The 127,660-nt window shown below is 45.4% G+C and overlaps 1 protein-coding gene and 3 long non-coding RNA genes across 8 annotated transcripts; 3 read left to right on the forward strand and 1 right to left on the reverse strand.

The window, feature by feature from the left end:
- The first annotated feature begins 11,492 nt into the window (after positions 1–11,492).
- LOC308177698 lies at positions 11,493–47,852 on the forward strand. 2 transcript variants are annotated; one of them, XR_013939350.1, is made up of 3 exons: positions 11,493–11,744; positions 12,263–12,378; positions 30,643–31,188. It is a non-coding gene; the product is annotated as an uncharacterized lncRNA (long non-coding RNA). The 2 variants fall into 2 exon arrangements; XR_013939351.1 differs by lacking the exon at positions 30,643–31,188 and adding an exon at positions 45,911–47,852 and having other exon boundaries at positions 11,497–11,744.
- Positions 31,081–37,479, reverse strand: LOC308177699. The gene is made up of 3 exons (XR_013939352.1): positions 35,517–37,479; positions 34,188–34,337; positions 31,081–31,219 (listed from the first exon to the last, which is right to left on the reverse strand). It is a non-coding gene; the product is annotated as an uncharacterized lncRNA (long non-coding RNA).
- A 1,286-nt stretch (positions 47,853–49,138) lies between the features above and the next one.
- On the forward strand, positions 49,139–115,491 carry NR3C1 (nuclear receptor subfamily 3 group C member 1). 4 transcript variants are annotated; one of them, XM_080555346.1, is made up of 10 exons: positions 49,152–49,342; positions 50,714–50,916; positions 51,363–52,552; positions 89,933–90,096; positions 94,147–94,263; positions 98,450–98,728; positions 101,301–101,445; positions 108,183–108,313; positions 111,155–111,312; positions 112,250–115,491. In XM_080555346.1, exons 3-10 carry the CDS (start codon positions 51,366–51,368, stop codon positions 112,400–112,402), a joined length of 2,334 nt encoding a protein of 777 aa, XP_080411472.1. In that variant the 5' UTR covers positions 49,152–49,342; positions 50,714–50,916; positions 51,363–51,365; the 3' UTR covers positions 112,403–115,491. The 4 variants fall into 4 exon arrangements, with proteins under 4 accessions (XP_080411474.1, XP_080411472.1, XP_080411471.1 ...); XM_080555348.1 differs by lacking the exon at positions 50,714–50,916 and having other exon boundaries at positions 49,139–49,381; XM_080555345.1 differs by lacking the exon at positions 50,714–50,916.
- LOC308177696 lies at positions 56,465–77,027 on the forward strand. The gene is made up of 3 exons (XR_013939348.1): positions 56,465–65,831; positions 69,584–69,639; positions 69,847–77,027. It is a non-coding gene; the product is annotated as an uncharacterized lncRNA (long non-coding RNA).
- Positions 115,492–127,660: the final 12,169 nt, after the last annotated feature.

A 127,660-nucleotide genomic window follows, 5' to 3' on the forward strand; every position in this document is an offset into this window, starting at 1 on the left:
CTGAGACCAGCCTCAAGAACTGTTTGCAATTGATTCGTTAAAATCAGGATTAACCCTCAAATGAAAGTCAAGATGTAGCTTTGTCATGTTATAGAAACTTACTGAAAAACATTAAGACCTTAAATGTTCCGACCCAAACCTGTTCAGCCACCTTCCCTGTTCCCAAGAAGTTCTCAGATTAGGAGCCAAATCCACACTAATTTCCAGCTCTTTGCTTTCTCTTCCCCATCTCACCACTACGAGCCGTATGCCTTGCTTCCCATCACTCAGGAGGACCATCTCATAGCAGCCAGACTCATCCCAGCAACCTTCAGATAGTCTGGAAAGTCATTTCCCATAGAAAACATTGAAAGAACATGTCAGATTAGAGGTGCTCCCTTGTGAAGTGCCATTTGGAAGCAGAGGTGTGATCAGACTAAGAGATTGCACATTAGCTGCTTGAGTGGTGGAAATGAAACTTGTTAACAATTCTGCTGTTCCTCACAGAAAAATGGCCCCAGAGAGATTTAACCCAGCTGATCTTTCCTAAAGACAATTACAGGATGCAAATATTTGTAAACCACCCGTTTATTTTATGCCGGTTGATGCGTTAAACCCCACCTCCACGTTTCCAATGCAGCCTGAACCAAGGCTGCCCATCGTCTCCCCGTGCTCGCCGCGGCTGCCGGGGACGCGGCCGTGCAGGGCAGGGCTCTGCAGAGCCGGAGACAGCGGCCATTTGCCTCCGGATGTTGTGGAGCTCCGGCTTGGCGCGCCTCACAGACCTTGCTCGTCAGCTCATCTGGCACAAGTGCTGCTTTCCTGCGGCCCATGTCCCGCACACCGCCTCCATTGCTCCTTGCTGGAGGTGTAAGCCGGGGTCCCCTGCCCTGCAGGAGGAGGAGGATGTCCTCTTCCTGGAGCTTTTAGTGATGCACTGGGAAATTTGAACCACAGGGAAACAAAAAAAAAGAAAAAAAAAAAAGTCAAGAATTCCAGGTGTTAAAGTGCAATGACAACAAAATCATTTACCAACCTCCAGTTGCATCAGCACCTGCCTTCCGCCCAGCCTTACACAGCCCTGCTGCCCCCCTGCTGGAGGTGCAGCCCCTCCAGCCCTGCTGGGCGGCCGGGACGAGGCCTGGCTTTGCTCTTCCGTCTTTCGCCAGCCAGAGGTGGCAGAACACCGCCCGTTCTGGGTGGTGACCAGCTCTGCAGTTGCTTGAGGACCGCTGTGGATGCAAGCTGTGATTATGTAACGGTGGATGTGATAAATACGAGTTACACCACTAGTCATGCCGTTACGCTGCCATTTTAAGATCTGCCCTGGGCTCGTGCGTGGTATCCTGCCAAATCGTCGCTACTGCAGAAAAGATGAGGAATTATAAATTGAGATATATTGAATTGGACATAAATGGCTTGTAAATTCTAAATATCGTGACCATTAGGATTTCTCATCCAGATTTAGATTTTGTGTATTTCACGCGTATTTTTCTTTATTTGGGTCCATTTCTGCATTTTTTAGCTATCGGCTTCCTGCTGCGGTGGCCCATGCCACTGAGCCAGTGCATCGCCCAGCCGCGGCGTCATTTCTACTCTGCTTGTGCCAGCGCAGTGCTGCTGCGGCAGAAAAGGAGGGGAACTACAGTTGTACTCAGATTTTACCCTTGCTTCAAAGGGCGATGTCGGATGTAGCAGAGTGGGTGGAGGAGAGGTTTTGCCCGAGCCTTTTCGGTGCTAAAGCCTGAGATCTAGAGCTGAAAAGACGAGGGCTGAGGTCAGCGACAGGAGGTGGGCAGCCACGGCTCGGCAGAGGGAGCAGGCGTGAAGGTGCCTCCTGGAAGGATGCCCAGGGGCTGGCCCAGCCTGGGAAGCTTGCAGGGGGCTCCCACACCCCCGGAGCGTGCAATGAGACATCTGGGGCAGGAAACCAGGCCTGGCATTTGGGTACCGAAACCGTACCCAGGCTTGAAGTGTTTATGAATAGCTTCTTCTGTAGAAACAGATGTCCCATGACAGGCGCAAAAGTCATCTTACGGGTTTTTTTAATGACTGTGACCACCCCGTTTTCCTCCCCAGAAACAAAGAATTGCTAGCTCCAAACACGCCTCAGGGAAAACAGCCAGACTGCAAGGGAGGGCAAGGGTTGGGGCACATCCGTGTAGCTGAGGATTGCCATAGACTTGGAGCTGAACGCTCTAGCCATGGCGTGATTTATATACCCTGTGGGAAATAATGGCTTCAGCAGAAGAAAAGCCCCTATTGAAATTGCCGCTGTCACTTCTGCTTCCTGTTTATGACATTGGATTCAGCTACACAGATGTCAGTGGTGCCATCACAAACGTAGCATCTGCACCGGCTCCAGGTAAGGGGAGAAAAATAAGAGAACACGAGCTCTCAAATCACATTTTGGTGCCAATATCTTCCTTAGCAATAAGAGAAAGAAGAAAACAATTTCAGAAAAACTGCAGTATGTAAGCCACAGTCGCTGCCGAAGCAGAACAATTATTGTTGCTATAAAGGAATGTGTGATACATCATCTACTCCTTAACAACTCCTGCTGGAGAAGGAGGGTTATCAGGGGACTCGAGGGGAGCAAATATCTAACCCCAATCTTTAATAAAGTAGCTGGAAAGAAATCAGGAAATTATACACTTGTAGGGTTGATCTCAATGGTAAATACGAGTCTGCAGAAATTAATAAAGGATGAGGTCACACAACAGCTGGAGGAGTTTGAGTTGATTTTGAAAAAATATTCCAGATGGCTTTTCTAATCTGTTTTTTAAAGGAATAAAGCCTTACCTGACAAATCTATAAAATGTTCTCAGCAGCCAAGTGAGGAAACAAGGTTAGATGAGCACGGATATTACCTGGATCAGGACAGTGACAATGTTCTCAAAGCCCGTGCGCGGAGGGCCGAAGGGAGCAGTCACAAACCGGGTGACAGCTCGGAGCCTTACCATGACATGCGTTTGAGCAGTGCCACGACAACGGAGCCAGCCCAGATGCAGCCCTGTTGATGCTGCTCGTGAAGTTCCAGTTGTACGTCAGGGGAAAGAAGCCTCAGTCCCTGTCCCAGCCCACCGCTCCCCTTCAGCCACACGGGTACGGTGCAGCCAGCGGGGCCACGGCGCAGCCAGGCCTGTCCCAGGCGCTGGGGGCTCATCCCTCCGCAGACACCAGAGGTTCAAGCAAGGCCAGGGAACTGAGAACAACTGCATATACATTTCTGAAGAATTTCTGGCTTGTTTTCAGTGAGTGCTACAGCAAAACTGCCTATTGTACTCGGAGCGTTTTACAGGCTGTCCTGCATAGCTAACTCCTTACCCGACACACGCTCGTGTTTGAGGTTGGAGCCAACTGGTATATGCTAGCTTACATAAGGGTTAGATTTGGGACCGAGCCATCGTCCCACATTACAGGCAGTATGGATTGGCTCCAGGAGGTACAAGCTGTAGAAAAATGTATTTTGAGCTGAGCTCTGTCTATGCTATGGTCAGGTTTTAGGAGTAACCAGCCGAGGGCTGGTGCTGGTGGTTGCTTTGGAGGCCTGTGGTCAGCCCTGAGTTAGCACCTGCAGTACCTCGGGAGGTGGCGCAAGGCTGGAGTGGTATTTGGGGTCGGTAACTGACACATATGTAGCCTAGGGACTGATGGGGCATGGGGGGGGTCCTTGGGTGCCAGGCAATGGTGGGACAGCGTGGGGGTCTGGGAGCGGGTGAGCATCCAAGGCTGGGTTGGTTGGGGTGGGGTGGGGTGGGATGGGATGGGATGCAGATGGGATAGGATTGAATGAAATAGGTTGGGGGTGGGCAGGCTCTCCCTCCCTGCTACTGCTGAGCACAGCGTGTGTAGGAGGAGGGACTGGGGCAGGAGTAGGCTGGGGGTGAGCTCAGGCTGGGGGAGCCCCAACGAAGCAACTCGTGCACAAGCCCAGGATAAGTTAGGGCTGACGCTCCTGGGTCTCAGTGAGGGACCCAGCACTGAATACTCCAAACCAGAAACCTTTAAAATCACTGATTATTCTGAAAAGTGAGGGGATAGAAATTGGGTAAGTAGATGTTGACTTGTAAAAATGGTTTCATTTTCTATAGTATCCCATAAGTCATTCAACAAAAGAAAGAGAAATCTCAGTATTTGCCAAAACCAGGTTTACGCTGAGGTACAATGCAGCATTTGAGAGGACCATTAGAAATGTGAATGAGAATACTGACAATGCATCTAGCAGAAAATAGTCTGTCAACAACTTGTATCCCTGTTTTGTAGCTTGATATTTACCTACGTTTAGCCTCGGGATGGCCAACGTATGAGATTTTTATCATGGTAGTGCTTTCCTTAGCTCTGTTTCCAACACTCATACAATATATAAACTTATTTTGGTTTTAGGACAAAATGTCATTTTGACATATTGCTTCAACCCTTAAGTCGTAGTAAAAAAGCTTGTGACTGGGAAATGCATCAGAAAAGAAATTTCAGAAAGTTTTCACTGGGTGGTCTGTCCATGGGACACCGTTCAGTCCTGCAGGGTCAGCCTGCCTGCAGCGTGCTCATTTCACACAGAGAACTTCTGGTGAACTCTTAGCACTGAGCTAATACTGAATTTGTCTGAGCAAGCCCTGTTGATGGGAATGAGATCTTACAAGCCATGGATTCTCCTACAGCAGAGTTTCTTGACCTTTCCCGATTGAAGGGCCATCTGATTGTTTGAGGAAGAAAATATGGGTCACCCTCAATCTCCTTATTGTTTGGCTGTGGAAAGCAGTGTGATAAGCAAAGTAAGTTTTCAGCATTCAGTGAACAGAATGTTATTGTTTTCAAGAATCATACCAGTGCTGCGGTAATTGCAAAGGCTGTAATTAGTCACCGGGAACTGCTGGAGTCTGGCACCTGACGTTACATGGGTGCAGGTGCTGGCATGCACCTGTCAACTACACGGACCTACTCTTAAAACAGAAGTGGTATTTTTCAGACCGATTTCTGATGCCTTATAAACTGTTCTCCAACACCGACATTTAGGGAAAGGACTTTGTTTTCTGGTTTTGCTCAGCTTTTTAGCTGTTTTCTGTTGGCTAGTTTTGGCCAGACAACCTGCCACGCACCAAGGGTTTTAAGGGCCCCTGTGCACCAGCTCCTGTTGAACGCTCCAGCTGCACAGCTGGAGACTCTTCCTGTCGGGCTCCTTTGCCATCAGCTCCAGCGTGCTCCGCCTGCACACGCTGCTGTCGCTGAACGTCTTGAGCAAGGTCAGCTGGGAGCCAGCAGCCAGGAGCCGGGCCTGAAGCAGGCTTGGGTTCTCGTGTAAACGTTCCCGTTCCCGGCAGAGCAACGAGGTGTTGCCTCAGATCTACCTTTCCCCAGCCTACGCGTATGACATAAATGAATTGTGCATCCTTTGATTCATTAGCCAATTACTCATTTGCTGGAATTCTCTGAGTTTCCGATGCACTTGCTCACATTCTGGCACCTGCTGCTCCCCTTTTTCTTCCTGAGCCCTCTGCCTGAGCATCCTCTGCCTCCCTGCTCGGCAGCGCCCTGCTCCCAGCCCCGCCGGTCCTCGCCCGCCGCCTCTGTTGGCAGCGGGAGTTCCGCGCCGATAACGGTTGTTGAAAGTAGATAAGGATGCGAGGAAAGGGAAGTACTTGTAAATAGACTCCGTATATTTTATCTTTGTGTCCTTCTGCACTTCCTGATCTGCTCCCAACCCAACCACTTGACTACTGAAATCAAGGCAGGAAAAAGAAACAGTGCTATGGCCGCTGCAGCTGTGGGGTTTCATGTGGGGTTTCATGTGTAAATACATTGACGCATGCATGGAAATTAGAATTTTTCATCACAAATGCAATATTTCTAGATAACTTCTTTTGACATTACCTTTCATAACCAAAACTGTACCTTGAGTCTCCATCCATTCTTTGCTCCTCATTCTTTTTAGTTTATACATGGGGGGGGGGGGGAAGAGAAACTCAGCATTTGATCAGTCACTAATATAACCTTTGAAGGTTATACAAAGAAACTTACTTAAGATTTCTATCATTTTTCTTATTAAAAGGTGACATACGGATGTTGATCTAAGCCCACACACTATAATCTTTCACATCTTGTCCCTTTTTGAATTTCATTTTATTTTTCTCCCTGTTTTGTCATTTCTTTCTTTTTTTTATTATTTCTCTCTCCTCTTTATTAAATAATGACTAGTCATAGAATGCTTTCTTTTTAACTCATCATAATGAAGATTTTTTAAATTTAGGCTATGCGAAATAACAATGTCCATGGACACAGATAGCTAACAACTAAATCTGTTCACTGACATCTAAAGGTGTCTTCTCCAAACAGATTTCTTTAGAGTCATTTACCAAATTTATTGCTAACTGAAGTATCAAAGGAATCCTTTTTTTTTCTTTATGAGATAAAGAGTGAAGGAAGAAATATGAAAAAGCCATTTATCTTTCAGTGACATCATCTATTTTCGCTGCATCAGTAGTAGGTCACATTGCCTCGAGAAGTGTTCTCCTTATACCTGCAGTCAAAATGAATCTTAGCTATGACAGCAGTGTATTCACAGTGTGATTTGGAAATGTTGTTAAAAATAAATAGGAAAGAGAGGAAGAGGTTCAGCCCAGAGTAGTTCATTCCATTTCCTGTGGCTGCAAATGCATTTTTTTCTACACCATTCTCCAGAATATTGAATAAGTCAGGAATTATTACAGTAATGTCCCTGTCATTCTGAATAATACATGAACAAAATTAGTTACTCTTCATTCACATTGAAGCAATTATTTCATGTCTCCTTGCATGAGGCCATGTGTAACCTATTTCTGAGTGCCGCAGACAGGGCCGTAAAGGATGGGGAAATAACAGCTGGGACTAATTGGAATTATGGTTGACTTGATTCACGAAGTTTATTTATTTATTTGTGTGTGTGCAGGGAGGGAAGTTAGTTTAAATTTAGTATGCAAAGTATTTAAAGGGAAAAGAGCCGCGTCAATGCTGTTGTGTGCCGTGCGTTGCAAGCCTTGCTGTTTTAATTAACCTTTAAACACGAGCACCGTCCGGCTCTCTGGGGGGCAGCTCACCCCCTCGACAGCACCAGCCCGGTGCAGCCTGTCCCCTGCGCACCCCCAGCGCCGAGCGGCACGGCCCCAGCCCTGCCAGCACCAGGTCTGCCCCGTGCAGGGAAAACCCATTTCTTGGGAAACTGAAACTCTCGCGCCCTGTATTCGTGCACGTCTCGTTATTCGTAGGCATCGGGGTCATCGCTGCCAATATTCGGCCAGCTCGGGCTGAAGACGAGGGGCTGCGGGTGCCCTGGTGCCGCTCAGCACCCCGGGGGCTGCGGCAGGTTTGGGGCCCTCCTGGGAGAGCTGGGGTCGGCGGGCGGGAGGGGGGCGATGCTGGAATGCTGCCCGCACTGCTCGGAGCCAAAAAGCGTCTCCAGAAGGTTTGGGGTTCAAACAACTGGCATTTCTGGCCCCAAAACTCCTTTTCTCCAAAGACCCCCGGCCCGAGGAATGTGGGGGTCCCGAGCGCCGCTCCCGGCGGTTCTGACGCGGAGCCCATCTCTGCGGTGCCCGAGCTGTCCCGTGTCTGGGCACGGGCCTCCCTCTTCCGAAAGAAAGAAAACGATACTTGGCTGCGCTAGGGGGTACTCAGGGGATTAACGTTTACAGGATGTTTCAGAAATGCTGCAGGCTCCTCGTTATAAATAAGCACGGTAAGTGTTAATGATGAAGTGTGCTCTGAACTGCGCGCACACTCATGTCAGGAGGCAGTGGGTTAATGTGGTGGGGGTTCTGCCCTACTTTCTTACGTTTTATTATGTGGCAGGATGCTGCTGGAAATGTGTAACTCAGATCACTGGAGAGAGCCCTGTAAGGTGTAGTGAATAAATGCAGAGCAGGCAGTATAAAACATACGTGCGTTCTAATATTTATTCATATATTAAAAAGTCAATACGGTGGCTGAGGTGAATGCTAAAAACTTTAATTAAAAACAAAACAACAATGCTCTCTTTCAGTTGCCTTAGCAGCAGAGAAAATGTAGGTAAACATCCTTCTTTCTGAAAAATGATCTTGTTCCTAGGAAATCCTACAACCTCCCTTTCCCAATATAAATGTATCATTCTGCTGAAGCGAACCACAAAATGACACTGGTGCAAAGTCCACCGAAGTCAATAAGAGCCTTTTTGCTGATCTTGCTGGACTCCAGCTCGGTGGGTGGAAAAGTATTTCATTTCATTAATTAGTTGGAAGAAAATTAATCATCTCCTTTTGATGCGTGAAATTTTTAATACCAATTTCTCATCTCCTGGCAAGTAGATGCCGGTGTTTTGGAGAGCCAGGGCTGCCCCTCCCCACATACGCGACGCACGGTGAGGAACGTCCACCAGCTCGGGCTGCCGCAGCCCGTGCCGTCCCGTCCTGCAGGGGCAGAGGCATGGGAATTGTCCTTTGCCTGCAAAGTCAATAATTTAAAACCTCGCTGTGTTGCAATGAGCCAATAGAATCTGAGTACAGTTAATCCTTCTTACACAAAACACATTTCATCAAAATGTAACTCTATTAATATTAATAACATATTTCAACATGAAGAGTACCACCACGCATCATCTGCTGCTTTGATTTGCATTTCTGGGTGGCCTCTCCCGCCCCGCGGCCGCTGGTCCCCGTGTGCCGCCGGGGGCTCGGACGCCGGCAGCGAGGACGTGGGAGCGCAGGGGCAGCTGCGCAGGGGGACGGGCACAGGCGGCGGTGCTGAGGACACCGGGTGCCTCCAGCCATGAATCTCCCCCCTTGCTCATTTCTTGTGCTCTGGTGCCCATCGTGGAGCTGTCCCGTCCCAGCGCGCACGCTGGATTCCTTTAAAATGAAGCCAAACCAGAGGGTGCGCTGCAGGAGGAGAGCAGATGCTCTCTGCCGAGCTGGTGGGTGACCTGTCCCAGGGGACAAGCCCAGCAGGTCCCCGCGCTACAGGACCGCAGCTGTGTGCTGGGAACGGGGGCAGCAGGGCTCCCAGCCTCGGCACCGTGCAGGAACGGCCAGGCCACCGGGAAATCCACAGAGAAATGGGGAGCAGGTGAGTGCCTCGGCACCACCGCCACAAGCTGCACCCTGCTTCTGGAACAAAAGCCTGGAGGCAGCAGCAAAGTCTGCAGCGGCCTCGGGAGGAGAGGAGCTCCCTGTACCACGAGGAGCTTTGATGTTTTTACCTGGTAGCCTCTGTGGGTGCAGACACAGATTCCTGGACCTGAGCTGCGGCTTCCTAACTCTAGCAGACACAGACGCTGTACAGCAGGTCTAGCTAAATCCAGGTAAAACGCTGGTTTCACTAAAACCTTCACCGACCTGCCCAGTGCCTTCCCACAGCCCGTGAGCCTCCCCGCAGCCCTCTGCTTCAGCAGCACGTGGTGCCAGCTCAGGCTGCAGAACGCGGCAGGGGTGCAACGAGGTTCAAAGATGCTTCATTGGCCGTTCAGAAGACACGAGCTCCAGGCCCTTAAGCTGAGCCTCAGAATTAGAAACCATTACTGAGGGTTTTTATGAAAATCTACTCAAGCTTGACTGTTCATAAATAAGGCTTGACACTTCCCTCTCTGCCTTTATATGGCATGCATGCTTTTAAATAGTCCAACTTTATATAAAGGCTCACTGTTACAAAAAATAATTTACATTGGTTCCCTTCCCAAATACATTAATTGCAACCTCAATAAGAGCATACGGTATTTGCATTTCCACTTACAACGATGTGTTTCTGAGAGCGAGCGCTGGAATAGCGGGAGTACTTTATGCAATCCATAGACCTCGGCATTTCCCGGCTCCACTGGGCCTTTCTTTATGGAAAAATCAAAGAGTTCCAAAATCAGTTTTCCTTTCCAAGATGAGGAGATACAAATAAAATAGTTGATAAAATCCTGATTTCACCCAGGATGTTGGCAACTGTAATAATTAGGCTTTTAGTTTGCATTAAGTATTAGCAGATAAAATACCTATTCTCTCCTTTTACCTTCAAGTCATGAAGAAATGAGCGCTTGCTTTTCCTTCTTCACTTATTTGTCAGCTCTATTCATTATAGATTCACACCTTCCAAAATAAACAAAAGAGAGCATCACATCTGAACGTGCACCTCGGTGCGCTACCTGTGCACATATGAGACTTTGGCCACTAAATATGCAGGGGACCAGAGGTCACTGCCCCCTGTGCTGAGCGTCTCGGCTGGGATGCAGACACTCTGCTAAGTGCATTTAAAATGTGCACATAAGGCGTGACAATCTGGGCACTACCCTCCCGATTCACGGGGCACGAGCCGTCCGAGTAACAGGCATGAGCTGCAGCAGAGTATCTTTGGCCCCTGTTTGATAAGAGCTTGGTGAGAGCACAGACAGATGTCTGCTTTCGAATAAACAGAGAAAAACAAGCAGCTTCTTTGCATAGTTGGTTCTTTTCTCTAGAAATTATGAAGTGGTGAAATGATGTGAAAATGAGCTTTTGGGTGAAGTAGTTTGGCTAATGTTGTTTTGTGGACTGTCTTAGGATTTGATTGTGTGGGCAAAACTTAATGTCCCTTTTTTAAGAGAAACTAAAACATTCACAATTCAACTCTGTGCTGAAGGACAATTATAATGAAGTTGTTTGTGGTAGCAAATGACCACCATTTACTGTCCCTCACAGTCAAGTAGATGATGTATTTTAGCTGACATTAAGGTCTTCCATGTGGCTCAGTTAGCACAAACGTGTGATAGGAAATAAGGAACATCAAAGGAAAAATAGATGGGATAAAAGGCCCCTACAATTATATAAATAACTGATTGAGGAGTGTGATAAAGATGGATTTTTCTTCATTTGAATATACTGAATAGTTATATTTGCAGAATTATCACATCTCTTGGGGCTTTTCTAACATTGTGGTTTGTATGTGCTACACTCATGCATAACTAGCTGTCTGCATGCCAGGAACATTTTTTTTCCCTTTATAAATGACAATATTTTGATTTCACACCATAGTTATATCAATATTCCAGTCTCCTGAGATCCTCTTAATGTGATGACAATTGTGATATTAGTTCAGGCTGTTAATCCCAGGGCTCCTATGCTTTAGCATCCCCAACCGCATCAGAATTATATTCTTCCAAGAATATATTGTTGTATTTATCTTCATATGTATCCCATAAATAATGCTGATGAGCACGCAGGCAATAGTTAGAATCTCAAACTGGTTTTAAACATTCTGGGCTTATTCTATTTCCGCAGTCTCGTTTTATTTCTTGGTCAGTAAGTTGTGAGGGAGGCGCGAAGAACCACAACGCGTGTAGGCATCCTGCAGCCGTGTCAGGTGGGCTGTTTCAAGAGAAATCAGAACTCTTTCCTCACATAGACTTCCTTTATTTCGTTTTTGTTGTTTTAATGAACATTAACAGTAAATTCTAAGTACATGCTTTGCTTGTAAGAAAGTGTTTTTCCCTGTGACAGTACGTGCAGAAGCTCCCCCTCCGTGGCAGACACTAGGTCCTCCTGTGAACAGTGCCAGCCCTGGTGAAGGGAGATACAGCTGTGAAGGTTATCGAGGTGCGGGCAATCAAGGCCGGGAAGGTCAGCTGATAAAAATAAGGCATTAAGCTCGGGTGGAAAAGGACTGTGGGTGTGGGGTGGTGCCATGCTGTAGGGGGCAAAGGAGGAGACCGGGGGAAAGGGTGCTGGGAAGAGTTCAAGTGCAGGAGGGCTTGCAGGCAGGGACTTGAAGAACTGGAGGAGACAGCTGGCTGGGAAAATGAGGTAAAATGTCTGTGTACTTACCAGCTCAGGTAGTAGAACCAGCCACCCAAGTAATCTTACTTCAATTTCCTTGTAGGACAATTTTAAGAAAGGCATCCCTGCTTTTGCAGGATCTAACCAGGTGCTGGGCACTGGGTTAGCAGAGAGGTTACAAAGCTTGGTTTGGCCTAGACCAGTTTGGGAAAATCATCTTCAAAGGCTCGGAGCTCTGTGAGCCCAGCCAGTACCTGATTAAATACGGAGAAAGCTGGGGGGCACTGGGGGTGTGTGGGCAGGATCCCTCTGCGCCTCCTCCCCTGCTGCCCCCTGGCCGAGCACTGCAGCGGGAGGGGCAGCGCCCTGTGAGACCTGTCCGGGTGTCTTTTCTTCTGGTAAACCTGCCTCGGGCTGCTTAATCTCAACGCGATTTCAAGAGTGTTGAGAACAAACTCGTGTTTTCACTGTAAAATGCACAAAATCTACATCCGAGGAGTAAGTGCCTTTCCAGTAGAGTTTCCAGCTGTCTCTCTCCCTCTCAGACTTGCAGGACATGAAGGAAATACGGCTATCGCCAGTGCCAGCTGCATTTCCGAGAGGACAGCTGCACCTCTTCACGTTGAAGTGCACAGGCCTGGAGCAGTACCCCAGCTCTCAGGTAGGAGGCACTAACGAAAGCATCTGCGTGTGAGATACTTGCACACACACAGCCTGAAAGCACCGAGGTTTCTGCTCGGGCCGTTGCTTAGGTCAAATAAAAGAGCGGAGGTGCTGTTCGTGTTCTCGTGGGCTGGCGGTCCTTGTGCCCGTGGCAGGGCTGCAGGTACCCTTGCATCCCGTGGGAGGCCCAGGGTTGAGGCAGAGGAATAAAAGGGTTCAGAGACAAATTCACTTCTCGGGGCCTCGTGGAGAGGAAACGCAGGAGGTTCACCGCAGTCTCTAAGCGCGTAGCTCGTGTGGAAGATCCCTGAACTGCAGCTCCTCAAGTGGAAATGATTTAATGCTTCACTAAGAATACTCTGGCAAAGCAAAAACTCATGGCTTTATAAAACATGGCAGTCTTCTGGTGGGTTGGTGGTTTTTGTTTTTGTTTTTTTCTTCTTTTATTTAAAGAGGAACAGAGAGAAAGATTTCTGTAAATATGTTGAGCAGATTCAAATCTATTCAAGGTAGAGTTGCACTTGGTGAAGCTGAGCCATGAATGGGGGTTGAGTCCAAAGCTTCCAAGCCCGAAGAATTGTTTGTGCGTTTTTCTCATGCCAATGAGTGTGATTTATGATTAACCAGATAAGAAGGTGTTGCCCTAAGCTCTCTGAATACTCTCGCTCATACTGCGCAGTCATATTCTGTTCCGGTATTTAATTAGCCTAATTTTTTTCCCTTTGGGCAGAGTGTGGAGACTTAGATCTGGATATAACTTTAGAAGCATTATACAAAGCTCCAGGAATAACACTACTGAATCTGTTCTGCGCTGTGCCACAGTTCCTCTGTACTTCTGGGAATTAGACATCAGCCTCTCAAATTTGTTAATAATTGAGAAAGAGTAGAGTAGATATCGCAGCATGTTGGGAAATGACAGTCGACTCATACTATCATCAGTTCACACTACCTTCATTTTCTGGCTTAAAATAACATTGTGCCTATTATTTAGCACAAATAAGGGGACGCCCCTGTGGGACGCTGCCAGCAGTGGGTGCCTGGGAAGGGCAGGGTGGGTGCGAGGTGATGCTTCCCTCACGTGCCGCCTGCTGAGCAATAGCTCCGGGTTCCCCTAAGCCAGGGTTGGGGTTCCTGTGCTTCATAACTCTAGATGGACTCTTTGTTCTTTTTCTTCCAAAAACTTGTCCGTGAGCCTTGAGCAAAGGTGAGCTTGTGGTGCCTCCTGTGGCTGTCTTCCAGTCTCGCTGCGTTTCGTGCACAAAACAAAAGCTTCCCAGGGCTCTGACCAGACATGCTGACCCCTGTGGGTCTGGGCGTCCTCTCCCGTGGAGGAGTGCTGCTGAACTTGCATCCCTGTGCTGATGCAGAGGATCTGGTTGCATACATCTTTCTGAGCCTGAGTGCCTGAAGCAACTTCCTCTTCTTTGCACTGGAAAGAAAATTGCTGCCTGCAGGTCAGCTGAGGGCTGGAGCCTTTAACGCAGGACTGAGATCCTGCCTCTGAAATGAGGAGACGGTGTCTGCCACCAGAGCCGTGATACAGTAAAGGCCTTTTTTGTGCTGGAAAACCTGGAGAAATACTTGCAAATCTCTTTAGAAAATAAGCATGTGGCCCAGAGTTTGCTTTGTCAAAGAACTTAAACATGTAATCTTGACATGTAAATATTCCCAGAAATATTTCCTGAATAAATAAAATTCCTTCCAAAATGACCTCATCCTTTGGCAAATGCAAGCATGTATACTGTACATCTTCCAGAAAAATTCATCTGCTCTGTGCTCAGCGCCGTGTGCTGTGGAGCCCGGAACACTTTTGGGCTTTGCAGGCTCGCAGACCCCGCGGCCAGGCAGTGCGGTGGGCACCAGGTCTGCAGAGCTCGGCCCAGCACTTCTCACCCAGCCTCAGTCCTGCTCCCCTCTGTGCTCAGCACCGCAGTCCGACGGAGGCATCGGAGCTGAGCATCCCTGGCTTCTGCGGGCTGTAAGGCAACGGGATTTAACTTCTAACGGGATTTAACTTCTAACCAGTCACAGCTATCTTCAGATAGCTGAGGCAGGAAGAGGATTTGGAGCCAGTGCCTGGTGCAGGTTTTAGGGCGCTGTGCAGAGCTGTTCCTGCTGATCCTGCTCTGTAGGGGGGTTCAGTTCTTCAGAGTCCTCCTTCAGGGCGAGCACCCATCTCAGGGTACCTCGTTCGTCTGTGCCTTTGATGATCTTAGTGTATGCTTAAGAGGGCAGAGAAATGGAAAGTATTTCCCCTTCCAAATTTGAGGTAGATAACCTCTTGCAGAATGCCTCTCCTCGCACAGTAAAGAATATTTAAATAAATGTTATTCAGTAACCCTCTTCTGCTGCTTAAATGGGTTTTTCTGGTTCTGAAGACTTTTAGCCTGAATCTTCCCTGGGGCCGCCTTACCTCCTGCCGCACGCTCCTGGTTTGCTGTCTCGCTGTGCAGCTCTGGGATGTGAGCGGCGTGGTCTCTGTGGGTCGCTCTGCTTATTGGAAATATCTGGTACCGGGATCGGTTTCAGTTCATAGGCTGAAACTGTGGAGGCTCTGCTGAGCAAAATACAAACTACTTCTGTCAGTTTATTTTTTCCCCCGATTATCTCCAGTTTGGTTTTTTTTTCAGAGATAGCACTCAGACACCCCCATCTGACAGGCTGCAAAGCCTCTGCTCCCCTCTTTGAGAAGGTCAGTGATTGCGCTCTTCTGCGTTTGCTTCCGTTGAGGAGATCATCTCCGCCTCCCTGAAAGACTAGTTTTCTCTCTCCTTGTATAAAGCTATAAAAGCGGTAAGGAATTCAAGTCATTCTTTCAAGTTTTAGAACATGAAGAGTTTCTTCAAAAGGCTTTTCCCCTGAAAGGGTAGTTTTAGAATCAGTTTCATTTCTTGGCCAATTTATTACTCATCCAACCACGCTAAGCCCTAACCATGTTATCAAAATACTGTATTTGCTAGATTTGAGTAGGCCTGGCTAGAACACAAGAATGTCATTTTCTGGAAAACTTTTAAAATAAATTTCAAAGTCTTAATGTGCGTTGGACACAACTGAGTGCTGAGGGGGTGAAGGGGGAGGATGAAAACTGTAACTTATGAATGTCCATGCACATCCCAAATACCAGAGCGTCAGGAGCGCACCTACAGCACAGCAGTCCATTTCTTTGCTGGACTTGGGGAGGACAAAATGCTGCCCGCTGGGCAGAGATGGTTCCCCTGCCCCCTTCCTCCTGCTGAAGCTGTGCAGGCTGGGCTCGGAGCTGGTGCTGGAGGGGGTCCTGAGCCCGAGCTGCCCGATGCCAGGGGAGCAAGGGGGCTGCCTCAGGAACGCCCTCCTGTACCCACTGTGCTTCTTCATGGAGCCTGAGGTGCACTGGTGCACCTCAGCGTGTGTGCTGGGCAGCTTGGCGGGGGTTCTGGGAGGCTTCATTTCTTTTTGAAAGACCGGTTTGTGCCACGGGAAATCACTGCAGCACCTCCAGGTAGGGTTGCGGGTTTGCTCTTGAGCTTCTTGCGGTGCTGAGGGGCGAAGAGGCAGTGCTGGAAGGAGGCCATCCACTTGTAAGCTGCTGTAGCTCTGTGTGCAGGAACATTTGGGCACCCGAAGTGCCGCGCTGTGCTCCGAGTTGTTTGCCAGAACAGTTTGCATTGGTAAATGAGGGTGGCTACCCGGTGGCCAGGAGGAGGCTCTGCAAGCAGCGGGGGAGCGCCTGCTGGTGCCCCCCTGGTGCCCGGTGGCCACATCCTGGCCAAGAGGCAGAATTTGGGATGGCCTGGCCTGGAGGCGCGCAGCGGAGCTGCCGTAGCAGCGGCAAGCCGGGAGGGAGGCAGCTGTGGGACGTGCGTGCCTGAGCCCTGGCCGGAGCGCAGCTCCCCTCGCAAAAAGAACCCGGGGCTCAGCCAAGGGGGTGAAGACAATCCTTGTGGAGACAGAGGTTATATTGTTCGTACGGCCCCGTCCTGCCAACAAAAGCTGCCTTCTGCGCTCCCGGAGGGGGGTGAAGATGCTGTGTTTTTAACGTTGATCTGTGTGTCTAATGCTGAAACCTACGGAGATCTGAGGCTGCCCAGCGCCTTGCACCGGTCCGTAAAGGAGCGCGGCGGGGCTGCCAGCCTGGGGCTCCGACCAGCCCGTCTGCACGCAGCCGCATCGAGGAGGCCTCAGCAAGGGCCTCGTGCTCCCAGGGCTCATCCCAGAAACCACGGCTTGTGCTCCTTCCTCTGCACATCGCATGGGTTCCCTCACCCCCCTCTCTTTTTAAACCTGGTAGGGTCAGTCACAGGTGCATACTTTTGGTAAGCTTTCTTTTACGTATATGTGCATATATATATTAAAACTTAAATACTAAAAGAGAGAGAAGCTGACTCATTTCACTGTTGGGAGGCAGAAACAAAAATAGATGTAAAGGGGATAAGTCTCCTCAGCTGTATGGAGTTCGTTCCTACCGCTCAGATAACTGTGCTGATATATCCCTTTCCTTTTCTGATGAGCAAATAAAACAGGAAAAAATGCAAGTGGCAGACTTGGTAACAGCACAGCTGCGGGTGCTCTTCACAGAGCTGGTGCCAAGGGGGACAGAGATTCATCCAGAAAATTCCCAGGTCTCGTGAATAAGCAGCAATGCAAGGGAGCGCTGAGGACAGCTAGTTAGGCAGGGGTTTGCAAACTGCTCGAGTCAAGCTATAATTTTTGCGGTCTGGTAAAGCTGCTCCTAGAGCAGCAAGTGATGAATGCTACAGCTGCTTGGCAGAGACCCCGAAACAAGTACCAAGCCCTAACCAGCTGTGCTGACTTACATTTGTTCCAAAAAGCTGCCTGAAGAGGCGAGTTTGCCCTGGTGAAGCTGTGAGCGAGCCGATGCTTGGTGCCGGCCCCAAGCCCCCTTCAGCTCCGTGCCACGAAGGACCCCGCTGCTGGGCGCTCCCCGTGCTCGCGGAGGCTGGGCCTCTTCTGCGGCAGGGCGGCACTCGGCACCCTAAACCCCTGCCCCGTTGCTCCTGCCCGGTCCCGGCATCACTCGCTCCTCTGGAAGCAAGCTCAGATTTGTTTCCTGGGCTGCCCGGGTGGAGGTAGCCCTCGCAATCGGCCAGCGGGCAGAGCGGGCGTTGCTCAACGCGCTGTGCTTCCCTGCGCTGCTAGAAACCGTTGCGCAAGCTGCCTGCCCCGTGGCGTAACTCATTCACTCGCTCTTCGGGTGCCTGCGCAGGAGAAGCATTCGCTGTTGCTACTCTGCTCGAGCCTCAGTTGAGGAAAAATCGGACGTGACGTGCCATATGTGAGAAATTTTGGATGATAGCGCATTTATTCCATGTTGGCTGGTTGTAAGCTTTAGAAGTGAGGCCAGTCAATAAATTTCTATCAACTTTTTTTAAAGTGAGGAAAAAAAATACTGCGGTTGTTTTTCGTATTGAAAAAGTACTTTTTTGTGCATGGGGTCTTCCAATCTAGTCATCAGAAGATTAATTTTTTTTTTTTGGACAAAAACATGTTCACTAACTAGGTGGAACTCTTCCTGAACTCAGGAGGACTTTTCCCCTCTCCTTTACTAAAGACTCCGAGCCGAGATTCTGCATCTAGCTGCTGCGGCATCCTTTGTGCTCGGGGTAGTGTTCTCATTCTCTTAAACTCTGCATTACGAAGCTGTCTTCCCCAATTCTAGCAAACAGTTCCTTCAGCTGACTGACGTTTTCTCATTGTAAGGCAACAGAAAGAGATTAATTTAGGAACAAGTAAAATCCATGTTAAAAGAATGCCTCGGAGCATTGGCCGGAAAGCGGAGAGATCTGCGGGTGCTGCTGGGGACAGGTAACGCCTGAGCTGCGTCTGGCTGTTGCTGGTGCTTTGCAAATGGAGCTGCCGACGGGCACCGGTGCCTGCAGGGTCTGTGGCAGCTAAAAGCGGGCCCTGCGGTGTGCTGCCTGTCACGGGGTAGCTGCCCCTCTGCTGCCCGTACAGGCTTCTGGCTTGGAAAAGGCTCGTGGGGTTAGATCGCTCCTGTTTCTGTTAGCTATCCCCTATCAATTGTCAGTGTTAGTTTGGGGAAAGCCCTCAGTTACTTCAAAATAAGTAAATGTCCTCATATTAAATGGCCGTTGTGCGCAACAGGGGCCTTTCACATCTTTATTTGGTGAATGCATTGTTGCGTGATTCGTGTGGCATGCCCATAGTTCCTTCAGAAGTATTGCAAGTACTGGAGGTAACGTGATGAAAAGAGCACCTGTGCTCCCCGTGTTGCTCGTGCACTTACAGTAACTTGCAAAGAGCTTGGAGGCCGCGTCTTTGAGCAGCTGGGGCCAGGGGCGCGCTGCCCCACGCGCTGTGCCGAGGCGGGTGTTTGTGGTTTGTGCCCTCGGGCACCATCCTGCAGGTAGGATGGTGTTGCGTGAGCCAGGCCTGCAGGTTCAGTGTTTTTTTCCTGCAGCACGGCCCTTGCAGGGAAGTGCCTGCCAGCGTTTTCCCTCAGCCCATATCCCCTTGCTGCTGAGCAGACGCCAAGGATAGGGCAGAAGTTTCAGGCAGCTGGTGATAACGCGTTTTGCTTTGCTTCACCTTCTTGCAACTTTATTTTCAGTATGTTCAAGCTTATTTTTGTTAGTCTAAAACTGGTGGTTATTTTCATGCTCGTCTTCCCGGTTGTAGAAACTGATTTCAGGATGACTTCTAAGCGCTGGGTTCCCGCAGCGAGGGAAGCCCACCGGCCTCGGCACCGCCGCCCTGGGCTGTGCGGGACTGGGGAGCTCTCGCTCGGCCGAGCCCCCTGGAGGGTGCTGGGCACAGCCCCTGGAGGGGGGGCACAGCCCCTGGAGGGGGGGCACAGCCCCTGGAGGGTGCTGGGCACAGCCCCTGGAGGGGGGGCACAGCCCCTGGAGGGGGGGCACAGCCCCTGGAGGGTGCTGGGCACAGCCCCTGGAGGGGGGGCGCAGCCCCTGGGGGCTGAGCGGTGCCCCCAGCCATGCCCCTCACGTCGAGAGGGGGCTCGTGCAGAGCCGTGCCAGCACCGGCTGGTAATCTCCAGCGACCGCATAGGTATGCGTAATCGTATTTAAGTCTGTTTGTATGTGAATGTTTGTTTAATTATTTCTGGATGTTCTTTAAAATAATAACTCGGGTTCTAGCAGAACACAAGCATTCATTTCTTTAGGCCCTTCCAACAATAGTGGGATGTGGAATTCTTTACCAGCTATTGTTCTGCAGCTTCGCCCCTCTCAGCTAATTATTGCAGTCCTTTTTAAATGATGCATTTAATATTGAATTTATATATTTTTAAAAGTCCTTACGCTTGTCTTAACTGGAAATATGTTCTGGCCTGACTTGTAATTCCCTCTGCAGCCTTATTGGAGTCAGGCAATGTATACAAAAATATTAAGTCAATAAAACTGTACTGTAAGTCACTGGAGATTTAGAGATATATTTTTTGTAATGAATAACAATCCCAGGCAGCCAGAAATCATTTCAAAAAATTCCAAGGCCTAATTAAGAAAATCACGTAAGAACACCCTGAGATTTAGCTGTATGCCCAGGGCTTTCCCTGCCCGGAGCCGAATCAGGCGGGCACCTTCCTGCAGCCCCTGGCGCCTGACCCTCCCCTGGCTCCTCGCTGGGAGAACAGGAGCGAGGGCAGTGGTGAAACAGCTCTGGTCAATGCTAATTGAGTAAAATGGATTTTCCTGCCAGCACGAAAGCAGAGAGGGAATACGAAGCCCTTTGGCTGCCGGGTGGCCCTGCACAGTAATTGGACGTGACTGGGAAGCGTTGGGTTCCTCACCCTGTGCGGTTCCAGCAATGAACCAGTGCTCCACGCAGCAACCGGTGCAATGAGAGCATCTCTGTGCAGGTTTTTCAAACTTTGTAGCCAAAATAGGAAAGCGGTCAAAATGGAAACAACAGATCGCTCAAGGAAGTCTAAATTAGAGAAATTCAGGGGTCAGTTTGCAGTTGTGTTTCCTGTTATGACGAAAGTTTCCCATTCAAATATTTTAGCATACTTGATCTTTTCTCAAACTACCAGTAAACTATTGCAACAAATCTGTGACCATTTAGTAACGCGTGTTGCATCCTCGCTGTGCAGTAAGCTGCAGGACAGCAGCCAAAGCTCGAATGTTTTAGGCTGAAAGCAGAGGATGCTGCAATAGGACCTAATGCTGCAAGCCATTAGCAATACAGAGCTCAACGCGGCGGGCAGTTCGTACAGTAATCGGTGGCTGTGGGCAAATTGGTGGATGTTTAGGACTCCGTTCGCTTCCCACCCGATACGAGGACGCCGTCCGGGGAGCGGCAGCACCCGCGGCAGGAGGCTCCCGCAGCCCGGGTGGGGGAGCCATGGGGAGCGCCTGGGTTGGGAGCCAGAGCCACAGCACGAATCCAAGGGAGCCTCCTCACAGCTGGGTGGAAGGCAGGCCCTGCTCCGTGGCCACAGCCGGCCCTCGGCGTTGCACGGCCACGGGAGCCCCCGGCTCCTGTAGCATCAGCAGGGGTTAACGTGTGGGGGAGGGATCCTGTTTCATTTAGAAGAAGGCTGATTTCACTCTGGTGGGTCTGGTTTGGGTGACCCTAGCTGTGGTACATCTATGGAACGGCCTTCGGTTGCGTTTTATTCCCGTTCGTGGTCTGCAGGTGCAGGCAGCCAAGGCCCTGGGGTGGCCCCTGGGGAGCGGCCCTGGGCAGGAGCCTGCGGGGGGCTCGGGGCCGGCAAGCTGCCAGCCGAGCAGAACTTCTCCCAGATTTGCAGCTCTGCCTTTATGCTGAACGAGTGAATAAAATGTATTTCAGATATTACCCTCCTGTGGGCTTTCACATCTGAGAATTTATGGAAGATAATTCTGGGGGAGGGTTATTTGGACTCAAATCCCGGTGTGGTTATTTATAAAGCCAAAAAGTAAATACACCTCTAGGCGAGTGTGTACAGCTTTTTGCCTTTTTTTTTTGCCTGCTTCTTACAGCGTGAGATCTGCCTGCAGCATAGCTGGTAAAGCGTTTGGATCCTGAAAGGTGGCGTTTTGTGTAGTACTGCTCTGGAGATGGGCTTATATGAAAAGCAGAACATTTTAGAAATAACATTGTTGTTAAACTGCTAATTGTGCCTGTTTCAGAGTCCTGCTGACTTCAAACACAGATGAAGTCATATAAGGAATGTGAGACATTGCTCAGAACATCAGCGTTAGGAGGGCATCTGTTGTTACCTCACGCTTAACCTAGAACTAGTTATTTTTGGATTTAATTTGAAAAAACACAGTTTGGTTTATGTCTAAATTGAAAAGAATAATGCTGTTAAATGAATTCATGATGAATAGTTTCTCCCAGTGTCAGTCTTGTTTCTTTAGCGATGATAATACTGATAGAGCCAAAGCTCATTCAGTCTCATAAACCAAATGAGTGATTCACAGGCTCTGTCTCTACACAGCAACTCTATTTATATGATACGAGAATATTATATAAATACCATGTCTTCTTAATCATGCATCTGTATTCATTTTGATGGGAAGGCAATTACTTCTCTCTAACCCAGTTCCGTTCAGTGACTTCCTAATGTGCCAAAGATTAATTATTCCAGAAACAAATGTTAAAATGCTCTTGCGGTGGTCAACAGCGCCCTGCGCCGCGCCGCCCCCCTCACCCCCTGGCAGAAGCTGGACTTGTCCTCGCAGCTTAGCCCACACGTGTGGGCAACTCCATCTTCTGGTGCTGCAGCGGTGTAATACCACGGGGATAACGCATCACACAACCTTATTTAAAATGGCAAAGACTAATGGCCTGGTTTACTTGCGCTAGCTTTTGCAAAGTGGTACCCAGAGCGGAGACCGAGGTTGGTGTGGTGCTGTGTGCTGTACAGGGATCATGGGGCGTGGGCTTCAAGGGGGTCTTCCGTCACCCTATTCGCTTCTTGTCACTGCAAGAACTGCAGGGAAAAACAGCGTGTCTGGGAAATGCCTGAGTAATGCATGCCTCGTTAGTGCTCCTGTGACTGGGCTCTTTGCCAGTAAGGAGTAAGTTGGCAACATGGAGTCAGGTTTCACTTTAAAATATTTTTGTTCAATATCCTAGAATTAATGTTAGTCTAAGGCCAGTGAGAGATGTTATTTAAAAACACTTGGGTTAGTTTTCCGAAGACCAAATTGATAGATAATCTAGATTTAAAAGATGTTTTATCCCAATGTGCATGTGTAAAAATACTAAAGATGTGTTCTGGGCCAGCTTTCTGGTTCTTGTCAGTGCAACTCCATAATTACAAGCTAATCTGTAAGTGCAAAAGAAACAGAAATCCAAAATAGATTCAGCTTCAACAGCTGAGGGAGACCGGGGGGATGAAAGGAAACATGAAACATGGTAAATATTAAAAAAACAGACCAAGGTTTCTAAGAGCTTGTGAGGAACAAGCCCCATTTGCAGCCACGCAGAAGGCTCCTTCTTGCTCCCGTTACGCAGCAGATCGGTGCACGTTCCTCTTTGCCTTTCTTGCAGCCCCCCGAGCCGCCACCCCCTTGGCAAAGCAGCGAGTGCCCGGCCGGAGCTCTGTGAGCGGCTGGCGGCGGGGCCAGATGGAAACCGACAGCCTGGCGGCCCGAGGAGTTTGCTCAGCTTCACCCTTACGGATGGGCTTCTGAGTTTTCCCCATGGCTCATGTACTTGCCGTAGCAGAGGGTCCCGAGGCGTGCCTTGCAGCCCTCCGGCACCGTGCCGGTCACCTCGCCCTGCAGGCAGTGCCACCGCGCTCGGGTAACGCCGCCCAGGGCTGTACGCGCACCCTGCCCTCATCCCAAGGCAAATCCGTCCCGTCCACTCATCCTGCACCTGGCTAAGCAGTTAATTTTGCTGTTTCAGGTCAGATGCCATCCAAAATCCCAAATACAGATTTCATGCCCGGTTTAATTTCCCGGTGAGATCCTTGCTAAAGTTTGCTGGACAAGAGTTTGGTCTGGAGAAGCAACGCAGCTCGAGCACCTGAATGCTGTGGCACATTTCTCAGTGAACACGTTGCTTTAATGATGCTCTTAGGTGTTGACATTTCCATCCCTGAAACAACTTCTTAAGCACTGAGAGCTGTCGTAATTATGTTTACTCTTTTCATTACCCAGTAATATTATTTTCAGATCTAAAGCATCCTACAGCAGGCACCTGTCTCACCTCCTCCTGTGCGTGATGCTGGCAGGCACAGAGCAGCTCCTGCTCGCCCATCCCGTTCAGAACTGTCTGCCTCCTTTCAGCAGCAAAGTATGATGGCACTGGCATGCATATTCTTTTTTCTAAGATGAAAAGAGCAGTTTCTTTAGAAGTTTCTTACTAAATGCGTAGTCTTGTAGAGCAATAACATCTTCCTTTTAACTGGCTTAGCCTTTCATCACAGATTTGCTCGTGTGTGTTCTACAAATTGTTTGAACTTTTGTGAATGTTCATGACTGTTGTAGGCTGTTTTCTCTTGGTTTCTGGCTTGGGGAAGTCAGAACGTGATTTACTACCAAGACAAAGCAAATGACAAAACCCAGGCACGTTGCCTCAGACATCGCTGTGTTTCCTTCCCAGGTAAATGGGCTGGCAGTAACCAAACACCAGGGTAAGGGCTGGAAAACTCCCCTGCTAGACACTGGACAGGGAAGGAGATGGAGCTGTTCTCCAACCTGCATTTCGCTGCGAGCAGGAAAATCTGGGGGCTGGAGAATTCAGGCTCCCCAGCTGCCGGGGCTGCTCCTGCAGGCTCTGTCGGATAAATCCGCTCACTTGTTTGTGACAGTAACAGCAGTCAGGAAATCTGCGTGTGTTAGTAATTGCAGGTTCAGTGTCTATTTCTATGAGGCATGGGTTGTCTGAATTTGCTTTGTGCCCTGGACAGAGCTGAACACAGCCTGGATTCGGCAGCGGCTGCCGTTTGCTCTCCGCTTTTCTGCGAGGGGACATTGCTGCGTCTTGCAGAGCTACTGCTGGGACTCAGCTGTAAGCTAGCGTTTACCTCAGGAAAACAGATTGTCAAAACAGACCGGGCACATAAGGAAAAAACAGATGGGCTGGGTAGCCTGCCCAGCCGCCTCTCCTAAGCACTGCCCAGCGGGAGAGCCACGCCAGGGAATGGCACCTAGCGGTAAGCTCGGGTAGCAAGCTGATACTCCTTCATGAAGACGTTGTCTTCCCGAATGGATGTGCAGCAATCGCCAAGGCGATCAGTAAAGCTAAGTGCAGAATTGTGTCAATAATGTGCTTGCTATTTCAGTGTTTCTGTGCCCCTTTCCTTAAAATATTTAACAACCTAATGGATACTGCACTTCAGTGGATGTGGATGTAATGATGCTCTTCTGGTGGCCAAGCCCTTCCGAGAGGCAAAGCAGCAGATGTCTGCGACGCGAGGCGAGCTCTTGCTGTGTGAGCCTGTGCTGGTGAAAGCAGAGGTGACCTCAAGGAGACAGCCCAGGGCCGCGCCACCTCTGCCAAAACCAGCACTGGCTGAACTCCGGAGCAGGTACCAGGCATTTGGCTGGGATGTGCCACCATGTAGCAGCTCTGTGCGTGATGCTGGGCTGCGGGACCAAACTATTCCCAAACTTTTTGTTCCTCACACAGACCTTTTCCCCTTGAAAACATCGTGCCCATCTGAACCCTGGTCCAGAGCGTGCAGGGCAGTGCTCGTCCCGCTGTTTCTGCTAGCTCTGCTGCCGGTTGCTTCCTTTCAGGGCCGGTTAGCTGGTAACCTCCCTGGTGTTAATCGCAGCCCCAGCAGCTGTGCCCCACAGAAGGGATATTTCACACACAAAAAGAGCTCCTCATGGGCAGCAAAGCTCAGCAGTGCCCAAATATGCGGTGGTTGCATGAGAGGAGCAATGTTCTCTGTATCGGTGGTCAGGCATGACTCATGGAGACTCATGCGCTGTGAATGCGAGCTGAACGTCGGGGCCGGGGGTGCGGCTGTGGCTGCGGGCAGCTGGTGCCTTCGTGCGAGCCTCAGAGCGGCTCTGCACCGCCTGGGGACGGATCCTGCGCGCTGCTGCCCCGCGACCACCTCCCTCTGTGAAGCAGCAGTGTCATCTACGACTACCTTGTCGTTCTGGGCTGCAAAAAAAAAAAAAAAAAAAAAAGGCGAACTTGTTTAGAAATCATAAGAAGCCAAGCCTTTTTATGTGAAGGCCACTGCTGTGTCTGGGTGCAGTACTTGGGTCCGTTATGGGGCCCTCAGCACCAAGGGAGCTCCGGGCCCCTGCAGCAATCACCAGTTTGCTCAGAGGTATGACTTACATGAGAGTAGGGTTTGAGAAATCACGTTTTGTTTTTTTTTTTTTCAAAGAAACCAAACTGGGCTGTCTATATTCTAAAACTATTTAAGTGTATAGCAATTAAGTATGCGCTGTAGAAAGAGCTATTTCAGTTGCAGAGTTAAGTCTCCTCTTGTTTATCTTGTTGGGCTATTGCCCATTGACAGACTATTGCCATGATTCATCATAACTTCACGTCTTGGAAAAGGTCTTTGCAGAAGCAGGAGTTGTGCATCAAGCCAGGTTCGAGCTCACCAGTCACGCATGATTTGCTGACAACATCCTGATTTGGCAAATATGAATTTCAATTATTGTAGCTCCTCAAAGGAAAAACAAATCTGAGATCTAGGTCAAAGATCTAGATTCTATCAAGTATTCCCACCACAAATAAAGTTTGTTAAGATACTGATTTAAATCATCTGTTCTTTTCATCTTTTTTTTCCAGGTCTAATTAGTGTCTCTCTAAACCCTCAGAATACATACAAATATGTATTACATGTTTAAATATATGTACATATGCATATATGTACCTATAATTTAGCTGGGCAAGAGCCTTTACAAGTATCCTACTACTACCATAAGTTTGGGGGGAAGGAAGGAAGGGGGGGGGGGGCAGACGAACTTCTACCAAAGGAAAAATTCTAGTATACGACTTCTGCAGAAACAGACCACGTTGGCTGTTAAAATTTATCGAAAAGCCCCTCTCTCAATGAATTGTGTACATTCTGTCCCTGAAAGATTTTAGAGCAACAGTGACCTTAGAAAGCTTTTGAAGAGAAGCCTTTTATATTTGAATTGGTATCCTGACATGTAATGAAGAGGTTGCCATGGCAGATATGTATTTTTGATGGAATCAGAGAAAATAAGTGAATAAACCATGTATGTCTGATTCATAAATTACTACTGCTCAAGGCAGTAGTAACCCCTGTTTACTGATATGCGACCAAAGCTTTTTCAGTGCAAAATCAAAAAAAAAGGAAGAAAGTGTATTAGACTAACTGATAAATTTAAGTAGTAATTTGAACCCAGTTAGGCTCCCTTTACCTTGCAGCTTTAGAAATATTTAACTACCATACCAAAAAAAAAAAAAAAAAAGCTTTCCATGTAACCTCACAGAGAACATCAGCACCGATGGGTCCTTTGTATCACACTACTTCTGTTGGGGGGGATCCACGCCGTATATACCAATAGCCCAAGAGCACCTTGTATTTGGCACTATTACCTGATTATACACACATAAATCTGCTTATATAATTCTACTTGAACAGCAGTGAATTGTTTTGCCAGCGATTTACACTCTCCTGAGACCTTGCAGACCTACTTTAAAAGCTGACTTAACTCTTTGCGCTCTCAGCTGCATCTAGTTGAAAGTATCCTCACTTTTTTAGCTAAAATGTTGGAGTTCTGTTTCATTCAAAACATTCCAGTCATAGGAAGTTAGAAATTTTTGGTGGAAACTGTAAATAAAAATGTCCAGTTCTTTCACTGTGCTTCTTTTCTTCATTGTACCTTTGCTGATGTGCAGCTTTTAGTTAATGAAGCCCTGTGGCAGAACTGTTTGAGGTGTTATTGAAAGTGAAGGTATTCAGGCCTTATCTTAGCGGCAGAGTAGCTGGAGACCCAATTCCCCGAGGAGAAAAAGTACGATCTGGCCTCAGGCTGGGAGTTGTGGACTATAATTGCAAAAGCAAAGAAAGATTTAATAAATAAAACTGGACAAGAAAATGTATCTTTGGTGGGAATTTTGAACTTTTTCAAACTGCTGACATTTCATTTGGAGATCAGCCTCCCCCTGACAAATGGCTTGGCTGGGATGTCTATAGTCAGAGTTAGGGGGAAAATACAAAAGGCCCAGGGAGGAGGGGGACCCCGATGTCCCCGGGGAGAGCTGCAGGCGAGGGGCTAGGTCGGTCCCGGCCAGGTGCTGCCCTGCAGGAAGGTGGCCACAGAGCCAGCACCGGCCGTGTACAGCGTTCCCTAAGCCATGCCCTGACTTCCCCAGCCTTCGCAGCAGATGTTGGGGTGCTGTGGCAGCACCTGGGCAGAGCGGCTGGCTTTGCTCAAGGTCAGGCAACCTAGAGATGCCGTTCCTTGATTTTCACGGCTGCTATTTAACAATGCAACCTCAGGCTCTGTAACTCTGTATCGACGGCCGTTGGCTTGTTTTTCATTGCATCGCAGCGCTGGATCTCTTTCCGATCGCTTCGCTGTCCGCAGGCTGCTCGCTGTCCGCAGGCCGCGACGCTCCTTGCCAGGGCCTCCGGCCCCAGCTCGGCACCGTGAGGCTGCCCCTGGCCGGGGGCTGAGCCCCTCCTGCGGCCCAGCCCTGTCGAAGTTTTTCGACAGCTACACTGCCACAGCAGTGGGAGCGATGCTTGGTCTGGGCTTCCAGTTGCTCTTGCGCTAAGTAGTTTACACATTTTCTCAAAGGTCAGCTAGGCAATTAACTTAGTAGTTCACAATGTCATTCAGCAACTATTTAAACTCTCATAAATGAAATGACTGTACTCCAAATGTTCCTTCCCCGTGACCCTAGTGTACTTTCTCTCGATTAACTCTTTTTGCTGCTCAGGATGTGTTCCAGGCTGCAGGCCTGCGCGGCCCGAAGAAGGCGCCGCCATTTCCACCTTGCTCGCGGGCACCTTGCAGCCACCCGGCTGCCTTGCAGGAGGCATCACCTGCAGTCACTTCTGTTCCGTGGGCTCTCGGTGGCTGTGGGGTGCCCTGTGCGTCCGCTCTGTGCGGACAGAGCCTGGCCCAAGGTCATGCTGTGAGGCTGAGGACAGACCTCCTGCCCTCGGCTGCTCCTCTACAGGATAAAACCTCGGGTGTCGCATCCTGCCGACCTCGGCGCAGAGGCCGTGCCCCTGTCATTGCGCTGCGGGAAGCGGAGAGTTTCGGTTCTGCTTCCCTTGCCTGACCTAATCCATGCTGTAAAGCACGTGGTCCTGCAAACCTGTGCGCTCAGGAGTACACATTTTGTACGTAGAGAGAAAAAGCCTTGGATCTGATAGATCCATCTCCTGACCCTCCTTTATCCTCACGGCTGCTTTATGGTCCCGGTGTCACAGTGCCACCGGATCGCGCACACACGGAGCTGACGGTGCCACGTGGCGGACCCGCGCCTTCGGGGAGCAGGCGGCAATTAGCACAGCCCTGGGTGGACACACCGGGGCCTAAACCTCAGCTTTATCGTAATTAAGGATGCTCCATCTAGTATGAAGTGGGTTAAATAGCAAAGGGAAGAAGAAGAGTAAGAAAGGCAAAGTGTTGTCATCTGTTGTTGTTTTTTTTTTAAAGAACGGAGATGTCCTCTAGAAAAGTCCCATACAATTTTACTTAATTTAGCACTGTAGTTGGTATGGAAAGTTTTCAAATAATCTATAAGCTTGTTTCGAAAATATTAAGTGCTCTTAATGCTCTGATTGACTTCCACAGGGCAGCAGTTTGCCTGGATGGTGGAAATTTGCTACTATTATGTAATTTACAGAGACCAAACTAGGTCGTAGGTGACGAATCCATTGTTGTGGTTTTCTGTGCTGGCCAGTGAACCAGAACTATTTACAAAAACCTCTGCCCCAAGTAAAACAGTAACAAATCAAGTATTTACACGTTCAACACATTCCATATTTACAAGTTCAACACGTTCCATATTTACACGTTCAACACTCTCCGTGTTTACGAGGACGGAAGGATCGCAGCGGTGCGCGCCGTGCGGCAGCGGGCGCTGTGGTGGGGCGTGCAGCGACCCCCACGAGGGCTGACACGCGCACGCACACACCACACACACACACACCCCACTGCCGCTGCCCACGCAGGGCCTGGGGTCAGTGGAAATTTGCTCTGGGCTCACGGGGAAACGGGCAGCAGCCGCGGCACAGGCAGGGACGGCGATGGCCTGCGGCGCAGGAGGCAGGTACGGGGCGGGGGGAGCGAGCTCGCAGCACCGGGGGGTGACCACCCTGCGGCCACCCCCCGGCACAGCCTGAGATGGGGTCTGGGCACTGGGGGTGGTCCCAGGGCTCCTGGTTCAGAGCACGGGGAGTTAGGCACGGACGGACGGCAGGAGGCAGTGACCAAAGCCTGTTCAAGTCCGTGGGCTAGCAACCCGGTCTGGTGGGAGATGGCCCTGCCCATGGCAGGGGGTTGGAACTGGGTATCTTTAAGTTCCCTTGCAACCCAAACCACTCCAAGATATAATTTTCTCACTAGCTTGCTGCTTCTTACATGTTGTGGGCAGTTCTAAACCAGGCCCATTAGGACTATTACCACCGCGTAACGGGGTGCATGGTCCATGAGCTTTTTCACAGAAGGAAGCAACGCCTTTGCCCCTGTCTTTACTCTGCTCTGGGGGTCCAGCCCTCCAAAACTGGACTCGATCTGTTCCTGCCTTTTTCCTTTTTCTGAGCATCTCTGTGAGACTTCCCGCTGCCTGCGGCCACAGCTCCGAGCCCCCAGGCGTGGGATCCATGGGGCAGTGGAGTGGGATCTGCGGTGGGAGCCCCCCGCGGGGCAGCGCAGAGAGGGGCTCGCGGGCAGACGGGGGGCTCAAAGGGAGCGCGTGGCCTGGGGGGAGCTGCCAGAGGCTAACAGGAGGCGTTTAACCTCATTGCAGAGCTTCATTAGAAAGGGGAGGATGAACCAGCTGCTACATAGATTAACCATTAGAAGGTAAAAGCGACACCACCAGCAGAATTATTAAAAAGACTCTTATCTGGTTAGTGGGAGATTGTTTCTGGTAACTGAGAAATTACTGCGTAATGGGAACTGCAGGTTTTCCTGGAATTCTGGATGTTGTACAAAAACAGTTCTTTTCAGACCCAGCAGACACAAGCTAAGTAAAATAGGTTTTTCAAGTGGAAAACTGCCAATTATTCCAGATTGTTGTGATAGTTCAGTGATTCACACAAGACTTCGGTAGACTGTTAGTGAGAACTTCTTTTTAAAATGCACGACGGGTTACAAAGAATATTTGTGAATAAAGCGTTTTCATTTTGAAGTAAGTCAGCTACGCTGCTTTTTCCTTGCAGCGTGCCCAGCGGAGCCTCCTCGCGGAGGCCAAGCACCAGGCGTCGCAGGGGAGGGCGTACCCGCAGCCGGGAGTGCGGCCTCAGCCACTCCAACCGGCGGCAAGCAAGCTCTAAAAACAAACAAACACCAAAAAGTGCACACTGATGTATGAAAGCTTGTAATCTGTGTATTAAAGACAGAAAGGCAATGAAGTTCCTGTTTTTTCCTGCCGAAATCTTGTTGACGTACAAAGCCCGTGCAGGCTGCGAGGCGCGTTCCGGCAGAGTGCTCTTTGCGGAGGCCTGGCCCTCCTGGAACCCAGGCAGAGTAATGGAACACTACCCCAAGTCTCTGAGATTAGGAAGAAAAAAATATATGCTTAAAAAAAGGGGAATTAGGCCGAGGTAAGCTACTGTGTATCATCATTTGATTTAATAATTGATAAGGAGTTGTGCTGGTTCAGCAAGTCTTTCTGAAGGAGTTTAGGACAGCGCTTAGGCGGCAGGATCACCAGGTGATGCTTCCTGTCTTTGGTCCTTCTTTTTCCACTTCTGTTTGAAGAGTTGTACAGATCAGCGAGCACTGTTGCTTGACTATCTGAAACACATAGCGTAGTACTTTGAGAGTGAAAAAAATGAAGCGTATAAAGCATATGAGTATAACAGGAATACAGAAAATCTGACAACGCTAAGGGATGAAGATGTCCGTTGACCTGAGAGTTCAGGCTGTTAGTCATGATTTATAAATGCAAAACATAAAAGAACATATTTAATTAGTCTGTGATTACATATTAATTACTTTTCTGTGGCATATACGCCCAGGAGGAATAAAAGGTCTCAGAGCAGAATGAGTCTATTTCCTTTAAGGAAATGAAACTGAAAAAAAGATAGATGCGTGCCAGAGGAAGCTGAGATAGGGTTTGCTCTAGTTAGATTTTCTCAAATACTGTTTGCAAAAAAATTACCCAGTGCATAAAACAACTTTTTGTTTTAGTCCTTGTGAGTTAAGATTAAAGGCAAAGTGGAAAATTAATCTTGTGACGTATCAGCAAGAGAAAGAGTGAGAAATGTAGTCACCCTTGGTTTGGAAAGACTGCACTGAAGTAGGCCAGTTCTTCAGAAACGGATTGAAAACTGTTTTGTTTTTTAACTCATTGATTCTTATTGATGCTCATTTTTCCCAGTTGTGACTTCTCAATGTGTAGGTAATGTCTAACCCATACCTGGTTATCTCTATTTCCTAACAGATAGCAGGAAGCAAGGCAGACTTTTATTACCAATACATACCACTGTTCTACAAACAGGCTACCTTTCTGGGTGCTGATGCCTTCTCAAAGGGACTCAGTATGGGGACTGGGTAACAACAGCTAATACATTTTGCAGCGATTCCATGTGAAGATATAGTAATGTGTAAGTCACGAATGCTTTCCAGGCCTTCCAGAGCAGGGAGCAGTTCTAGGACCACAACCAACACTTTACATGCAAAGCTCGTTCCAGAACTCACACTATTAACTGTAAGTGATTAGACCTATATCACTTCACATCATTTTGCAACGAAATGTGTAGCCTTCAGAGAAGGACCTGGATTCAGCACTACGTTATTAAATGGATGGCCTTCTGTCCCAAAAGCAAGGAGCGGTGAGATCCAGTGCCTAGAGGTCAGCCAGGCTACCCCTGAGACGGGTCTATACGTTTAATTTTGAAGGAAGCTCACCCCAGCAGAGCTAAAATGCCTGGGCAGAAGCCTCTCCCACTGGAAAACATGGACTTAAAATTAGGTATTGTTACATAGGCAATACAGAAATTGGATCGCCTGTGGTCTTTTGGTGACCATGTTGGGTGATCGCAATTGGCCCTGCAGTCGATGGATTTTGTGGCCCTAATTGTTCTTTGTACGCTTTGAAAATTATCCCTTGAGTGCATATATCATACTGTAGACTATTTTTAGCATTTTTATAAACACTCACTCCTGTTGACAGCCAGCCCTTAGCCTGAACCAGTCCTATTTAAGCAAGGCTGTCAGGGGTTACAGCTCAGGATTTGGTCTTTCATCTCTTTCCTGGCTGGGAATGAGCTGACTCCCTGGCTGTCCTGGAAGTCCTCCTGCTCAGCGACTTTCAGGCTTGCAGCTTAACCCCTCTGTGAATGGTGAAGGAAATCTGTGTTCTGGGAAACTTGCATAATAAGAAAACTACCATCTTGAGGAAGCTTTGAAAATAAAGAAGAATGTGTTTATCCCTGTTTAAGGTGGAAAAGTGTCAGGGAAGCAGAGGAACTTTGTCCAATTCTCACTGGCTGCAAGTTTTGTTTAAAAATTGCAGTCTAAATTAATTCAAACTCAAAAGAGAGGAAATAAAAAGCTCGACAGAAATGACCTCTCTTTTCTGTGTGCTTCCTGAGCATTTCTTCTTTGCCTCTCTCCACAGCACACAGCTGCGAAAAGTGTTCAGTGCCGAAGGGAAAAAATTGCCTCTTTTTAGACGTAACGTGTAACGTGCAGGGCTCCGTCCCCGTTGTCAGACGGCGCTGAGTGAGGTGAGGGGCAGACTGCGGGGGGCTCAGCACTGCTGGAGCCAGACTGTCCCTGCCCCGGGCACGTCCCAGCAGCTGGCCAGCCCCGCCGCGAGGCAGTCCTCAAGCCCCCCAGCACTGATACCCTGTGGGTATCTGCTGAGCCTCCGGAGTCTTCCTCCCCTGAGGAGCAACGTGAACGCGAAGGGGCCTTTTAACAAAATCCCAAGGTCTGGGGTAGAGCTGCCCCTGTGGTTAAAATGAAGGTGGTTGGGAAAAAAAGAACTATATTCACTTCTTTTAACCGTATTTGAACTTCTCACTAAAGTAACATCATCAGATGCGAGTGATAGAATGTACATGTGACATCAATTTTGTTATAAATGACAAAAAAAATCTGTGCAGTTTATAGAAACCATGACAGATCTTTAAAACAAATGCTTCCCCCCTCTTTTTCTTTTCTTTTCTTTTTTTTTTTTTTTTAACGACTTTTCAATGTTGGCAGTTTAAGGAATCTGAAAATTGAATCCATCTATCTGGCACTGGGAAAACAAACAACATATTTGTCTCTGTATTCTCTCTTCACTCCAATGCTTAAAGGTCCTAAAAGCAACTAAGTAAATCTGAAACTGTAGGGGAAAAGAAAGTTAAATCACTTATGCTTCAACTTATTAGCTTGGCCATGTTATGAAGAGATGATCTGAATTATGTACCAATATTCAAAAGTTCTCTTGTAGTTTGGAGCATTCAAAAAACCAGAGAGCATCTGAAAATCTGCAGTTAGTAAAATCATATAAAGTAGTTTGAAAATGCAGGGGTCAGTCTCATCCTGTCAATGTGAGACCATTTCTGGACGTGAAGTCCTCAGGGCCATACCGGGCTCACAGGCTTTTACACGTTCCTGTATCTAAGTGTATCACAAGAGACTTCTTCCAAAGAGGATAAGAAGTAGCAGTCCTGTTCCAGATTAATTATTTAAACCACAATAAACTAATGATGCTCACTAAGGACTATCTAGATGTTCAGAAATTATACTATAATTCTCTGAAATTCACCAGTCTCCTTCATCGTGGTTCCTCCACCGTTTCTTGGACTCAAAAATGTTCTTCACGATCACTTTTTTCTTGTTTGGGGCTGGAGAGGAGTGCCAGAAAATATGTGATGGTGTCCCCCCAGTGCGCCCTACTTGCCCGTGTCAGTTGTGCCTATAGGAAAATGCAACAATCAACAAATTCCTCTTTTACATGCAGATTGAAATAGTTTCAGAAACTCAATTAACTCTGGGCCCCCGTTTTGAAACCAGGCGCCAGCTGACAGTTCCCAGATTCCCCCAAGGCTTTGTGCACTCTGCTGTACATGTTTTTGTTGTTTACATTTGGTTTCTTTAATTTTTCTTTTCTGTAGTTATGACAGATCCTTGCAGCAGGAAAACGTGGGCTGCAGAGCAGGTCCTGGTGCCGTGCGTGGCTCCCTGAGCCCTGCGCTGTGTGTTCAAAGGTAGCTTAAAACTTCAAACACTCAGCGTGTGCGGCTCCATGTCAGCAAAACACAGCGACTGGCCCTGTCTGCGACTCTGGCCCATGTTTTCTCCCTTTCTTATGCCCTTTACATGGCCGTGAGTTTGCTTTACTGGCCACCTCAACAAGATGCAGGTCTTCGTGTACCAGAATGAAGATTTAGCATCCTCTCATATTGAAGGATAACCCTGGTATCGCTTCCCTCTACAGAAGATATTTTGTCCTTCAACAGAAGCAAACCGCATCATCCTTACTGATTAAATTTTGAGGAAAGTAGTAGGAAATTGAGGCTGTCAATTTTTATATCTGTGTTTAGATCAACTGAGAATTGATCACTCTTCACCTTGGTAAATGAGAGAAAGCTGTAAGGTATTAATCTTTACCAGAAAAGCTGCAAGCACACCAGCCAAATTATTTTCACTGAACGCCCTCCCCACTATCTATAACCTTGGTCACATAATCAAGAATGAAAATCATTATCTGTTTCATTCACATCTGCTACTAATTTTTTGAAGCCTCCTTTAAATCTGATTAGACCTTCTCATCCAAACCTAACAAATGTTGAACTCAAGGCTAAACTGTATCAGGTTTGCTTAGTAATTCACATAATATTTTTATTTTCTCTTCCTAATTGAATTTGTACATTGATTTGTGTTACTCTTCTCCTGACCAGTTATTATTAACTGTTTATAAAATGCCAAGGGTATACAATGCACTGTGAAGGCACTGACAGCAAATTGCTTTTCTGGTTAATGTAACCCATAATTTCTGTCCCTTGTCCAGGCAATTTGCCCTGGGTACGCTCTAGCTCTTACCTGCCATTCACTATAATAAGGCTATTTCTTAATGACTAAGTGGGAATGTTACCTGAAATGTTAACTCTTGCGGACCGTCCTATGCGAGTGTCATGAATTTAAGGGATCGTCCCACTTGACCGGTAGCGGTACAGGTAAAAGGACGCCGTGATTAAATGCGCTTACTTCATCTTCTCACGAGCATCCCCATTAGTTTCCATTGCCTAATGGTGGCCGCCCCAGTAACAGCAGATGTGTGAGAACACTTCGGGCTCCAGTCCACAGCGCTGCGGTTTCCTGTTTTCTTTTTCAGTTATTTAGAAAGGTCTCTCAATAAAAATAGCCACTGGTCCCTTCGGGGAGATGCCTCCTGTAGCCCGGCATCCCAGCGAGGGACCCGCTGCCGAAAGCAGCTCGCTGCGCTGCCGCCAGGGCTGGGGCTGCCCGGCTGGGGCGCTCCGCGGGGCGGCACGGCAGGTTCCTCTGCCGCGCTTCGGGTTTGGCGAGGACAAAAATAACTCGCCGAGTTTCATTTTCGTTCTGGGTGACGAGAGGAATGCACACTCTCAAATCCAGTTCCACGTTGCACGAATGTCAGTGAACCACCGAAGGGCAACCCGTCGGTCGATCACTGCCCTGCGGTGGAGCAGAGCGAGGTCGGGCAGGCGGCGCGGGGAGGAGGACACGATGCCTGCCAGCCTCCGCCGCCCTCGGATGGAGCGGAGGTGGCTTTGGCTGCCATCAGGCCTCCTATTTTCCCGTCTCTTTATCTCAGCTCTCAGACGGCCGCATGCTTAGCTGTACCAGGCAGTGTTTCGGCAAGGAGACCGTATCGTAATGCCGTTTTCTTTCGTTTGCAATCGTTTCAAGCCTTGTGTCTTGTTACTGCAGTAATGGACGAGGATGAATGTGACTTTCTGCATAAGCACAGAAGAGCCTTTGGGGGCAATATGTTAACCTCTGACAATTCCTGTAATTTCTACAGGAGTCTGTATATAAGTTACAGTGCATAACCTGCTCTTTTCTTCCTCTTTAAGGGTGACTGAAAGTCATTCTAAGATTAGTATTTATTGTTTTATAAATTTCTTTCTCTAGTCTCTACCTTCTGCAGATCACAAAGAGCTTCACAGTTATAAACTAGGAGTTATATTAGCCTTACGAGGCAATGCCAGGTTATAGAAGGCAGAGCTGAGGCACCAAGCCTCTTCACTTCAGCCTTAACCATACAGCATATTCCTCCAGCGTTTAAATTGAAAGACGTGTGACCAACAGGGCAATTCTTGAGTCATGCATCTGAAGGAAGAAGGCAGGGGGCAAATTTCTCCCTCCCTCCTTCCCTGGACTGTTGTGGCCGGAGGGCACCCACCCATGCTGTCCCCTGGGACCGCCCTGGGGGCTGCGGGCGCCGGCACCGCTGCTCAGCTGCTGCTGCTCCCACCCCACGCCCCCACGTCTCCAAAAGGAGCGCTGTGACACAGAAGGGGCTCCGTATTTCTCAGCCACGTGTGTTCACTCGGTAGCACTCTCCTACTCTGCTCGTCTTCTCTTCCCTTTCCCACTTCCCTGCAGCACTTCATCTTGCGTGGCTCCAGCGGCCCTCCGGTGAGCTGGTCTCGGGGAGGAGGCGCGGAGCCCCGCTGTGCCCCGCAGCACTCGGTGCTGGTGCCCAGCTGGGCCTGCCACCGACTGCACAAAACTGCCGTACAGCCCTGCGAGGCTCAGCGCAGCTGCAGGAAAAGCCCAAGCTCCTCCTACACACACACATGCACAATCTGTATCTAATAATAGTGTGCTGCAAGGGCCAAGTATGTTTAGGTTTAAGAAAACAGTTTGGTAGTTATGCCATGCTTTGATCCTACTGTCCTGCAATCTTCTGGAAGCTCTCATTTGAAAGCATGTTCAGTTGTATCCATTTTGTTTTTGTTTTGTTTTTATTCTCCTCTCTGTTGTTATTCGCTCTCTGGTTTGTTTTACTTTGCACTCCAGAAATTTGTCACATCCCAACTGGCCCTGATCAGAACCATAAGGCAGCTAGCATTTCCCTTCCCAGACAAGCCAAACGCATGCTGAGAGCTTTCTGAAGGCTCCGCGTGCCCGTAGACGCAGGTGACACGGCAGGGCTGCTAGCTAAAGAGCCCATGCGAGAGCACCACAGGAAAACAAGGGATGCAACTGTTTGGTTCGCGTCTGATGGCCTCTCGTAGGGCAGTGGTGGAGGCGGCTCTCTGTGTGATCGTTCAAAGCACCCAGTGCACCGCAGCTCCCCGAAATGAAGGGCGTGCAGACCCGGCGGTGCTGGGCTGTGCCTGCAAGTGGGCTGGGAGCTGCACCGGCTCTGCCTGGAGTGCGTAGGAAGCATAGGCACGCTCACCAGCTCGCTGCCAGAAATGTTTATAATAATTCATAGCTAGTAATAAGCGCCAGCTTCTCCTTGTCTGTGGTAAGCCTCATAAATCACCACATTTGCAGAACTTTTACCATCACATAAGCTCTTCTGTTGTGACAGAAGGGGTGTGTCTGGCTATTACCTGCACACTAATGAGTAGTTTCACACAATACCTGAAAAACAGAGAAAATTTTTTTTTTTTTTCCAAAGGAGATACATTTTCTAGAATGTTTTGCAATGACCAGGGGAGTCAAATTCTACAGCTGTGTTTCTAACCCAAATTCTTTCACTAACACACTCCTGCATAGAAGTTTGCAAATTTGGGTGTTTTAATCCTGCAAGAGAGCCTGTTTGGCCAAACCCTCCTGTTCAAGCTGTGTAGTCAGCTGAGAATTGCTGTCGTTTGTGTGCAGGGATGTCAGGCTCTTGCTCCTCTCAGCATGGCTCTGGTCATTTCCTGAAGTTACTCCAGCTTCACCCAGGTAGGTATTCCATCCAGCAGAACTGGGCTTATGGGTTTCATTTGCTGCTTTTTTTTAATAAAAGGTCAGATCCATTCCTCTACTCCCTACTTCTTGCTACTTCAGTACAGCATTCGTGTCAGATAAATTGAGCTATCAAGGGAAAATTAGAAGATTCTCTAAAGGGTCAAAAAGTGCTTAAAGTACAGAAGAAAAAGGTAGGCAGAAATAGATTATTTCAAAGCGAAAGGAGATTATTAGTGGAGTCCCACAGGGATCTGTACAGGACCCGTGCCATTCAAGGTATTCATAAATGGCTTGGAAAAGAGGAGGAGGTGGCAGGAGGTGACAAAGTTGGCTGGCGATGATAAATTATTCAAAGTTGCAAAAGCGAAATCTATCTGAAAAGAGCTGCAGGAGTGTCTCACCACAGTGAGTGACTAGATGATAAGAATAGCCGGCTGAACTTACTGCCAGTAAATTGTAAGTAATACACATAAGGAAGCACAAAATGAAGTAAGAAATGTATATGGATGTGTGCAACAAGCTGTAAATTAGGCATTGGCTCCCAGGAAAAAAGAGCTATTGGAGATACATAGTTCTGCAGAAACACAAGCTCGCTGCTGGCTGTCAGGAACAGGCTACCAGCGAGTTAGGAACTGTGAGGGAAGGAGGAGAAAACAAGCCAGAGAGCATTCCTGCATTACTGTATCTTGTATGGTGAACGCAATTCTGGCTGCCCACCTTGGAAAGTGTACGTTAAAGCTAAGGAAGGAATAGAAAAGGTCAAGAATTATAATTAAAGCACAAAAACAGCTGCTGAGAGTCTGGAAAGAAGGGAAACCTCAGATGAGAGGAGGGGTGGCAGTGGGAGGCCTACAAGATAAGAGAACTGAGATCTGTCAGGCGGATAGGCAACAATTATCTGCTCTTTCTGATGGTACCAGAGTCAGTGGCATTAAACTGCAGCCTAAAAGAAACAAAAGAAAGCGTTTGTTTTACCCAGCATGTAATTAAGCTGTGATGCAACACGCAACAGATACCAAAGTATCGCCAGTTTTAGAAAGAGACCTCGAAGGAGCAGAAACCCGATGGTGTGGCTACCCCAGCCCCGCGGCCCGAGGCTGTGCCCCGCGCTGCCCAGGGCCCCAGCCCACCGGCCGTGCTGGCTCCTGGTGGCCTGGGCCCAGCTGCCCGGGCCATGCTGGCACCTGGTATCCTGGGGGGCTCGGCCCAGCTGCCCAGGCCATGCTGGCACCTGGTATCCTGGGGGGCTCGGCCCAGCTGCCCAGGCCATGCTGGCACCTGGTATCCTGGGGGGCTCGGCCCAGCTGCGCGGGCCATGCTGGCACCTGGTATCCTGGGGGTCTCGGCCCAGCTGCCCGGGCCATGCTGGCACCTGGTATCCTGGGGGGCTCGGCCCAGCTGCCCGGGCCATGCTGGCACCTGGTATCCTGGGGGGCTCGGCCCAGCTGCCCAGGCCATGCTGGCACCTGGTATCCAGGGGGGCTCGGCCCAGCTGCCCAGGCCATGCTGGCACCTGGTATCCTGGGGGGCTCGGCCCAGCTGCCCAGGCCATGCTGGCACCTGGTATCCAGGGGGGCTCGGCCCAGCTGCCCGGGCCATGCTGGCACCTGGTATCCTGGGGGGCTCGGCCCAGCTGCCCAGGCCATGCTGGCACCTGGTATCCTGGGGGGCTCGGCCCAGCTGCGCGGGCCATGCTGGCACCTGGTATCCTGGGGGGCTCGGCCCAGCTGCCCGGGCCATGCTGGCACCTGGTATCCAGGGGGGCTCGGCCCAGCTGCCCGGGGCCTGCCCGCTCCCACCCCAGGTCCAGGCACTGCATTCCTGTGCACGGCCCTGGTCGCGTCCGATGCCCTGCGTGAGCTCCCTGCCGCGCTGCTGAGGTAACGCCCGCAGAGTGGGATAGGTGAGAGCATGCCTGCAAGCGTGGCAGTGCTTCCATATCCCTTGATAACTCCTGAAGTGACAAGCCGGATGCCCAGAGCAAACCGAAGCAGAGGTGTGTAACTGGCTGCGAGCTGAGGGGTTTGTGCCCCGACACCCAGCCTCCGCCGCCGTCGCCTGCCTGGGGAGGCAGAGGGGCTGGAGGTGGCTGGCTTCGGGCTACTGCTGAATAAAAAGCAGGAGAGGCACTATTCCTTAGAGTACTTCATGTGAATCTGTTTGTGAGAGAGTTGTCTGTTTTCCTGAAGGGTTTGGGATCCACATATGAGCCAGGGGCTCGGAGCTCCTGGTGATGTAGAAACACGCGACAAAATAAACACGTGTGTTAAAGGGTGTTGTACTACCATAACATTTAGGTTGTCCTTAAACTTATTTTACCTCTCAATATAAAATTAAATTATTTTAATTTATCATTATTTCTGGAACTGCAATTTTGGCACCGCTTGCTGTGATGTCAGACTGATGCCAAGCATAATCTTACTGAGCGAATAACCTTAGCTTTTTTATTACTCTCCCAGCTAACATCACAGAAGAAACCTGTTTAAAACTGAAGTCCTTTAAAAGTTATACTCATGCAAATACTGTAACAAACAAACAAACAAACAAAACAAAACAGGGTATAAGTAAGATGGAACGTGAAGTATAAGGACAGACATCTATGAACACTTTTTCTAAAAGTAATTAAAAGATCAAGACTGTGCACCAAATTCATTCATACTGTCTGTTTTCTTCTTTGAAGAAAAAAAATAATTTTCATGTCCCATCTCTTTCCATCTCTTTACTTAATTCCTATGAATTCCTCCATGTCAGGTGTGTGATATTTAAGAAAAGGTTTAAAATTTTTCTTCATATGTAGCATGCACTGCAATTCACAGATTCCTCCCCATTGACTCCTGGGCTTGGATCAGACTCTAAATTTGTACCCATCTGCGGTACTAAATGTGGCAGAAATCAGAATTATGTTTTCAGTTTAAGGAGGTGTCATATCTCTTGCAGTAAAGACAGATGTTTTAAGAGGTATCTGACATTTCATAAAACATTTTTAGTGGTAACACTTCTCTTTTGCTTATACCTTTACTTACATTTTTTACTTATGAGTCTGAGCTTAAAACTTGCAGTCTGGAATCCTGAATTTCTTTTTGTAGTAAACCCAGTTGTATATAATTCTGTTTTACTGCTAACAAGCCCCAGATTTATAGAACAGGATTTGTAATTACTAACATGGGAAGGTATGACTTGCTTTAAAACAAAACAAAAGAAGTATCATCTGCTGTGTTCTGTGCTCCTGCAATGTGTCTGTCGTGTCGGAATTACACGGTAACGCACTCCCATATTCGCTCAGGCTCTCAGCATGTTAGTACCATGGCTGCTTTGGAAGCATTTGTTAATTTGCCCCTTTGTGGCACCATTACTATGACAGCGTTCCAGTCCCCAACAGGAGCACATAAACGGAAAATCAAATCCTATTTTCTTTATCATTTGCACTTGACTAACTCTTCATACATGGCGATTCACGGACTTCTCACCAGACCAGTGAGCAAGGGCAGGCCTCCATCCCGCAGTAAGATCTGCCTCTCTAGGTAGTTCCTAAATGGACAAAGCCACAGCTGAGCCAGGAGGACTGCACAGCGGCACAGGGAGCTCCCACCCCACTCCGGTTTCTGTCCTGCGCGAGGCACTACACGTGCACCAGCACTGCAGAGTACGGCACTGATCGCCTCCTGCGCTCAGGGAGTAGCAAGGCAACATTCCCATCCCTGCATGCCTGCTGCCCTTTTGTTAGTATTTTTGCCCTGTGGGACTACAAGCACGCAATGAGTGTGCAAATTTCCGTGCCCAGGCTCCGCTCTGTGCTGTTCCAAGCAGTGTCCGGGCCTCCATGGCACGACGAGCCCACGCCACCTCCGTGTGCCTTGGATGAGGGGCAGTGCTATCACCACATGTCCCGGGCTGCACTGGAATCTGTCACTTGCTGCTGATTTTTACCAGGCATTGTGTTGCAGGAAAAAATATTGGTGGAAATCAGAGGTGGTTCTTTTCTTGCAGGCATCCTGTAATTAGCTAAAGTTTTCTTTTCTTCATAGAGAGGTCTTGATGCATAAAACAAAAGTTTCCTCTTCCTTGCATGTTGTTGCCAGATGTTTCGGCAAAACTTAAAAACAACAAAGTTATTTGTGCGCGCTTACATATGACTTCACCCCTAATGCCTGTCTCAAAGTGCCCTCCTCCTCAATTAACCCAATTAATTCTCCCCCAATTTCTGAACAGTGTTTCTATTGTCTGTTGGTTGCAGCATTTTAGTATTGCAACCGTTTGTTATGGATCCACGTCCTAGCATTCAGCAAGGCTCAGTAAGACCATAACCTTCTCAGATTAATTTCCACTTGCAGATGAGATTTCATTTTTACACAAAACAGCTGCAGACGAAAGCAGCTCTCGATGTTTTGTCAGTATCGACCCAGGGCAGGGGGATTCAGCACTTGGATTGTTCTTATGGCTTCAGTAAACACCGAGGCCCGAGCCCTACTGATGGAACTAGAGCAAGTTGATATCAGATTGTGCCAGAAAGAGATTTAACCCTGTGCGGGGCCTTATCAGTTGGCTACAGGCTTCAGTTTTCCTCAGCACGTATTGATATAATGAGCTTGGAGGTGTGTTTCATTTCAATGAATTCAATTTCATTGCAGTTATGCACAAAGTTTTACTCTGTGCGCTTTTCTCTTTCCAGTGGCAACTTTTACGATTTTTCTCTGTTCAGGCACGAGCCTAAGAAGGGCCAACAGACTTCACCTTCCTGGGTAAAGTTCTGCACCTCAGAACTGAATGCTGGTAGCGGGTTTGTACTTAACACCACTTCACTGCAATTGGCAGTGCACATGCAGCCTTTTACTGCTCACTCTTCCCAGTTAACAGGTTAACACGCTTGCCAGCCTGAACCAGCTCAGGTGTGCTAACGCCTGCCTTGAGCATCTGGCAGAGCCCTGTGCCACGGGACGTCTCCGTTACAGCCAGCAGGGGTGGAAGCTGACCGTGGTCTGGGGCAGGACACGTCCGAGTGCAGCCCTGGGAGGAGGAAGGGGGAAGTATTCTGTTCTCTGAGTGCTCGGGAGAGAAGGTGGGGATAAAGGGATCCTGATGAAACCGACCCATAGGTGTGAAAAGGAAGGATCCCCGAATGGCATGGTGGAAGAGCTAAAACAGAGGTTCGCGTAGAAGTGAAGGGCCTGATGGGGAATCAAAGCATAAAATATAGCAGTGCAGCAGAACAGAATAAGGACCAGCACAGGGAATAAAGACAGGAAAAAACACATAGAAATTAAAAAAATACAATGAGCTATTAACCTGCGGAGGATGAAGGAGGGCATGGCACAGACCCTCTGTGCCTCAGTCTGTGACCTACTAAAGTTAATAGCAAATGCGTACTTAGATTGAGTTTGGGCCCAGGAGTCCATGCAGACAAATAAATCTGCAGTCATGAGGGTGCTGCTCGTTGCCTGTTCGCAAGGAAACGTGATCCTCTGCCTGTGGAAACCGCAGCTGGGGAACATGGTTTTCCTTTCTGGCTTAGCTGGGAAACTATTGACAGACTGCAGTCACTGGCTGAATGACTTTGATGTATGTTCAAGAACTAAACAACATTGCTTACAAGCTGATAGGAAACAAAACTGACCTCCTTATGAGACAACCACGATCTCAAAGGATCTGTGTTTGTGAAGAGCATGAGATACTAGGCATGTCACTGCCTTTTTGTAGAGACAACAGATTGCAAAGGGAGGAAAAGGTCTTCCTATAAAACTGTGGCATTGCATGAGCTGTCAGATGCACAGATGCAGAATTAGCATTTCATAGGAAAAGGCTATGCAACCTTTATTTTTGGTGCTTTGGAGCAAGGTTAAGGAATTTATGTTTTATTTTTATTTGTGGACTTCACATTGTATTTATTACAAAAGTGCAAATTCTTTATTCTGTATAATTCTGAATAATCATCGTCCAATTCCTGGTATCTCTGCAAATATTTATATAGTACGATTTTATTTCATTAATGTGACTTTTGGTCACTAGTGCTACTATGCCCGTGGTTTGACCAAATTCTTTCCATTCTGCAATGTTTTTGATATTGTAGCTCTTGTTCTTCAGCATTTTTTTTAACTTTAGCTTATCTTTATTGATTGCTTCAGAGATCAATGACATCATTTGTGTCCATTTCAGTACTTTAACTGAAATACTGGCAAATCAATCACTTAGCCTGCAAACTTCTCTGTGCTGCCAATGTAAAGTAGATCCAACCAATTGAACTTGATCTCCATTAATTGCTAGCACCATTTCAGACACTATTTTCTTGAAGGTTACAGGGAAAGTTGTTGCTATTGTATTTCACAAGCACATCACTTCATCTGGAAAAACTTCAATCTTTCTTTTTTTCTTCTTCTAGTCTGTTTCTGGCACTAAAAGTGATTTAGTACAGATCCTTAGTGGCCTATATACATGTTTGCCAACTGGGACCCATGTGTCAGCTCCATTCCTATTGGGCTTGTCAGCAGTTTGTAACTGAAGAAATTTCCCCATATTTTAAACTTCCTTGTGTACGACCATTTTAAAGTTGTTTCCTTGAGTTTAGAGTAGGTTAATTTTTTTCCCTGTGTGACTCCAGACCTGTTTTTCACCTATGTGCTTCCTGTGGATTACATTTTGCAAGCTCACTTCAAAGTCACATGTGGCATCACCTCCTTGTCTTAGGGTTCTCTGCCCTGTCCACACTAGCCCCCAGACAGACAGATTTACATCTGCATCCGGCAAACCAAGACAGCTCTCTTCAGTGCTTCAGATGTTTCTTTCGGACATTTGGTCTGGAGTGCTGTACGCGGATCTGAAGTTGGTTCTTGGTTTCCATCAATTGCTTGATCTCTGTAAGAGTCATAATTATGTTTTAATGATTTAATAATGGTTACAGTTAAATAGATATTTTAATGTCCATGTTTAGTATTTGTTAAGGTTGAAATTTATTACCTTTGCAATATTATTATATTGTGGAATAGGAATGTACAGTCATTTGTATATTTTTAAAAACTATTATTTGAGAACTCAGTATCACTCTTCTCTGCCTGTGGCTCCCCAGAACTACTGGGTACGCTGGATGCTCACCAGACTTGGAGCCCTACTTGCTCAGTCTCTTTCAAAATTATACACTGATTTACAGCCAAAATTTTTGTTGTCAGAAAAATGCAGTTGCAGAAAATACATTTCAGTCCTTCTTTTGATCCTGTTTTTTCCAGATATTTATTAGTTCTTCCTCAAATCAAAACTTGTTTAGAAATAATTCTTCTCTCAGGTTTCCAAATATATTTTTTTTACGTGGAATATTTATACATACAAAATTATTACATGTCCTGAGATGGACATAAAAACCTCCTGTATTTGAACTCTTTAGTTATTTAACCAAATTTCATTTTTTTAGTTATTTAACACTTGTAAAATAGCCACAGTGATATTATAATGACTGTTATATTGCAAAAATTGTATATTTAGAAGAGGACTAGTATTAACAAGGATGGGGTTTATCTAACTGACTGTTATTGCAGAATGCATTTTTGAGTTATGTACAAGGTACCACGTTACCCCTGGAAAATGGTTTTACAGTATGTTTATTTTCAGGATATAGGAGTACCCGAGGGAACTTTTCTGTTTGAAGGAAAAGAAAAGGAGAAGGAATGGTCAGGTTGTTCAGTCGGACAGCATTACTCGCATGAGGCCAGAACGCTTCGGCCAGGGCCAGGTGAGCAGGCTGGGCAGTGCTGCTCCTCGATCCCGCGGGCTTTGCGCTAGCTCTCCTGCGGTAGCACTTGTAGCTGAAAGAAGCGAGGATCAGCAATGTTCTCCTCCCAGCTTTATGTACTAGAAGCAGAAAATACCTGAGGTTTTTCTTCTACTCAGTTCAATACAAGATATGTAAAGGGGACAAATGCAAAAGTAAGAATTCTCGTGTATAGTAGCCAAGTGAAGACAACGAACAAACCTGACTTTGTATTCAAACGTGACTGCAGCTATATGGTTTACTGTGAGTGTTACCAATGATGACCTTGTAATGAGCGCTGCTGTGCTTACCAACAAATAAAAATCGTCCTTCATGAGAGTAAGAATGTAAATCATTCTACCCTGACCAAATTCCATTTCTGCATACATCGCACTCTGGTCTGCCGCAGCATTCCCTTCACGAAAAGCCTGTAGGATGCTCTATTTCCTCACAGTTTTGCACTCTTGTACAATGTCACTGTGTGATGCCGGTAGATAAATTCTGTTTAGCAAACTAAAATCATGCCCTTTTGGATAAAAGATGATATTAAGATACAGAACTATTCATTAGAGAAGGAATGTCCTACTCATTACCATGCAAAAACAGTTTTAATCAAGCATCTGAGCATGTTTATAAACAGATGTTTCATCTAAATGTCTTAGAAATAAACAGCTTTGGTAAACAAGTTCCCTGAGTCTACAGAAAGTTGAGAGTGAAGCTAGCATACTGCGGTGTTACAGCTCTCCTACGCAGGCTGATGTCCTTCCATACGTACCCTAGACTTGAGTTTAGCAAAGTTTCACTGGGTAGGAGGGGTGCCAAATGCCAGGCAGTTTCTATGGTAGAATGTTCACAGAGCAATAAATTGAAGTGAATTTGCTAGGTACAGTCGCAGAAGTATGTTAGGATTTCATGCTTTAGGACACATTCTTGCGTTTGTTTCATACAGAAGTCCCCCGCAACATTCCTGAACCTGGTAGCAAAGATTCTGTAGTCTTTGTGAATAGTCTGACTTCTCTTTTTCCCTTGGATAGGATGAACTGTTTCCTGTTAGCTGTAAATTCATTGCATCATTCAAGAAGCACAAGAAGACAGTTTTGAATGCTATTTTAAATATGCCTTTCAAAAATCCATTAGATTAAGGGGTATCGAAGAGGAATATCTAGATTTTTAGAACCATTTTTCATATGTACAACATAAATGATTAAAAGATTAACACACTGTGCATTTATTTTGCATATCATGTAACATGTATCAGTATCTTCCAAAAGTCATCGTTGCACTAAAAAAAAAAACCAACTCATTACTTAAAAATTAAGGGCAGAATAATTGTGCTTTTGAAACATTGCTTTTATTTGGCCTTTTCTTTCCCTTCTTGGTATAAGAAGATCCAAATTTGGATTTAAATAGATGGAAAGACAAAAACCTATCTCATTAATGTAACCTGTATTATGCAAAGCAATTTATTGGGTACAATACTATTTCTAGATGCTAACAGTCTGTCAACACACTTCTCGTACAGGCATTATCTGGTCATCATCCCCAAGTTCATTTAATTGTTCTGAATCAGAACAATCGATACACATGTAAAAGGGCAATCACCACCCTCCCCCTCCATCACCTAAATTTTTACCAGTTCCAGGGAAAGCCAAAAATCACTTGTTCTGCCCTGAAAGAGCAACCTGTTCCTCTGAGCTTTCCCCACTTCTCCAAGGCAGCAGAATTTTCTACTTTGCTGTTTTACTTCATTGGTATTTTTAACTCCTGGACTACTTCCTCAGTGACAATTTCTGGTCTTTTCTTGTCCAGGAATCTGTCAGGAATGACTGACTGGTGAAACAGGATTGTCCCAACAGCGAGCAGACTGAACCGCTGTGGATGTTGCACCCCCAGTGCTTCATCCTCCTGATGCCTCTGCATCTAAATCCAGCTTCAGATCTGATGAATGCCTAGTTGTTTCTTTAAAACTGTCAAAATCTGTTAGTCTCTTAGGGAAACGCTACCGTGATTTGCGAAGCTGAGGCACGCTGCTCGGTGGAAACATCTGTGCTTGCAGCGGGACAGTTCCTCCCCGCCCCGTCCCCTTGGCATCCCCTCAGCTACTCTGCGGGCTTTCATCCCTTCCGACCTCCACGGACTTGGGCTCGCGCCTTCCACCCCAGCCCCTGTCCGCCCCCCAGGAGCGGTTTTCTGACCTGGAAGGCGCCTTTCCCATGACTTTTTGCCGTCTTTCCGCGACCCCCCCGGCCGGTTCCACCCCCCCGGCTTCGCTCTCCCCGCCCGGCTCGGCGCAGGTGAGCGCGGCCCGGCCCGGCCCGGGGGCGAGACCCGGGGCCGGGAGGAGCAGGGCCGGGGGGGGAGCCCTCCTCGGGCCCTCGCCCCGCGGCCCTCGGGGGAGCGGCGGCTGCGGGCCGGGGCGCTGCCCGTCGCCGGGAAGTTGGGGAAGTGCGGGAGGAGAGAAGCGGGGCGGCGCCGCGGCTCCCCGCTGCCCCTCGCCGTTCCCTCCGGCAGCCCGGGGCTCGGGGCGGCCGCCGGGGGGGGAACGGGACGGGACGGGGCGGGGGGGGCGGGCGGCCCCTCGGAGCCCGAGCGGCGGCTGCAGTTGCCCGCCTCAGCCAACAGGTCGCACCGTTCCCCCTCGCTTGGGCCCGGCGGGCGCTGCCCCGCGGTGCGGCGCGAGGGGCGCCGGGCCGGGCCGGGCCGGGCCGTGCCGAGCCGAGCCGAGCCGAGCCGGGCAGGGCACGGAGCGGAGCGGGCGCTGCCGCCGCCCCTCCATGTGCCGGCCGCCTCCGGTGCCGCTGCACGTCGGGGAGGCGGGCGGGAGGAGGGGGAGGGGAGGAGGCCGCCGCCGTCCTCCATTTTGTGGCTGGGGCCGGGGCAGAGCCGTGCCGAGCGCCGCGCTGCCCGGCCCGCGGGCGGACGGGCGGGCAGGGCAGGGAAGGAAGGGAAGGGGCGGGCGGGCGCGGAGGGCGCCGGGCGCGGGCAGCGAAGGAGCGAAGTCTGCGGCGGCAATTAGCGCTAATTAGCGGAGGGGGCGCCGCGGCGGAGGGAGGGAGGGAGAGAGAGGGAGGGGCGGGGACTAGGTCAGGGGCTCGGGCCGGTGGGAGGAGGAAGGGGGGGGGGGGAAGCGGGCGCCCGCCGCCGCGGCTCCAGGAGGGGCGGCTGTTTACTTCCTCCGCCCGCGCCCCTTCCACCCTTCCTGCCGCCCGCCGGCTCCCCCAGGCCGCCCCCGGCCGCGGGGCCGCGATGGCAGTCGGCGGCTGAAGGAGCCCCAGCGCCCCCCCCTGGACGAGGTAAGGGGCGGCGGGGGGGGGGGGGGGGTCCCGCGGGAGGTAGGTGGGGGGGGGGCGCCGCGGACTGCGGCCCGGGGAGCGCCCCCCGAGGGGACGGGGGCGGGCAGGGGGGTGCCGGCGGCGGGGGCTCGGTGGGAGCCCCCCGAGGTTTGTTGGGGGGGGGGGCCGGTGCTGCGCGACCCCCGCCCGCCGAGCGGCCCCGCGGGGGGGAGCGGCGGGGGGGGGGGGGGGGGAGCGGAGCCCGCTGCGGGGCGCGCAGGCAGCCGTGGGCTGGCCCTATTTTGCAGAAGTGGGTGTGCCAGCGAGACGGCTCAACAGGTCTCGACACATTTCTCTGAAAACTGCACTTCGCGAGGCGGGATTCGCCGCGGTCCCGCGGCTTCAGGCGTTGCGCGGCTCCGTTTTCGGGTGTTCCCCGCTCGCCGGACCCCTGCCCCCCCCCCCCCCCCCCGCGTCCCTGACGCGTCTCCCACCCCGGGGGGGCCGCCGCCGCTTTTCCTGAGGCGGGGGAGCTGTCAGCCGGAGCGGCTTCGCCTCGCTGCCCCCGCCCGCAGGCACGCGGCAGCCCCCCGGCCCCGGTGCGGGCGCTGCGGGCCGGCCCCCGCCGTGCCCCCCCCCCCCCGATGGCCGCGCCGCGCCGCGCTCCCCAGCCCTGCCCGGCGAGGGGCCGGCGGCCGCGGGCCCGTTTTGCGCTCCGCGGTCCGGTGTCGGCTCGGAGGCGGCTGTCAGGGCGCCCCGCCGCTGCCCTAGGCACGGCTCGGGAGGTTTGGCGGCTCGGGAAACGAGGGTAAGAGACCCCCCCCCCCCGCTCGGAGCTGGCGGGGGCAGCGCGGGGTCTCAGGGCGGGTTTCGCCTGGGGAAGTTTCCCCCGGGCCGGCTGCGGCCGGGGCCACCTTAAAATCTTTACGCACGGAGACTTGTCTGCCGATTGCAGCCTTAACTTTGGCATACAGAGAGCTGGGGCTTTCATCAGCAGTCTGAGGAAAGCGGGCCGCGGAGCCGGCGGGGTCGTCGTTCGGGCGGTGTGAGCTCCCCGCCTGCCCCCCCTGCCCGGGGGGGTCCTGGGGGCCGGGCCCGAGCTGGCCCCGGCGGCCCCTTGCAGGCAGCCGTAGGCAACAGGCGAGCCGTATAGACAGTTTGCGTCCGAATTTACGGTCGTTCTCCAAATATTTGTGCTCCGTGCTGAAAATAAACATAGTCAACACGGGCAGATGAAACTGGTGAGGTTTGTCCTCGGCGTTAGATGTGCTCCCAGAGCAGCGACGAGCGCTTAAAGTTTCTGAAGTCAATAAAAATCCTGCTTTAGTTTTAGTTGGTTTTTAGTTGTAAACGTGCGATTTGTTTACAGAATCACGTTGACTTTATTTCAAGGTTCACAAGCTGCGTTTTGAGCTGAACTTAGGCAGAGTTTTGAGGTGCGGAGGTTGTACGGCTACTGGAAAATAGCGAAATGGTTAGATTTTGGCTGGCTGGTGGATACCGAGCTTGAGGAGTGGGTTAGGGAGGCTGCTCCCGCCTGCTGTGAGTGATGCATCGGGACCTGCAGGGAGAGGGGAAACCGGCTCGTAGAAGTGGCAAATACCTTCTCGCCTTCCCTGCTCGAGATGCGTTTAAATACCAGGGGAAGTCACCCTCTGAAATTCGTGAATTGGGTACTTCAGCAGTTCGTGCACTTCCTTGCTTGCTGAGATGGATAACAGAGCTTGAGAGAGCGTTCAGAAAGCTGTCCTACGTTGCAGTCCGATTCTGAGTTGTGTGCAGGCAGACTTACTGCTTCATCCGGGCTCAGCAAAGCTTTATAAAAAAAAAAAATCATGTTACCACTCAGCTATGAACAAAAACCAAAAACAGTGGGTTTGGGAAAGATGTGGCACACATCCGCTTGTAACTTGACTTGCTGTGCTCTCGTTCTCAAAGTAGTTAAACGAGGTTCACTAGGCTAATGATTTAGACTTTTTTTTATTCTGTTGTTAAAATATCCTTCGTGTGCTAACTTTGAATGCTTGTTATCTTTTTATAGCTAATGTTGAAAGTAATGGATTCCAAAGAATTGCTTAACTCGTCAGATCAAGACAAAACGAGGAAAAATGTGCTCATCAGTACCAAAGGAGGGATTGTGATGGACTTTCATCCACCCTTCAGGGGTGGAGCTCCTGTGCAAGCCCCTGTATCTACATCTCCTCTCCCTGTGTCTTCTCAGTCAGATTCCAATCAGCAACCTGCTCTGGCTGATTTTTCAAAAGGATTAGTAAACAATGTGCCTCAGCCAGACCTCTCCAAGGCAGTGTCGCTCTCCATGGGACTGTATATGGGTGAAACAGATGCAAAAGTGATGGGAAATGACCTTGGATTTTCGCAGCAGGGCCAAATTGGCATCTCTTCTGGAGAAACGGACTTCAGGCTCCTGGAAGAAAGCATTGCAAGCTTGAACAAGTCCTCGAGCCTGGCAGAGGACGCAAAGGGAGCAGCATCTTCTGAGGTGCCGCTGGAGCCGGATTTCCCCGGCATGGCTGGCCGCAGCGTCCCCTTAGAGCCGGGAGCGTCAGTCCAAAGCCAGGTTGGCTCTAATGGTGGCAACTTGAAATTATTCTCTGAAGACCAAAGCACCCTGGATATTCTCCAGGACTTAGAATTGCCACCAGTATCGCCTGGCAAAGAGCCAAATGGGAGCCCGTGGAGGCTTGACCCGTTGCTCGACGACGGTGGCTTGCTGTCCCCGATATCCGCAGACGATGCGTTTCTCTTGGAAGGAAATTTGGGGGAAGACTGCAAGCCTCCTATTTTGTCTGACACTAAACCTAAAATTAATGACCGTGGTGACCTTTTACCCAGTTCCAAAATGCCAATGCCTCAAGTGAAAACGGAAAAGGAAGACTTCATTGAACTCTGTACTCCTGGCATAAAGCAGGAAAACATGGGCCCAATTTATTGTCAGGCAAGCTTCTCTGGGTCTAATCTACTGGGTACTAAAGTCTCTGCCATATCTATCCATGGTGTCAGTACCTCTGGGGGACAAATGTATCACTATGATTTAAATACTGCATCGCTCTCTCAGCAGCAGGATCAGAAACCAATTTTTAATATCATTCCATCTCTTCCTGCCGGTTCAGAAAATTGGAATAGGTGCCAGGGATCAGGGGATGAGACTTTAGCTCCTTTGGGAACGCTCAACCTTTCTGGCAGACCTGCTTTCACTAATGGCTATTCAAGGTAATTAGTTTTTGTTTCTCTTTATTAAAATGTTACAAGTATGTTTAGCACAACTGCACGCAAGCTGGCTTTTTTATTTTTTTCCCTCCAAGTCGATCGTCGCTTTCTCATTCGTTGTGTACGGCCGCCTGACCGAGTATCACCGATGTGTGGTTCTTACATTGCTCGGCAGTAATTTTCACCGGGTACTCAGCTCTGGGTGTGAAAGGGAGGAAATGAGGAGGGGAGCTGACAGGCTTTAAAAAATAAAAATAAATCTAAAATGTGTCCTAAGGGGAAAATCGAATATGTGGTGGAAGGATCCATACACAAGGCAGTATAGAGGGAAGTATTTAAGTGTATACAAAAGCTACTTCATTCTCAAGGGTTAGAGGATAAATCACTGTGGTGTTCTTTTTCCCCCCTAGTGTTACTTAAATGTTAAGCACAAAAATAACTTGGTTGCTGGGTAAATTTCTAGAATTACATTTAAGCCGAAGTAGAGTTTTAGCTTTGCTTGGTATTGCATTTACCTTACATGGACAACAAGATTCCAAGTAGGAAATACTCAGCAGTTCGTTTAATAACTGCGTTTAAAGAGATAAGAATATTTGCAGTAAGATTTAAACATACCTGAAATTTAACTCTTACGGCGAACTGGAGGAGGGCTTGCTTATAGGAGGCTCTCTAGGAGGAGGGCATTCTAAGGGATCCGGCGAGTGTGCGTTTGTAGTAGGGTTTTCTTCAGCTAATTCAATAGCACGGATATCCAAGTGAAAGACTTTGCCTTTCTGGAGTAAACACAACAGTGGCAGCTTTCTCAATGGGTAGCTGTTTGTGTCTCCGCTCGCAGTCGGAGGACAGGTTCTGATTTCAGTACGCGCGCCTAGTGGTGTGTTTTTCTTGGCTATTCCGTGTTTAACATAGCCTTGCACAAGCACGGTGTTCGGTCTCGATTGAGGAAGAGTTCTGTGGTGTGATTCAGTGGAGTGTTAGAAAATGGCTCTTCAAGTCCAAATGCATAAAACCAGTAATTGTGGGCTTCTAATGAAGTATCTGTTTTAACTTTCTTTTTTTATTGTCCCACTGACAATTGATCCCCAGAGTGTTAACTGCCCGTCTCCTTGCCCGTTGCTAGCCCTGGTTTCCCACGGTTGAAATGAGATGTGTGAGCGTTCCTTGGTCGCTTCAGGAAGACAACTTTTAATTTGCTTTCATTCTAAATTTCTGTAGTAGTTTTTGATTTTTGTAGGGGAGATGTGTTTTTCTTTGGTGACCTATTTAGAGCAAACTGTAGTGTAGGGAAACCAGGAAGGAAAATCAGGATTTATGGAGAAATCCCATTTTGATGTATGAATATTGAGTGTGCCTTTATCACTTATTTTGACAGAGCAGAAATCCTTTGTACTTACCTTTTGCATAACCAGTGCAACTTCCTTGTCGTTTTTCACTGGTTTTATGTTTGTGTGTGTGTGTTTTTCCCATATATTTATCTCCAATGACAATCATTACAAAATCTGTATCAAAGCAAGAACAACTATTTCTGGGGTTGGGAGATGAATGTCAGAGCAGATCCCACGTACATAATGGAAACAGCACTTCTGAGAATTTTTGTAAAGTTCATGCATTGTTTTTATTTTACAGAACTATTTAGTTAGAACCAAGCGCATTCGTATTTGAACGGTTTACACACAAATGTTTGTCAGGCTTTGGGGAATTTCATAAACACCGGTTTTACATGCTTTGTTTCTGATAATGTTGTGATGAAAAACCCACTCAAGCTACTAATGTGTACAGAATATATCTGATCCTAGAGTAAAAAGGACAGCAGTGCTAGATGTTATCGTTGCTTTTATGAAGCAATTTTGGGGAGTGTGCTTAGTATGTTTTTATTGGAACTGACTAGGCACTGATAGCAGGCGTGCTATCGAGAGCTCGCAGCAACGCGCGGTGCAGCTCCTGCCGTAGCAGGAGGAGGCATCTGAAGGCTCAAGTCTGCCTCAACCACTGCGTGGTGTTAACAGTGTTGTTCTGCAGGTTCCTGCTTCCTGCAAGACTGTTTTGTATTTTAATGGTTTCTTATGTCTAATTTAAGATAATGGGTTATTTTCCCTCAATTTAAGGAATGTGTAAAGGGATCGGGGTGGCTCAAGTTGAGTTTTGCTTAAAAATGCTTTATTTCCAGAGTTTATGGAAGCTGTTCTTATTTCCCACTGATTTTTTATTAATAGATTAAAACTACAAGTCCAATTCTAAAACCAACATTGTTTGCTTTTGCATAGTTTTTTCCTTACAATAGGGGCAACCCCATCTTCTTTTGGAAATAACTTTGAGATGCTAGTGAATCCTGGGGTTTGAAACAGGAATTCTTTCTTCCTAAGCTTTGTCAGAAATATTTGGTCTAAGCTGACTTAGCTTTAGTTGATGCATTGTAGGTTTGTTCATTTCTCATGCAGAAGACTTAACAAAATTGGCATGCTTAGCGTTTGTTCCAGAAACAAAGGAAGAACTACCTTGCAAGGTTCCTGTGGTTGGTTTTCTGGGGTTGTTTTGCTTTTTTCTTCATGGTACTGATTCTGTGAGATGAAGGCTGGGATTGCTAAACTTCAATTTCCGGTAGGAAATATTTCCTAGTGCCGGTGGTCTTATTTACTGTTCAAAAATGTTAATTAGGTACTAAATGTATGGGTGAAAAGCTACAGTTTTCTTCTGGTGTTCAGGTAGTATTCAGCTTTCCTGCTTTAATGGAAAGCGTGTAACATCTCTTTGTAGACGTGCAGTCTTAAATTTGCCGTGCAGTTTTGAAGTGATTTTTATTTTTATTTTTTCCCTGAGGCTAGCACAGCGTGCTGTCTCTAATGAGATACGTGATCATCGGGGCTGAGAAAACCGAGGGGTTTCACCACGAGAAGTAGAAAGCATTCAGAAGTTAACGCAGCTAACCCGCAGAACACAAACTTCAGAAACTTGCTCCAAATGAATGAATCGGCAGAAGTCCCGACGCTGCCGTCGGTGCCTCCAGGCCGTGGCGAGGCTTCGGCGCCCGTGCGTGTGTGCGGAGCGTGGAGGTGCCGCCCGGAGCCTCAGCTCCCCGGGCCGGGAGCCCCGAGCGGCAGGAGAGGCTCGGGGCCGGCTCCCAGGGGTGGCTTTGGCGAGGTCCCCGCAGCGCGAGGAAGCGGGCGGGCGGGCGGAAGGCAGCAGGTTAAGGGAACGGTGGACGGGGGAGCAGCGGGAAAGGAGGCCGACGGTGAGAATTTGCCGTAGGTTTGCCTTAATAGAAGAAGTGGGTCAGTATCTGAAAGAGGAGCGGAACAAGCCGCAAGGTTTTGGTAAATGCCTTGCTAAAGAATTTGAGGTTTTGATGGTATCTGGCTCTAACCTGATATTATTGGTGGCATACGGCATAAATGCCAGTGAAATCTGTTAAATTTCAGGGGAACGATTTCAGCGCCACACGCTCTCAGAACTCCGGAGGAATGGATTTAATGCATATACCACTCGGCTTTTTTATTCCTCTGACTTCCTGGAGATGTGGCTTGTTGGGGGGGGAGTGGAAGACGACGAGAAGCCATGCAGCAGCGCAGATTTTTTTTTTTTCTTTCTTAGCCTACAGCCAGAATTTACAAAAACTGGGCCCCATTGGCAGCGTTACGGCTTCTAGTATTACATTTGAAATCATTCCTAGTGCTCCAGCTTGTGGGGGATAAGGATCATTAAGGAGGTTTAAGGAAGGGCGAGAGCTACGAGAAGCCATGGAAGAGGAGGAGAATCTTTTTGGGGGGAAGCTCTGCTGGTCGGCCGCAGCCAGGAGCGTTGCTTCCAGCAGGAGCTGTTCGGTCACCACCGCTTAGCTGGGAGTCGCTTTGGGCTCGGACGTTTTACTCGAAGGAAGGGGAAAGCAGGGATCGCTTGCTAGAAATGGCAAAGGTCAGTTGTCCGTTTGTCTTACCTCATTGTTTTGGCCTGGCTTTCGGCCAAGGCCGGTGGCTCGGCGCGGCCAAGCGCGGTGCTTTAAATGTTGTCTGACTCAGCACTATGCAATGTATGGCACATACTGAAGCGCGTCTTACTTAATCGTTTTATTTTGACATAAAACCCAGGCTCGTTATTCGGAGGGGTTGCTCAGGGTTTAGTAGCCTGTGTTGTGATTTGTCAGCCTAGTGTAACTCTGAGATCAGGTCTTGAGTTCTGGAAACACGCAACGAAAAGGTTAACTAATTTGTCAGAAAGGTATGGATTAGGAGTGTCCCGCAGCATATGACAAAAGGTGCTGTGAGAGTGAAGGTAGCTAGATAAACGCTAGGTCACGTAAGACATAATCTACTTTTTCCCATTTTAAATGATCCATTCAGCTGGCTGATAGCTGAGTAGGTTTTTGCAAGTCCAACCCAAATTGGTAATTTCTACTAATTTACACCCCCTATACTGACCTTGGTTTCAATCCCAGTTCTAGCTTGCAAAACACAAGTTGACTTTTGTTTTCCATTGCATATTTGTGTGTTATGTATCTTAAATTGTAGTTGAACCCCATTGTACTCAAATGCTGGCAGTAAAAGCAAAGCTGTAGTTTAAGCCAGTTACTGATGAATCTTCTCATCAGCGCGAAACACGCGCCTTACCCAAGTCCCGCGTCATCTATTTACTGTGTTAAAGATCACTGCTTTACGCAGCGAGGGGAACTGTGATGGGGATGCAAACGTCCCTTCTTATGCTGACTGTTACTGCTCAGTTACTGTATTGTTGTGAAAGAGGGGTGAGCCGTTCTATGCGTCGCTGTAACTGCAAACTGGAACTAGTCGTGTGTTTTAAAGGGTTGCCAAGTCCTCTCCTCTTCCTGGGCTTCCCTTTCACAGCCACCACGTAACAGGTGGGCTGTTCGGGGGCTTCCTCTAATTTTTTTTTTGAAATGCTTCCTAACCTTGAGTAGTGAAAATCCCGGAGGAGGAGAAGCTGGCAGCGCTGCCTGACCGATGCGCACACCGCAGTTTGGCTGTTCCCGTTTGTTACGCTCTGAACACGAGATGGGCTGCCGCTCCCGCTTCCTTACTAGGTTCAGTGGCTGGGTCCCCCAGAGTTGTTCCCCGGTGCATATGCTTAAACTAGCCGAGTTTGCAGGGCAGGTGCTGTTCTTCCAGCAAGCAGAACTCCGCAGCTGGTCCGGAGCGTGGTGGGAAGGGCGGTGCTGGTCCCAGCGTGTGTCTGGGCTGAAGGGGGCTGCCCGCGCAGCTTCTTTGTGGCCTTGTTCGTGCGATGTGGTTCAGGAGGACGGAGGCTGGGTTATTTGACTGGTTTGAATCCTCGGATATGTTGGTTGCAAACATTTTCGCAACGCTTCTTTCCCTGTTCTTCATTGATGTACAAAGCTCGGTGGAGTAGGAGATCATCTTTTAATTCCATTAGCCTTTTACCTATTGTATGCTAGTCATAAAAATAAGCTGTTACTTTTTTTTTTTTTTTTAATAATCTGTGGCTTCTGGTTTTTTTCAGAACGCTTCTTGGAGCAAATGCAAGATCCAGTGCTGGCACGTTAGTCTGAAGTGTGATTTGGAGCGGTTGTCTTAGGGCACTTTGTTAAACCTCCTGGCCGGAGCAATGTCTGTCCTCGTGCCGTTGGGCGTTACGATCGGGGCTTATCTACCAGCTTACGGGAGGGGAGCAAGCACTGGGCACTCGGAAATTGGCCTGGGAGAAAATGAATGTGTGTTTCTTGTTAGTAGCTTTTCCCCTCACAAAACCCTTGTTTCTGGGATATTACTGGATGTAATTGTATTTACATATCTTTTTTTTCCTAAAGGGTACATTAAGGCTGACTAAGCAGATATTGTGCCACTTGATGTGCTGGCAAAACATAATTTATTCGTTCTGCCAAGAGTTCCAATGTCGTCATTGTTGAGATTTAAAAAAAAAAAAAAAGTATCAATGAAATCCTGTTCTCAACCCAAGAGCTTTACAAAGCTGAAGTTACAATTACCTTGGTTTTGTGTTATTAAAATATCTGATTGTGTGTAGTCTCTGGCATACGGAAGTGAACTTTAAAATGTATTCATAAAATAATCAACTTTCGTTGATTTGTTTCTGTGTTTCTAAGAACAGTTAGGTGTGGAACCGGGTAGCTGCTGGGAAGAGTACGTAACCGTACAGTACTTTGTACAGCAGATCCAGAGAGTTTGTTGTGTTAAGCTCTTTGATTTTTATAGTCTTTGTCTCCCAGACACTGTCGGTATACGTGAATTTAATCTCATAATTTGCTGAAGTGTTAAAGCATTGCGTCATTACTTACACAGATTATGTGGTGTTCTCATGAGAGGTTTTCTGACTGATTCACTATGGTGCGAAATCCGTTTATAATACAACATTTGCTTAAATAACTAAGATGCTCGTAGACCAGGAGCTAATCCCGTTGTGTGTGCTGGGTTCGAGAAATGACACGAAGATACTGCGGGTTGGCAGCCCCGTCCCTGTGGGATGGAGGTGAACCAGTACGGCTGCAGAAGGTGACACGCACACAAAATTACAGTAATTCCCTTCAGCTCGTTGCCTTGTTGCTGACTTCGTGTCAACTAGTTTCAGCTGTCTTTGGGACAGAAACGAAATGGAACAATTAGGTTGCTCTGCCCACGTGCAGGAGGGTGAGCGGAACCGCGGCAGCAGCCCTGTGGCGTGGGGCGGCCCCGGCCGGCAGCGGGAGGCCGCGCAGCGAGCCAGGGGTGAGGAAGCGTTCTTCCAGAAGCAGCGAGTTGGGCTGGGAGCTCAGTTTAGCCCAATTACTCTCTCCCGGAGGCTTTTCGTCTTGCCTCATCTTCGCTGTGAAGAAGGTGTCGTGTTTTGGACCACTTTCCTATGCCCTTAGCTGATTCAGCTGATGCTAACTCTACCGAGAAACTTTCTGCCAGACTTCTTTTCCTGGCTGAAACAGTGTCTTCATGCGTTAAAGCTCCGTACTGCATCACATGAAATAGATCGTGTTCACACGGCGACAAAAGCACATCCGTCTGCTTTGGTGGCCGGCACCGCCGGCTCCGTCGCTCGGGCACCGCGCGTGTCCCGGAGGCGCAGCAGAGCCCGGGGTAGCCGCAGCCTCGCCAGCTCCTGCCTGTGGGGCTGAGTTCGGCAGCGTAGCTGGTGTCAGCATTTTCTGGCTGCTCTTGGAAGTGAGAATTAAGTTTAGATCCCAGAACGCCATGCTGCTTATCCAGGGTATCACGGAAAGTGTAATATTAATGGCTCCTTAAACTACAACTGTGGGAATTTCTGGAGGAAGCAGTGCTCCTCTATCAAATCCATCTTGACATCTTGCAGAGTACATTTCTGTACCAGCCAACTGCTTTCTTAATATAGTCTGTGTCAATTTGTTATAATTAAAGCTCACGATTCCATCTGTACCTATGGATTCTAACTCCATGCAAAGTCTTCCTGGAAAGTTAAATCCTGGTGCGCTTTAAAACTGAATGTCCAGTGAGCTGCTGCCGTGTTGTTGGAGGCGTGATGTAACGTGCGAGTTCTACTTCTTGTTCAAAGATCTCAATTCTCCTGAAATGTCAAAGGTCAAACTGCGTTTGAGGAACGAGTTCCAAAATAATAATAATGCCTTTCTTGAACTGAGTTCAGTGCTACTGTAATTTAGTGAAGAAACCGAGTTGCACAGCGGACTTTCACAGTAGTACGCTCTTCATACAATTCGCAGTAATTTGTACGGTTACCCTGTGTGTCAGGGAACAGCTGGAAATTGTGATTGCATTCATGCATCATGGTCACACAAGATTTAATATGGAACTTCTTAGCAGCGGAGTGCAATTTACTCAGCTTTTTTCAGATACTTCACACTTCTGGTTACTTTTGTTTTAGCTAACAAGTTTTAAGTAAGTAATGCTCCGGATTCTAGTTTTGCAGCTCTCCTTACCTAAAGGCTCTGTTGCGGTAGACTTCTGTGTTATATTAGAAACTTTGTTTTTTCTGGCAGAGGATTGCGGGGGGAAGCGTTGTTTCTTTGCGTGTGCGTACCTTTCTCGCAGTATTTGCTTGCATGCCTCGGCTTCCTGGAAGTGCTGCTGGAGGAGACCGAAACGCGATAACCTCGCTGCTCACCAGTGTGCAGGAGCTTGGCTTCTCTGTGCACGCCTGCGTCTCTGGTGGGGCAGGCGAACGGCATGGCCCATTTGAAATCTTGTAAAATCTTCAGCACGTGAATTCTTGGTCTTGTGTCAGAGTCCTCCAGCCTTCACGTGGCGCTCCCAACGCCTGCGGGGTCTGTGTGATGGGAACAGGTCACTCCTCGTTGCGCTCGGGCAGCGTTGGTGCCCTTGGGCTCCTGGCCGTGCCCGTGGCACTGGCGCATCCTTGGGTCTTCCAAACCCTCACGTGCCATCATAAGCTGCTTTTGAGAGCGCAAACCTGAAGTTCTGGGGTTCCTCCTGAATTTCTTGCAAGCTTCAAAGGGTTGCTCCTCAGTGCAGCGTTGGCTCATTAGCTGGGAGTTTGGTAGCTGTGACAGAAGAGAGCAGCTGATGCAGTTTATTTTTGTTACTACTTGAAGAACCTGCTTGACACAGCCTGGTTTGTATGTGCGATAATGTCTAATGGCATGGTAATGTGGTCTGGTACTGTTGCAGTACAAATTTCTGCAGAAGAGGAGCTGTTGCCAGAAGGATGCTGGTAGGACACGTTAAGCAGTGCAGATGCCAATTACTTCATGGCGGAGCATCTCCGCAAGTCAGAGTCACACTCGTGGTGTTTGTCACGGCACATTAAATGCAGTATGTTGCTGTACTTCGCTAGCCTGTGGTGGAGCCTGTTTCCATACCGCTCTCCTAAGCAGTTTCTGAGTGTCTGTAATGCATTCGCTGAGGCCTGGGGAGAAAGGGATGCTTGGTGCGGCTTCGGAGGAGGCTGGCTGTCAAGTAATGCTTTGTCCGTGAAGGGCTGTGCGGTGTACAGGGGATATCACGGAGAAATGAGGGGTGTTTGGATACATCTGTAAATGTGCTATCACAAATGAGATACGGAGTTTTCCCATTTTTGGTAGTTCTTTATGCCGTCAGAAGATGCAGGTAGTTAACAATGTGTTTTAAATCAACGTGTCTATACCACGGGCAGATGAAGTACCTCTGTGTACCCATGTAGTTTTTTTTCTCACCTTTTTTTTTTTTAAAAAAAAAAAATAGTTTTGTTAGCTTTCTGAAGCAATAACTTTTTAAAGCCATTGTCTCAGTCTTTTTAACAAATCAGAGCTGAAAACGTGCGTGTGCTGCATGCGTGTGGATTTGCTATGCAAGAATGCAGTTCATAGATGTAAATTTAAAAGAAGAAAAAACAGATAATCGCACACTGCATAGCTTCATGTCCCGATTTCAGTCTGCATGTCGCCTAGCTGTGCTTTTCTCTCCTGCAGTATTTTTTGAATTACTTTTACTTGGTTCTTGGATGTGTTTGTGGTTTTTTTTTTGCCTGTTGATTTTCTGTTAATCTTGTGCTAGGTATGAATTTCTCCAAAATTAATTGCATCATCCAAGTGTAAAGTTGATGTATTTATAATTTGACTAAACAAACAAAAAAAGCCTTCTGCATCTTGGCTATCCCAAGACTGTTTTTCATAAAATACTTTATATTGGCTTATTCTAACCTACTTCATGTTTTAACTGAGAATAGACCCCTTAAATGCTTTTTAAAATTACAGATCCTGAATTTGATATCCAGAAAAGCTTATAGATAATGGAGATGGGTGAGGGAATATAGAATTGCAGTAAGATAATAAATATTTGGTGAAATAATAGCAGACTGCATATGAAATGACCAATTCAGGTTCTTTCTGAATCATAGAAATCCTTATATATGTATAAAAAGACCTATTTATATAAATGGGAAAAACTTTACTTCCAATGAAGATTAAATTGGCAGGTGAGCAATGAGCTGGGTTAAATCTCTTACGTTTTGAGACAGAAATGAAAAGCAGCGTACCAAAGATCTAATAGCTTCGATGGTAAAGCTGTGACTCGAAGCTGTGCTTTGGCAGTGAAAAGTTTTCACTGCCTTTTCAAGTTGGTTGAATTAAATTATTTATTTCCGTTTGTTTATGAATACTGGTTGATTTTTTTTATTATTTTTTTTGTTATTATTTTTAAACCATGAGGAAATCTGTGGCTATGGGGTGTGATTGTGCCGGGGCAGGGGAGAAGAATACACTTGAAAGGAAAGAACTGAAATCTTCAGGGGAGGATGCGGGATAAACAGTATGGGTGGAGAAGAGCTTATGGATCATCTGACCCACCTGTTTGCATTATGCTGTCTTACCAATAGATGTAAGCCGCAAGAAAATACCAAGGTAGTTCAGAACCTCGGCTTTCACTTGCTTGAAGAGTCTACCAAGCTTCATGACATTGCTGCAAGTAGTGGAAAAAGCTGCAAGTAGTGGAAAAATAGACAATCAGATGTGTCTATGGCATTAATTTCACCCTGTAGCTGATATTAATGCCTTCTCTCTCTCAGTTCCTCTTGTTGGAATTGTAATGTTCATGGTTTATCAAACTTCCTGCAGAAACGAAAATGAAAATACTCAGTGATCAGGCAGTGCTCTGCAAAAGGAGTTACTGTGGTTATAAAAACTAAATAATTAAACTTGTAGCTACAGAATGTCACCTGGGCTAACTTTAAGTCCATGTACTCTTCTTCAAAATTCTTTGCAAAAGAGCTGATTTGTTCTCACCCTTCCTTGGCTGTGCTAATGACACTTGTGTGCTTGCTTTTGTGCTGCCTCCGGTCTTTAAATGCAGCAAAATAATGAGGTTTCTGTTTTTTCTGTTCATGTCTGTTCATGCTAAAGTCCCGCTCCTCGTGAGGCTCGGAAGCCTAAAGCTGTGCTGGTTAACAATGAAAGTTATATTGAGCTAACGCAATCTCCTTAGATCTCAAATGTAGTCTATCTGCATCTATATTATATTGAGTGATAAAATTCTCTGTAACCACCTGGAAGAATGTTGTTGTTGTTGTTAACTTCGCTGTTACCTCCTATCGGTTTGCTTTAAGTCTAGATTCCAAATGCAGCAATCTAATAGTTCTTTCATTTGAGGAAATAAATATGGTGCTGTCTTAAAAATGGAAATATTTGAGTAATGTGAAATTCTAGCTACTCTTTTAGGAGGGTTTGTTCATTCAGAAATGTAAACATTCTCCCTCCCAAAACAAATCCTTTAAGCCTGTAATGGAACAGACTTCAAATACTGGTTTTGTCAGGTTTGTTGGGGATGGCTTTCTGAAACCTTTTTTTTTTTTTATATGTATTAAAAAAAAATCTACATCTTGGTTTTCTGTGTCGTTTAGGTTTTCTTGAGGAAACGTTTGGCTCAGGTATTTGCAAGGTTTCTAGGGATTTCCATACTGTTAGGAACCCGTGAGAGCTGCTTGCTGCCTCCCCGAACATTTTCGTGCGGTACCACGCCGTGCTCAGACAGGCTTCCTGAGGAGGCTGCAGCACCTGGAGGTACTTTGGCGAAGATGCCCCGTGTGGGTCCCACCCCCAGTTTGCTTGAAGGGGCAGGACCCGCAGGGCTGGGGGACGAGAGGAGCTGGGGAGACGCTCGCCGAGGCTGAGGAGCAGGCAGGTGGGACACTGGGGAGCCGGGGCAGGGTGCGGGTTTGGAAGGCAAGGATCAGCATCTCCTGGGAACTAGGTAGTGCGAACACCCTAAGAGCATAAACAAATAACCGGAGAAGGAGGAGGGGGAAAAATATATTGCGTGCTTCTGAATACCTTAAGTTTGCTTTTTTTTTTTTTTAACCACAGGTACCATTAGAAAATATATTGATAAGGAAGTTCCTAAGATACATTAGTGAATTATTTTTTATTGTGCTATTTTCAGTTGTTTATTTCAGTGATCAAGTCTGGTAGATTCCTTATGAAAAGAACTACGGTGATGTTGAAGGGTTGCACCATTTTTAATTACTTACTTTTATGTCATAAAGAGCCATTACTGTGTTTCTATTTAGCTCAGCAGGATTAGGCCTTATGAATATGGTAAATTACTGTGTTGAAGAGATACTTGCTATGAGAAGAGTAGTTCAAAATGGAATAAAATATTAAAGAAAAAGTGGATGGTTGTGAGTTGTATTCGGAAAATAAATTAAGCAAGCTTGCTTTTGCTGCCTTATTCAGATTTCCAAACAAACATAGATTAAAATCTAATTTGTAAAGAATGTTAGTATGTCTTTTTTACCAATTTATTTTGTAAATTGTGTAATCCCTTTTTAGAGAGAAGGGAAGACTTTTAATATGTTTTGTGTTATTTGCTTTGGCCAGATGATCCTGATAAGCTTAAGGCTTAAAAGAAAAATGAACATGAAGAGATCCTGTATCACAACTACAGTCTGCCTTGTGCTTTCTGTAGCCAAAGAGCTGCTACTTCAATGCTAGCATCTTTCAGAAAAAGCATTTTTTCTAACCTCTTCTATTTTGTTACAGTCCAGGCAAGGCTTCTTAGAGGCCATTTGGCCCCATTGATTTCTGTGGGAACCAATCATTTTTAAATCTGAGTCCTGGTCTGTTGTAAAGTCTCTTAATGTTGATTTCTATATACTTTAATGAATTCTGTCCTTCCTGAACACGTATTTCTACTAAGCCTCACACATCTGCTGTTTTCTAAACTGACAAGGAAGCTATTCTGACACCTTCAATTTTAATAAAACCGATCTAACAAGTTTTGTAATGAATTAGCTTTCCATAGTTAGAGAAGACAGGTCTGTTCAAATGAGATGCCAGCTTATTTGCAACTTAACTGTGTGATTTAATAAAAGTGAAATTCAGTGCTAAAACTTCTGGTATAAAATGCAAATGCTATAAAAACAAACAAACAAGAAACCCTGAATGTTCAGAGTTCCTTATTTTGAGTAACAAAGCATGCAATTTTTTTATTTTTTTTAAGTGAGCAGTTAATATTGGGATGTTTACAAGATTTCATTCTTAGTCATACTAGATATCTGACTACTTTCAAACAAGAGCAACTGGTTCGTCAGGTGAGCTTGGACCTATTTTATCACTTTAAAGATTCTTTTAACATGTTAAAGGTTGGGACATCTGAGATTTTAATAAATAACAATCACAAGGTTGGAGTATTGTTAATAGTGCACTTGTTTATGTGACTTACTGTGTTCCAACTTTCAGAGAAAAGCTATATGGTTAACTTGCACAACGTACTATTAAGGAGGGAGGAAGTGACTTCAGTTTCTATTCCTGGTTGACCCAAGACTATAAACTGAGGAAGAGCTATAAAGGAAATGCAACATTCAGCTCTTTGAATCTTTCCAAGGATTTGTAAGTGTTACTAACTCTGCCTTCCTGTGTGCAACACGTTTCAAGATACAGACATCTTAAAGCTTCCATTCTAATCAAAAAATGAATCAGAACACGTACCTAACGAGGGAAGCCCTAAAACTTGATAGAATTAATGGTAAGCTATCATGCTACTTTTCATCAACAAGGTCTAAAACTTTCTATTTCAACAATCAGAAATGTTTATTTCCCAAAGTGTTATTGCTTTTGTCTTGAGGGAGATGCATATTATTTTAGTCTGTTCTTTAAGAGCAGATTGGAGCTTCTTTTTTGCATCACAGAGTCTCTTCCTAGGCTCTATATTAAAGGAGGGAACTAAGTTTAACAAAGTTTTTTCTTCACTTGTGTTTTTCTTACTCAACTCTGTAATGATTTTGCTTTTATGAAGATCACATACTTCCTTATCTGTGCGTTAGAAGATGAAATAATGACTTTGAAGGTTATCTGAAAGAGTTATGGTGCTTGCTTGCACGGTGCTTGTTCTCATTCTTTGATTGAAACCACTGTCACAGGATGATGTTCTTCTGTAGGATAGGATAAGATTTTGGGGTTTGGTTGTGTATTCAGAAGATCTGTAGAGCTTAAAAAACCTTTACAGATGAAAAAGGTGGCTGGGTTCCACATAAGAGTGCTTGTGACTTTGGGATATCTGTTCTAAACATACTGAATGATGCCTGCCTGGCTGCCAGTTGTAAGGTGGCTTTCTCTAGACAGTGTTTAAAATCACATTGGTGGTTCAGCTATGATGATTTGCCATCGTGTTGTCAGAAACATGATGCAACTAAACTGTAAACTATTTCAATATATTTAGGGGATTGCAAAGCTAACAGCCTACCACAGACTGTGAGAGCGCCCTCGGACACATTGAATAGTGTGTATTTCCAGGAAGGTTTCTGGCCGATACAGCTGTTTTACAGCCAGGCCCCCAGTATTTTGTTCCTACCTGTGTGACTCCATGCTCCCGTTTCAAGCAGCCTGTGACAGATGTACTGAAAGGTAGGGTGGGACGCAGCGAGAGCCGGTGTGCTTCAGGGCTTGGTTTGCAGCGGTGCTAGGAGCTAGCTGGGAAGGTTCCTGGTCGTGGCCATCACGGCACCGTGAAGCTGGGTGAGGCTGATGCAGGCCAAGCAAGTCGTAGTTTAAAACAGCAAAAAACAAGTCAGTGTTTTAAAACAGGGAGAAGCTTGCCCAGGTGTGTTGAACAGAAATCCCATAAAACATGGAAGGCGAAATATAAAAAGGAAATAGAGAGGTAATTTAAAAAAAAAAATAAAGAACATGAAAAGTGCCTTGCAGGAGGTGCTCGAAGAGCTGGTGAGCGCTGCAGGCATGCCGGGTGCTGGCTGAGGAGCTGGCAGGGCAGCGAGGCACGTGAGGAGGCTGGTGACGAGGTGCAGGCCTGCCCTGCGGGCCCGCTCCGCATGGGCAGCTGAGGAGCCGGCTCCGTCGGAGGTAAATACGCACGAGGTGTCTGACCAGAGGGATACGTGAGACGTTAACAAGTCACTGGGCCTGGGTGGCGTTCACCCCAGTGTCCTGAAGGAATTCGGAGGTGGGCCTGCAGGAGTGGCGGCCAGCAGGAGCGGCCTCTCCCCACGACCCGGCGGCTGCCGGAGGCCTGGAGAAGCTGGCGAGCCTGGTGGTCCCCCACAAAATGGTCTCCGGGGAAGGAGTCCTCGCTGCTCCTGTCAGGGAAACACCGCCTCATCCCGGGAGCTGGGTCGGTGAGCGTGGAGGCAGGGGAAATCCAGTTCACTTGGATAGATTTATTTTTTTTTCCTTTGGAGCCTTTGACATGTTTTTCTTGCCAAAGGCTAGTTAAAAAGGAAAAAAAAACAAACAGCACCTCAAGCTGTCATGGAATTGGAAGACTGGTCCTTGTATAGAATTGGGAACTGGTTAAAGAATAGGAAGCAAAAGGATTTAGTGTTTGTTTTACAGGATGAAAAAATCAACTGCCTCGTTCCCTTAGGGTCGGTGCTGAGGCAGGACCTGAAAAGGGAGCGTGAGGGAGGGTTCTGGGCGTAGCTGATACGGAGCTATTTTGGGTAGGCGAGTGCCCCAGTGGAAAGCTCTCTTAAAATGTAGTGAGCACACGGAAAAGTGGAAGGGGGAGCCTCTGGGTGAGAAAAGCTAGGACCATGAATCTAGGGTAAATTGCCTATGCATTGCTTAATTTGAAAAAATAAATAAAATCAGAGCTTGGCGGCTGCAGCTCAGGGAAGGGGTTCTGGAGTTTTGTGAAATCGTCAGCTCAGTGTGCAACAGCAGCTGAAAAAGTAAATAAGGTTTTGTGTTATCTGAAAGGATAAAGAGAATGACCTCTGCCTTGTGCTGCTTCATAAAGCCTTGGTGCGCTCAGCCTGAGGGCTGCGTTAGTTGCTTCTTCCTGAGGGGGGTGGGTGGTAATTTTTTAATTTATTACCAGAACACCTGTGTTTGTGTCAGAGGTTTGCCTCCAGTGCTAAAGAAGCAGTCTCCAAAGTCAACAAGCTAAACAGACAAAATGGAGGAAAAAATTATAAGCAAAGAGGGTGCACCATATGGTAGTGTTAAGAATCGGGGAAATGTGTGGTGGTGGTATCAAGTCTTCCTGCACAAGGCTGCTTTATCTCGTTGTTAACAATGGTATATTCGTGCGTGTGCGTGCATTTATGCATCTACCCTCGTGTGTTAACTTTCATGCTTCATTTTACCCTTACTGCTACAAATAAGATAATTATAGTAAAGCAGGCTATTCAAAATGCTGCCTAGGGAGGTTTCTACATGCTTGAAAGCTATCCTTCACTTTTTTCATATGATAGTTATAGTTCCAAGGACAGCTAAGAAATAAAAACCTTCTGTTACAAAGATAGTTTATTCTGTCATATATATTTTCAAAAATTTTCCCTAGCTATCCCGGTTGTCCCCATTCACACGTACTTCAGGTTGCTGTAGCAGCGCTGAAGATGTTTTTATTTCTGTGCTGCCTACCGCAGAAGCACAGCCAAAGCAGTCAGGACCCTATTTTTGCAAAAATTGGAGTTTTGTTCGCTTACCTCACTGCTTTCTCTTCAGCATAACAGCAATGCATTTATTCTAATAGAATAAATATGAATTTAATGGAATAAATACAAAATTCGTAAATCTAAATTTAATAATTAGTAATACTTTCTACAAACATATTGTCATACAAGAAAAATAAATTAATATTTTAGCCATCCCAGTAATATTATTTATATTTATTTTCTAATAACAAAGCATAGAATTCAGTGTTCTTATATTTTTATTCACTCCTTTATATAGAACATGATTTTGCTTGCTATTTCTTTGTTAGCAATGCTTCCTGGTACTTCTAAATTTCTAGTTTCAAAGATGCATTTAATCTCAGATCTTTTTTTTAAGGGAGGGAGTTGGGTATTGGGAAAGACCTTACAATCTTTTCAGTTGTAACAGTTGCGTTTGTTTGGCAAGCAGTTTGTTTTTTGGCTGGGAGGAGCAGGGTCACTGTGTGCAGTAGGTGAGCAGCAGGCCCTTTGCCGTGGGACCCCGGCAGTCGTCTCTGCCCATCGCTCACTGCAGAGGGTTGGCCAAACACCTCTTGACGTGTTCTCCTGCTATAAGTAACTTGGGTCACTTTCGTTATTGTGGGAAATTAACAGATCTTTAATTGTTTTCCCAGAATCGTGATTTTAGTGAGTAATGTTTTTGATGCAGGGAATGATGTTTGGAATCCTTCATGTGTTTCTTTTCAGAGGATTTTTTTCTAATTCTTCCTAATCCTAAAGAGCCGTCCCGCAGATAGTGCGAGGTATGAATTGCTTTGCCTTACCCTTACACGTCACATGAAAAGCTTGAGTAATACAGACAAGTTGGTGACCAGGCATTGCATTGGTAGACGTTGCTGTTAACCTGAGTGTGACTGGCTTTTCCAGCATGTATTTTGAAGAACTTTTAATGACTTTTTTAATGAGATGAGGCTATATCCACTGCTTTGATCTCTTGTTCTTATTTCTAGAGCTCAGTCAGTTAGTATTTTGTGCAACTCAAGGTGCTCAAGGAAGAGCTGTTCTATCTTTCTCCCATCCCTGAGCTACCTGAGGTTCTTCTTCGTACAGTCCTGTCCCTTGGCCTGTGCATTTGGATTTCTTTCGACTCTCTGATGGCAGGTGCTTGTGTTACTTTGTCGATGTTATTTTCAGTTTCTGTTGCTGAGTGGGATGATTGTGAACTGGGGAATGTTACCACTTTTCTCGTTCTGCAGGTGTCTGTCATCTGTTTGTATTAATACTTCTGCAGCACCGCGCTTCAAAAAAAAAAGTATGTATATCATGAAACTGTTGACATTTGGGGGTTGTTACAAATGTTTCCAGCCTACATCCCAAATATATGAATCAAATATTTGGTTATAATTTTCCAACACTCATTACAATTGACACCTTCTGGTTTGAATCTCTGGTTTAATCAAATCTCCACTTCTGTTTTTTCTTGCTGGAAATGCAGTGAAGACAAAAGCACTCAGTGTATATGTGATGTCCTCAGATGGGGGGTTGCTTTATTTAGTTGGCCTGGTTTGTTTGTTTGTTTTAATGCTTCTGGAAGCTGTTGACATAAAAATAGTTCACATGAATAAACAAATGTGCAGAAAAATGTAAAAATTTGTGTGTACACATGCAAAAGCATATTGCTCTTCAGTACACAGTGGTATCTTATAATTCTTTATAGTCGATGAGTCTAGTCGTATTTAAAAGATAACTAAGGTTTTGTTCTTTTCATCTTCTTGGTATTGCTGAGAAAGACAAATGGAAATTGAGATGAATTATATCTAGTTTTCACGAGTACATAAAGAAGATAAAAACGTTTCTCATAACTTCTGTCCTGCATTCACAATCAGAAGGTGTTTGAAAACTAAGCAGTTTGTGGTTGGTGTGGGGCGTTGTGTTTTTTTAACCTGAATTTACATACTGGTAGAATTTCAGATAATGGGGAAAAGTGTTAGGAGGTAAGAGGCAGAGCCAGGTATCTAGCAGCCTTTTATTATTTTTTTTTTAATCAAGGTAAAATGCAATGATTTGGAGATGAAGGGGCATGGAAAGGAGAGATGGGAAAGAAAGAAAAAGAGGAGAAAAAGAGAAGCTGGCATTTAAAAACCAACGTGAATTACATGTGATTTCCTTTTTGTTCGGCCCGGGAGCTTGTGAGTTCTCTGTGAGGTGAAGTAAATTCTCAGTGCAGGACCATCCCTAAATTTTCAAACGTTAGAACAATCAGAAGCTTAGCTCTATACTGAACCATTTGGACAACGTAGCTTTCACCCAGACAGCTTTCTCTCTCTTATTCGTGTCCGAACACAAATCCTGAGCGGCTGGATGGGCACGGGCCGTGCAGCCCTGTCGTCGTGGGTCGTACCCCAGGCTCCGTGTGAGCGCGGAGGGATGGATGTCTGGGTGTCCGGATGCCTCACGGCGCCTCCTTCGCTGCTGTGCCCAACTGAAGCTGTGCTGCGTCCTCTGCTTCTAGACCGAGCGCATGCTTTTCTGCGTTGGGACAGAGAGGCAGCGCTGGTCAGAGCAGTGCCTTCCCTAGTGGTCCCTTTATCATAAGCAATGTCCTGGAACGAGCTGTGACGGACAGCACCTGCCTGAGTGCCCTCTGCTGATAACTGCCCTGATTTGCGGCGAGCCTATGGCGTTCGATAAGTAAGCGACTCCTAGGCCTGCAGCTGACACAACGGGCACGCTGGAATGCACGTGCCCTTAATAACATGCTTTACCTCTAGGTTAGCCCTGACGTGGTCGTGCAGTTGGACCAGATGGTCTTTGGTCCCGTCCAGCTGAGCTCTTCTATTCTGCTTTGTTCCCATCTTCTTGACTCTTGTTTCCATGTCACCAGCAGGCAACTACTGGGACTGTATGCAAGTATATTTTACAGTGTTCAAAATGCAGCTGTACGTTTAATTAGATTGGCAGGTCCATACAGAAGGGCAGTATTTCATACCGACTGTTATTTAAAGAAGCAGCATGTCAGTTGTTGCTATCGGTGGTGAACATTTTGATTATTGCCCACTTTGTTCTTCCTTTCCCTCTAAACAGAAAACATGGTTCTTCTTTGGCTTCGTGGCCTTGCTCTTTATAGCTGTCGCTGGTCGGACAGCAAGTAAACAACTTACTGTAAATAGGCTCCGTGCCAGCTGGCCTCCAGATGCCCTGAAACTTGTGACTTGCCTTCAGACTCAGAAGACTGCCTTTTTACTTGGTTGTTTGGTTGTTTCCTTTCCTTTCAAATACAAAAAGAAAAAGAAAAAACACCTTTTTTTTTTTTTTTTTTCCTCCAATTATATATCGTTCCTGGCCTTAGTATTACAATTAGGGAAAGATAGGAGAGGTAATCAGATCTTAGGACTAATGCATTTTGGAAGAAAGCTTTTGGCGTTTGCTTAGAAGCCTTTAAGAAACAGCATTGCAGTTGGGGGCCAAGAAGTGGCGTGTCCTGAGGTTCATCTTTGGAACTGTGCAGCAGCTTTATGTGCATTTCCTTTCCCTCCTTGAACTGTTCATTATTTGTGAAACCTGTGCTGGACCCAGTTCGGGGAGGTGCTCGCAGTGCACACAGAGCCATGCAAGACCTCTGTATGTAGCAGACACACGTAGCTGGGGGCTCGTTGTGTGCAGGGTGCACTTGGTTGCTGGTGTCCGGCTCCTCAGCATCCTCACAGCATCCAGGGTGATGCTGTGGCTCCTTTCTTTTAGTCTACCTGAAGTTGAGAGCATAACCCTTTGAGAACTACTTTTCACAGCAGGATTTCCAGCGTGTTTTGAACTACAAGGTAGGGCAAAAGTACTCAAAAAGTTAACGCAGTCTGGGTGCCGGGACACATCTGGCCAGAATAACCTGGCATTTTGCACTTGCGTGGCTTCTTATTTCTTCCAATATTTTAGTGATCTAATTTATGTAATGTTCAGTTAAATATGTCTACGCTGTAAGTGGGAGAATAATCAGACTGAATGAATGTCTGCAATGGATCTTTTTGCCTGTGTAGTAATACTAGAGATTTGCCAGGAGACTTGCTGCTTTTCTGCTGCATCTCTTTCCTTTCCTGCTCGAAGTATGATCACATATTCCTTAAATAATTAAAAAATACTTTTGCTAGGAAAACTTCAGCCTGTGGATTGAGGCTCATGGTTGTGGCTCTTTGAACAGGGAAGAACCTCAGAATGTTTTCAAAGGCCCTAACACAACGTGTATATTATTCAGCCCAGCTTATGAATTCTCCAGGCGGGGATAGATGTATGTGCAGGTAATTTTCAATGGTATCCTTTCACCGAATGTTGTATATACACCGAGGAGTTTTGACTATTTGGATGTTAAAGCAAATCTGCTTTTACGAGGAATTTACAGTAATTGTTTCTTAAACAGCAGTCTTAGATATAATCTCTAGTCTTGGCCTTTAATTTGAGGTCGAAAGCAGATCAGAGAGTGTCTTGGCAATACAGTTGAAACAGCAACATGGATATTAGTGTGGTTAATTTACTTATTTATTCTATAGAACCCTGTTTCCAACTTAATTTTATCTCTTTTGTGATCTGCATAATGTATATCTCTTTAAGAGAGACTATCCTCATCCAGGTAGTGCTGCGGTGTAATTGCAGCTAGGCTTCTGGCAGCTCCTGGGCTTGTTTCGCCTTCCTGGGCGTGATGGGGCTGAGCGCTAACACAGGCAGCGCTTGTTCCAGTAACAGCGGTGAGGGAAGGAAATTCTAGATGTTAACAAGTGGATGCGTTTCCTGAGTTTCTTGCAAGGCTTTAAAAAGTCTAAGGAAGAGACCCAATATTCGCTATTTTGGAAAATCAAAATAGCGTACGTTTTTAGAGGACTAAGGACTGGTAATGGAAGCCTTCTTAGTTTCTAGTTACCTCAAATAAATCTGAAGGAAAAATGCTTATTTTTTACCCAAAAAGGGTGTGGAAGAAGCTCTCTTTTAAACTTGTATGTGAAAACTTCATTTTAATGTCATAATTCAGGACTGAAATGTAAAGACTGCTTTTGAAAGAGAAGATTTTATGGAAATTATTTCTGGTTATTTTAAATGCTTTCCCATATAAATGTTCTATACTAACGCTTCAGCACTTCAATGCATATCCAGTCCATTTCCCATCTCCATGATCAGCTTAAGATTCCTTAGCAGTTTCTTTGGTCTTTTAAAGGTCTTGGTTTGTGTTCCCTTCAATATTTCTATAATTATGTTTTTTAGTTGTTGGCTTTTTAAAAAAAATCCGAAAGAGTCTGTCTGAAAGGAATGAATTGCATTATTTCTGACTTTACAGTGCTCTCAATGACTGTCAGCTAGGGTAAGGAGTCTGCTGGTGCTGAAGTATGAGAACTGTGAAGAACAGTTTATTCCGTGCCTTTAGAGGTTTGGGGAAGGAATTTCAGGTACTGAGCTAAATCAGAGCATGGACGTCAGTGTGTGCCGGTTAGTCCTGTGCCTGGCTTTGCACTCTGTAATCCCAGTAGTGCTTTCACCCCCCTGAACGTGTTACAGTCTCATAGCGCATCGAGTCTGGACGGTGGCTGCACGTCCGCGCAGGGGTTGTGCGCACGTCCACGGCTTCGCACACGCGCCGTCCGGTCGGGGGCTGCTGACAGCACGCTCCATCCGTCTCGAGCCGGACTCTTCCCTCGCAGCGGGAAGTGCTGTGGGATTTGTTTTGTCCTTCATCAAAGTACTTGAAGTACTTCGAGTTTCACTTTTAAAGCTTAAAAATGCTACTGATGCCCTGGTTTGGGGCTCAGCATAACCATGAGATGCTGAAAAGTACTTGAGTGGACTTGCTTTGCTTTTTTAACTCTTCAGTGCGTGTGTTTTTCATCTCAGGGCAGATTTTTCTCAGAAAAGAGAGGTTCTTACAATTGCAAGCTCATAAGCAGCACTAAAGGAAAAATGCCAGATGGTGCAAGACTTGATTAAAATTGCAAGAATAAGCAATACGGGGAAACACTTATCATTTTCTCCTTGAAAAGGCTGGCCTGCTTATCTCCAGTTCTTGGCCTCACTCAGGCCATCTACAACCAAGATTAGAACTGCAGACATGTAGGTTTGTACAGACTGCATTTGGTATTTCTGTGTGGATTGTTACAGTAGAAGAATGGTTAAAGTTGTGATTATTCCAGGCTTCTTGAAACATCGCAGCATCCAAAATACAGAAGCGGTTTAAATAATGGAAGCTGGTGTGTGTTTTTGTTGTTGTTGTTTTAGTGGTACCAGTTAAAGACAATTACTATATTATGGTGCTGTCTTCATTTTTGTTCTGGGACTAGAGAGTCCTCAGCATCCTTTTCTTTAGAAAAAGAAAAGGTGAGAACCTTGGAGAATCAATTCTTATTTCTCAAACATTAGAATAGGGGTTAAGAGGAAGGTCTGCACTACAGGTAGGAAAAACTACGATTATCCATTGAACATCCAAAATGAGGTAATAAAACTCAAGAAAATAATTCCTTTATATCAGTTTGTGTAAAATTTATATTCAGACCTTGGTTAACTGCATTGAAATTTAGGTGTGCTGACGTCAAATTTAGCAGCATAAATTATCTGAGGTTCAGTTTTCCACAGTAGACACTCGGGAGAGAAACGGGATCGAATTATTCTTTGGTGTTAAGTGTTTCATGGTGTTGACTAGGTAAGTGGGCATTGTACCTATGCTTCTAAAATTAGTACTTCATTTAGTCTTCAAGTGAGGTGAAATTAATTTGGACGTAAATCTGACCCTGTTTTTTTTTTTTATTTTATTCCTAGGTTATGTTCTTACATTTTTTGTTTGTTTTCAGTAGCGGTGGTTAATTTGTTGATTTCATCTCAGTTACAAATCAGCAGCTGGAGACACTGGCACGGTAACACCGTGTCTCTTTTGCAGGATTCAGATACTACTTGAACTCCTAACATCTGGTTTCTCGCTCTCAGCTGGATCCCACTATTACATTGTCACTAACATATTAGATTGAAGAAACTTCCTTAGGCAAGGTAAAAACCAAAAGCTCTCTGTACGCTGTGAGATGACCCTCTGAAACAGAAGGCTCCTTTCATCGCGGGAAGGGCGAGTGCAGCAGCGTCCCCGACCGGTGCCTGGCTGCGTGGTGCAGTCGGGGGGCTGTGCAGCGGGAGGCCCTCTTAAACGCAGGCCTGACGGAGAGCTTCCCGAAACAAAGAGTTAAGTGTGGAATCAGCGTTCGGTTTGTTCCTCTTAGCAAACTTTCTTGTTTATCAATTTGACCTTTGTTTAATGTTTCTCGGATGAAACATGCAAGTAGGGGCCGTGCAGAATGCCGGACGCGGTCGTTACTTCAGAGACTGCAGTCTAAGATTTTAGCACAATCGAGCGATAATGCAAGCCTTTGATGGTACAGTTATTTACTTCTCAAGAACAGCTCTGCAGTAGTCACGTGGCATCAGAGGCCATTGAGAATCAGAACTAACAAAGAGAAATGCTCTGGAGGATTTAGGAGGAGGGGGGAACCGGGCCTGCCTTGCCCCGCGGTGTTGGAACCCCGCTTGTGTGCACGGGTTTTGAAGCTTATGTGCTTCTTCAGCTTTGGTGTCCGTCTAAAAATAAGCAGAGGTTAACCACCTTCCTGGGTCGTAAAGCTGTTTAGGTAATTAATTGCTGTCTATGAGTTTGAGAAAATCTTAACAAGGGTTAAAGAGCTTTTGTATGAGAGAGAATCGTTCGCAGCGTTGAGGTTTGCTGAACCATTGGATCGATGGCCCTGGAAGAGGCTGTTGCAGTACAACCTATTGTTACAGCCATGTGGCGGATGCTTATTTACAGTTAGAATGTAGTGTTCTAGATAAAAGCACTGTTATGTACTTCTTATTTGGGGGGAAAAAAAAAAAGACTTTCTGAATGTCAGAATCTCTTCTTTATTAAACTCTGTCTGTCTGGTTAGGTTTGTTACGGACTTGGCTTAAACTAAAGCTACACTGAGACCGCTGATGTTGAGCGGTGGTAGGAGGTGCTGCAGCTGAAATAATTTAAGTTTTGAATGCTGCCTTCATGGAAAAAAGTACTTATTGTAATTTTCAGCTACGGACACAATTTCTTGAGTTTCAGGTGTTTCCTTTTGGCTTCTTTTACCTACTAAACTTCAGCTGTTAATAAGGAAAGGAATTTGGTCTTTGCTGTAGGGAGTACTCTTGGTCATAGCACAAGCATTTGTGCATTTGATTGATTTTGATTGATTTGATTGATTTGATTTGATTGCATTTGATGCATTTTATTTTATTTATTTATTTTTAACTTTACCTCAGGAAAGGGCATCAATATATACTGTTCAAAGGGCACTGCCTGCTGCCAGGCTGTCCATCAGAGCAGGAAATGTCTGTGTGTCCATGGGCTTTTTCTCAGGAGATGTGCTCAGCTATCTAAAACTAAACCAGTGAATTATCTGGAGTAGAAGGCTCCATCTTGCATGTACAGCTGTCTGCACTTTTATGGATTCTGTACCGTGGGACTCTTAGTGCAAGTTTATTTTGCTTCTGTAGTGCTCACTGCTACAAAAACTGATTCTGAAGCTAGGACTTAAATAAACGGACGTTGTACCAAAATAGGGTCTTCTCACTCGTGTCTGATTGAAGTGGCTGTGGTGTGGTTTTTTTTTTGTATTATTACTTCCCTCTTTGCTTTACATAAATATTTTTAAAATGTAGGATTGATTGATTGTTCATCTGACGGGTTTAAAAAAATGTTTGAAGGAACTGGCAGGCAAACCTGCCTTTTTTGTTCCCAAGCCTGTGTCTTTGGCTTTGCCAGATTTTGGTCTGGCAATTGCATAGTACATGAAGTAAATGTTGAACAATGACCATGCTTCGTTACAGTCAGTTAAATTCTTCTTTTTGAGATATCATGACCAATTCTACTGCCAAATCAGAGTGTCTACATTGTTAGTGAAAGATACTGAATGATAACGATGGATAGTGATGTGCTATAAACACATGGTTTGTAGTTGTCATTAGGATCTTTATAAGAGTGCATGTTGTAACGAACCCTGAAATTCAGGAGAGGGGGAAGAAATAAGGTTTCCCACCAGGAAAGTTTTTAATAATTTTCCAAAAGAAGGTTGGCGTTCCCACCATTTCAAACTTGAAATAATAAATTATCGAAGCGTAGAGCTGTGCTTAATAGACAGAGAAAAGAGACTGTGGTGATAGGTCTGTATGACCTCTAAGACTACCTTACTAGTCACCTTAGGGATGGTTATGTGAGCGAGGTAAACAGCCTGTTAATGAAGTTCACAGATGGAGTTTAACTTGGGAGGAGTTGCCAGTGCTGCTCAGGAAGAGAAAATACACAAAGAGGCACAGATGAACAATGTGGCCAGGAAACCATGTGAGGTTAAACGGGGAAGGAATAGTTTCCTTCATCTGAAGGGGAGGGGTAGAGGAAGAGGACTTAGGAATGTGGATAAAATAATATGAATGTGGATAAAATAAAATGAGAAATCCAGGAAAGAAATGGAAGGCAAGACCTAAAAGTACTGGCAAAAACATAAAAATAAAAAATCCAAGATGAGAAATGCTTTTGTAGTCCAGGAGTGTGCAACAGGAGAGACATGGTGAGATATCTTGGTAGTCTGAGTGTGAGATGGATGCCAAGTGGGATTAACAGCAGATAATAACCTACTGAGTATGCATCCTATAGCAGAAATCATATCTGTAATTGCTTAAGTGTTGACAAAAGTAATTATAGCGCTATACCAGACAATCCAATAAAAAGTTGAAAGTGCCATGAAAGTGGCATACAATAGCCGTGCACATCTTACAAGTCTATGGTGGTACTTGTTGCTTGTCCTCCTAAAAATATTAACAGAAGTAGAGATGGCTGATTCTGCTTCAGTAAGCAAATTTAGCACATACCTTCCTTCCTGTTCCTGAAAGGGGAAGAGTGCTTTTGTATGTGTTCTTTGCATCAAAGGTGTCACAGGCCAGCTGAAATGAAATAAAATTATTTTATTAAAGGCATTAAAAAGCTCATAAGGCTTTGGAAAATGCCTTTTGGACATGTTTGATAGCACTCACGTGTACTTACACACAGGTCTGGAGATGAAGAGTAAAACGCATCAAAAACGAAGCCGTAAATCTGAAAGAAAACTTTTTGGCAGTGTTCACGGAGTGGGAGGACTCAGCCTTTCCCTTGGGGAGCTCAGCAGCATGACATTGTGGCGTTTTGCCCCTCAGCAACTTTCTGATTTTTAAGTCGCAACAATTTTTCAGTTTGTTCCTTGTCTTTCCTACCTGAATTACTGTTCTCTCTCTAATGTGGTACAAAAGGATCTTTACCCTTTTAAGTGAAGTTACTGCTGGTGGCTGTGTGTAACGTAGTCCACACACCTGGGCTAGCACCAGACAATTCTTAATACTCTGTTGGCACTGAACTCCAGTTCTGCCCTTTAGCACTGTGAAGAACATCTCAGTCATCCTCAGCTGTAAGATCTGAAAGTCGCCAGAAGTATTTTTGTCTTGCAGCAGAGCACCCAAGATACCACGTTGTTAATGTTTGTTTGTTTTCTCATGCTCTTGGAAGTCGCAAGAGCTGGTGCTCTCATACCCTGATCATTGTAACAGAGGCAGTCTCTCCTCATGCTCGTTTGCAGCCTGCTGCACTGCATTTCTCTTACTAACGATAGGCTGAAGTTCTTCCTCTTTCTTTAGCTGCAAACCAATTTTCTGAAAACAACTAATAAAACATTGAATTTGTATATAAAATGGTTTTCTTCACAGGGGATCAAAAGCTACTGAAAACGTACCTGCTATCTGAGATTGGGGTAAAACGGAGTAGAAGAATATTGAAAATAAGTGAGGAATCAGCATTCACTAAAAATTTCTATTGTTTCTTGCAATGCATCTTATACAAGGCATTCATTTCTGATCACGTCCATATGAAACCCATCTATGTTTTTTAAATGTAAACCAATATTATTGTTAATATCTGTTAAAAATACAGTACTTATTGTACTCACCAATTTTTATTTTGTTGGTCAGAAAAAAGTTTGCTTCTCCTTCCCATTTTTATGTTAGTAGGGGCAGGGTGATGTCTTTGAACAGTTTCAGTAATTCTGAAGTTCATATTGCACATTACAGGTATTTTGTAATATAACAAGTTGGTTTTTTAATTGAGATGAATGCTTGGTGTTTTTATTTTTAGACTCTCTTTGCTAAACATAGATGTCATTTAAGGAGAGCATTTTTCTTCCTCAAGAATCTTGTTTAAGCTCTGCTTTCTTTCCTTTTTTTTTTTTGTTTGTTTGTTTCACTGGGGTTTTTTGAGCTTCTGGACTCCTGTTCAAAGTTTAAAGAACAATAACTAGTCAAATGTAAAATAATGTCAGTTGAACAACCTATGACTCAACAGTCGACCAAGTCATCCTGGATCCACATCAAATGGACTGAGGCCAAAACCTAAAATTGGCATGCGTCCCTGTCCCTCTTCTTCATATATTTTCACTGAAGCAGAGCCCAGAATGTAACACATTGGTTAATGCTCCATAATAAACTGGTCCGCATGTAAATGTATTATTTTTGTTGACAAAAGAGCCTGAAAGTCTATGCCAAGAGTAAAGACAGATTGTGCAATGGTTCATACGGACTGGCAAGGAAGTGTAGTCTATGCCCTGAAAAATGTACTGTCCTGATGTCCTTTTGGTATTGGTTCTACTTTTAAATTGCTTTCTTTAATTTCTGTAGAAAGAATTAATGAAGAAAAATTCCTTTCTGCTTCACTTGCCTTACTTCCGTTTTTCCCTTCTTAGAAAAGTTCAGGTTTTGTTTGAAATTCATTTGTGTTTGTTGTTTGTTCTTTCAGCAAAGCAGAAAATAATTATGCAGTGCCATTAAAAGCACAAACTGTGGTGAATAGCACTGTGTATACACACTCATAAAATTGGTGTCAGGATTACTGTTAAAGGGTTATACTGGCACCAAAAGTCTTGCTGTTTTTTTCCTAAAATAGCACAAATGAACTTTCTAATGACCAGTCCAAATGTATTTATAGCTTTATGAATCAATTGATACTATGCAAGTATTATCTTTCAGCTTTTAAAATATTTGGTCTGTGACTCTTGAAGCTCAGTTCAGCCTTTTGCTGCATTTCGTACAGTGCCATTAATATCTTTCCATGTACGTTACAGTCAGCTTTCCAGATGTCTTGCCTTTTTTCCTAGCAACATCATTTCTGCAGCTTGTGACCACAGCCCTGTGATTGACAGAAGTGCTCACATGAAGAAACCTTGAGCAACATATACATAGCTCATATGAGGTCATCAATGGAACAAGCCCTGCTCAATATTTTCAGTTCGATTCCTCTGGAGTAAAATACTTTTCAGAGATACCTTGAGTGAAATACTTTTCAGATATCTTGTGGCCTCGTAGGATAAGGTAAAACGTGACAGAGTCAAGCTCCTTGGTCTGGTCTAAAAACAAAATATCTCTGTGCAAGAATCCTGTCTTGTTGAATTCTGTGTACCGGCAATGGAATTAGTACGTTAAAGGACCTCTGTCAAGATAATACTTCTTTGGCGGGTACATGGACTTTTGGTTTGTTTGCAAGGTTTGATGTTTTAATATTGAAAAACTGAACTGCTTCCAAGGAAGTGTCACTGAGGTAACACGCCTCTCTGTGGCTGCTGAGATCAGAAAGAGAGCTCGCTGCATTCAGAGATCAAGTGGACTAGAAATAATTTCATATTGTGTTTAAAATCAGAATACATTTGTATAAAGCAAATTCCGAGTAGATTTTTGAGCTTTCTTCTACTTGCTGCATATTAGTCCTGCGCTCTTTCTACGTGCAGTCCCCTTCTGCAGAGACACCTGCTTGCAGCTTACTTTCTAAACATAGTGCGCGTACGTATGCCTATAAAGCTGGATGTTTCTGCAAGACAGAATCCCTGAAAACAAAGTTTTTAGATGATCTACAACTATCTATAAAACTATACGAAGATGTAATGCATATTTTGTTATCCAGCTAAGCATAAAGAATTAGGATGGCGCGTTAGGATTTGATTCCATATTCTTATGTAAAGGTTTTATTTAAATCTAAAGCTACGGGTTTCTGCCTTACTATTTTTTACTGCCTCTGTATTTAAGGAAGTAATGAAAGAACAATGAAAGTAATAAAAACAAAATATATAAACACTTCTGGAAAATATGTATAAATTCATTCATATAGAAATTAGGTTCTACCCTTGAAGGCAGGACGTCTTGGCTGCTTTACTGGTGCACAGTAATAAATGTAAAAGTTTTGAACGTGTAATTTAATTATCATATTCTGGTCATAAATATTTTAAGGCTACAGTACATTTGAAATCCCGTGAGCTCTAGCTAAGGTTGCAGCTGCAACATCAATTACCATTTATCCATTCCAAGAAAGCTTTGCCTGTGCCCTTGAAACCTTTACGTTCTGGAGAGTATCCAAAAAAAAAAAAAAAAAATCACGTCACTCACTTGCGTTAGTGTTTCTTTCTCACTCCTGTGTGAGCTCTAAAATGGTAGCAGACGCCATTTCGGAGCGAGGAGACGCGATGGCTTTGGTGCAAGTGGCTGTGCCGGGCGCCCCAGCAGCGTGCCCCGCACGGGGCCCCGCTGAGCACCCCGCTGAGCACCTGGCAGGGGCGCGCTGATGAGGGGCAGCACCGAGCCACCTGCGGGGGGATCGTTGTCCCCAGACCAGAGGAAATATCATAGGGTCGTTACAGACAGTAAACAGCCCGGTGCCCATCGGGAGGCTGTACCATCTGACTGCGTTTGCTTTATTTCCCTTGTGCTATATCAGGAATCTGCACAAAAGATCTTCTGTTAATATGCCGTTGGTATTTGCCTCTGCTCTCAGGGTGGCTCTTTATTTAAGTGCAGGTTGTAGGAAACGGAGCAGGGATGCTAAGAGTGATGGTCCCCGCTGCCTCTGTGAAATGCTGGGAAACAGGCTCCCCGAGAAGCCTCCTCTTAACAGCGCGCTTCTGTCATTGAAGCTCTACTAAATGCGTATAAACTAATGTATCTGGTGGCTGATGTTGTCAGCTAGAGCGTGGTGGTGGGTTGTCTGCGTCGCTTCTCCAGCAGCTGTCCTCTGCTGTGGTGCCAGCCGTGGGCATTGCCTGTCCCCTGGGCGCTGCCAGGAGAGCTCCTGGGCCGCGAGACGTGCTTAAGACAGCGCGGGAGAAGGCAGCGTCATTGTGTCGGCAGACTTTGTGCGTGTGCTGGTTTTTCTAATCGAACAAATACTATTTCTTCATGTATTTACTGCAAACAGAGTTTAGGTTTGCGAGTCAGGCTCTCTGCAAGACCTCTGGACTGTACAGAGATCGAAACGCCGGGTGGTTCAGCGTAGCCTTGCAGGAAGGGATCCGTTCGGAGTTTATGAGTAAAGCCACGCTTGCTACTTTGAAAAATATCTTTCCTAGTGGATATATGTAACGTCTTTCCCCAGCGAGACCTGAGTCCACTTTCCTGGTTGGAACTCGGTCTTGATACTTGGTTAATGTCCTTGTTAAGATGTATGAGGGTTGTTGGAAGCAAGAGCGAAACTGTTTACAGTGTTTGAGACGACTTTATACAAAGCAGTGAATCACGCAGTCTGTTCTAGCTGTATTACAGGGAATAGTGAAATGTATGCGGCTCTGAATGTAGAGGCTAACTGTAAGAGTTTGCTGCTTTAGGTACGTCTCATATCTTACTTTTTTGTGAATTACAGTCCCAGTACTCCGTTATGAGTTGGCTATAAAATGTATGTAGATGTAGCGTGGAGGAGGCATGGTGATGCTCACCGGTTTGGTTGGAAAATAATGCAGCGAGCATTGCTCTGCAGCGAGCTGCGGCGTTCGGTCCTGAAGCAGGTTGGGACGCGGCCTTCTCTTCGACCAGTCTTTGCGTTGGTACGCTCTGGCAGTGGGTCCTGTCTCAGGCAGGTACACAAAAGCAGACCGTAAGTTCAGAATCTGGTTTCCTGGTTTATCAACTTGTGATACGGTTTTTATCTGAGTGAGTGATAAAGGAAATTGTGTTAATCATCTTGGCTTTCAAAGGGGCTATAAAACAGTAATACTGGATGCTTTTATTCACAGACTTTGGTAAATACTGTAATCTGTAGTAGGTTTTGTAGGTTTTTAATTTATTATGGCATCATTGGCAATGTGCACTACTTCTACCAAAGCAGATCAGTTGCTTTTTTTTAATACAAGATGGGAAGGAAAGCTTACGAATATGAAGGTTCCGTATAAATGTTACTGGGAGAGTGATTTTTGTATGTACACGTTAAGGCGGTCGATAGGAATGTGTGGATCAGCACACCGTCATGCCTTTGACTTGGAGGTGAAATGCAGTGAATTTGATATCCACGGACAGCGTTTGAGCTTTGTGCACACTCGGTGGTTGCCAGATGAAGCACAGGACGTATATCTAGGTAGGGACTGCAGACAGCCTGGAAGTAAGTCACTGGTTTTTACAAATTCATACCAATTTTCAGTCTCTACACTTAAGCGAGTGAGTTACGTGAGACAGAAGAGACCATGGTGACCTGTGGTGCTCTGGAGGGCTGTGGTGGGGAGTCTGTCCCTGCTTTGCCACAGAGACCTTTCGCTTGGCAGGGGAGTCTCTAAAGCCCGGCTGTTTGTGGAGGCTCTCCAGCCGATTGTGCAAGGGATGGCAATAGCAGCTGGTCAGTGTGGATGGGACCTCTGCCTTTTTTTCTTTTGCTCGTGCAAGCTCTGTACAATCTAGTGCTACGCCCTGGGAATTAGGAAATGAAAATCAGCAGCAACGTGATACGTTCATAAGTGAAGTATTTGTTATTAAAAAAAAAAAAAGTTTAAAAAAAATACATTTTTGAAATTATTTTCAATTGGCAAATACGCTTTTCATAATGTGGACTGGTAGCGTCAATAGAGTTTAACAATTTTTTCTGCCTGCTCAGAAAACTATTTTCCTGCTTAAGACGGTATCAAAAATAATTAGCAATTCTCTAGTTAATAAAGAAATAAGTAAGCAATTCAAGAAATGTAATCAGTTGGTGTATGCAGCCGAATGTTTACATTGTTCTCATTGCTCGAAGATAAGAAAGAGGCCCAGATGGCAGTGACATTGAAAATTGTTTCTTTACTGTTATTTGGTGGTACTACTTACATGGATAAGTAACTTGCTATTAAGCATATGTTATTTAAATAAGAAGTTGACTTTCTCTGGAGAACCAGGACTTAGAGCACCCATTATTTTGTGGTCTGGATTTATTGTGTAGTGAATGCGATTCGTGTATGAAGTATTAGATTAGGAGAAAGAACAAAACAGTCCTATTTGCACTGCTTTAAACTTAAATACGTCAATCATTCAGCTGCTTTCTTCCATCCTTGACATATTTCATCCTTTTTTTTCCTAATAGCTGACAATTGGACATGAATAAAAGGTTCATAGAGGTTTTAGAGGCTTTAGGAGCCAGTTGCAGGTGTTCTGGTTTTGCAATTTACAATAGCACCAGGCAGTAGCTTAGCTGTCTGTGTGTCTCAAAATTATCTGTTTCCTCTCAACTTCTCTTCAGGGTAGGGTTGTTGGGGGGGGTTGTTTTGTTTTGTTTTGTTTTTTGTTTTGTTTTGAAGGTGAAAACTGCTGAGCTGACAGCTGCTGCTTTGCCTAGCAGCCCCGCAGGTTTCCTGAGATGTTCCTTCTCCTGTTGTGTACCTTACGGCTGCTTCCCTTAAATGCACTGGGTCTTTAAACTGCTAGCCAAGTGCTTTTCTCATTGCATGTGTGTGACGTGCCACTGGCGATAACTTCATGGCATCTTTAAAAAAGAACGTGCCCTTTGCAGTTGGCCACCGCCGTCCGTGCTGCCCTGCCTCGGAGGTGAGGGTACGCGCCCGGGCTCGGCTGTGTCCGGAGGGGCTGAAAAGGGTGCCAGGAGGGATCTCGTGATGGGGCCGCTGCCTCGTGGTGCGGTGCCCGTGCTTGTGGCGCTGCTGCACGCGCGTGGGGCGTGCTGGTGCTGGTGGTGCCGCCGTGCCCTGCGCCTCTGCCGCCGACACGCAGCCACGGGTTTGGGGCAGAACGTGGCAAAGGGGATGGTCCGAAGCTTTCCTTCACTGGTAGAGGGTCGTAAACTGTTGACTGTACGTGATTCACCATTTTAGTTTTGGAAGTATTCATTTCTTCACTGTCCCACTGGAGATTTTTTGTTTGTTTAATAACATACAGTAGCAGGAAGGTGGCATGCTTTTTAAAATGGTATAACAGAGTTTTAGCATGTTTAGCATGTATAAGAGTGTATATTCTGTGTGGTACCAGGGAGATTTTATATTCACAGTAAAGACAAAAGGAGGCAGAAATAGGGGGGAAAAAGCAAATGTTTTCGCCACCGATGAACAACTGCACTGAAGGAAGGTTTCTTCAGAAGACCGGTAGCTTTCTGCCGCGTCTTTCTGCTCAAGCTTTTCCCGTTAATTACGGGGCTGTCAGTTCCATGATCGCCCGTATCTGGTGTCCCGGCTCTGATAACCGTGCCAGGAGATTGTTGTTGTTTGCATTCCTGACCCGCTCCCCTGCTGCTCCTGCCAGCGCTGCGCCCACCTGGCCGCAGGGAGCCCCGCGTGCCGCCCCCGGGGAACGCCGCCGCACCGCCCCGGCACGGTGAAACCCGTGCCCGTCGCTGGAAGGGGAGCTGCTGAAACAAAAACCTCACGCTGCCGTTCTTTACCACACCCGTCTTTAATGAAGTTTGAACCTTGAGCCGGGTTTGAAACTCCGTGGTGAATGATTAACAGAGAAATGGCCTTAGTTAAACAACGTGATTTCTGCAGGGCTCGTTTATGGAGCTGCATCTTCTGCTCTTCGCGTCTTCTCATTTTCCCTCCGTGCGTCTCCTTGATGGGAAACAATCAACAAATGTATCTATGCAAAAAAATAAAACTAGCTTAGGTATAAGTGATTTCTGAAAGTACACGAGAGCGGAGCTCAGTACCCTTAATTAACGAACACCTTGCCTCCCAAAATAGAATTTAAAGTGTTTATGAATTTGGAACCATTAAAATTTGGAAAGTTTTTCCTCTCTCATGTGGGCTTGTTTATTTTTTCTTTTATTTAGTTAAGAATGGTAGTTTATTAGGCTTTTGTTGAGCCTTAAAACACTTCTGCAAATAACAAAAAGACAACTTACTAGTTATTATATTATCTTAGGATGGAATTTCTCCCACGTCTTGGGCAGAGAGACACAACCACTTCAGTAGTAGTTATTTGTCTTTTACTATTTCATCCTGTAACTTTGCATGTAAAAGATTGCTATTAAACCTCAAAGCAGTTTGTTTTAGGTACGGGGCTATTTTGGTTAGTAAACGTTCACTTCGGCACGAGTCCTTAGCGCCGCGATCCACCCTGTGCGCCATGCTTCAGGCAAGCAAAGTTCTGTTTTGCACAACCAAGGGACAGTCGGTGTCTGGCAGATTTCCACACCATTAGTAAATACTGGCCTTATCTGATAGTGCCAAGCTTGAAAAGATATGCCAGGAGCCCAGATTAGATTGCTGGCTACTGCTTTATTAATCAATGTGTAATAATTTATTTTTAGTTTTGTTGTATCATCTGTTTCCTTTATCACATTACATTTTCTATGATACTTGTACAAAAAATGAGCCCTATTAAACATTAAAGGTGATTGAAAAAATTCAGTAGAATATGTTTGGCACTACCGTAGTTTCTGTAACAGTTGATAAATGTTTTCTTAAAAATGCTTTTGCCATAAATTCACAAGGTATAAAGAGTTTAATTTTTGTGTCTAAATTAGTTGTCTTCAAAAACTACACGTGGAAAGATGCTCAGGCTGTCCATTAAAAGGCAGGGAACGTGTCAACTGCCTGTTATGAGAAACTTTGTTTTGTATTAATCCAATACCAGCACACACACAGCTTAGTAATAAGAAGCAGAAATAGATTTGAGTCCTCAACTTCCTTACCCGTGAGGTTTCTTTTCCTGCAGACCTGTGACCAGCAGCTTGTAGCCCATTTCCTCCTCCGAGGAGCAGGGCCTTCAGACGGCTGCTTCCATCGGTACGTTACTCATTCCTAGAGTGCTTCTGTACTGAGGAAAGCGGGCGTGCTGAGTGAAAATTCGGATGGGTGTGTAATTAAATGTGTGTGTTTGTAAGGACATCAAGTAAACGTAACCGGGATGAATTACATTCTGCCATTACTTGCATGTTGAATGCTTGATTTTGCAACCTAAATATTTTAGCATAGTTTTCTATTCTTTAAGAAAAGCCAAATTTAATTAGATGACATAGAAAAGCCATCATATGGGTCATAAACAGGATTATAATCTATTGATGAGGTCACGTGAGTTGACAGACTCCTAATGATGGTGGTGATAGTTGTTGGCATCCTCGCAGAGTAATATAGTAGAGGAAGTGTTGCTGCAATTCGCAAATACTTTCTGAAAGCAAAGGACTTGTGACAGATCGGAGTTCTCCCAGTTCTGGGAAGAGCTGTTACTTCCTGGGTGGGCGTTTTTCTTCCCTTTTTCCTCAAGGTTAACTGCTCCTACCTCATTCCCACTGCCGGTCTTGCTTACCGAAGCCTTCACCCCACCCCTTGTTGCAGCCCTAATCCTCATTTAGCCCCATTTCTGTCCGTCAGCCTCTGTACCAGCTATTCCAGCGTGTCCTGGCTGCTGCTGTGTTCCCGACCAGCTTTTGCTCTCCCCCTCTGCTCTGGCTTAGATTCAGGCCACCAGCCCCCCGGTACGCCTCAGACCCTGTGGGTTGGTTGGGTTTTGGTGGATCGCTTTCTTTCCTTAAGCGATTTTCACTTTTCCCTGCCATCTGGTTCCACGTCCGTCAAAGCACTGTGGATGTGCTTGTTCTGGTCTGGCTTTTCATCCCTCTGCGTTCGGGTGGTTGGATTCCTGCTGCTCGCTCCTGCTTCACCGCCGCGCTCCTGCCCGCTGCGCACACCGCAGCCGAGGTGCCGCAGTCGGCGAGGCGCTGCGAGGCCGGGTGGGACATCGAAGTGTTGGAGCGGTTTAATTTGGGCTGGAATTCATATTTTTTGTGAATGTTTGAGAGACTTTTTTTTTTTTTTAAATGTGTGACCAAATGTATTCAGGTTTCCTTGGGGAGAGGAAAAGGCATTTTCTATTTACAAGCCAGCCCACACTGAAACTTTAAGTCCACGCTAGGGAGCGTGTTTCTGAGTAAAGGCACCAACAGCATAAAGTAAATGTGGCCAGAACCCTATTGGAGAAAATTCTAAAATCACTTTTAAGTTAAGCATACAATATAGAAATTTCAGTTAAAAGTTTGACAGTTTTGTGAAAACAAACTCAACAAAATGGGCCTCATAATCCATAAGGTGTTAAGATGTTGTGGCAGCCCGAAACAAGAAAGGTGTCGGGCTTTGTCTGCATTGCTGGCTTGTGCTGAATAAGGTTAGCCTCTGAACCTTGGCAGAGCCGTTGTTGGTTCAGCCCTTACGATCAGAAGCAGCGCGAAGGTGATTATGACGGACTGTTTATTGTTGTAACCATGATTTTTTGTTAAAGAACTAACCCTTCATTTGGAGATGGCCTGCGTGTTTATATAGGAAAACCAGATCCTGAAATTAAGAATATATATTATTTTCCTAATATGCTGGGCTGAAAGGATCATTTATTACTATATATATATGAATATGTCTTAATTTGCACAGTTTCTTATATAGAGTGTCCTGGTAGAAAACCAGTGGAAAGGAAGCTCTTGTGGGACTTAAAGCAGACTATAGGGAGTGTAACCATAATGAGAACAGTATGGAGTAAGAGTGTACTTTAAGAGTCAATTTTATAGACTAGGATCACTGCGCAGGAAACTTGGCTTCAGAGATGGGTAAGGGAAGTAATCTTGACGTAGTCAAACAGGCAGTAAAAAAAAATCCTTACAGCTTTACTTACGCATTACAAAAATCAGTGGTTAACTGTTTCCAGGGCTAGTGAAGTTTGTGTGGAGAGCTGTATTTGCAGATAAGGGCAATCCATTTCTTGCTGTTATGAATATTATATTTGCCGGTATTCCACAGATCTTCAGTATAAGTATTTTGACACCTTTTTTTCTAGCCCTGGAATAAGATCAGATGTAAGTTCTTCTCCATCCACAACCTCAGCAACTACGGGACCACCTCCCAAGCTTTGTCTTGTTTGCTCCGATGAGGCCTCTGGGTGTCATTACGGTGTTCTTACTTGTGGCAGCTGCAAAGTGTTCTTCAAAAGAGCTGTGGAAGGTAAGACGTGTTTTGATTATATGATCAATTTCCTGTTTAAAAATATAAAATCCAATTACGTATTAGTGGCCAAAACCAGGCTAGTTAATCTTACTGGAATCCTTGTTGTTAGACTCCTACTGGAAAACCCCATCCATTATATGGCTGTCCTTTTCATAGTAAGTAACATTGATAATGGTGTGATTATCTGAAGCATAGATTCTGTTTACATCTAGAAAATGCTCCCATTCACTCCCAGTGTAAAAGGATGTATTGTTATCTTAGCTTTTTGTTTGTTTCCTTTCTTTCGCTGTTGTTTTTGTTTATTTGTCCTATTTATGCACAGATACATGTCTGTGCATTAGATTCATAAAGTCTTTGATTTTGAGTTCCGTATTAGCTGATTTTGTTTATAATGCTGTATGTGAAATTTGATCTCTCTCCTAAGCAAAGTTATGATAGGAAAAAGTGTAGAACTATCACCGATACTGATCGTTACATACATGTCCACGTGTGATACATACAGAGGTAACTGACAGAAACGTGTGTGGTTTTCGATTTCTCTGTAACCACAGACAGAAAATAGAGGTGATGGAAAACTAAATGCGAGTCTGTAGTGGTATAGCAGGGTAAATAATCTGTGACTGTTGGACTGTGTACGTAGACATTAGGTAACGAACTAGGTTGTACCTTGGTGCCTGACTCTTCACTTCAGTATCAGAGAGAGAAGGAAAAATTGCAGACTGTATTCTCATTCTCGCTGAAAAGATAGCAATTCCTGTATGCTAAAGTTATGTAACTCTCAGTTGCAACCTCTTACAGGGTTTCCTGTCTCGTGCCTTTTTCATGCAGTCATTAGCTGGGTATTTTGAAGTGACTCAGACTACCATTTTTTGCTAACATTTTTGCAAGTTTGATTTCACTTGAGAAGAGTGCGGGCTGTGTTTGACAAAGATGTATTGGCATTCAGTCCTGCAGAAGAAGTATTTCTGAGTTCCCAACTCATCCAAAGCAATAGAGAACTTAATGATGCAATAGGAAACTGCAGGGAAACGCAGAGCCTCTCTGAGGGATCAGAGAAGTCAAGTTCGTGTGGCGGTTTTGCTGCTCATCATGGGAAAGGATGTCGGTTCTGTGGCAAGCTGGAGCTGTTTCCCAAGTGTAGTGAGACCATCCTAGCTCAAGTACAAAGCACGGAGCTGTCTGTGAAATTCAGAGCTGCTTTGGCTGTCCTTGACTCTCAGCTAGTCGTGTCTGGAGTTGTGCTCCCATCTGCAGCCAGGCTCCAAATCTGTAACTTGGACTGAAATAAGGTCACTGGATATCCCCCAGAATAAGTATTATGTGGCAGCTGAATATATGTCATAGTGACAGTCTTGCCTGTTCTGGAGCTTAAACAGGTTATGGCAGTATTGATACATGAAGAAATGATGTGACCTTGTCACGTCTTGTATCAGCTGTATTACTGTTAAATGTCTAAAGCAGGGTTGTAGTTGTAAAATTGCAATTCCTCAAGGTTTACCTTCACTTTCATTTTTTTATTGTTCCACAGATTATCCCAACCTTAATGCATAAGATTAGACATGGATGTTTTCAGGAACTCTTTCAGGATATATGAGTTTTAATGTTCACTTTAAGGAGCAAATGCATATATATGTATTTTTAATAGGCATTTTTCTTATAAAGAATATATGTAGAAAAAATGTCTGCCACTAACATCTACCAGGCATCTGTTAGCGTACAGATCAAGCAAACTCGGTGCATTGGCATCGAGCCTTTAGCCTGAAATCCTTTCTCACCTTTGTCTGCACACCTGTATGCTGCGATGGAAATAGTTACAGAAACAGAAAGTATCAGTATCTAGAAAATAAATATAAAGTGTATTTCTTGGACCATACAGTAGAATTAGAGGAAAAAAGGAAGGATGAAGATGGGACAACTACTGTAGATTTATACCAGGCCTTCACACAAACAGGGATCCTTTCTTCAGGAAGCCAGCATAGCAAAAGCTATCTTGTTCTGGCTCTTATTTTCGTGGTGCTTCAGAGCCCTCATGCTTCAGTTTCTCCAGTCCCAGCATCAACCCTCTCCGCCTCCCAGCGTGCTACCCACACCCTCCTGCCAACCCCAGTCTTCATCTCTCCTCCCCACCTCCGTTCCTTCGTCTTGCTTCAGATCCTCACACCTTCCCTCTGCTCAGATTCCCTCCGACACCTCTGCCTCCTGTTGTGCTCCAGATTGTGCTGCTTTTTCAGCCTTTTTAATTCCCAGCCTGTTCCCAAGAACCTTTCAGTCTTCCTGTTTTCACAGCCTTTCGCAGCCCAAGGGCATACTTGTGCTAGGGGCAGTACAACACCGAACAGTGGAGTTGTCAGGGCTCTCTGTAAAATGCTCATATCTGCAGCAAATTCCCTTGGAAGGATCTCAGTTTGCTTACCACCATTTTTTTTTTACTGATGTATTGTTTGTTAAGTATCTTTGCCTGTTTTTTAAGCATCAAAAATTACTGAAATGCATCCTTTTGTATAACCGGCATGTCTTTTGGGCAGCATTCAGACTAATTGAAGCAGAAGGTGAAATCGGCTTCTCCTCGTTTTTCACAAAATGTTCATGTGGAAAGAAAGCTTTAATATAATGTAACGCAAAGAAATAAAGTAGCTTTCATCTGAAAAAAGGCAATAATGGCTAAGTAGTAAAAAAAAAAAAAAATACTGTTATGGAGATGAAGCTCTTTGTTAGAAAAAAATGGGATGGCTTAGGAAAATCTGCACATGAAGGAACATTATTTATCATGTGAAATCGTGATCTCAGTTGAACACCTTTGAGACATGAAGTTATACTCTACAAGAGTACAAATATTCACTGGTCTGCAGTTTGTGTGTGTGCATGTATATGCATGTATCTATTGTATATATATCGGTATGCCAGTAATGGTAAGCAGAACCATGAATTGTGTCTATTTACTAACTTATCGTAGAACACAAAGATTATACAAGGCTTAGTAAGACTTCATCTTTTTGCTTAAATGAAAAAAAAAAAATAGGGGTGTGCATGCAGAAAAATGTTCAGGGCTTCCTTGGAAAATCAAGAAATTTGAAACACTTCTCAGAGGTTTGGCTAAAGCCATAGGAATTGATTCTTGTGAACCCGTAATTTTCAAAGCTGATTTGAAACAAGTTCTTTAATCTAGCTCTTTTTCCGTGAGAAGACTCTTAGGCTTTGTTGTTAATAACTCAGTGTTTGGAAGACATGTTTGTTCTTCTCACTGTTATACTATAAGGACTTGGAAATACAGTGTAAAAGCCTAGGTTGCATCTTTGTCCCACTAAAGAAACATCTGTTTCTTGACCCCAACTGGGAGAAGGATGTATCTTTTAGTAATACCTTTTTCTAAAGAAAGTTATTGTTAGATTCATATAAATAATTCAAATTCATAGGAATGCATATCATTCTTCTCTACTGTTGCCCCGCTGTTAACAGCAAAGAAATACACTCAATTTATGTATTTCAGGTTGCCATATTTCTAGGATCAATTTCTTTCTGAATCTGTGAGTCCATAAAGATGTCAGTAAACTTAGTTTGTCCACTTCAGACTCTAAACAGGAAGGAAGGGAAGCTTCTTGACTTCTAAAATGATGAAAGCTATTTGTAGGTATCTGTAGATATGTTGAAGTGTATACTTTCCAAATGAGTTTATGAATGTTATTTACATCTTGTGTGAAGTCATTTAGGGAAACTGTAAACATGCCATAGAAGCTTAGAGCTTTCTCATAGCTTGGAGACATGTAAGAGGAAAAAATAGCTTTAAAAATAGAATTTCTTAGTGGTAACAAATTGAAAATATGATTTTTTTCCTAAATGTACTGGTATTGCTGTTTATTAGAAGTCTGTTAGATGTGTAGGTATTGGAAATCATATGGATACTGATCTCATTTGTGCAATAAATGAAGTACAGTAAGTAGAGATGTTGCATAGTCCCTGTATCCTTAATGTTACAGAAGGAACGAATGATTTCATCTACTAATTTATTTGTAGGATTTGTGGTGATTTTCTTTGTTTTTGTGACTACAGGGCAGCACAACTATCTGTGTGCTGGAAGAAATGATTGTATTATTGACAAAATTCGGAGGAAAAACTGTCCAGCGTGCCGTTACCGGAAATGTCTTCAAGCTGGCATGAACCTTGAAGGTAACTTCAGTGTTCAAATCCCTTTTTTATTTTTGAGTTCCGGACAATAAAGGTCATGCTGTTTCTGAAGCTAAAGTGTTTGAGAAGCACTTTAATATGTATAAAGTACTGCATTTTATGGTGTGCATGAGCTTTTTAATGAAAATTTTTTTTATTGCTAAAATTTCTCCTATGCTTTCCTATCCTTACTGAATTGCTCTATCTCTCAGTATGTTCAGCAGAAGTGAGTCATGCACACAAAACCGGGTTATTTTTTATTCCTGTCAGCACACATATCTTGTTGCTTTTTCAGTGAATCTGAGACAGCAGAACTCTAACGGAGGTCTTGTAGGGAAGTGTCATGCCTGCCTATTCTTACTTAGGAAAGTGACTTGATGCTGAAAACCGCAAATGGGAGGGAATGCCCAGACGTAGATCTAAAATTGGAGCGGGACTTGCATCCTCAAACTGAAGAAAAGGAAATTATATTTATTTATGCTTTGGGTTCTTGTTCTTAAATGTCTGTCAGAATCTCTCCAGAGAAGATAGTATAATAAATAAATACAAATGTACTAGTACATACTTGTCCTCTGCTAAGTTCTGGATAGCTAATGAGAAACTGAAGCCACATCAACCAGAGATTTAGCAGCAGCCGTAAAAAGGCATAAAACATTTTTATTGGTGTCAGCTACATTTTATTTTTGATATTTTTTCCTTGAGCTGTAGAGATTAATTTAGTATTTGCTAGCATAGTTATCAGGGTGATACTTGTATCATCAGAATTGTCAGATAAAATAAAAATGTCAAAAATGTATTTGTCAGATACAAGTATGAACAAGAGTTCTGGTTTCAGTGAAAATACCCTGCAATAAAACGTAAATGCTGAATTGTATTAGAGTTGGATACGGAGTAGTCTATGTTAGCGTATCTTTACCGCCTCTTCTACTTCTCTCAGGCGATGAATCACCAATTTTTCTGCCCTGCAGGTGTCTCTGTGTGCCCCTGCCCTCAAGGCAAAGGAAAGAGCCCAACACAATTTGAAAAGCTTCCCCTCGTGTTGCTCACAAGTAAACCCCATCCTTCGGGGGAAGGAGACTCTTGTTCTGCGTGTTTACATACTGTTGTGAGCTGCGTGCAGGAAGCGTGTATGTGGCGTAACAGCCAAAGTCTGCAACAGTGGGCCCTGAAATAAATCTTAAAAGTACATGAGGTTGTCAATGGGTGTCTTACTGGAGGTGGGCTTGGCTCAGCAGCCGCTGCCGGTGGGCTGAACCACGTGCTTTGGAGCTAACAGCGGGGTAGTCCGCTTACCGACCGCTGGTGCTGGCGTGGGAAGGAAGGAAGGTGCCTTGCTGCTGGGGCTGGTGGGGCAGGTAGCAAGTGAGGGCAACAGTACAGCAGAAAGGAAGCTCAGAGTAGCCCAGAAAAGCACAATTTTTATTTTGAGGTAGAAAAGAATACATTTTAAGACTTTTTCCTCTCATTTTTCTCTTTGTAGTTGTTTTCAAAATACATAATGTTGTATTCATACATGTATCTATGTGAATAAAACACCTTATGCATATTGCTCTAATAGCAAGCCTTTCCATTCCTGCATAAATTGGTGAACTCTTCTTAAAGAAGGCTTCAGTGCAGCTGTCTAAGAAAGGTGCAAGTAGACGTTATTTGAGTTGATCTTCCTTGGTGAGAAAAGGCAAAATTGAAGGACATATCAGATGCTTACCACTTCTCTGCGTGTAGTTTGGATCCCTTCCAACTGTAGTTTGCTTGCTTGAGTTTTGGCACAGAGAATCTTAGAGAGCAGTGACTTTTTGGAGGATGGATATTGTTATAGGGGTTGTTGGAAAAGGACAAAAAAATTGCTTTCGTGGTGGAGAGAAAATGTTAGAACCCAAGGTAGTGTGGAGCAGCGAAAAAAAAAGAACCGTGGAAACAACGATATAGCACGTATATCAGAACAGGTGGTGAATTGGTAGTATAAAGGAACTGGTAGAAGAGAAAGCTGAAAGGCAGTATGGAGTACAGAACAGATGGAAAAAGTCCTTTATTTTCACTATTTTAGGACTGTAGTTCAGGAATTACTGTTCCGTGTTTACTTGTTCCATGAATTTGTCCTATTGTGGTTTGAATATGTAGAGATTTCTAGTACCTGTAGCAAACTGTAGCAGTGAATTTCCCTGTAAAGTATTGGGTGGAAAAGTACCTTATTTAATAATAAAATACCACATGGTAATTTTTTAATTCTTGCCTCCTCTTATACTGAGACAAAAATGGATCCTTATACACCAAAAACATGTTATTTAATCATTTTCTAATCTAATTTGCTTTATCAGTCATAGCTTTGACATTACTTATCTCCCTTTTTTGGATTTTTTTTTGTTACGTTTTTTTTTTTTTGAGTTGGGGGGATTGGAAAAATGTGCAATTATCAGGCTGCAGGTACCAGAGATTTATACGGTAGAATAATGGTATTTTGTCTTATAGCCTTTACCTCTTTGAATTTTCATTTCCTACTTTCATCATTAATTGATCCTAGACATTCTTTGGCACCTTTTCTCTTTCTGATGTGTTTGGAGAGAAAAGATTTATTGTTAGTTTTTATGCCCATATTAAGTCATCTCAAAATCTTTTTTGGCCTTTCATACTGCATTTTGTAGTTAAAGTCTTGGCAACTCATGTTACTTTCTGTCTTCTTCGTTTTGAAGAAGACGCATGGCAGTGCCAACATTTCAGATAATATTTTCCCTGAAGGTCTCTTGTTCTTTCACGTTCTTCTTAAGCGTGAAGTTTTGCCTCCAGAACTTTTCTTCTGTTCCCCATAGTATCACTGGTGTTTTCATGGGTCATAACTGTTTGCTCCTCCTCAGCATTTGTTAAGGGACTCTTAAGGTATAAGAAACCTTACGGATTGAACTTCATTAAATTCTTGTGTAACACTTCATCTTATCAGATATTTCTTTTGATTACAGTTTTACCAGACTTCCTGGGCTGGAAGTATTCCATACCAGGTGTCGGCATTATGCTGTGGGGATCTGTACGTAAATTTGAGTCAAAGCAGTTTATTTGCTTTTGAGAACAAGGATAATGGAGGGGGGAAAGTACGCTAATAAAAAGAGAAAGAAGCTCTTTGCTCCACAGAAGTGGTTATGCTATTCCGACAAGAAAATCTCAGCAGGTGTGGCCAGTATCTAAGCCTCTGAAAAAATTCAGTTTATGCAAAGTCCGTAGAGAATTGGTTACCTTTACCAGTTAGGATTCTGAAGGTTCTGACCTAGCCAGTGGGAGAAAAGGGGTCAGGAGGGAGATACTGTATTTTGTTACGCTACAGATTTGGTAAATTTCTGATCATTAAAGATCCTGACTATAACAGCACAAACTTTGAAAGTGAACCCACTTTACATGATGCTTTTATGTGCTACTGGTTTATCTCCGAAGTTGCAGAACAGAAATCGATCAACCAGTTGAGACAGAGGAGAAGAATTGGGTTTCATTCTGGTCTCAGTTAAATAGTGTGTTCAGTTCTAGCAGACTACGTCCAGCAGGGCTGAAAGCTTAGTAGGAGACTCTATTGTTGACAATATGCTAATAAAATTGTTGCTTCAGCTTCTTCCAGTTTACAGTTAACATCTCTGTGTAATGTTTTATTTATTTGGTATATGAATTTTATGGTTTAATTATGCAGCAATGATTTATATTCAGGGAAGCTGGCAAAAGAAGAATCTACTCCTGCCCGGCACTTCCCAAAAAATAAATTTTTCCCTGGCTCAAGAGATTGAGTAACTTTTTACCCATTAAATGTATTTTTCCTTCCTTCTCTATGGTTTCTATACTTAATGTAAGGAAATTATGAAGAGCCCCCTCCTGCAAGTATTTTCTAAACAGATGTCATTCTGTCACATGAAGTCTTACTGAGATGTCACATGTAATACAAATTCTAGGTTCAGGTGTTTGTCCTCCCTGCAGATGTCTTTTAACATACTGAAACATTAACGTAAATGTGACTTTCATTAAAATGTAAAATAAACTAATTTTGATTAGTTTGATTAGCACTGAAGTGAAATTATTTACAATTTTATGAAAAAAATGCTTAAAAAGTTTCAATTGCGTGATCTACAAATGCAGGGAGAAGTGGCATTTCCTTTGTTACGTTTTGTTGGTGTGTGGCTACTTTCCATTATCTAACCTGTGACTTCCAAAACTTTCCTAGCTCGAAAAACAAAGAAGAAGATAAAAGGAATCCAGCAAGCTAATGTAACGGGAACGAGGGATGCTTCTGAGACTCCTGGAAACAAGAGCATAGTTCCTGCATCACTGCCACAGCTGACCCCTACCCTTGTTTCCCTGCTGGAAGTGATCGAACCCGAAGTTCTGTATTCAGGCTACGACAGCACTCTGCCTGACTCAAGCTGGCGCATCCTGTCAACTCTCAACATGTTAGGAGGACGGCAAGTTGTAGCTGCAGTAAAGTGGGCGAAGGCAATACCAGGTAAGAGACGTGCATTAATTACAAAGTGCAGTCTTTTTATTGTATTTGAATATCTGTCTTCATCTTTGGTATACTTCAGAGCCCTCATAGATAACCTTTTAGGAGAGGAAGTCAAAATGTTCATTTTCTCTCAAGCATTGTAGCTACATAATTAAACTGGGGAACTTGGTAGTGTTCTTGTTATTTTGGCTCCCACCTGAAGATACAGTTAGCAGTTGCCTTACAGAAGAAGAAAGTAATGTCTCAGCCTTGGACATAACGTGTAGCATCCCATAGTATGTTTTTGGGAGAAGTCAGGGCCACAAGGAAAGCTGAAGATCTGTTTCTTTCTGATAAAACAAATCATTTTTCTCACTTCTTGTTGATACTATTAACCACCTGTTTAAAAGAAAAAAAAAAAAGGAACAATACTTTTTCAATGCTTATGTTGCACATGAGTACAATAACATATAAGAGGTCTGCCAGAAGAAAAAAAGTCTTATAATGACATTTGAGTGTGTTTTACACACTGGTCTCTCTTTTGATGGAGAGGAAATAAATTAAGAGTAGGAAAGGAAGACCAAACTCAAATATGCATGACCAGCAGGGGTGTGACAGGAGATGATTGTTTCTCTGTTAAGGCTTTCTGTGGTGGGGACTTGCACCTTTTGCTGAGGTCTTCATTAGAACAAGTTCACATGTGCGCACTTTCTGCTGGGACAAGGCTGTAGGAGATCATTTGGTATTCTGAAATACAAATTCAAATACAACTTTTGTAAAAACATTTTTCTGTGTTCATAAACTCTTCTGAACAGTTCCACTAATAAGACCAACCCTTCAGGTTAGAACATATGCTCTTTATGAACATGCCAAGCTTCAGTTTAATAATTATGTTGATAGGAACTATTTTTATCACATTTCTATTCTCTTTTCTTTTTTATTACTAAGGTGGTTTGTCATGAGTGTTTAATTTGTATATACTTCTCCTGATATTATCCCATCAAACAGACTAAAAGTAATCTAGCTCTGATTGCTAAATCCTTTAGTTGAGATTTTCAAAACAATCTTTTCCCGATGAGGTTTTGAACTAAGGTTTCAATATTTAACCCAGTAAGTTCGAAATAACTTTGAAATACTTTGCCTGTATTTTAGAAGTAGTAAATAGTAGTTGTTACGCTCTCCAAAACCAAAAGCTTTTATATGAAGCTGTTTAGGCATACAAGTTTTGTTATATAATCATCTGTTGAATGCTATCTACTTAAACATATTCACGAAACAGCACTGTAATGAGCTCTTTAGATGTCAGATGCCTAATGCAATAAAATAAAATCAACTTGAGTTCAGACTTTAGTAGTGATTCACTGTGGCACAATATTTTCTCGTTAAATGTAGGCGCAATCTGATAGGAACTAACATTGCAAAAGGAAACCTGCCTACGTTTTTAAGCCTTTTTAAGGGACTAATTTTCAGATTTTACACACTTACTCATTATCTTAATTGGCTCTATTCATTCTATGTATTTTCACAAGATTAGCTACCATCATTAACTGCTTCTAATGTGATATATATTTTGTAAGCTCAATGTACAACTGTTGTTGAATAAGAACAAAAATTAAAGTTAAACCATTCGTTATTTCGTGCACTACTCTCAAAAACTAAAAAAAAAACAACTTTTACCATTAATTCTACAAGATTGCCAAATGAATTGCAGTGAATATTAGATATTTTTGTCTTCTGTAATCTGTCTTTGACCATCTGTCTCACATAAGCACGTCAACATATTCTGATTTTTCTTTTTTTTAATATTACGTCCCATTCTAGCACCTGTAGTACCAATCAAAATCATCCATCCAGTACTCTCTCCATCCAGAAAGTAGCTAACAACATGGTTGAAAGAATCCAGTACTTTCAGTGTGCGTGCATTTTGGTAGATGGGATGCTGAGAATTTACTTTGAAGATGTATAGATGTAGATGCCGGTATAATTTATAATGTAAGGTTCAAGAGTTAACTCTTCCTGTTACTTTCTTTTACCTGTTATTTTGTGTTATGTTTGTTGTGCATGGTCAGCAGTTACATGTAAACAAGCTCGAGCCTGAGTTGTGCTGAAGCGTTCTGTTCAAACCTCTCAAGGTTCACATGTAGTCATATTGCCCAGAAGCTGTAATCTGAGTCCTGGGGTTGCAATGCTTAATTTCTACATGTGCAAATATTTGAATGTAACCTTGGTAGTTGGAAAATGGTGTTTGCACCCCCTTTTAAAGTGCATTTTTTTCCTTCAACAAGACTTTCACATAAGAAACCTCTTTTGTTCTATTTTTTTTTCTTCCACCAAAAATGTAATCTAAAATACAGAAATACTTGGCTGAATCAGGTAGTTGGAACGTGGCAAGCAATTTTCTTGTTGTTTCAGGTACTATCATCACATTTACAGAAATCATTATCAAATGCACTTTTAAAAGTAGGAATCTGCATTGGTAGTACAGAAGTCATACTGATGATAAGCATCATCCTTTTCAGAGTTATTTATGTTTGAGTTTTTTGTTTTTTCTTTTTTGCTACCAATACTGTCACACCTCAATTTTTTTTTTCAGGTTTCAGAAATCTACATCTGGATGACCAAATGACCCTTCTGCAGTACTCATGGATGTTCCTAATGGCTTTTGCTTTAGGATGGAGATCATACAAACAATCAAATGGAAATCTCTTGTGCTTTGCACCAGATCTGATTATTAATGAGTAAGTGAGACATGAGTCATTTTTCTACGTTTACCGGGGAGTACTAGAATCCACGCAGTCTTTCTGTGTTTGGTACATGAGAGGTGAATCACTGGGTAGCCAGCTCTTGCAGAGATCACAAATCAATTTGTCATTTTCAGCATTGTTTTTCTTACAGCAGATTGCTTAGTTTTTAAATAGGTCAAATGAAAGAGCAGTCTTTTAGATATTAAGTGTATTTGTATACAGAAGTTTTTGTGGGAGATGTTTGTACTGAAATGTTCCATATTGTGACTGTCTCTGCACCATTCGTTACAGTCATTCATTTCAGTCGAGCCAACAAAGTTGAAGCCGAACATTTATCTGGGTTGGAGAGATAAGTTCAGCAAATTGTATAATGTTCTGTGTGTTTGTTGTATAAAAGTAATAGTACGGTCCTTTTAGTTCCACTGAATTATTGAACAGTTAAACATTTATATCTGAGCCTGCTTAAAATCTGACTAAAAAGACCAGGTTGCAAATGGAAAAACTTGCGTGTTTTATTTTTGTTGTTTTTGAACTTTGGTAGCAGTCTTCAAGAAAAAATGAATTTGCTAGAATACTTGGGTATCTTTTTTTCTCACGCGGAGCGTTGTCTTCCTTGTATTTTTCAAAGTGGGGTTGTTTGGTAATTCTGTGTTGTAGAGGACTGAAAGAGGGAATTCAGGACCATGGAGGTGACGGACAGAAGGCTTAATCTGAGTTGCAGTGGGTATAAACACTTTGTGCAGAAATATGCGTAGTTATATTACTTTCCAAAGGTGTAGCAGCAGATCAGGTTAGGTTACGTCTTTCAGTCTCTAGACCGAATACTGTCTCAAACCCTCTCCTATTAGGACGTGCTCTGGCATTGGTCCTGATGGACTTTCTTGCTGTGTTTTTGTTTTGAAGCCATTTCAGCAATTGTGTCCTTTGACTCATTTTTTTTTAAACAGCAGTTTCTTTAACAGGTAGAAGTCTGTCTGAGCAGTTTGTAATAAACTTTCCAAGTGGTCTTTAGGTCTTGCAATTCCAGTGATGCTAGCAGTATCTATAAAGTCTGTTGAGACATTTAGTCTGTACTCCGAACTAATTGCTGAAACTATTTTGTAGATGTAGATCTTAGAGGTTGCTGGTCAGTGCCATTCAAATTCTAGTTTGCCCGTCTGCTGCTTCCAATTAATATGATGCTATCACTATGGATTTGCCATTCTTTTTTCATGAAATGATATTGCCCATTTGTGGGGACAAACTATTAAATACAACTACGCAGGACCTTTGACTCATACAATCACAAAACTTCATCACCATGACAATTTCACTGACAGTAATTTGAAGAGAGATGCAGGTGACAAGGTGTTATTCATGTCTCAATTTTCCTGTCTTTGCAGGTAATGCTAGTCCCTTTGGCATGTTTTGAGGCAGTAGTCATAATATTTTTGTTCCTATTGTACTTCAGTGCCTGATCTCCCAAATCTTTTTTCCATTTAAAAGAAAAAGAAGAAAGTAATCTTTGCATTTTCTTTGTGATTAGTAATTTATTTCAGACTATTTTTTTGTTTTCATTTATTCACTTTAATGTCTTTTTCATATATAAGCCTGGATAAATATTTACAAGCTTTAATATTTTCCTTACAATAATTATATTAAAAAAAAAAAAAGGTGGGGGGCCAATGTATGCCCATCTGTGTACTTATTTTGATCAAGTTAGTAGAATATGTCTCTGAAATAAAGTAGCTTCCACGTGGTGGAACTAATTAAAATAACTAATATTCTCACTAATAAGCATGATAGCATCTAATTTGCTACAAGTCAGAGATCTCCTGTGGTTTTATCAGTTGGTCAAAACCACAGAGCTTTACATTTAAGTATGTGCCAATACTCTTAAAAAAAAAAAAAAAAAAAGGCAAGGATAATCCTATTATAGTCAGTGTTAATTCTCAAATTTAGTTGAATTATAGTTCTGGTACATGAACTGTTTATTAAAATGACACTTGTTTTCAATAAAATATGTTGACTAAGAGAACTGCAGTTTCTTCTAACTCTTCCTCCAGTGTGCTACAGGTTGCCCATAAAACTCTCTCTGGTCGTAACTTTTTATGTACTACTCATCAATAAAATACAGCCACCTCTGAGTTAAACATGACAATTAATGAATAATACATAAAAACACTGCATGAGTTACAAGAAGTTGGAGAAGCACGGTACCTCTGGGAAATCCAGAAGGGTAGTGCCTTTGGGGAAGCATTACTGATGCTAAAATCTAAAACGTTGGGTAGGGCAAGAGAGACATCATGTACAGCAAGAAAAAACCAACACAGAGAGCAGGTATGTCCGCTCTTTCTGCTTAATACATCATTGAAAAAATAGTACTTTGGTACATAACATTTCCTAAAAACCACACAGGAATTTACTCAGTGCTGTTTTCTGAGATGCATCACAGTCATTTTTCACCCAACCCACCCCCCTGCTGCCCTCCAAACCTCCAAGCTCTTACTTAACTAAACACTTCAGATATTCTAGAAGCAGGTCCAAGGTAGAGAAATAAGATAGTGCCATTTGATGTAAGGATTCCATGTTTGTTAAAACCCATTGAGCATCTTAACTTAAATAGGCAAAGCAGCATCCTCTAAAAGTCAAAACAGCTCTATTATTTGATAAAAGCTAAAAGCAATTGTAATATTTAACAGTATTGTAGTGAATTGCCTGAAATAATTGGGAAACAAGTTCTCCTTTTAAAGCTTGATTGTAATAAATACAGTTAGGCATAGGTGTTGTGTGTAGCAGATGCGTCAGAATCTTCTCTTTTTTTGCCTGAAAATTAGTATCATGGTCATTTTCACAGTTAACTGAAGCTGTCTGCGTCAGACCTTTGCTTCGTGCTCAGTAGCTTCAGATTTCCGCATGCAGATAAAGAAGTATAAGTTGTTCAAACTTGTAATTTTCAAGATCTGCAAATGACACTTCTGCATTTTTATTTGTAACTAAGGATTTGTTCTGGCTTTATATCTATTAATTCCAGTTTCAAAGCATTGTTTCAGTTGAGGGTTAGAACAAAATGATGTCTGTATTTGTATTTTATTTGAATAGAGTAATTCCCAAGAGGTGGTCTGTAGCTTCAGCCTTAAAATTGATGTACTTCTTTTTCTTAAATGGAAGTATAAAGAAGCTGAGAAGTTGGCAGCAACTTCCAGGCGTGACCCGAGGCCTCATGCAGACCTGCATCATTTCAGCCTTGCACAATAGTGACAAATGTTGTCATGAATGGGTTTTTAATTGTTGAATAATTTGAGTTCACACTGCAAAAAAAAATCACATTATGCTATAACTAATAAATATCTCACTGAGTATATGGAATTATGCATATTTAAATCTGTAATTACCATTTTAATATATTTAGCCTGCATTTCACCCCAAAAATAATTCCTATAGCATTTGCTGTGTGCAGAAAGGTTCACCGTATATGTAGGTAGCAGTGGTTCCATTTCATGCACTTATGCTGCACCGGTACAGTGAAATGTTTGTAAAACTAACAAAGTAAAAAAACAGAAAAGATGAGCCTCTGATGATGCAGCTCTCATTTCTGCAAGAATATGTCAGTTTGTCATCCGTCCTTCCTCTGATCTTTCTGAAGTCGTCACTATTCCAGTTAATCAGAGTCTTGAGATGAAAGCCTCCCTCTTTCCTTAACTCCAACTCGCAGCTGCTCATCTGAGGAGGCAGCGAGGGTGGCAGTGGCTGACCCGGCCGGTTCCAGTGTTAGCACTGAGGGAGGGAATGGAATAAAGGGCGCCTGAGCTGAAGAGCTGGCGCTGGTAAACCAGGGCAGGAGAACGGGGAGCATTTGGTGTTCCTTTCCGGGCTGTAATCTGTTGGGTGGCAATGACTGCTCCCTCCGCTTCCCACTTCAGTCAATAGAAAAGCTGCCGCTGAATCGCGTAGGTGCGCCTTAGGCCTCCGGGCTGTAAAATCAGCATTTCCTTCCCCAGCTGGTGCTCTGCACAAGGAAAACACTGCAAAGCAGCCATTGACAGGTTTTCCTCTCCCAGTAGGTAAGGTGGGGAAAAATGTTACTTGGCTCTTAAGGCAGGGGCAAAAATGTATTTCAAGTTAGCTTAAGACTTTGGAAAATAGTTTAAATTTGCATTTCTGTACTTCATTTCTGGGTAGAAACAATATGCTTCAATGCATTTGTGTGCGAATAGCCAGTAAACTCACATTTCGTGTTTCAAAAACAGGAAAAGTGTTTTTTAGGAGGTGTGTCTATATAAGATGGCAATCTATATATATTATGTATTATATTTTATATATGTAAAACCTTGATACAAGTTGTTGAAAAGCTTGGCAGCTCAATAAATCCTAAGCTTCAGGCCATCACTGAGTATTTGGAGATTGTAAAACCTGCGATTTTGTAGCTCTGTGTAAATGTTTTCCGTGACCTGTGACTCAGAACACGCTTTCATTGCGGTTGGCACTAGGACTCTCAGCTTAAAGCCTCCATTCGTGTCACATGTACATGTAATTACAGTGAGGAATGCACAGTTGTGTTCATCAAGTAGCAAATATCTTTTCGTTGTGGTCTAGCTTTAGAAAGAAGTTTTTGAAAGTTACATGTTTTAGGAATTTGATTATGTTTACATCACGCGTCATCTTAGCTCTTTGCTGTTCCTAGATTTGAGGTCAACTACTTGATTGCATTTGTCCTTACAAAATTACATGCCATAGCAAATACCTGTATTTGCATTATTCAAAGAGAAAGAAAATAACCATTAATTACAGTTTTATAAGCAAAGTTTAATCAGTTCTCTCATTCCCAGAATTTTTTGAACATTCTTTTTGTAACTAATTCTGTGAAATCCGTATTGTCTGATTTTCAGAATACCAGCAGCTCATTTACTGATTTTTTTTTTCCTCTATAGACTGGGCTGTACTGAATGACTCAGCAGTGTCGAAAACCACATGCTTTTATCAACACACATCCCACACACATGCATGTGCACGTTAAGTGTAAACTACATGGGTCTCATTCATCTTAAACCTACTGCCTGACTTGCATGTTCTTTTCTGTTTACAAAGGCAGGGGAAGATTAGATAGTTTCAAAGATTAGTGTTTCAAATCAGCCTAGGTTTGCAGTCGCTGGGGCAGGATCCCTACCGAAATGATGATCTGCCATGAGCCAGCTGCTCAAGTCTCAACTGATGTGAATGGCAGGCCTTGCTAAAATGTTGACCCGTTGCGCTACCTGGGGCAGCGCTCTCTCCCTGGCAGGTTGTCTGGTGTCCCCCCAGGCCTCAGCACGTTCCCTGCTCCCTCCGTCAGGGGTTCCTGGGCTTGTTTTTGGAGTACAGCTTTCAGACCTCGGCCTCTCTGGGTGACCGGGGCTGGCGGTGGTCAGAGCTTTGCCCAAACACCACGCAGTCGGTGTGGTTCTGTGCCAGATGCGGCCTGGGCAGGGGGCGTGCGGGGGGCTGAGGGGGGTCTCTGAGGCCTCTTCCCAGGCCTCGGCAGCACCGAGGGCTGTCCCCGCAGCCAGACCCACCCGAAGGCAGGCGTGCTGTGTTTTGCTCTCGTTTTCTGAGGGCTGCCATTTGCATAGTCTTGTTATTACCAAAAATCTGCCCAAAATGTCGTCGTATAGATTCTCAGACATGCAGCGATGATTATGTTTACAGCAGATGGAAATAAATGACAGGCTGACCCATTTCAAAATATTTATTTTAACCTTTTGCCCAGAAATGGTAATACTTTTACATGAGGAAAACTGCTGAGCCCTGACGTGGAATGTGTTTGAATTACCCAACTGGAAATATGTAAGATGCCCTTTGGTACAACCCAACGGGGTTAGCAGATTTTTTCCAAACAGCCAGCTGGTGTGAGCTCGTGGCTTTGAGTCAGGTGCCCTGAGAGACATCCTACAACTGAGCACCTTGCATTTACTCCTGCCTCATGCATTGTCTTGTGGGCGCTGTGTGCTCTCGCTGTGCCTCCTTGGTGGTTGAAGCCTGACACGGCGCGGGTGTTTGGGGTCAGGGATGTGCATACGTGTGTGGAGCTATAGACACTGCTTGTCCGTGAGGTAGTGCTGCACGTAGTCCTGTCACGTTTCCGAAGGCGCTGTTCAACAGTATGCCTTTCTTTGGAAATGATGGGTGCATTCTAGACTCGTGCTTGGTTTTAATATGTTGTAAATGGTTTGTATTTCTCTCTTGTTGAAAGCCATTCTGAATTCCTATTATTCTTAGGTTTTTGCACCTTGAGAAAGGTGCATGTTTCTTGCTTTGACTTAGGGTTTCTTGAGATGCTTTCCAGAATGCTTGTGAGGTTGTTACGTGTTTTATTATATGTATCAGCTCTTGCAGAGCTAAGGAAAGGAGAACTGAAAAATGATAGCAGCTTTAGAGGAAATAGTGTAATTTTAAAAGCAATTTTTTCTCTTACACTTGGATTTAATTTTGTTTGTTTAGATTGTAGTATTGAATAGGAGATGTTGAAGGATGTTGATCTGTTAGATTGGGTCCAGAGGAGGACCACAGAGATGCTCGAGGGGCTGGGGCACCTCTCACTCATGAGAGTTCCCCGGAGAAAACTGGAGATTCTTTTGCTGTAAGACAGATAAAAGTACTTAGCTTGACATCTGCAGCTGCAACCCCCACCGCTTTTGAATGAAGCATGGAGAAACTTAGATTTAGAATGTACAGATGCCTACATGCTGAACTAATTTTTTCTGCTTATTTCTCAGGCAGAGAATGAATCTACCCTGTATGTACGAACAATGCAAACATATGCTTATGGTCGCCCGAGAGCTATCACGGCTTCAAGTCTCCTATGAAGAGTATCTCTGTATGAAAACGTTGCTTCTCCTCTCTACAAGTAGGTGAATAGTTAAATACCTATGTGAACAATGTAAGTTTCACTTGCCAGTGCCATGAAATGTGTGTGTGTAGTTTTATACCATGTCAGGTATCTGATAGCAAATTAAAATCAAATGTTCTGCTTGGCACCTCACCTTACAGGGGTACTGAAGAAAGTTCTGCTTTTAGCAAAGACAAGACATTCATGCTAAGATGTTACAGATTGTATCCAAAACTTTGCAACTCCAACAGAGAGGCCTCAACCACAGACTAGCTGAGCAGTTCGGGATGCAAAGAAGTGGGCAAGGCTATGACTTCGTGCTCATTAATAAATAAATAAATGTGAGCAATTTCTGATCCAGTGAGGCAGATTCCTCCCCAAAAAAGTTACTGAACTGTCCCAGAAGGTATTTAAAAATTGTTAAATACAACTATGTATTCTATTACAACAATTGTTAAATGCAACTTTGCATCTGTATCTAAAAAGTAAATGGTGGATTTATGATAGATACCTAAGCCATTTATGTAACGTACTGCATGACGGTTTTATATGCCTTTCAGTCAGGTGAGCTAGAGTTCAAACAAGTCGCACCTTAGTAAAATTCTGTCAGTATTGCATGGGAGGTCGAAGTAGAGCGCCAAAATAGTCCCTTCCTAGACCATACAGAAATGCTCTAATATGAAACACTATGTAAATAATTTTACAGTGTTATTTCTACTTTGTGTCCATATTCATTAGTACCCGGTGATTCTTTTTCCTCTTCATGCACTGTATTGTTGTGACTCCCTGATGATCCTCAGTTTTAACCCTGGCTCAGCTGCAATCCAAAGACTTCAGTACTGAGACTCGTGTGTGTGTCATACGGGTGGGCATGAGCCGACGACCGTGTCTTGCACGGTTCAGTCCGTCTAAACAGCTGAAGCCATGTGCCTGCCGGCACTGCGTGGGGACTGGTCAGCCGTTGTGCTGATGCCCTCAGTCCCAGAGGGCTGAGAAAGCTTCATCTGAGGCAGGGACTGTAGTTTTCTTGGAACCTTCACTTCTTCTGTTAGACAGATTTTTTTTTTAATTTTCATATATTTTTTGAATATAATGACAGGTATGGGAGTGTGCCTTGAAAGTATCCAGTAAAAGCAACAAAGCAAGAGAAGATTTTTTCAGCACAATACTTCGACATGATTAAAAGTAAACATTTTTTGGACGCTTGAATAGTACCAAGGGCTCAAATGTTCCTTGTCTTTATAAGGAATGTTTATGTTTACAGAAACATATAAGGGATGTTTACAAGGAGTAATAGCATTAATTCTTGTAAACAAAGCATCCTGAAAGCAGGAGGATCTTGTAACCGACCCGGTATGTGCTGCGAACCCCTGGGTGCTAACGGGGCACCAGCGTGGTGTGGGTGGAAGCAAGGTGCCATGTTAGCACCTCCCCGTGCTGCTGGAGCCGGCAGCAATGCTCCCGGGCTGTTCACCTCGGCGGCCTGGCAGCGACCCGGCCAAGCTCCGCGTGCCAAGCCCAAAACTGGGACAAAGGTTCTTTTGAAAAGAAACTTCCACAGTGCTGCTGTGGGTTTTGTAAGAGCTTGAAACTTTGCTCGAACGGAAGATTTAAAGCCGTTTTTAAAATCCCTCCCAAAAATTCCTGAAGTGTTTTGGATGTAAGGTAGGCCAACTTTCCTACAGGAAGTGGAAATTTCCTTAAAGGAATTTCCATGTCAGAAGTGGGAAGGGAGCTACGTTAGCAGAATTGAGCCCATTCACAAGTAACGTATGACGAGTGTTGGCATTAAGCAGCAGAAGGCTTCTTTGTTGTATTTACGTTGAAGGACAATACGTTCCCACATTTCTTCTCAAGTACACGTGTTGTGTAAGTGGTACACTGCGGCACTTCTGGGAGTTGAATAGCTGAAATTTGCATAGTTTTTTTAATCCATGAGTTCACAATTTTGATTTTTGTTTATCGTGTATGTTTTCCAAGAGAAGAGGAAGAAGAGGAGGAGTAAAACAGGAATTCTGTGCAGGTGTAGACACGCAGCTCATAAACAGATGTACCTCGCAGACCTTTTCTGTATAAATTAGTGAAGGAACTGTTGGCAGTGACACGTTGTCATCTTCTGTGTAGACCGGGCGGTTAAAATACTTCAGAGTAACGTTGAACAGATGCTGACAGTGCAGCGAGGGTCATGTTTTCTAAGGAAGGGATTCTGCTTTAGTGGCCTCTTTCCACTCTTTTCTCCTCTTTTCCTTTCAGTCTGCTTTGTCTCTGTTTCCTCCTCTCCCTGTAGCTCTTTTCATTCGCTTCACCAAGGTGATCAAAGGCTTCAAAGCCAGCACTTTGAGGACCACTCGAGTCCCTGCGCCTGATGCATCCTGATGCATTTGCAGTTTACTTGTCCTTGCCTATAGAAAGACCTGCATAGCAGGAGCACGTAGGCACAGGGGCTTGGCCTTGGCTTGAATCTGACTGAATACACTCCTTGGTCCCCGCTCCTTGGTTCCCACAGCTTCCCACACGGTGAGAACAGGCATCCCCAGCCCTGGTGGTTCTTTGTCAGGGCTGTTCCAGGCCTTGGTGGTGCTACCTCTCTGCTCTGGTTCTCTTCCCTTTATTTGTTTTTGGGTTACCTGGGTTATTTTTTGTTACTATTTTTCCTTTGCCAGCAGTCCTGTGCTGTTTGTTCAACAAGTCATCTGTCTCAGTTGCCTTCTTTTCGTCTCTCAGCTGCCATTTCATTTCGTAAATGAAAACTTAGTCCTCTTTCGTTTGGTCATTTTTGTGTATCTAATGTAAAAGAGCTTAAATAATGATGCAGTTCATAGGTATTATATATCTTAAAGGTTCATATCAATGTTGCAGTTCCTAAGGAAGGCCTGAAGAGCCAATCTTTGTTTGAAGAAATTCGTATGACATACATTAAGGAGCTGGGAAAGGCCATAGTGAAAAGAGAAGGGAACTCGAGCCAGAACTGGCAGCGATTTTATCAACTGACTAAACTGTTGGACTCTATGCATGATGTAAGTTTTTAAATGAATGCTGTAAAAGTTCCGGATAAATAGTCTGGGTATATGGCAGTAATCTCCTGTACACGCTTCATTTAAACGATAAATATGGGGACTGGGAGGATGGAGGTGGTCATGCTCTCCTGATGTCTAACTAGCCTAATTGGAAGAGGTGAACTTTGTGCTTCCAGAGCACCTTTGTGGTGGACTCTGTGGCAATTAATTCTATAATTTATATAACTTTAATTAAAAATGTAGTTTTTAAAAATGTTGTTGCTTTAAAATGGAGAAACTCTGGAATTTTAAGTTACTTTGGAATAGTAGGGGAGATGTTTATGTTAATGTTTAAAAGCAGGATTAGCTCAAAGCAGACTATTCAGGGATGTAGGGAAGTGTTTGAAATTGCATTAAAATAATGCATTAGTGCCATTTTAGTAGCGGTCTACTTTTGCAAGGAATTTCAGAATTCAGGCTGTTTCCTTTTGCAGCATGTACTCTGAACTGTGCATAGTACAAAGTAATCCAAGTAATGTTTAAGCTGGATAAGGTAAAGGAGATTTGAAGACGTCAATTTTTTTTCCTATTAGTTTACCTAACGCCTGGAAAGATCATGTTTAGATATCCAAATGTATGTCATTTATATGTTAAAATGGGAATCGATACTAAATGTCTTCAGTGTTTGTAAAGACCTTGCACGATCTATTCACTTGTTTTGTATTAGAATGGCATTTACAAGACTTAGTAGTTAAGCTGAGGATAAGTGAACTTGTCTGCCCTGCACTGCAAGTGTTATCTGCAAGCGTGGGCAGTACTCGGGGCATGTGGCAGAACAGATACCACGCTGGCCTGTGCCGTGCAGCATCGGCAGAAGATAGCAAGAAGGAAGGATGTAGGTTAATAGTGCTTCTGTATGCATTCGTGTGAAAGTAATTCTTTGCTTTATCACTCGTAGGTGGTTGAAAATCTTCTGAGCTTTTGCTTCCAGACATTTTTGGATAAATCCACGAGTATTGAGTTCCCAGAAATGTTGGCAGAAATCATCAGCAATCAGATACCAAAATACTCAAATGGAAATATCAAGAAGCTTTTATTTCATCAAAAGTGACTGCCTTAATACAAAAGGGTTGCCTTAAGAAAACGTCAAATGATAGCTTTTTTTTGCTTTTTTTGTAAAGAAAAAAACTATCAGACTTGTTAATTTTGTCCTTGCAGCGGTGTTCCTTTTTGTAATTATGCACTACATGTGGTTTACAGAGGGCCAAGATTTAGGCTATAGAAGCAGCGGATTTCTCACATTTGATACGTAATTGGGGAGAAAGAAAAGAAAAATAAATCTTATTTGTCAGAAATTATATTTCTCCCCCTGTGCAACATCAATGGATGCATCAAAACCACCGGTGACAAGATCTGAGGCTGTGTTATGAACATTCTGCTAATTAATTTCTGCAGTTGGCTGGAGACAATTTTCTAGGCTTTTTTTTTTTTTTAGTAAAGTGTTTTGGATTTTCTTTTTTTTTTTTTTTTTAAAGTTAAGGTAGCATTTTGGTTTATGCATGTAACCTGAAGAAAGTTTACAAGTGTATATCAGAAAAGGGAAGTTGTGCCTTTTATAGCTATTACTGTCTGGTTTTAGCAATTTCCTTTAACTTTATATACCGTGAACTAGGCTTGTTCATTTTTTCTTACATAATTTTTTTGTAATACTTCAAGATGCCTATTGTACAGCTGGTTTTTTAAGGTGGGGCAGCTCGTAGCTTTCCTAAATGACCTCTAGACATTAATCCTTGAGTATATTCATGTGAAAATGGGTTGGGCTTTTCTAACCTAATAGCTTTCAACTGTCAAGGTGACCATAAAAATTTGGCATTTTTTAAGGGCCAGGGTGGGTGGGAGAACACTCTCAAATCTAATTAAAATAGATGCGAATGAAACAAATACTTTTGGTATATGTGCAAAAGCGTTGGATATGCAGATTCATAGAAAATTAACCCAGTCCTAACTGGATGTAAATGAGCAGGTTATTTTATATATTAAAAAAAAAAAGCCTGATTTTTTGCATATAATGCAACAGCCATAACTATAAGAGTCATGGGCTGCATTGATGCCAAGAAGATCAGTCCTGACTGCCCATCAGGAAATTTTCAGGAAAATATGCATAGCTTAAGAAAAGTTTACTTCTGTGCGGAGAAACTCACATTTTCTATACACTTAAACCTATCATCATACAGGTATATATGGAAAAATATCAGTGACTTAAGAGGCAGACATGTAATTATGCCCAGTGGTTTGGTTTTGTTCTGTTTTTATTGTACCGATTCTAGAACTACTTTCTTCAGTGAGATGTTTACCTTCATGCAGCAGTAAAGCAGAGCAGCTGCGCCGACCGACTGTAACTCCGGATATACAGACTCCAAACTCGCGTGGTTAGAGACCCATTTTCACATCTTCGCCTGTCACTGAACTGGTCCATCCTCTTTCCTGGAGAGCAGGAAAACTCCGCTACTGATTTCGTGGTCTTAGAGTTGTACGTCGAACTTTGTCTTTGTAAGGCTGCATCCATTCATATCAAATTACTAGCGTGCCATAAATTTACCATAGGTCTTGTGAATTTCTCCTTGTTGCCATTGATAGCTATATTTTAAAACGTTTAGAAGCTGTAGTAGCCTTTTCTATGTGCACCTTAACAATTTTCTGTATCTCTAAATTTAAATATTTACTAAGCCACTCTAAAATTTGATTTTTACTCAAAGTGGCCAGATTATTTGTGTAATAGAAATGAGAAAAATCATCTGATAAAATACAAAACCTAATATATTTTTATATTTAGTTATAGTTTCAAATATGTATAATCGGTATATTCGCTGATCCGAGAAAAGAAGGGAAGGGCTACTGCAGCTTTAAAAGCAATTTATTAAATGATTGTAAAATAGCTTGTATAGTGTATAATAAGGATGATTTTTAGATGACAGATTGCTTTATCATGATACATGTAATTATATTTTTTGTAGGGGTCACAAATACGCTGAATGGTAACCCGTACAAGTTGTGGTTTGTCTGGAGGCAGTACTGAAGGCGGTGACATTTAGTATCCAAAGAAATACTCTGTTTAGAAGGAAAACCTGTGTTCAGTGGATGTTTTTAGGGGTGGATTTACATTTATCAAATCACTGTGTAAAAATTCAAGTTGAACCTCGGATGGAAGACTCCTATCTGTATGTTTGGTTACCATTCATGTTTCATTGCTAAATCAGACCTCCGCTGCAAAAAATGTAAGCCGTAAAGATGCGTATGTACATACATACACCTCTGAACATATGGGGTTAATTTCATATACAGCCTCACGTACCACAGCAAAAACAGCTTGAAAAATTGGGCAATAATATGCATACAGGTACCAGCAATATGTAAATATAGAGCATAGGTTGTTCACAATACACTAGTACATTTCTATTGTTCAACAAAAGTTTGTTTCCAAGTGAAATAGGAAACTAAATTTTCATCCTTTCTTAAATCTTTTTGAATGTTATACCTATTAAAAAGATACTATATTCAGTACTTTGGAGTAAAATATCATCTTTAATAAAAAAAAACGTAATCATTCTCTTCTCTTTGAATGATCTGTAAAGAGTATGTACATTTTGTAACAGTTAAGGTAAACTTCAGTACTTCAATTATACCTTTCAGCCCAACTCAATGGAAATATTTACGTGACCTGTTTGAGATACAGATAGGAGTTTCATACTGTTTGGTTTCAGATGGGTTCTTTAGTTAAAAGGAAAACTCTTCTTACTTGGAGAATGTTTAGAAACTTCAATCCCCAGGGAGCTCAATTGGAGCTTGTGTGGAAGAGTGAGTTTGTGCGTGTGCAGGCGTGGGTGTGTGGGCACGTGCACATGTGCAAACGCTGGTTTTAACATTTGTATACGCAAAGATACCTTTTTGTTTTTTCTTTGCCAGCAGAAAACTACGGTGACCGTGAACAAATTACCATCTTGAGAGAAATGGAGAACATAGGAGAAGAGAGGCTCTCTGCCCCTTTTGGTCTCTGTGCCTGTATATTCATTTTTAGTTTATGGGTTTAAGGAAAAAAGGAAACTGTGATGTTAAAAGAAAGCATTCATGCTGTACATGCTGTTAAGTTTTAAACTTCACAATTAAAAATATGTATAGTGCTTTAGTAAGCAGTGAAAAGTACATGTTGTGTGTATCAGTAGTCCTTGTAGCACTGGGTAGTATCTGCACTCTGGATAAAGCAGGGAGAATTGTGACTTCTGTCTCTTCAGTGCCTTATCACATAGTGCATGCATCTGACCGAGGGACACCCGTGGGCAGGTCAGGACACATACGTGCTGCGTGGTGTACATTGCACATGAAAAACGATAGGAATGGCCTTACATAGGACAAGCCAGGGAATGGGGTTGGAGAGGGATAAACTGTAGATTTTGCGCAGCGTGGTTATCACCCAAAGCAAAAATGCCAGAAATCTCAGATTTTATTAGGAGCTTTGCAACTGGAAAGAAGGGAGGGAGGGAGGCTGGGAATCGGTGCCAATTTAAGCTTAGGAATGACCTTGCCATTTTCACAAAGAAAGGTCAAAAATAGGAGGAAGTGCCTGGATGAATGTCAGCTAAGTCCTGTTTCCCATAGTCGTACTTCAGTGGGTGAGGACTTCAGGGTCATACCTTCAGAGTGAGTTTTTTAAAAGATTGTATGTATTATATACTAGTTAAGCTCTATCCTTAGTCCAGTCTGCAACCAGGTGTTGCTGAGCCATCGATGTTACATAGGAACCAAATTTTCAGGAAAGGAATAGAGCCTCTTTAAAACAGCGAGGCATTTGTTTTCTGATGAAAGGCTGTGTGTATGAAAATATCCCCCACCTCCAAACTAACTTGCATAACAGCATAGAGTCAACAGCGTGTCATTACTCTATTTTGTATATTAAACGAAAGATATATAATGGGGACAAATCCTATATCATACCGGTGTATGGCATTATTAAAAAATCATTATTTTTATCACAGTAATTTTAAACAACATAAAAAAATTAAACCAGTGACTCCTGTTTAAAAATAAAAGTTGTAGTTTTTTATTCATGCTGAATAATTCTGTAGTAACAAGTCTGTAGTTTTCACCTACTCAGTGAAATGTTGGACTGTAAAAGCTTGTGTGGAATTGTTGAACATTTATTTTTTCATTTAAATTTGCTGTTCTGGTAATACAAAGCCACACATCTGTACAGAAGTTGCAGTAAATGTGAGCCATTTACAGCAATGCCGAATAATGGACAGAAACCATATAATAAAATTCTGCTTTTTTCATTAAATGGCTCCAAAATGCTTTTGTAGAGTTTTTGCTGTGTACCTGAAGAAGATTGCTTCTGATGACTGAATCAGTTCATCTATGTTGTGTTCATTACGCACGTCACAAGCAAAAATTATTTATACTAAAGCTAATTGCTGCTGTAGTTAAGTTCTATAGCGAGAGAGTTTCTGGTAATTAAGTTCAGATTAACATTTTAATCAGAATTCATTACTTACATTTACCGAACTTTGCCCAATTTGCCATTGAATTCACAACTTCCGTTTTCTGGAGGGGAAACTCTACCACAGTTTTCTAATGAAATCAACTCAAAAGCAGGTCTGTGCATCCGACCAAATGGACTTGTGCACATACCGAATAGCATAAGCTGGCCAGGACTTTTAAGCTAAGAAAAGCAAAACTAGATGTATTTAGGAAAAAAAAAAAAAAAAAAGTTGATTTAAAATGTCTTTTGTTACTCCAGTGTTCCTTAATGTTTTGATACTTGCCAGAGCGTTGAGGGAAGCCCCTTACTGAGGGAGGTGCTGGCAGCTGAGAAGTTAGTGATAAAAGGCAAATAAAAACCGATCAAAGCGTATTCTGCGGTTTTGTCAATAATCAAAGCGTTAGGTGCTCACACCGTCCATCTCCACGCTGGCCATGCACGACGCCTGCCCTCTGTCTCCTGGGGCGTTGCTGGGCCGCGCAGCCCGAGCTCGGTGGGGGCCGGGGCCTGGCGTGTGGGGCCTCGCTGCCGCTGCGCTGCCGGCCCCGCGGGCGCCTTCGCGTCCTCCCTTTGGGCTGGGGGCGCTTCGTTGATTTGTGTCGCTTTTTTAAAACCTGCCCGCTGGGTCACGCTGAAGGGTGTCGCAATGGCGCGGCGGAGCGCTGCCGGGAGGTTGCACCATGCTGTGGGAAGGGAAGGAAGGTGGGGGAGCAGCCGATGGAGGAGGAGGATGGGGCTGGACCTGCAGGGGCTGGGATGCGCTGTGGGGCCTGGGCGAGGGGCAGCGGGTGCGGGTGGGCTGCTGCGGGCGTCCCCGCGGGACAGGGCCCTGCACTGGGGCCGTCTGTCTCCAGCAGAAGGCCGTGACCAGACCCATGAAGAAGTGTTTCCTGAACCAGAGTGGCTGAAAAACACCTCTCTCAGGCCGTGGCTTGGTGTAAACGCGTTGTGCTCGGTGTTCAGAACACCTCCAGACCCCAGAACAAAAAGCGCTGTCTTAAAATCCGCTTCCTGCCTTGCAACCGAGTTTTTAAAAAGCAGCGCATCTTCAGCCATCAGTAAATACAACTGCAGATTCTTTTTTCCTCAACATAGCTCGCTCCTTTACCCCACTGGATCGCAGCGTAAGATTAGTGCCATAATAAAATCTACTTTAATTGCAACATAAAATGCCAACTTCCCAGCAGGGAACAATTTGTTTGAATTGTTTGCAATTAAAACAAAGGCTTACATAAATTTCACTTTGGTTCTTTTCATGCTCTGTGTCTGTAGATCGGGGTTGGATGCAATACAAGAACAAGATTTATGATAACTGCATTTATTTGTATAACAATTGTGAAAAGGCGCTTTAAGGGGGTGCATCAGATATTAAGATAAAATAACTGCTTTCTGACCAGTACCGAGTCACGGCCTCCAACACGCTTCGTGGCAAAGTATGGCAGGTACCAGACGTCCCCATGCTCCGCCTGACATCCGATTCGTCCCATTGCATTTCCAGATTTCTCACATCAGCCGTCTGAAATCAGCCGGACCGGAGCGGTGCTCCGCCAGCAGGGCCCCTTCCAGCACCAGGCCCCTGGGGCTCCGCGCGCCGTCCCCGTGCCCTCGCCGGAGCTCCCCTGCCGGCGGTGGTCGCGGCGGGGCAGGGGAAGGGGCAGCCTCCTGCTCACGTGCCGTCCTGGTTCGCGATGCTTTCTTGGGCATCTGTCTTCGTCTTCCAGGAAATTCAGACGAAACCCAGCATGAGACTGAAATTGGTGACTGTTTTGTTTTGTTTTATTCATGCTATTCCAATAAAATGTTGGAATTTGAGCAGGGATTGGCAAAGATGCCATTAAATGTCCTTTTTACGGTGCTGTCACTTGAGATGTCCCGGCCCCAGTGCTCCTGACTTACTGCTTGCCCCTGGGGCTGCCCGCAGTGTGCTGCCTTCGCCTCGCCCGGCCCTCGGCCTCACTGCCAGTTCGCGCGGAGCTCCAGGCGTGAGCAAGGCTGCCTCGTTTCTCTGTCAAGGTTGCCAATAAACCGTGGACCTGAAGATATGTTACACAGTACACATATTAAAATAAATTCAGAAGTGTAGCATTCCGCTCATCAGCGTGACCGGAGGAGTGGGAACCAGAGAACTCCTCCAAAAGGGATTAGGAGTCCATCGATCTCAAACGCCTGCGCCCATGGCATAGCGTACGGAAACCTGCTGTGAACTGAAACGGGAGGAGGGGTGCTTGGGTAAATATTCTCGTTCAAAACTTCCTAGGCCTGGCACGGCTCCAAATCATAATTAAGGATATTCTCTGAGGTCACAACAGGGAACCTTAAGTTTAAAAAATAACAAGTAAGTGGAATCCTTCTAATTATAGGCTCTGTTGATTCAAGATTAAACCACATGAAAAGATTGAGGAGAAACTGCTGATGCAGCATTTAATACGGCCACTAATTGCGTTGCTAATGCGATAGGACAGGGGTTATACTTTCTGCTTGATGTGAGACGTGCTGAAGAAAAGTGCCCCATTGTGCCCAATTAAGTGCCGTGGGCATGACCACGGAGCTGGCTGTAAAGGACCAGGAGCTGCAACTAAAGCGCGTCGGGGCGAGGGGGAGCTGGAGCCGGCCCAGCCCGCTGCCGAGAGCTGCGTCCCACCACCCGTGCTGCTTCTTCCCCTCCCTTTCCCTAACACTTTCTGGGTGGTTTCTGGTTTGGGCTCACAGGGGACGTCGCTTTGTGTTCAGAAGGACAAATGCTCAGCAGTGGGGCCCCCCCGGGCAGCCCCGTCCCGCTCGGCTCCCGGCCTCGCTCCGCACGTTCCCCGACGAGCCGCAGCGGGAGGAACTCGCCCGCCGCTCCCCGGCCTCCGCACCAGAGCGGTGTTGGCTGAAATGTGCCCAACCAGCGGCCCGGGAGCGGCATTTCCCAGCTCTTCCCTTCGCACGCAGCCTGCGCTGGCCTTTTTCTTTACTCGGGTGAGACAAACACTTGGGACACCCACACCTTGCTCCCACTGCCTGGGGAGCAGAGGGCACGGCAGCGTCAGGCCGGAGAGCTTCGCAGTCACAAGGCTTCCCCCCACACACACACCACTTAGGTGTGCACATGTACCGCGGCAGGGGGCTGGAACGGGATGATTCTTGCAACTCAATTAATTAATTAATTACCTTAATAGAAACATGCCACATTAATTCAGAGATTACAGTGAACAGGCATTAAAAACAACGAAGCCCAGCTCGGGTGCAAATGTTGGCAACAAAGCGGCACAAAGTGGCCGGGACGGATGGGGCTCGGGGTGCAGCAGCGGTAGGTGATCCCTCCTGGGGCTGAGAACAAGGCTGACTTCGTGAACCACGGCCCGGCAGCCCCCGATGCTGGCGTGTGTGAAACCCCGGCTGTCCGGGCACAGCACGGAGCAGAAGCAGTGTCCTGGCTGCAGCCCCCGTGGCGCTCAGCACTGGGCAAGGAGATTGCTGCTTTGCCCCCGGGGAAACGCAGCACTGCAGCCCCAGCCACCCCCGGGACTGCCTGCACGAGGCCGGTGGCACAGCCGGCCCCACGCGATGGACTTGGTGTCACCAGTGCACTAATGCAGTAATGAACCTGGAGAAACAGAGCCTGCCAAGGGAATCGGGAGCTCTAAAATGTTAATATTTGTCCAATAATCTATTAGGAAGCATTATCTGCCTAAATAATGTTCACAGATAGTTTGACAAATATTTTTCCCTTGCCAGAAGTACAATTCTTTTGCCATTTTTCCTTATATATGGCCTTATTAAAGCTGCTCTACAAACGGTCACCCAGCGTTTTTCAAATTACTTAGCCATCACGCACGCTTTAATTGCAGCCGTGCCCTGCTTGCTGCCGCTCAGCAGCACTTCGGGAGGGCTGCGGGGCAGAGAAGTGCCTCTGCCATGGGACTGCGTGGCTGAGACCCTGTCCCCTCCCCAGGGACCCACCTCGGGTGCCTTCCACAGCACGGCTGCTGTTGCAGCCCTGCAAGAACCGATCCTAAATGCGAAAGTAGCGCCGATGTGCCAGCAGGGCAGGGCACGCGGAGGCAGCAGGACCGCGGCTCCGTCCCCACCCTGCTCGGAGCCGTCCCCAGCCAGGGCCGCGGGGTGGCCGTGCGCGGGCGTTTTCCCCTCACGGATGCTCGCCGCTTCCAAAGGCAGGCGTGGAGGGGAAAACCCAGCGGGTCTGAAGGGCCCATGTCCACCACCAGTGAGCAGTCCCCAGCATCTGTAGACACTGTTGGTTTTATTTATTTATTTATTTCCTAACTCGCTGCGGGTTACCACATGATTAAGCAGCAATTAACAGTGCTTGGGTGTAAGGACAGGCACCCCCAAAACACAAAACGTAAGCGCATTTGGGAAGAACGTGGAGCCTTTCCCACCACATCCCCTGCTAACCCGGGAGGTGCAGGAGGAGCCCTGCAGCCTTCGTGCGGGTCTCATTCAGCACCCGCGCCACCCGAACAGCCCTGCTCCTGGTGTGGAACACCTAGACGCTGTTTTTGGGGGCAAAAAGTAAAACCCCAAACTGTCCTAACTCCTCAGCTGGAGCCAGAGACCGATCCCACAGCTCTGCCGCGCTCTTTCTGGCTGACGCAGCACGGCGGCAGCCGGGGTGCCGCAGGACGGCGCGCGTGGCTCTCACCAACCAGGAACGTGGCTCCCGGAGGGCTCAGGCTGGAGCAATTGCCAAAATCGCGGCGGTGATCCCAGCCCCTGCCCTGCGCACCGCACCTCGCACACATCGCTGCCGCCTGCCCTGGCGGGGGCTCGCTGAACATAATGGGTCTGAAAGAGCTGAAAGCTGCTGGTCTAAATATATCATTGTTGCTGGGGAAATAAATAATAAACAGAGGAGTGATTATAATCGTGCGGTTTAATTGGTTCTCCTTACTGCGGCTGGAGGGCCATCCCCGGGTGTTTCAGAGGAGCAGGCGTTGCAGGTACCGGACCAGCAGAGCGCAACGTTAATTTAACAAAAAGCCAGCCAAATAAAATAAAAGGCGGTGCAGGCCAGACGTGGCACGTGCGCTTCCCAGCCCCGGAATATTTATTATAGGTCATGAATGAAGCAAAATGAATGAGCTCTGAAAAGGCACATGCAGAGTAGCCACGAGCCCCACCTGGCCGGTGGATAAGAGGCGGCCGCAGCCACCACGCGCGCTTTGTCCCACGCCGCTCCCCGCACCGCGGGTCCCCGAGGTGCTGCAGGGGCTCGGGCCCAGCGCCGGGGCTCGGGAGGGAGGCAAGGCGAGGCGAGGCGAGGCACGCAGCGCCAGGACCAGCCCCGTTGCACGAGAGCAGCTCCGGCAGCAGCGAGAAAAGCCAGCTAGAGCCAGGGCAGGGGCACTGCCCCAGGGCACAGCGTGCCCCCAGCGCGGGCCCCGGAAAGCTTTGCTGGCTGCCTTGATGGCAGAGCCGGCCGGGGTGTTCGCAGCGCCTGCCCCGCTGCAGCAATAAGACCTTCTGCTTAGGGCTTCAGCGGCTTTCTTTTACACCCGGCTTCTCCCAACAGGTTCTGTGTAAAGCTGAGTTTCCCTTTGGCTGGTAGGTGACCGTGCTGAACCTGCTGCAAGGCAACCCCGCACACTGGGCTGGCCCCATGGCGGTGGGTACGGAAAGGACAAACTGCGGAGCCCCTTTGCTGTCTGAAGGCCTTTGCAGGGGGCTGCTGAGCCCCCCAGCCCTGCCCAGCTCTCCCCGCACCACCGCAGCCCCGCGGGAGCTTTCCCAGATGCCCGGCCGCTGCGGCTTTTTTTCTCCTTCCTGAGTGCGTCAGTGAGTTTTAGAGCCCAGGTGCTATTTTCTAGACACCTTTGTCTGAGGTTTAGGAGCAAGAATAAGCTTCATTAACAGAAGGGAGGATTTATAATAGGTAATAGCTAGGTGCTACCTCGTGAGCCGTCAAACAGTTGTGCTAAATTACAAGCTGCTTTGCTGTGCTTGGCTTCAAATAATCAGCTCCTTGCCCAGAGAATAGGGCTTTAAATGCCTATTTTTTAGAAAAGTTGTTTCTAATTTTTATTTCCCAAAAGCTAAAAAAATTGAATTAGCCCAAATGCACAAACTATAATTGCTTTGAGATTTCTGGTTCATTAGAATAATTAAAATACTATGCACTTTCTAAGCAGAACACGTCCCTTCAGCACTAGGTTTTCTTTTTTTGCATTAACTTTCCTCAATTTTATACCAGTTTGCCTTAAACCAGCGCCCTGTCGAGATGGCTAAAATTTCACAGGTGCTCCTGCTGTTTGGGCTCTCACTGCGCGGCTTCGCCCTCAGACATCCCACACATCTCAGGCAGATAAATCGGGGACATGAAAACGTTTTGCTCTGCCCCGGGGGAAGGAAATCTTTGGGACCGCTGCTCCAGGGAAGCTTTTCTCAGGTTTCCTGCCGGAACAGTGCTCTCAGCCCCGGCACCTCCCGCCTGCCAGCAGCACACCCAGCTACTGGTACTGGGCTCGCTTGGCCTAAATATAAACAGCTATTAAAATAAAATTAAAAATTCCTCCAAGCAGTCTGTGTCTGCCACTGCAGCAGGCACAGCTGCCCCAGCCCCGGGCGGCCGTCCTGGCCACAGGGCTCTGCTGGCTCCGTGCCCTTTTAATCCCTGTTAAGAGCATTTTGTGCACGGCCTGCTCTGACCCACTGACACGCATTGCCGTCTGAACAGGCAAACACCACTTTTTTTTTTTTTTTTCATGCTGGCATCATCTTCCTCATCGGTGCTTCCAGCCACATCTCCAAAGTATCAACACTGAAGTGCTGCTGGGAAATAAATAAATGAATAAATAAATAAATAAAAGGGGGAAAAAGGGGGGGAAATAGCAAATCCCATTCCGTGTCCATGTGGCAGATGCCTCTGCAGGAGAAGGGGCTGGGGGTGGTGGGGCCCGGCGGGGCTGGGGAAATGAGAGCGCCGGCCCCAGAAATGCTGACAAATGCCTTCCCGGCCAGTGGAAAAAAGCTTATGTGTAATCAAGCCTGCGCCCGCATCCAGGGAAATAAAGTTTCCTTGTTTTGAGTAGAAACACAGGTTTGCTTTTATATCTGTATCTGCTTCCTGTGTCCTGCAGCCGGGTTGCATTCGCAGACACACAGCATGCACAATCAATTAAAAGCGGCCCTGTCAGGAGGATATTTCTGGTCCGTGTATTTTATTACCAAGTGCTATTCCAGGCTGGCCGTGACTTACTGCGTGCTGCTCCAGAGAGCACTGGAATCACGAGTTTTGTGCTATTTCAATCATTTCTGCAGGTCAGCCCAGACAGATACCCTGATAAGGAGCCGGGATTGGGGTTTGAGTTCCCCCAAAACCAGGCAGGTTTGGGAAGGAGCAAATACAGCTGGCAGAGGTAGAAAGCAAGTGGCAAACAATCTCTGTGGATGTGGGGAAAAGCAGAAGCCTCTCTGCATTTTCCCATGGCAAGGGCAATGCTGACTTTTCAGCCTTGGGCAGCGACTATCCCCCCCTGCAGCCTGAAGGGTGCTGCTCCCAACACCTTCGCACGGAGCAAGGTCTGCCTTTGGTCATCGGACTCTGTGAAACAGCAGCTGGGCGAAGCACTGTGCGTGGCAGCCCCGTTTCCGTAACAATCCTCTTGTAACATCTTGTTTCACTTGATGTCCTGGCACTGGTGTGGACGAGGGGTGCAGGTGTGCGGGGCAGAGCCCTGCAGCGACGAGCGCTCCTCTGAGAACCCAGCAGGGAGAAAGAAACAAAGGCAACGTGACTGCTCGCGCCTGAGCAGCACCTGAAGGCCCACGCGCTGCAGGCAGTGGAGTCACCGCCAGCATCGGCCACAAACCAAGGAAAGGCTCAGAGATGCCCCAGGGACGGACTTACACAAATACTGCACGAGCTGTTTGGATTTGTACTGTGAAATCTCTCAGATAAATCAGAATAACGCCTCTTTAGTATTTAAACAGAGCCATCAGCTGGCTAGTGCGGGAACCCAGACGTGACAGCGCTGTGAGTCTCTAATGAGCATCTTCCTCTCATCCCTCACTTCCAGCCTCTTTTAAGCTGTCAGCAGAAGTGAAACTAAAATAAGAGCCATCATTCTTCAAGGGAAAATTCCAGTGCTTCAAATGCAATTTACAAAATAAAGTGGCAGGCAGAGCCAGAAATAAATATAACAAAACTTCTGCATCAGGATTACCGAGTTCAGCCCATTCCCAGAAGCAGAGGCCTTTGTCTTGCCGGTCCCAATGCAGACAGGCACTCGGCTGGGTGGGTATGGAGGAGCTTGCACTCGGCTGGGTGGCACTGGCGCAGGAAGATTCCCATCCCTCGGGTGCACAGAGGCGCTGCACCGTCCTGCTGCGTGCTCACAGCGCCCGGCCCATGCAGCCACCGGGGCCGCTCCGTCTCCCTCTGCGTTAAGCAGCAGGGACCGACCGGAGCCCGTCTGCAGTTTAAAGCGCCGGTGCTGAGGACGCAGCACCCACGTATCCGTGTGCGCTACAGCAATAACCAGAGCACCGTGAGCTGCTGTGGAGCACGGCTGTAATTAGCTGTAATGGACTGGGCTGCAATTCAGAGGCCACCGAGCTCAGCAGAAGCCATCTCGAGACAAGACAATTACCAGGAGGATGTTTTGTCTGACTGCTGAGCCAGATGGGAATCTGAAAAATTTATGGCCAGCGTCTGAAATTGTTGCTCTTACTGAGTAATAACCTGCTTGAAAAAAGGGAAAAAAAAAAAAAAGGCAAAACAAAAAAAACCAGCCAAGCCCAGCCCAGCCCAACCAGCCCCCAGCAGCACACAGGGACCTGCTGCGTGAGCGTTACCCAGCCGTCTGGGTGCTCCCAGAGCACACGAGATGCTGCATGTCCTGTTGCAAAACTCCGTCAAATCAGTAAAAAAAACCACCAGGTAGCGGCTGCAGCGTGGACCAGAGGCACCCCAGCAGTGCCACCTGTGTCGGAGGCTGGGGACAGCGCATCGTGGCCTGGCCATGGCCAGACACAGGACTTGAGCCATCGACCTGAAACATGGCAGGACTTCACCTTTAGACTTGTTGCTGATATTTGCTTCTACAAATATTATTGCAAGGTCTTTTTTTTTTTTCTTTTTTTTTTTTTTTTTAAGTCTAAAGCGAGACAGGAAACACAGGAAAGACCACATCTATTGGCAAGTCTGACTGTCCCTGCTTTCTTATCATTTTAACTGGTGACTTTAAAATATTAGCATCAAATGCCATGTCAAGCTGGTTTAACAAATATATTCTATCTATCTTTAATTTCTCTTGGAATAAACCAATGTTTACTCCAGTATTAAAGCTAGCCAAAAATGGGAACATTGAGTAAGCATTTCAGCCAGGTTTTTACTTTCTGGAAAGATTCTAATTAATAATAATAATAATAATAATAATAATAATAATAATAATAAAAATAAAATCCACTAACTGTCCTGTATGAGCAACAGCTTCTATTTATGCTCTATTTTCCTTTCCTCCAGAAGACGATTTGCGAGTGTATCTGTGTGGGACTTTTCTCCCCAGTTACATTCTCGGTACTGTCTCCAAAAGCTCCTAAGAAAAAAGGGGATAGGCATTTGCTCCATTTTTGGAACAACTTGAGCATCTTTAGAGCAGAAGTGACATCCTCCACTAGAAGCTGTGTGGGCAGAAGCACTAGCAAAGCCTGCCGGTGCAGAGCAGCGTCAGCTGCTGCGGGTGGTTTCCTTCCAGGAGTGAGCGATCAGAAACAGTGCGTGCAGTGTCAGCACCGACCGAAAGACCTCCTGCTCCAGCTCTGTTTAACATTTTTTATCATGTCACGGGGGGGATGCAGAGCACCCTCGGGCAGTTTGCAAAGGCACCGAGCTGGGCGGGAGCTGGGCTGCACAGGGACCCGCGCAGGCCGCAGACACGGCCGAGGGCAGCACGATGCTCAAGGCTGAGCGCCGGCTGCTGCGCTTGGGCCTCCACAACCCCCCGAGCGGCACAGGCTTGGGCAAGGCGCTGGAAAAGGCCCTGGGGGCACCGGCCGGCAGCTGGCTGAACGCGAGCCCTGGGGGCCAAGAAGGCCACGGGCAACCTGGCTGGTGCCAGACGTAGCGCGGGCAGGACTCGGGAAGCGCCTGTCCCCTCGTATGCGGCACCGGTCAGCCTGCACCTCCAGCAGTGCGGTCAGTTTTGGGCCCCTGGCTGCAGGAAGGGCACTGAGTTGCTGAAACATGTTCAGAGAAAAGCAGCGAAGCTGGTGAAGGGACAGGAAAACAGGCGCGGGGAGCTGCCGGGGAGCTGCGGCAGTCTGGAGAAGGGGGGCTGCGGGGGGACCTCATCGCTCCCCGCACCCACCTGAAAGGCTGCGGCGAGCAGGGTGTCGGTCTCGTCACAGGTGGCAAGTGGTAGGACGTGAAGAAATGGCCTCAGTTTGTACCAGGGGAGGTTGATACTGAGCCTCAGGAAGAACTTCTTTGCGTTGGGACGGGCTGCCCAGGGAGGTGGTGGAGGCCCTGGCCTGGAGGTGTTTAGGAGATGTGTGGCTGTGGCGCTAAGGGACATGGTTTAGTGGGGGACTTGTAGTGTTAGGTGATGGGTGGACCTGATGATTTTGAGGGTCTCCTCCAACCTAAATGATGCTCTGATTCTATGGTCTATGTAAAGAAAGGCGGACCCCAATGCCGCTGCTGAAAATAACACCGAGGTATACATTTTTAATAAGAAGGAGGCCCCTAAATACTGTATCCTCTAAATGTGGGGTTTTGGATGTTTTTAATATGTTTAAAATTCTCAGTTACGCATGGTATGCTTTTTCTTCAGAGGGCAGAGGTCAGGTCATGACAGCAGGCCGTGCTGGCAGACGCTGCTCTGAGCTGAA

The sequence above is a fragment of the Anser brachyrhynchus genome (assembly GCF_964034855.1).
Source record: "Anser brachyrhynchus genome assembly, chromosome: 14".
NCBI classification, from domain to species: Eukaryota; Metazoa; Chordata; class Aves; order Anseriformes; family Anatidae; genus Anser; species Anser brachyrhynchus.

Bases quoted from the DNA above. Each gene is read 5' to 3' on its own strand.
- NR3C1 (XM_080555348.1), top strand. From the start codon at position 51,366: ATGTTGAAAGTAATGGATTCCAAAGAATTGCTTAACTCGTCAGATCAA. The intron at 101,446-108,182 runs GTAAGTGAGACA...CTTATTTCTCAG, and splicing joins CCAGATCTGATTATTAATGA to GCAGAGAATGAATCTACCCT. The intron at 108,314-111,154 runs GTAGGTGAATAG...TCAATGTTGCAG, and splicing joins GTTGCTTCTCCTCTCTACAA to TTCCTAAGGAAGGCCTGAAG.